Below are 108,803 nucleotides of genomic sequence, written 5' to 3' on the forward strand. Positions count from 1 at the left end.
TTAAAAGTGCTTCCGCCGCCCTTGTTTATGGATAAAGGCTAAATGAGAAGTTCTGTTGATAACTTGATTGTCTCATGTTGACCAGTGAATGCAGATGAATGGATGGTGCTTCTCAGCCACAGTGGAGACAAAGATGCCGATGTATAAATTCTTTTACTACAAGACATGGACTTTGTTTTGCTATAAATATATAAAACGTCCCTCTTGTACATTACACCTTGCTTGAATTTTAACGTTAATGTACTGACGATGTCAGTTTCTCTTTTGTAAATTGTGCTGGAAAAAGATGTTAATTTCACAAAACGGCAGGCATAAGATGAAAGTTATAATCCGTTTGATTGCCTAGAACATAATAAATTTAAGTTGTTCCGAATTGGAAGGACTAAACTTCACATGGTAGCAAAGTTAGACAATGAAAGAACCATTTACATGTATTCTGTACAGATTACAGTCTAAATGTTTGAAAGGAAACAACAACATTAGAACAATGCAGCTTCAATAAAATCAAGAAGTCGTGTGGAGTTATACTTTGGATAACGATTTTATTCCGAAATCTTTGTGGCTCAAAAACAAAACAGAATTGGCAATAACAATATACATTCTTCAGATGTGTCATTTTGTTCCCACTTACAGGATGTAACAAATACAGGAACAAGACTGATGACACAGTCAATCTCAAAAAGTCATACTCTTTGCAAAGGGAGGACAGAGAAGGCAAAATGACAGAATGATGAAAAGGCAATTTTTTTAAAATGTTTTACACAATGGTAATCAGTGCTAAGAGTGTGATCATTATAATAAGGTAAATCAGAATTGCTACATTTTGCTAGAAGAGTTGAGCAATGCATTTTAAGGTCACAATAAACTTTCCTCATCTCTTGATCTCGGATTGTGAGTTAACAACAGTTACAAAAATCTCAAGCACGATAGACAGTATTAGCTACCATACGAATTATAAAACAAGCAACTTCTTCACCTAAAGCAACTTAATTTTTACCCAATAATGCAAGAAACATATTATCCAGTAGTTTAGGACAAAAAATACTCAACACAGCCAGCCGAAACGTACTAAACAATTTGCTGACTCCCTAAAATGCTGAGAACAAAATTTACCAACTATTTGGTAGTAAGTACTAAATCATTCAGGACAATATACATTTGATACAAGTAGACATTCTTTGTTTGGTAATGAAGGTAACACAATCAATCTTGTGATGAACCATCTAATGAAGAGAAGAACATTTGGAATTGCCTCAAGAGAAACATCCTTAATCCTAAACTCATAGTGTTTTCATCACACTTGAGGGACATGAACACTGGAAGATTTGGTACATTACAGTGAATGATCGGATACATTCTCTCTTTGCTAACAGTGCAGAACATTACCCAAAATGTCTCTTGATGCATTCATCATACTTCAACATCTATCTCATCTTTATCTCCATCTTTTCCACAAACTTCATTACCATCACTTTCACACAGGCCACAATGAACATTCCAGAAAGGTAGCCTTTAGTCACTGTTATCTTCCTGAAGATAGATACATGATACATGGAAACTTTAGATGCATGAAAAACTCACTACTTAAGATCGTGAAACCTTTCTAGACATTTCGAACAGGAAATTGAATGCAGTTAACACAACTACTGGACTGTGGATAACATCTGACCTCTACTTAAGATTTCTTCAATGAACGGATTCTGTTCAGCTGCAACCTCTGTTTTAAATTCCTGCATCTTTTCCCAAGCCTCCTCATCACTTATGCTGTCCCATGGCAACCCCTTGACCTTTGACACAAACCTTTCAATTATGGATTCACCTTTCTGAAGAGAGACAAAAAAGAACCCAAAAGATGGTCGTAAATAAAGTAAAACATGGTTGTCCTTAGGTATGGACTATCCAATCAATATTGCATCTATATCAGATAGCCTGGTACAAACTTGGTGAATTTATTCAGTGACTATATATACAAAGTGTTTGTCAGACAACACTGCATAAACAAGGAATTTTTCTGCTGTTGGAAATTATGGGAAATGTGCTATAACCGTAAGTAAAGTTAAACAAACTGTTTCTAGCCCAATAAACCGAGTTTTATCGAATAACTTGTTTTTTTCCATAAAAAGTGTTTTCGATAAACTCAGTATAAAGCTGATAATCTGAGTTTATCGACTTTGATAACATAATATTTCAAACTGAGAAACAGAGTTTTTGAATAACTAATTAATTATTGTACATTAATCTTGACATAGGCATTAGCTCCATACAACAGGGTGTGGTCTATTTCCATCCGGTTAACAAGTTAAAGTGTACAAATAAAAGAAATTCAGATCAATCAAACATTTCATGTTTTACCTCCTTGGCCATTCTTTTGCGTTTAGCTGCTGGCTCATCAAGACCTTCCATACATCCATCCGAGGCAGCTATGCTCTGATAGTCTTCTAATTCAGCTGCTTTCACTTTTGCATTATTAATCACTTTCAGAGGAAAGTGGGCCAACTCTGCCACTTGGATACCAAAACTTTGGTCACAAACCCCTAAAAGGAGAAGATGACTTTTGGTATGAAATTAGCCGTAAAGAACACTTCCCTTTAACCATTATTTTTATTGCCATACTACATCATGTCTTACACAACACTTTAAGCTATGTCTTAATCATAACTATCACAATTCGTGTAAAGCCTGGAACAAAAGGAAAGTGGCACTGATGTAAATGCTAGCTATATGATTCTGAGTAGACATTAGTCACCAAGTACCTACATATACAGTCATCTGCCTATCCAGAGCTGTAACAACAAGTATGGTTGTTTACTACCCTACTGTGAGGGCTAGGGTGATGTTGTTTACTATTTACATGCAGGGCTGTAACTAACCTTTTGCCTGCTCAAATCAATTACGTAATATATAACTGGAGCCTCTGTAGTGTTAACTTTCTACATCCAGATCAGAATCTGAGCAAGAATTTAAACTATGTTAGTTCAATACTTGGAAATAAATTTGGCATTCTAAGTTACCATTATGTCAGCCCTCTGCTGCTATCTAGTAATGCATGGGCAGTGGCAGTTATATGTTTAATGACATAGTGTAAGATGCATTCTTGTTACTTCTTTTAAACTTTGTAATTTCTTTGCTTGGATTCTATATTTTATTATCACACACCTGATGTTAAGGTTGTCTCAGGTTTCTAGTATTTCCAGGCACATGCAGGTCTTGATACTTTCTATTATTACTCTGTTTTGCTGGTACTCTGCTCAGCCACTAAACTGGTTTTAACGACATAGAACGGTTACATCACCTTTTCTAAATTCATGATTATCAGGCATTTTGTGTGAGCTATCATTATGTTAAATGACATGCAAATCGCTGTGTTTACTCAACTTCTTGACAATCAGTGCACTACAAGATATGCATGTTTATCCCTCAATGTATGGTTTATTTTGTGATTCTTTGATTTTGATCAGGGTTCTATTGAGCAGTGACTGGGAGAAGTCATGCTTCAGGTCCCTTGTTGTTCTATACCATGGGCCTAATTTATGTTCCTTTCTTGACTTGAATATTTATTGTGAAATAAAATGTGTTATTATTGTAGCTTAAAAAGAAATTGTTTTCTTGGTCTTAAATCCATTTTGCTGGCTAATTTCAACCACTCAAGCAAGGCTTGATTATGTTGTGTAATCCGCAGAGCGACTTCACCATGGTAACCAATGAAGCCCCAAAGTATATTCTTACAATAGTTCAAACCTTTTAGTCTTGTTTAACCAACACAGTGATAGGATCCTGCAAACATACCTGGTTTGACTCTGTAAAGCAGTGTGAGTTGTCCATCAGAGGTTAGAGCTGTTACATGTAGATTGTTAACTGTCACAATCTCATCTGCTAGAGCAGTAAGCTCATGAAAATGAGTTGCAAACAAACAGTAACCTCTGACCTTGCGAGCGATGAAACTAATGAAAGAACAAATATTATTAGGAAATGTTGAAATATGTATTATATGTTGTAGAGCTACTGACAATGTCAATATGAAAATCAATAATTTGAGATTATTGTAAAGTTGTTTATCTTCGAAGTAGACATTCTGACAAAGTAAAGGATCCAGCAAAGCTTTCAACTTAGAAGTATGCAGTACGAGCTAGACATGTTAACAATATTATCACCTTACTATAGTCGATCAGAGTTAGGGACTAGAGGTGACGACCTCGACTCAATTCGCTTCATTTTGGAACTTAAAAGTTGACTAACTTGACACGTGCCCTCAAGACTTAAACCTCAGCTTGAGACTTGCCCTCAAGGCCTTGATGATAATGAAAAATTTTTCGTTGTTAAAATAAAGTACCTTGTGATATCACATGTACAAGACCTATACAATATTTGTTGACAGTATATAGGCAGTGATAATCTGAATTTTGAACACAAACAAGCACATACCTACTTCCATAACACAGGTAATACCACAGTGCACGGTTTACAGCACAAATGGGAGAAATTCATAAAGAGGCCACACAACACAATCTTACAATATTTTAGCTTGTATTCATGTGTTTCAGAAAAATAACAAGGATGTGAAATCTGAACATTCGCATATTGTGCAACCGCGAAGTGTACCAAATAATGCATGTGACATGATTTGTTAAGAGTCTGACTCACATTATACACTTTCTGTGTAGATTGAGTGATAGTGTTGACTTTGCAAGGATGAACCATGCCAGATCTTTCAGACAGTTCATTTACATCACACAAGTTCAATTAATAGGCTATTATGGAAATCATTTAGAAAATTTAACAAAATACAAATTTTTCTATTTTTCTTTTTCTTTTAATTTTAATTTCTATCTGACATTTAAAGTACAGCATCAAAGCCTGCACAACACTCAGAAGTAAGCGTAAAACTTACAAACCAATGTTTTTTAATAGTGTCATCATAATATTACCACTCATAATTGAAATTCTGGGAAAGTCAGAGACCCATTAAGCCATTTCACCTCTTTGATAGGAAAAATGTTTTCTGCTTAAGTAGTATATGCAGTAAAACTTTAAGATAAATAATTGAGCAGAGATACAGGATTTTGAATGTGCACTGTATATGTAACTGTAGAGTATTTTTCAGTGAAATTGAGTGAAGATTCTTGAGATAATAAACATCCAATACTACAGGGACTTGAAAATTGACACTTGCCCTCAAAGACTTTAGATTGACTTGGCTCAAGTAATGGCAACACTGTGACTTAGCAAACTTAACATATAAACCCTGTGTTAGAACAGATCCATGTGAAATTATAAACCAATTCTGACTGTTCTCCATTTATCACATACCTGACTTTCACCACACTGATAAGAACTGTGCCTACAGATTGAAGATGACTAGCATCTCAACATCCACCAGTCAATAGCTTATCCATGACAAATTAGTACTCAAAGATATATTACAATCAAACTTGCTGCTTTAGCAGTCTTGACCATGAGTCTGGATTGATTTGGCAGACAGATTCTCTTCATTTCCTGCTTTATTTAAAACTGTAGCCAACTTTATCCCTCTAGAGGTAATGTAATGTCAAAGAGAGACTCACTCAGATATTCCCCAGGCTAATCCAAAGCCATCATAGGTTGAAGTACCCCGGCCAAGCTCATCAATTATGATCAGAGAATTCTCTGTTCCATTCTATTCACAAGGGAAAGAAATATAAACAACAAATACAGTAGTTACTGAAGCTAAAGAATATTACATAATCACAACTATATGTAATATGTATATATGTGGTGCAAAAAGTGACTTGGATACAATTGATTTTATGTAGAAACAACAAAACATGGTTAGAAGTTTCTGAAGTGAATTTTATACAAACTTTACTTAAGATTTACCTTACACATGTGAAACAATCAAGTGATCACATGACACACTGTGAAACTAATTTCCACAGCCTCGCTTTAATTGTCAGTACACTTATGTATATTTGTTACTGTTTTAGTTTTAAGTATTTGTCTCTCAGTTTCATCAAAATTGCAGTAATAAATGCATCGACCATAATGTACAAGGTATAATTGTGTGAGAAGTTTCTTACCCTGAGAATAGAAGACGTTTCCAGCATTTCTGACATAAAAGTGGAAACTCCTTTAAGCTGGCAATCCCCAGCCCCAACTCTAGCAAGTATGCAGTCTACAATGGATATCTCTGCAGCATCACAAGGGACAAAACAGCCAATTTGAGCTAACAGCACAATCACACCAGTCTGAAACAAACAAAGAGGTGACTCATTAATATTTACCTACCAACTACCAACTGACAAGAATGAAGGTGGACCATTTTTTGATGACATTGCTTAAAGGCATACAGTACCTGTCTGATGAATGTTGATTTGCCACCCATGTTTGGACCAGTGATAATGTGAAACATTTGCTTGTCTCTCTCAAAACTGATGTCATTTGGAATAAATGCTACATCATCTTGGACTTCAAGGCAAGGATGCCGTCCCTGGACTACCTTGATGACACCAGTCCCCTTCTCAAGGATTTTAGGTCTTACATATGACACTGGAGCACTAGAAGAAACTTGAGCAAAACTGAAAAGAGGCAAATAATTATAAATTGTAACAATAAACTGGTAAAATAAGGCAATAATCAACAAATACTTCAATCATACCTTATTGCAAAATCAACATTCGACAAGAAAACTTAAGTACAAAATGTAAAAGTCTCAACTTTGTACTATTTCATCTGAACAGTCATGCAGTGAAGTGCACAGAATTTCAAAGGTGGGCGGTGGGTGGGTGGCTGTTGGCGTGGGCCCAACTTGAAATTCACCAAAAATCCAAGTTCTCTCAACTGATTTAGAAAGTTACCTAAATCTTTATTGGAGGGCCAGATGTGAATGAAGTATTTTATAAAGGGGGTTCTGCCATGAGGTAATTGAAGCAAACTCTCACCTATGCATGAATGGTCTGGGGTTCTCCCCCAGAAAAAAATAAAATAAAAACATAAATGTCAAATGGTGCATTCTGAGGGGTACGTAGACTATAAGTTAGTTCTATATAAGTAGCCTAAATGCAAAAAGTTCCTAATAAATACTCTATGTGAGGTTGAAAAAGGGGATGAGGATTAGGTACACCTGTAGTAGTGGTCCAATTGTTCCCTGACTGAATGCAAAGCTCCCCAATGTATTCATTTTCCCCGACTGATGATTTGACATTGGGTGGGGGACTGCACCCCCCCCCCCCCACTGCCACCCAGCTTTGCACTAGCCACTGCAGTGATATCAATGTCATCCTACAGTTTATAAAATGTAAAACAAACCAATTGAAGTGTTTAAGGGAGAAAATATATCAGCGAGACTGAGAACAATTATTTACCTTATTAATACATCAAGCTGAGCAGTGACCTCATTTAGGGATAGCATAGGCTCAACATATCCGGCTACAAAGAATAAAACAAAACACAAAAGTGTGTATTTACATGAGGACCTATGACTACAAGGCATTATATGTGAATGTATCTTGTTAACTTAGAATTATCTTAGCTCTACTTTGCAAACAAAGTCAATACATGATGCATTCAGAAAATTACCAGTGCAAGCAGAACACCAAGGCCAATTAATAGCATCATAAATATGTAACATACAGACTAGTGAGCTCAGGATATACTGTACCACACATAACAGATCAGTACAATTGTGCATCAGTCTGTTGCACAACACTCACCAGCAATATTTATGACTTCTGTTACAACAGCTTTCTGAGTTTCACTGTAATCTTCTTTTGATGTGAGGTGCTCATCGTTCAGTGACTTGAGCGTGGAATTGGTGAATCGAACACCATTTTTATTGGTGTCAATGGTTGTGAACTTTGTGCTGTTCCTCAATACTTTCTCATCCTGCAAAAAATCCAGGTTTCAATCAAATAATTACAGCATCAATTTCATTATACCAATAATAGTAGATGAAATGGCCTGACCAAACCCTCAACCTAGATAAAGTATCACTAAGTTTGAATTATTGAGTTTTGATAAATCAATAGTAACCTGAGCTTGCATGTTTTTAAAAAAGGACATTTCTGATCTACTGCAAAGAACCTGTTCAAGCAAATGTAGACAGCTACAAGGAGCCTGATGTGTTGATCCTTGTAAGATCTTCAGAGGGAGAAAGAACTGAAAACAGAGAATTTGAGGCCAAAATCTAACATAGAAAGAATGAGCAAAGGTTTAAAGGAGCAAGAGACAAACATGAGGGATTAGAAACGAGCAAGTTGTATGTGGATGGCTATGATGAGTTATGGAGAGAGGAGAGTTGATGAGAAGGAAAGGAGGGTAACAATAAATGCATGGTCATTCCCGTCTGGATATTGAAACAATGAGACTGAATCATATAAAATGCCTTCCCTCAAGTCTTTTGCTGTAATAGAGTGTCAGTGACCTGACAATTCATTGCCTGGTGTACATTGTGTGGTTTGGAAGTATGAAGTGCCACTCAATGGAGTGTCAATGTTCCTTGTTTTGACTGTAGAAACGTTACATTGACATTACAGGTGATGTAATTATTCATGTGTATGTGTACTGTGACTGATTAAGATGTGTATCTTGGAGACAATGAACCTATTGCACATGGCACATTCAAATGTTTCCAGTTCTTTGAACTTTCCTCACATTATTTCATGCCATGCATATGATTTTCTCACTTCACAGTATTGATTTCCTTATTTTCTGTCAGTTTCTATTCATTCATGGTATTCTTCTATTCCATTGCTAAACTTTCCAATGAAAAAGTAGGTCCCATCTATCTATTGAAGTTTTCTTTCTGCACCTGAAGAAACTCCTGCTAGGACCAAAATGTCAGCTTTTATACATCTAGTGAGTTGTAGAATCAACTACAGTACAATAGCTTAAATGGGCCTTGTTATACTAACATTTGATTTGATTGATCATATTGTAAAGAAACATTTATGTTCAATGAACCTTCTTTCTTTTATCTCTGCAAGTTCAATCTATTTCATGGCTTGTCACTCTGAATTTAAAATCAAATTCAGAGGATTCAGGTAGTTTTGTATGAGACTAGTTTGATGTGATATGACTGAATTACTGATTTATATTAGTTTTAGAATTCTCAAGCTACCACATTTTGTTGGCCTACCTTGGCCCCAAATAAATATATTTATGCAATAAACTGCTTACTTCCTATGTTACAAGGATATCTTGTACTATCTATTGTACATTTTGTTCATGTCTATTTTGCACTGATTGTACTCCAAGCAAAATTCCCAGTCCAGCATTTTCTAGCTTATAACTATCTATATATAAATATTTACCAGGCTATCCCCACTCATGTTGCTTTGCATTTGTCTAGGAAACATTAACAGTCTTTTCTTATCTACATTCATAACCATTTTATTGTCCCTGCACAAGTTCTGAATCTTAATTGAACTGAAAATGATTCTGGTGATGTTTTTCTTAGATCGTCGACACCATGGGTAGTTAAACTTCATGCTAGATTCACTTTGTTAAATAAGAATAACCTCTGCTAATTTTGGCCAGTACCATAATAAACTTTTCTGAAATGGTGCAAAATCATTTAGATTTGTGGTAATGAAAATAAATAAAATTGTTAATAAATGTCTAATACATTAAACAAGTTTATATGGCCCACTGATCAAATTTTGATTTGAGTTAGGTCTTGACCAGAGGCCATCAAATAAACAAAGAAAACAAATAATGCATGTTGATACTATATGTTGTGAAACAGAAAAGGGACTCACAAAAGCTCTGGGAACACAGCTGGTGCACTGGGGAACTTCTCCATTTTGTCATATTTGTAGTTTCCTATTACATAACCTTTCAACACAACGCAGGGTTTGCATGAACTTACTTACGTAAGCAACAACTTGATGAGAATAGCTACTCAGTGAAGACAGAAGAGTGACAAAGCAGAAAGGTGCAAACTTGAATTTGCAAATAGTTTTTATAATCCTGGAAAATTGTAATAAATTTTATGGATGCATGCACATCACAACAGTTTATATTTTAATTTATAGCCACACTGAGCATCCTCTAGACTACATAGCCATGATATGGCAACTTCATGTTGTGGCATCAATTGACTTTTTTCATGCACATTGTACTTACCTTTCTTGTCACCCTGAAGAAGTATCCAAGCATATTATTTGATTCGAGTTTGATAGTCTTGCCAGCTTCAAGACCTAAAGATGTTGCTGCTTTGCCAAGCTGTGCCTCTATGTCTCTTTCTAGTGTGTCCATTTTGGATCTCAAGGCTGATAAGGAAATGAAACATTCACGTCAGTCAATATAAACTGCTGTTTAGCCTGTTATAAGTTCTCTTGTTGGGATGCATGTTGAAATAAGAGCTAGAAATAAGAAAGTCATGAAACCACCATATATGTGCCGAGTGTAATTACCGTATGGTTAAAGCAATTTAACCACCATGTAGTTTTATTTTTTTAATAAAATAATCAAATGGAGTAATATGCATTGCATTTTCTTGGGCTTCAAATTGTTGAAATCTACAACGAAAATAAATTCGAATTTATGCAATGTCACTCAATAATTCGGACTGATATCACTGTTAACGCTGCTGGTAAAGTCATTCACGGAAACCAAACCAAATGTACAAAATTTGAACAGTCAGTTCAATTTCTTCCCTTTGGAGGGAGTAGCAGATTCATACAATGAACATTGTCCACTAAGGATAGCAACAGTAAACTAATGTGACAGCTACAGTTGATATCATTCTCTCTGTAATTGGTATGCCAAGATCTGATATACTGGATTAGGTGTGGCACAGAAACAAACCTGTTAAGTTTTCATCAAAGTCAGCTCGGATTAAATACTCTTGGTTTAGAGCTTGCTGTAGGTCCACTGTGGTTTCTATCATTTCTTGAAATTTCCCAAAATCCATCAGATGTTCCTGAGAATAATTAAAACACAATATCCAAGTCATTAGCAAACTTAAAAGTGACAAGAATGGTTCGAAAAGTTTCTCCAGGGAACCTGTTTGTTAATTTGGTTACTCCCCCTAGTCTCTCATTCAACACAACCTTGTACTTTGTGTATGCCCACCCAATGTTATGTGGCATTTAGAGTTATTTGTGACAAACTGATATGTACTACGAGGCTGCACATCCATATAAACAACTTATATCGAACAGTTGCTTTTGAAGGCAAATGCATGCAGTGTTTTACCTATGTTTGCTTTTGTGAAGTATGACAAAGTAACATTTCTATGGGCCTACATGAAAATTAGTAAATTACCCCATTGAATATATTTCATGTGTGGTTGAAGTATACATTAAAGCATCTGCTGTTGTACATTTCCAAAAATTGCAAGAATGAGTATGAAAGCGACATAGTTTACAATATGCATGGCAATCCAAATGTTATTTACAAGACTACTGCCTGCAGCCCTGCACTCAACAATCATGCTCTGTACAGTAGCGCCTAGAGGGTCTACTGCTCAAAGGTTTGTTTCTTCATTCACAAAAATACATAAATCATCCCTTAATACTATAAGGTGATGTCAGTGGTGTCATGATTGACCTATCATATGTTCCTGGATTCATTCATGTGAGGAGAGTTTCTGTGTACTCTGGTTGAATTGGATACAGGAAGGGTTTGCTTTAAATGTTACTAGTAACTTGGTCAGTTTACACTATATTGTCAAGATAATGAAGATAATCTGCATAAATAAAGATAATTATGAAGATAATCTGCAATGCAATCTGAGAGTATACAGATAAGTTGATCTAAGTGTGTATTGAAGTTTGTACAAAAGTATTGAAGATCATAAGGAGTAGAGTGCAGTTCCACCAAATATGTATGTTTGAAGGGCAAATGTCATCTCTAGTACTTTCCCCATGGTTAATTTACACTGCAATGACCTTATATAGCTGGCTAAATAAAAGATCTCACTATGTTGCACTAAGGTGTACAGGTATGTTTGCATAGGCTACAGTACAGTATACCTATAGCAAGGTAAACAATGTATTTCATCAAACTCAGGTAGGAATAGCAACAAATATCCTTCAAATACTACACTGATATTGCTGTCAATACTATACTTAACCACCCTGATATTGATGTCATGAAAGAGTGTAATACTACCAAGATGAGTGTAATATAACCAAGATGAGTGTAATATTACCAAGATGAAAGAATAGACATGTAATTTTTCCTCTCAATCATTGTTTTGAATAAAATGTAACTGAATATGAAAGAGGTTACCAGTAAAATATATCATTCTTACAGATTTCTAGATTGAGTGGTAATGTGGTTTGAAATGGGTGTAAGATCTCGCAGGTTTCCATTCCCATCACTAGTAATTTACTAACCAAACTGACCTTAACAGATTTACAACTTCAAAATCATGCCCCATTCAAATAAGAAACATTTCTTTCCAATGGCTCTTACAAGGGTTATTGAAAAATATTAGTTATTCAACATTACTGAGTACCTTCTGTTGAACTGTTTTGTTTAAACCCTACAGTAGTTTGTCTTTGGACTCAGAAAAATCATGACCTTTCTTTAACCTTACATACTGATCTTACAATGAACTGCCTAAGTAACTCTTTGAAATAAGGGATCTGAAATGAAGAGGTAAATTGATTCAAGGAAGTTATTCAAAATGTCCTATTCATACTTCTAAGAAATAAAAGGCAAACTGCAAAACTATTTCATACTGTCCACTTAAAATCATTGATGCAGAATAAGCATGCATTTTTAATATTCAATTTTATCTTTTACAAACATTTTTTATGAGATCTCCATTTTGAATGTTTGTCTGGGCAATGATAAAACATACGATAAACCAAATACATACTGCACCCTCAAAGAACTCAAAACAAGACTCGCTTCTCCTTTCAGGTATGGGTTCATGATGGGCTGTAGATCTCACATTTTGATAGGTGCACACTGATGATTTCATCACTATCAACAGTTCATATATATCCTGATAGACATGAATCATTCATGCAGTCTTCTATGGATAAAGACACACAGCAGAAATACAAGGAACATTCCAAACTTGTACTATTTGTGTCTTACCTGCAATGGTTTCACAAATAGTTCCTTCAGCAGACTACTGTGATTTCCATCATAACGGTTTAGAGCGTCAATGATCTCTGGCATAAAGTCAATTGCTTGATAAACCCTGTAGCAATCCTGAAGAGTGGCCTTCTTTCTCTGCAACTTTTTGGACAGCCTCTGGAAGTCTGGAATTCGTTTTAAGTGTTCATCCTGTAGCAACTGCCTGAGCTCTGTATCATCCACAAAACTTTCCACTGCATTCAGCCTCTCTTCTGATTAAATGAAACAGTGTTTGATGATTTCAACGATTTCTGACATCATGATATACTACAGTCATTAGGACAGGAAGTAACACTGCTACAAGGGTAATTTGCATAGTTGTTATCAACATAAATGCTTCTTCACATTAACCTGTGTTCTGATTTAGTAATTGGTATATGGCTTTTATATTACCAACAATCTTTAGCCAAAACTTTGTCCTCTCTCGCTTTCATCGTTTACTATAGTGGGGTGTGGCCAAAAACTTACATTCTTCCATTGTTTTATACTTGCTAAAAACTAGGCCTATCAGACATTTCCATGACTACCATGTTTTAGCACAAATTTATGAAGACTCCAAATTGGTACTTTGTGATAGAGAAACTCTTGCTTGAGCAAAAATGAGCACCTCCAATTCAAACAGCTGGAACTCAAATCCAAAAGGTGACCTAACAGATTTTCTTTGATTTTGTATGTAATGACCCATTTAACAGAAATCAAGTGTTAATCAATTAAATTTGTTAAGCAGAAACTTCAGTGTAAGTAACAGACAAGACTTAAAATATTACTGTGTCATTAGTTTGAAAACATTTCTTAAATATTTTTCATCTTTTTACTGTTTTAGTTACTTGTCATTTTGAGGCTTCCACATACTTTGACAGTGCTATGTTTACTAAAACTTAGCTCTTACTGCCATTAAGTATATCTAACTGTTTTGTGTTTTTGTATAAAATTGCTCTACATGTGTTTTAATGACTGAAATTTGTTTTCAAAATCAACATTTATCTCTAAAGAACAATGATGTTGCAAAGCCAAATGATTCTATAGCATTCTCTAGAGGTAACTTGATCATTAAAGTGGCCATGACACGAAAATTTCAACGTCCTGTCTTTTTGGGATCCATCTAAGCATGCTCTCTAAAATGTATATCAACCATTCTGCCAGTTAAAAATTTGATTTTTCCCTTCGAAAATTGAGATTTAATTTACCCTCTTCGGGCTTGAAAAGTTCGTTCGGCTGAAAATTTTCCTAATCTCAGGTGGACCTGAGGTGTTAGAACCGTATCAGTTCGAGCCTGTTAAACGAGCCGAAATTGAAGCTCCACAACATATCGAAGAGCAAACCCGTTCGGAACTATTGCAAGGAACGTACAACGTGGTAAGAATTTATTAACGAAGCGTTTTAAAAACAAAATCCAGTCCATTTTGTGCATGTGTTGTTGGAATTCGCGGAACTCCCTAAACCGTATTGTGCGTTGTGTTACGGTGACCTACAACCCATATGTAGAGTGTGTTGGCTATGTATTCATATACATGTACAAGGATCTCCACTTGCCCATTGGAGGTTTCCTGTTCTCCAATCTGGTCTTCGGAGTTTTTAATGTGGAATACTTGACAGAAGAACGACTCGTTTATGTCGACCCGTTAAAGCCCATTGTTTTATTTCATAAAAAAGGAGGGATCGTAGTATGCTTCCGTGAAGTGTTCGCTACATACGGAGCTGTACACTGGCTAGGCAAAGTGAATCGGCGCTGATGTTGTGCACTAACTTGGTCATTATCGCCGTGTTTTTTTCGTCCTTCGGCCATCGATGAAGGCTAATTGCATGGGTTATGACATTTGTGCAGCCCTCAACAACACAACGGACCGGCTTTTCTCTCGGATATTTTACAACATGTTGTAAAACAAACTTGAAATTTCTAGCGATATAGCGTAATACAGTGGTTGTTCTCTCAGTGTAAATGTGCGTGTATGTGTGACGGTAAGATCGTCGCGCATCCGGTACGTGCCTGGGCTTGGCACTTGTGTTCCTAACATGACGTCATCATTGTCTTGTTTTGAAATCGCATTTTCAGATATCTATTTTCGGATGCGAATATTAAAACGTTAATTTCTAATTAGTCCTTGAGGTTTTCAAGGTGATGAGGATAGTTTTGAACATAGATTTTCTCATAGATTCACAGGAAGTTACTCTTGATTAGTTGGATTTTTCGTGTCATGGCCTCTTTAATATATGACATAACTTTAAAGAAACTATTGAAAACATAACAAACAACACATATTACTCTCAGTATTAATGCACAAATTAAAATTAAACTGCATTTTATAAATAACACCTTAAGTTAAGCTCACAACGAAGCATTTTCTGTCTTCCAACATGGTAGAATTCCTGACTAGATTTGATCCTGAAGTTGGTTGTATGATGTTATATGGTGAATTCACAATAGTAAGGGTATTAATGTTGAAAGATAGCGGTGATGACGGTCTTGCTGAATTTGCTCAGCTGTTTAGTTCTATCCTCTAACATTGCAATGTCATCCATGGTTTGACCAAATTCCACCATTAATAAAGAGAATTATACTTGTAAAGGCGGGGAGTCAAACTGCACACATGCTTTGAAGTTCACTGTATAGTTCCCCTAAATAGGTAAGATAAGTCTCAAAATACATATCAATGTTCTTAGGTTTCACTGTTTGCCATTTTCCTTAAGGCTTTGTAGATTAATATTGACAGTGGTTATAGCTTGACAGACGAACACAGCAACTACAGTGTCTATCAGTGTAGCCTAAGCTACATATGTAAGCTACACAGTACGCAAATTTAGGGAACACATTAAATTACCCTATTCTTCTATACTCATTTCAAAAAGCTACATATTGTGGCACTTCCTGTAAAACCCTTATTCCTTACCGAAAAAAAGAAAAAGTGAGGTTATAAAACACACATCCCATGGTCACAGTTTACGACTGCTTCAGAGTTCAGTCAGAATGGCCTGCCATAGAATTATTTAGAGGGTGCTTCATTGTTTTGCAATCATCAACAAAGCCAGTTCAGCTGTATTTCAAGGGCTCATTGCCATAAGTTACTACAAGGTTAAGGTTGTTTTGCCCCATATATTAAGCAAATCAGTAATCGTTATGAACTTTAAAGTCATATTTCCCTGTGGGAATGCTTGGATGTGTAGGATTGATAGTTAATTCTTAGTATGAAGTTGTGTAATCGCTAAGGCGGGGATATGGTAAGGCCCATTGTCTTAAGGTTGCATGCAACAGTATGCTAGCCAGTGCGTATTGATTGTTTAGCGGGATTGTCTGTTATTGCAACATACCGTTGTGTTATTGCATCATACAGTTGTGTGATTGAGGTATAACCAAGGGTAGGCATGTGTTTGCATAGGGTTTGTTGGTAAAGTATTGTAATGTAAGTGATGTTGTTGTTTGATGTATCATTTATTTATCAATGTAAGATGAAGTTGATTTATATTTGTTATGTTTGAGATAAATCCACCACCATCAGGAATAAGATACACCAGCATTAATATCACCACGTACATCATCAATGAGGTAATTGACTATAGCCTAGCGATGGTGATCACCATCGCTAGGCTGTGAGGTCAATTACCTCACATCACTAGCATTATCACTGGTTGTAAGTAATTTGGTGCGTTGAAAACATAGTCAGTTACAGAAAGTCAATACAGTCGATCTTCCTTTTGACAACTCAATTTGATCTTGTCATCACCATGATTAGTTTCACAAGCAGTACATATTCTAATACTACCAGAGTTGTATAAGTATCACTTTTTAATAGGTATGACTCACCATGTACATTATACATCCTTGTAAGCTTCTGCATCTTGCAATCTCACTCTTCATAATCATTTGTAAGTCTCTTCAAAACTTTTAGAAAGAGTTGAGAATTACTTTGTTGGGTTAATAGTATTTTGTCTTCTTTACTTACCTAATTTATTCTTGTCCATTAAGGGTTGTTTCACCCACTGAGCAAGTAACCTTTGCCCCTGTGCAGTCTTACATTTATTCAGAAGGCCAAGAACAGACATACTTTTGTTGACTCCTGTAGGGAAGATTTAATAAATATGTTTGTAGACAGCTTGCATAACAGTTAACTTAACATACTAAATATGCAGGCTGAACATCAGATGAACTCACAATATAATCAACTACAAGTAATGTGCAGGATTTACATCAAAATATGAAGATACCCTACAGAATAATCAAGTTTATGTTTTACAGTAAGTTTCAGTTGCAAAAGTTTGAGAACAAATTACCCATTATTCTACAAACTGAATCATAACTGATCTTTGGAATTAATAACAAATATAGTGTTAACTGTGTAATTTAAGCAAGGACATCATGGGAGGCTTGGGAGCCATGCACAGTTGAAGAGCCTATGGGCTATAACTTGCTCTCATGAGTTTAGTGACAACTGAAACTTCATGGATGGAATTAGGAAGCAAAAATAATGACTTCTAGAAAGACAACCCATTGTAAGTGCTAGTATGTACACAATCATACTGGGATTGATAGCACAACATGAAGAACACTGCCATGCATTACAACAGATCTCTGTGACATTAAGTTGCCTAAACTTATAGGAAGCATATGAAGTATTACATGCAGCCACAGGCAAGGTATGGTACAGGTTGTATTTTGTTTTATTAATTACTGCACACATTAACTCTGTACCATTGGATCAGGCTACAGAAACATGCAGTTTCCAGAAGCCTGTGTCCACTATATTCAACATTGTTATATCCTCCAAATACAGTACTTAATCAAAGAACTTAAATGAGTAAACTACCGCACCTGTATGCATGGAGATATAAAAGTTCATTGTATGCATTGTCAATCATTATTCTTAATACAATGTCGATGCTCAATTAAGGATTACAGATTCACACTGTGACCAAGTATGTATGCCTCCATATTTGCTATTCTAACTGGTATATGCATTTGATTATCATCCATTTGGCAGGTAACACTTTTCTCTGAGAAACTCAGAAGAGCAATATTGCTTTTCTTGAAGACCTGTTATTTAAAATTAGCAAATGCTGTAGAACAGAGATTGGCCATACTTTGTTTTAATACAATCAACAATAATTTTGCTTTCCTGTTTATCCTGCATGTTTGGGAGATCTGAATAAGAATTCCAACCAGATGGATCTCATCATGCCTTTGCTTTAAGTTACAGACCTTTAATTTATTATTATTATTATTACACCATTATTTATATAGCGCATAATCCACAAGTTCTATGCGCTTTACAATTTACCACTTGATTCAATAACTATTTTACTATCATCATCAATTCATCATTGACCTGAAAGGAGAGAATATAATCAACAGGAAATCAACTCAAACTTTTGGACTGATCTGCATAATATGAAGGCTATGTGAGCCTAACCTTTAATCAACCCCCAGGGCAGGATTTGCTAACTATACCCTATCCCCGAAGCTACTGGTAGCCCATCCCATAATCACATGACAGTAACTACAATCAAACATGCACAAAGACATGATATAATTTGTCTGAAATTTATCTACCTACCCATGACTTGCAGCATGCATCTGTGACTAACCAGAAGAACTTACTGAATGGAATATCACATCTATGATACTGGAAGTAAGCTGGGATGGTTTACCTGACTGACTTATGACCCTACACTAAATCTACCAACACCCACTCTCAATCATGAAAGAGGTAACTCAAATTGGGAGGCTGGATCATGTTGATGACTGTGACACATTGAGTGCCCTGCACTTCCCAATACAACTCTCAGATATGAGGTTTCATTCCCTTAATTTCAGGGTTAATTACTGCTCATTATTCTGAACAAGTCATAAACTGAATCATGGAAGGCATTAAGTGCAACATTACCCTCAAGACCAGTAGGTAGCAGGTTGAGAGCTCTCACAGCAGCAGAATCCAGCTTCATATACTGGCTAAGGTCAAACGTCTTCAATTTGAACTGACCAAAGTTACTTTCATCACCCAAGAGCTGTTAATTGAAGCAAAGATATGTAAACTAAATCACATTTCAATTATTTCTTATCAGTGACAAAGCATTCTACTGCTCAGCATGCATGCACATTTATAACAGAACTTTCTACTTATTTCCAAAACTGCACGGTAATGACACTTGATCATCTTAGCATTTCCAGAGGACATCACCTTGAATCTGCTTTAAGAAATTGGGAAGGAGAAATGAGAAATGTCAGGTGGAATCTTTTTTTCTTGTGTGTGAACTAATGTGATTTCATCTTTCCACTGAACTTTCAAATGGACGAAATGAACACCCTGATGTTAAATACACACCACATTAAAACCCTACAGAAAGATCTGTAATAACACACAATGACCCCACTGTGCCCAGCTTGGAGTACTGTATTGTGTTAACAATTGTTTAGGCAGATGGACTTCATAATCAACTTATTTAATATTAGACATTGGCAATCGAAAGCTAAACTCATTTAAGCATGATGTAAGTTTGTTAGCTTTTGCAACTCCATCAGAATTCAGTCATAAGATATCTGGAATATTATTAGGCTGCATCTTCTGGATGTATCATGAGCAGATCAAGTGGTCAGTAAATTTCATAAAAATTAAGCTCCAATTAGGATTTTGAAGTTCATCAAGGCAAGAACAGTGTCTTTGAATTAATTAGTTAGTTTCAAATCAAATGTATACTACCTATTCAAAATCAACAAGTAAAAGCACTTAGCCGAGGAATATATGCCTTACACAAGGGATGTAACTACTTCTAAGAAACTTTGCAAAACAGTATCAGAAGGTTATTGTCCTTGACCGGAATCAATTTGGAGAGTCCAAACACTGTATTATTCAGCTTAAGGCACTAGAGATTGGTGTGAACCTATTGAGAGAATGAATACATGAGACCAATGAAATAGATTCAGCTGCTTGTAACAAACCTCTAGATATTTCACCACTGCTGCTAGAGAGGATACGGCATGGGTTAGTTCCATCTCAGCTGCAGAAAGAGAGATGCAAAACACAATGTGTAAAAATGTTCATTTTTAACATGCACACAGTGTGAATATTTCAAATCTCACTGTGATAACTGCTCTACTGGGTAGTTTATTCCCAGTTGGGATATGGTAAGTCATTGTAATGGTAGGTCCCTTGCCCCACCTTCTGTATCTGGGCTATAACATTACCAAATATTGGAGATTACAATTGATCAAACTACATCTGGGGAAAAGTGGTTGATAAGAAAATGAGAGTTGATGAGAAAATTTGAGCAAAACTTGGACCAATAGTAGCTTATTAGAAATACCAAACAGTTGATCAGACCCTTAAGAATTTCAAGAATTCAGGTGAAAAGTGGCATTAATTTTGAGGCTGCTATTGTAGCAGCTTTGATGATATGGTGTCACTCATATCTTAACTACTTCATTTATTGAGGCTGGGCATGTTAGGTTCAAAGAGTGCTTTAGATCTAATATTTTTACCTCAGTCTGCATGTGTAACACAAACCTATTACCTACAAACTAGGTTAGTGTTGAGAGCTACACTGAATTATTCCATAGCTGCATGACCACACAAACTTGCAGTGAAGGAGACACCTACTGAAGATTGAATTCTATTCCGTTGTTCCCTTTTGTTAATGTGAGATGAAATTTTTATTGCGTAACAAATTCTCGATCTGGTATTCTGGTTTGGTCAATGAGATGAGAGATAAGAATGACCTACAGCATGGAAAACAATAGATGACTGGCACATTTATATTAAACATATTACTACATGGTATGGATCATAAAGTATGATAATTTGAAGTCTGCAGGCTCACCAAAAGATGCAGAATTAACAGCATCATCATTCTTTGCTTTCAAAAGCCTGTTCAGATCTTGAGAGATGTCTTTGTTGGAGTAATCTCCCCTTTTCCTCTCAGTTACTAAAAGGCCTCCTCTCTCAATTATTAGTCTTAGCTTGGTAGCTTCTGGATTTGTAGTATCTCCTGAGGGCAGCAGACATTCCCGTGGGCCAAGTTGAATGGTTAATGCCTGAATGAAAGATTATACTTTTCTTTTTAGATAATCTATAACTCCACAACATGGAGTTATTTTTATGTGCAAATAATGCTGTTCATATACAGTAGTGTGGCTTGTATAGGATAGTTGTATGGTAGTCGGTTCTGGAAGATCAACAATTACAAAAGGATGTATAAAGTTCAGTTTCCTACATAGAACTCTGCTTACCTCAAGATTAGAAAATTGATCGTTATCTACAAATTCACACACGCCTAACTCCCTAAGAGTTGGATCACAAAAGCCAACACCAACCAGCCTCTGGCCACCATCATTGACATATTTGACAGCTATTACACTGGCAGAAGTTGACATGTCATTGTGGCCAAAGAGGATTTCCTCAAACTGTGTGAGATTACCAGGTGAAGCCTGCAGAGGAAAAACACAAAGCATCAGAGGATATACAGAGTGAGAGAATCAACCTCCATCATTATACAGTGAAGAGAGTGCTACCAAGTTAGCACATATCAATTCCTTAGCGCTCTTCCTTGTGCAGCGGCGGAAAGTCACAACAGTTACTACCCACACCCCTCGTTGACTTACTGTTAGGCCATGTTTTTCTTCACTGATAACAGTTCTTTCCTCATTTCATAACACTTTGTCTAAAACATCTTTAGAAAGGTGGACTAAATCTCTTCATATCTCTGTTGTTTCCTAGTTTCTATTTAGCATGGCACGATCGGACTTTGGGGGTTAAAAAATGTAAAAATACGTAACTTTTGAAAACCAAAAGTCACACGTAAAACACACATGGCAACATGTAGCGTCGTGTGGCTTTTGAAACTCCCATTTTTGAAAGTTCAATTGTGTCACTATAACACTGGCCCTCCTCTTTGTCTAAATTGAATATGCATTACAAATGAGTGACAGATTCTGTACATATAAAAATTATTGTGATTGGTTCAAGTTTTCAATCGGACCTAGGGGTAACAAATGAGAGTCTTCGTTAGAAAATATCGACCTTCTAGCCCAACCTCGAGAGACGCTATTGTAGACGCCCGCGTGGTAGCGCCTAGTATAGGGGACTGTAACTACGCACTGTTTAATCGTTTATGTGTAATTGTATTAAAATTTGTTATTGTACTATTAAGAACTCAAAATTAGTTTAAAAACACATTTATTGGTAGTTTTTTTTCACCCAAATTCCCATATATATTGAGAATGCAATAGTTTGCGTCACAGCAATATAAAAAAAACCCGCAACAGAATGGATCAGTCCAATCTTCCTGACCGCGTTGATCCACAGCGCTCACGTATGGGAGCGATGAGTCACACTTAATCCTTCAAAGAGCTTATATTGCAGTACTTTTTAGTGTCGTTTTGGGGGTGAAGGAATTGATATGAATAGAATGCATTTGCTAAGCTTACAGTCTGGTATTCAATTGGTTAACTTCTAAGCCTGTGAGCATTCTGTAATGTTGGAAATGAGATACTTTCTAATTTTGGTGGCATTTTGTTAATTAATGTTTGTTTACCTCTACAACTAAATATTGTAAGTAACAAATGCTATAGCATAAGATTACTCCTTAAATGAGTCAACAACTGAACATTCTTAAGTGTTGCAATCAGCAATTGTCTTTTACACAGTATTAAATAAGAAACTAGCTTCCAAAACATCTTGTGATTTCAAAACATGATCAACCAGCTTACTGAGCATCATGTTTTTCTGATTGTAGCTCATACCTGTAGCTGTTCAAACCATTTTGGGATAATTGCTCTTGCTGCCTGCAAATGATTAATGGCATCCCTCCTTGAACTTTGAAAAACAATAGACACAAACAATGACAGCCTTGATTCATTGGTAGTATGTTTCAATAAGTACTTCAAAGGGGACAAAATATGGTGCATTTACATTGAGATATTTCCATCTTGTGGGACTTAGACATTAATGTACCTTATAGGCAAGCACCCACTCATTTCTTCCAGCAGATCGGTTCTGGTAAACCTCAACTCTGTACTTTCTGATGAGGAGTAAATCCTTAACTAAGGATTCAAAGTTCATCTTACTGAGAGATACTGACTCTACTTTATTGGCTCCTGAAAGATCAAAACAAGTTACCCATGATCAAACAAGATATAATAGTCTCCCATACGCCACACTTTCCAATTCCAATTTAATACCTATAGATTTTGTAATACAAAAGCTAGAACTTTACTGAAACACATAGTTGCTTTGAAAATGCTAAACCACATTTTGCATGCTGTTATAAACAGCTATAAACCAATGCTTATCATTACAGCTTAAATCAGCTATTGCATTTTTGACAGGTTCCCTACAATCACAGTATTATGAGGTACTGAATTTCCACAAGCATATAGCACTCTGCAAAGAATGAGCAAGTGTTTTTGTTCAAATGCCAACATGTACACATGCTTTTTGTAAACAGAATGGCAGCCTATAAGATTTCTAAAGTATGACTAAAGTATGACTTAAGTAAAACTAAAGTATGACCTATGTACATGCTGTATGTACAGTGAAATGTGTCTTGGTGATTATTATGGCAGAGAATCAAGAATCATTAATACTGTACATACAATGCTAGTCATGCAGTGAATTCAGATGTTAGTTGTTCTAGTAACTAACTACAGTAGTGTTCTGTGTATGCACTTCTCAAGGCACAATTTGTTCTGACACATGTAGATATATATTTCAAGCAGTTTGGGTCTCAGTGGTAGGCCAAGCATGTACAATATATACTAGTGCATGCCATTTTAAATTCTTATTTCAAAAGTTACAATACCAGGCAGTATTGTTTGCAAAATAACCGTGTGTCCATGTTCATTTTTGGTTTATCATGTTAAAAATGTTTTAAGACTTTGATCTTTTGTGACTTTACATGACCTTTGACTTCGCAGAAAACAATAGGGATCTTGTAATCAATAATGCAAACCTACATACAGGTACCAAGCATCAAATTCAACCAAGCTGTCCTTGAGTTTTCATATCTACAGGGTATTCAGACTTTGACCTCGGTTGGCCTCAAACGACCTGTGACCTCTGCAGAAAGCAACGTATCTTGCACTCTATAGGTGTATCCACAAATCAGATATGAAGATCATCCAAGCTTTACTTTTTGCATTATCTTGTTTACAAGGGACTCACACTTTGACTTATGTTGACCTCAAATGACCCCCACAGAAACATTAGGGATCTTGTACTCAATTAGGTACATCCACATACCAAGTATGAACTTCTTGCAAGGTTCAAGTTTGGAGCTCTTTGTGCTCTCTAAGATGGGCCACATGTTAGGCACAAGGTAACCAAAGATTTGCTTTTGGAGTTAACATGTTTAGAGAATTTGCTCTCAAATGACACTAGGGTTCTTTTACTCAATAAGGGACATCCACACACACATATGCAGTTAAACCAGTGTGTAAATTCTGAAAAGTATTTGAAAGTTTTCAGACTTTGACCTCTGGTGATCTTAAATGACCTATGACCTCAATAGGGTTCTTCAACTCACTAAGCTGCGTCTATTCTTTATCATAAAATGAACATCTGTATGTACATACTCAGTCACAGTGTTTACATTTCAGACTTCAACCACTACATGGCAAGCTCAAATGACCTTTTAACCTCTTTTTACATAAACATGAGGTTCTTATACTAAGTAAGGTGGTTCCACGTGCCAAGTAAAATGTTCATCTGTGTTTTTATTGTTTTAGGTTAACAGACTTTCCCTCTGTTGACTTCAATGATCTTGCCTTCCTCACTCAACAATAAGTTTGTGTGTTAAATAAGATGAAACTCATATATATACTAAGAATGCAGTTCATCCACTATTACAGTTATTGTCCTTAAAAGCTATGGCATCACAAATAAATGGTGTAACAAATATTAATGTTATTGAGTGAAAACCTTCAAGATAAACCAATTCTAGTTCCTTTAAAGTTCCTTGATCATCATGTAGTATAAGTCAGCTATGCTAATTAACCCATTCATTGATATCAGTTCACTTCAAGAACATGGATTATGAGGTCTAGAACTAATGACTGATAATTTACCTGAACCAAGGTACTTGATAACCCCTGTTGTTTTGAAAACTTCCTTAGCAGCAAAGGTAGCATCAGATCCATGAACAGTGTAGTATTCCTGTGAGTGTAAAATAAAACAAAATGCAAGTCACAATAAACTGGTTACAAATTATGTTGAATACCAATGGATTTATTAATCCTATTCTTTGCACATGATAAATGTGATCCATTAAATAATTTTTAACCATGTCTGCTTGAATGAACCATAATATTATTGCTTTCATACTACTGTAACCAAGGCTAATGTCCCTTTAAAAAAAAAAAAGTTTTCCAAGACTTGTCCACGACCAAGGGAACTAAAAGATTTCTTTTCTGTCTAGAAACAATCTGCTAGAACAAAAATGGATCAAAAGCAACGGTTATTCAATAGACTGGGTCCATATCAATTGCTTGATGGCTTCTTTTGGTTGCAACATGCAGAGACAATGGAAACTGGCTAAAGGAAAGGGGGGGGGAGGGGCAGCGGAACAAGTGAATTTTGACTTGAAGGAGCCAACAATGATCTTCCTGACAAACACAGAGACTCTTCGCATTCTGTAAAACACATTGCAGTATTTCAATGTTTTAATCAAAACGATACATTTGAAGAAACATTTTAGTTTTTGAAACTCCCAAGAATGAACTCTTTTTACAATGGCCTCCTTTATCCCCATTCCCAGTGACCTATCAAGTATTTCAGACTGTTGGTATTGTGAAATGTTGCTTTTGCAGTCCTGAATAATACTTGAAATATCAACCCTACTGTCTTTTTCACGACTTTTACCCAGCAATAAATTTGAAGATGAAAAAATACAAAAGTTAAGGATGAGCATGGAAATTAAAGTCAACCTGCTTTGTGACTCCTTGCCTCATCCTTCATGAGAACATTTAATGTTACACTGGAAATGATCTTCGGTTTAGCATTGATAACAATTGAGTTCTGGTACTTAATCTTCACACTTAGACTGCAGTGTTTATCAGTTTTCAAACTTTGACCTGTGGTAACCTCAAATGACATTTGCCCTTCAAAAAAAAATATAGGTTTTGTGCATTCACATACCACATTAAGTTCATAAAAGCTTTGCTTTTGGAACTATATTGTGTTCACAAAGTTCTCATATTTTACATTTGTGGGCCTGATATGACCTTTGACCTATATGAAGACGAACAGGTTTTTGAACTCCTTAACATTAATAGGTAACATACCTAATGTATCAAGCTTTGCTGAAGTTATCCATTTTTCAAGGTTTTCAGATTGCTTGAAAAATTGCTATTTGTATTTATACATCTAGATCTGTGAAGCTGAATCAATTCTTTGTGAATCACCGAAAATATCTCACTTACTGTTCGATCAAAGACTCTAAATGTTGTCTCTGGTTTCTGGGAACAATAGAGAGAGATGGAAAACTGTTAAAATCAACTTGCATTTATACTTGATTTATAACTTGATATAATTAAGTCGGTTCCAAATCATAGCACATCTTGTGAAATATATGATATCGTATAAGTTTACATTCTTAACTCTTATATATATTGTCACATATCAATTTGTTTCGTTGAGGCAGTGAATGTTAGAGACCCAAAGCAAAGCAAAATCTTGTACAATGGAAAATAGTACAGATGCTTGTTGGCTGGCTGTCATGTACATGTAGCAGTATTACTATAGAGTGTATTCATTTCCATGTTCCTACAACTGTCTTTAATGAATGCATGAACTTAAACTTAAGTGCAGGAAAGTTTAGACTAATTCTTAATACCAACCCTATGTTTTTTTGGCAATTGCCATTTTGGAGATGCTGTGTGCTGTGACTACATCTTATGGCTGTATGACTGTGTGCGATGTATGAGCAGTTGTATGCATGATATATCACACACCCAATCAGGTTCTTGAATTTGTAAACAAAATCAGCACCTTTCCAGTGAGGGCAATAGGCTATATATGGCATAAATAATGTGCTTCAGTGGTTGTCATGATCACCCAATTTTCCCTCTGCCCAAGTTCTTCATACCAAACTGTGCCAAATGAGCACAGCTTTAATAGTAATACATATATCATATATGTGGCAAATAAAATAGTCACGATGCTCACAAGTAACACATACATTTGGTTTAAAGAGCTTTGTGGTATTAAATGTAAATGAATACTCATTAATATCTCATGAAAACTGACAACAGCATGGAGATTATAAGAATCTTACCTCAGGCATACATCTCAAAAATGTTAAGAAACCATTTTCCTGTCCACTATCTGCAATTAAATATAAACAGACCAAGTGTTTTAATTTTTCTCTACATCCCTGGTATTCAAAGTGAGAGTTTTGACCCTTTTTAGGGCTGCCAAAACTAATAACAAGTACAGTATATATACAACACCACTTTGCAATTAAGAACCCTATATCATATCAAAACTTCTTAAAGGGGAGGGGATACCTCCTCACAATAGGCACTTCCCCAGGCCACACCAACCACTGTAGCATCACCAAGATAATGAAAGTGGAAATTTCAGTGAGGTCACAAAGCCAAAAAAATTTAAACACCATCGGTCTAGACTCTAGAGAGTCAATTTGAAGTTGATTTGTCAAACCAATTTGTTTTGTTATATAAGTAAATTAACAAAGGAAAACTGACAGGGAATTATGAGAAAAATCTTACAAACAGCAAAGAAATGAATGGTTAGAACTCAGAATGGTATTCAAACCAGTTTTGGTATACAATCCCTGTGCCCTACTTAATGAGTTGGCTACCCGCCATTTCTTTGTGGGATTTTCAGTCAGAGACATTCACTTTTTTATAAAAAAAAGATTACAAGTTATAGGTGCTGACCACAGGTGAGCAAAAATCGAAGGCTATTACTCGCTATATATAAAGGCCATTTCCATGGCTAACTTCATTATTGAAATCCGCCACTGTAAATTGTCAGACTTTAACTGCACAGCTGTGTACGTAAACTAGGAACATCTGTAGAGTATGTAATGCCGATATTTTATTGTGCATGTGCACTACAATAATTTTTAATGGAAATGGTTAGTTGACTAAACTAATCCCCTTCCCTGGCCCATTCCCTGGTTACCAATGTTACTCATATACCACTTGCCTATTATTTTCCATTGGAATTTGTCCAATTCTCCTCTTTCTTCTTCTTCTTATCTCCCAATTTTTTTAGAAGGAAAATTGTTAATCACCCGAGGTCTATTTTTGTAAACGACAGGTTGGTACATTTTGCTACAGTATAAGCCGGCCCATGGCAAGGAATATTTGTCATATAGACCTACACTGAATGATTGAAACTTAACTTTAGATTACAGTTCGTATAACAGCAACACTTGGGGGAAGGGGCTCAATCTTGGCTTGGCTAAGCAAACGGTAGGCCTTTCAGCCTATCCTAAGCCTATCCTAGTGACACTGACAGGCATCAAGTATGTTAGCATAGTGTAAGGTGACCAGACGTCCCCGATTTTCGGTGACAGTCCCCGATTACGGTGTGCTGTCCCCGATGAACAAGTGTCCCCGAAAATGTCCCCGATTCGTCAAAATGTTCAGGAATTTCGAAAATATCCCACATTATTAGTAAACTAATTGTAAAAACAAAATTCCGGGGAGTTATGCATCAGTAGAAAGGGTGTTTACTCTCATGAATGACTTATGGAACTCAGGGAAATCTCAGCTGAAGGTTGAAACTGTGAAAGCCATGCTGCAAGTCAGAACCCATTTCAGTATGTCTAGTGTGGAATTCAGCAATAAGCTCAGTAGCACCAATGAAGTATTGAAGAAAATACAATCTTCAGAGAAATACACTAAGACCAATTGATCACGAATTTATGACACAAGCAACTCACAAGCTCTCAAAGAACCACGTTAAGTAAGTGAATTTCATCTAAGAAAAAGCTATTTTTGAAAATAAAACTGATTTAAAAAGTGTTCTAAGTATCACCAGTTTACATCCAAGCACCTGAGGCACTTGAAACTTTTCCAAAACACCCCCTCCCCTAGACCCCTCCCCATATCAGTCACGCAATAAATGTCCCTGATTCCAGTCAGGAAAATATGGTCACCTACAGTGATATAAACTGATTAGTTTCTAGTGATTAGTTCTTGAAGTCGTTGGAGTTGCTGTGGGAAATCATTAACAATATGATAATAATAGATATATTATTTTATAAATGCTTTTGAGAAGGACACATCCCCTAGTAACAGGATATTATTTGCTGGAGTTGCATGGGGCAAGTCTTATACTTCATAAACATGTCTGAGAACAAATCTTCCTTTGGCCTACAGTACAGGATATGTTTTGCTGGTGAGCCTCTACAGGGTAATCCTTATTAGATATATTACTTCGTAAACGCTTTTAACAATGACACATCATCCTAACAGGATATACCTTTTGCTGTGGGGAAAATCATTAATATTCTTTAGCTTTTTAGCTTTTTTGGCACTGAAGTGGCAGTGGAGATCGAAGTAACCAATGTAATTTTTAAAGCAACTTTACTACGACTCCACCCAAAAAGGAGGCCTTCTGAAAGGAATTCTATAAATGTACCAAATTGGCTTGCTTTACTATACTAGTTTTATAAAATGGAATAAAAGGATATAACAACTGAGACATTACAACTGAGAAACGCGGGTGAGACCGGACAACCGAGTGTCTTGCCTATGCCCTACACCCAGTATCAATCATGTATGTACAATTAGCTCTCCTAGCATAGGCCTACAAAGTACAAGGCTACAGTTACTAATCTTAGTTGTAACTTTTATTTTTAATGTTACCCAATGTGAGCTGCTGATTCGGCTGTAATGCCATTTTAAAACAACTGGAAAACTTGGTATTTTCATCAACTAGTGCTGATACTGGCAAAACAATCGTAGTCACGGTGCTTTCGGGAACGTTCCAATTACTTGTAAATAAGTGTGGCTGTGACTAAGTACAGGTATGTCTGAGAAATTATGAACCGCGGTTCCTGCTGCACACCCTGGAGCTGCATGCGCTGTGTATGGCAGACCTAATTTCTACGTAGTATCTTACTTCATATCATTCATTAATCGCATCAGAAAATCATTCAGAAATTTAAGGTTTCTCATATTGTCGAAAGAAAGCATGCTTAGTTGATATTATAATGATTTTCTTAGTTCATGGATGATTTGCCGAAAAATTTGCTGATGTCGCTTAACTGGTTCTTCAATAGTTCACATCTTTCATGTTTACTACAAAACGCGCGAAAATTTCATCAGGGGTCATCAGGGGTCATCATTTGCGACCACCAAAATAGTGGATAAAAGCAATACGGAAGCTTCGTATGGACTTTGATATAATGAAAATCTGAATTGTGTTTCTTTCTACAGAAAGGTGAAGACTCTATAAAAAGGACTATGTTATTATTCCAGAGTCCGTTGAAAACACTTTGTATTTATTTCAGTCACGTTTATGGACAATTAGGATGATTTTCGAGGTTAAAACTCGGCTCCACCTCAGGATAGCAGGTCAGTAACGCGATTGAGTGTAGAACTTTATAGTTTCGATTTTTGACCAAATTTAATTCATTTTTACAAAAATTTCGATAACTTATGACTCTATTATACCGGTTTATTTATTGCAGATTATGTTAAGTACCCTTTGTATTAATTTCAGCCACATTATTGGACAATTAGGGTGTTTTTCGGGGTTAAAACCCAGCTCCTCCTCAGGGTAGCTCACTAACGCGATTGATTGTGGATTTGTTTTTAATTCGATTTTTGACTAAATTTACACTTTTTTACAAAAAAATTGCGATAACGTTTTACAATAATGGACCTATTTTTTTATATTTTAGATTATGTTAAGTACCCAATGCATTAATTTCAGCTACATTTATGGACAATTAGGGTGTTTCTCGGGGTTAAAACTCAGCTCCACCTCAGGGTAGCTCACTCACGCAATTGATTGTGGAGTAGTTAAAAAATCGATTTTGACCAAATTAATACTTTTTTCAAACAATTACGACAACGTATGACTGTAATGGACCTGTTTTTTTTTTATTGTAGATTGTGTTAAATACCCAGTGTAATAATTTGAGCAACATGTATGGACAATTATAGGGTGTTTCCCGAGATTAAAACTCAGCCCCACCTCAGGGTAGCTCACTAACGCGATTGATTCGATTTTTGACCAAATTTAATACTTTATTACAAAAAATTGCGATAACGTATGAGAATAGATGACCTATTTTTGTTTATTGTAGATTATGTTAAGTACCCAATGTATTAATTTCAGACACAATGTATGGACAATTCGGATGTTTTGGGGGTTAAAACCCAGCTCCACCTCAAGGTAGCTCACTAACGCGATTGATTGTGGATTTGTTTTAAATTCGATTTTTGACTAAATTTACTACTTTTTTACAAAAAAAAATTGCGATAACGTTTGACAATAATGGTCCTATTTTTTATATTGTAGATTGTGTTAAGTACCCAATGCATTAATTTCAGCTACATTTATGGACAATTAGGGTGTTTCTCGGGGTTAAAACTCAGCTCCACCTCAGGGTAGCTCACTCACGCAATTGGAGATATGTGGATCCATAGACATCTTCATTGAGTGATCAGTTAAGTTAGCAATAATGAGTACTCATTAGCTGTCATACAGCTTCACTTCTGATTTCGGCATCCAATGGTTTAAACTGTCACCCAATCCTTTGGTAGATGAATTATCTGTACAAACTCACCTGGTTCGATGTCAAAACCCGATGATTCCACCAACATATGGGAACTGAGCCTTTACAAGAGATTGGTATCTGTCAAACAATTCTGCCTCTCAAGAATCTGTAACTCCTGATTGGATAGATGCAATGATGGTCCACAATAGCACCCATAGATGACTGCGGTTTGAAGATAGCTCATCTGGCTGACATGTGAGGTCAATGACGGGTAGGCCTGGGAATCTTTGGTTTCCTTGGGACCAGATAAAACTTTACTTTGATTCTCCTCAAATGATCCATGAACAGTTTTGCAAGACGATATAGTGCTAGACAAAACGTGATGTTTTCAGCTCTATATCCTTAGTCACACATTTACCACAGAGCATTGCCCTTCCAAAGATTTGGTGCACACTACTATGCAGTCGCTGCTTCAACATTAGCAATCTGTATTTGTTGTGCAAGTCCAATAAGTTGCGAAACATATATAGGTCAGATTTTCTTAAAGAATTCTTTTCATGAAATCGATCATACAGACAATGGAACTCATTACATCATGTGACAGGGTGCTGGTCATCTTCTGGTTGAAGGATGCAGACATTATTGTGTAACCAGGGCATTTCCACCACTAACTCCTTTCTTGTGGCCAATTTCAGATTGGCCTCTGTTACCTCAGCTAACCGTCCATCATAGGGATTGAACATCTTCGGGAATCTCTTCTTTACATGATTTGCTACCATATGGGCCATATCAACCAAGACAATGTTAGACATATATGTTAGACTTGCAAGAAGGTCCACATAATCTCTTGGACTCTCAGCCCTGACAAGAAATTTGATTGCATAAACACTGCCATGTGGACATACAAGAGATGCCCAACCTCAAGTTTATGAACTTGTTTTCATCTGATGAAATTGCATTCTGTATGTGTCTCATGATGTCTGCTTTGGCCATTTTAGATAAGCAGTTATACCGAGACCCTGTCCAAGTTCTCTGACTGTTCTGGTTGTACTATTACAGAGTATTTCTATTAGACGTTCTTCCGGCATGTCATGTACCTCTTCTTCCAATTACCTATTGACCTTGAAACATTTATGTGCTCTGTATTGATAACACAGATCCTCTCGAATGTGGGGCTATTTATGGTGCCCAGTTTTGGTATCCAGGAATGACAGGAAATGGATTTTAGGATGGGTGGTGAGGTGGCTATTGCAGAGAAACGATTTCCAAACAGAAATTTATTATGCATATAATCAATTGGCTAGAATGTCACACTTTATAAAATATCCCAGGACGACAATTCTAGAAGGATGGTCAGCCAGTATGCGTGTGCTTCAGACTACGATGGATCATAGTTTTGCCAGTTTTAAACCGCGTCGGCCTAAGGTGTATACAGCTTTTCACAACTAGAACTGGGCAGTTTAACAAACGTATCCAATCGTGGGAGGGAAATGATTTTGCATAAGACATAAGAAAACAGCACCGTTCGTTCACAGAAATCTGGAGGATTGAAGGATATTTAAGGCATTTTAGAAAATCTTAATGAATTCCGCAGTGAGAGCTGGCAGATGGGTTGGGGAGGGAAGCAGGTCACTTCGCCCAACAACCATTTCGCCCAACTGCCATTTCGCCCAACCAGCCTGGTCATTTCGCCCAGCCTTTTTTTTTAACTACTATTCAGTCAGAATAATATTACTTTTTCTATTTCACTAGTTCAATTTGATTTAGTTTGGGTTATGTTACTGCGTGGTAGGTAAATAAAGTGAGGTCCGGTGGTCATGGTGGCAAAAGTTGAATGTGCTGTGATAGCCCAAGCAATCAGCTATCATATGGTGGATAGGACATGTCAGTTGAAAACTGTTCATGCTCTAGCAGCTTTGGAAAGTGTGTAAGTCAATAGGAGCAAATAATTGTGTTGCGACACCTGTTACATTATTTCAGAGCGATCCTAACATGTACGGCGCGCCTAGTATGCCATAAGTCCCGAAATCGACATATGTCGAATTAAATTGACATATGTCGATTTCTCGTGCTCTCATTGGACTACCAGTGTCAGATGTTGTTTTCTCGTGCTGTTATTAGATTCAACCGGGAAGCCATGGCAGTGATACTTGAGAAAATATGCCAGGTCTAATTCACGTGGGTATACTGGACCCTACCGCTAAAATCAGAGCAGTGTTGACGCACTCTGTTATTTATCATCTCGCAAATTGTCTTTTTGGCTTATATTTTATTTCTCGTTAGCAAAAAGAAATTTTAACAGACGCCCTGTCTTTGTCAGTGGCTCTTACTTTCATATGATTTGGGGAATTTCTTGGAATATATAATTTTGAAACACGAATTTTGGTTGTTGAAGGTTTTGATTTGGCAATAATACATTTTTTGTGTAATATATTTGTGATTTCGCGTTCATTATTTCGCTTTGATCTGCTAGAGAGTTGATTTCGCGAATCACTTGATTTTTTAAAGGTAAATTTGATTTCGTGTTTTGTGTTTGGAAACCCCCCATAGACACATTTGAAATCTTAGGCACAACACTGCAGAACGAATGAGAATGAGCTGCAAAATTTCATGGATTTCCAACGACGTTCGACTCTTGCATCATTTCGTAACTCGTTTCCTTTTAAATGATAAGGAAACGTCATGTCACTTATATACTGTACGAAGCCGGTATCATTCTGCTTTATATCAATGTTTACCAAATTTCTGTATATCTATAATAAATTGACATGTTTAATTCTTTGTCTCATTATTATAGTGATATATATTTAATGCTGCAGACATTCCTTTCATCAAAATACATCTATAACGATATAAAATTTATCGCTAAAATAGTTATATGCGGTGCAATACATATGACTTAATTTTATAATAAATATTAACCCTGAATGTTGTGTCGACCAGTAATCAAGTGAGGTGAAGTTACAAATATATGGTTTTATGTCTTCATCTACATTTAACATTACTAACATTTCCTGCAAAACAATTGAAAATGTTCATAAATGTTTAAGTTAAACAAATTTATGATAATAAAACTACTATATAAACTTCATTTCTAGCAAAGATGATTCGAGACAAATTTCATAACTACAGTGGCGTATCAAGGATTTCAAGGTCCCAGGCTTAAAAGTGAGAGCTTGGTTCCTTCGTTCTCAATTCATCTAAACCGGCATGTAACACAAAGCCATAAATGTAAAAAAAAAACGCAAAGCACTGTCTGGATAACTTACTTGACTGGCAAGAACTAACCCATGGGGCCCTGGACATTGGGGACCCTGGTTCAATGAACACCTATATTGCTGAGCCTCTGTTATCGTATTCGTTCTTTCTACCATTCTTGGTTTTCTGGGAAACGTAACAGACATCTTGACCCATACACACGCGTACTGTTTTTTATCCGTTTCCCAGATACAATGGGTGACCCCCTGAGGATCGTTACACAGGAGCATAAATGTTTACTTTGGTAACCATTGCTACGGCAACTGAGCTAGCCATGATATGCTGCAGTGACCAACGAACTACAGTAGTTAACCACGTTACTAATTGAAACGATGAGATAACAAGGACCTCGTTAGGCAATCTGAGCTTGTGAAAGCGAGCGATCAAACGTGGACGCGAAAGACTGATTTAACAACGGTTCAAACAACGGTTGATCCAATGTGACCAACGCTTAAATTTCAAATTTTATATCAAGATTGTGTTCAATAATATGAGTAGCATATAATGGATAACCTTGTGTAGGCATTTTACATGTCAGAATCACTGATGACTTCAATTCTCAATTGTAAGCATTGATTAAATAGTTTATTTCCAATGAGAACCAATTATCGTTTGAGAAACAATGTGATATAAATAACCAGCTGTTTCACACAGAGATTACCATAACTACTGTAAACCTTAAAGTTTTGTACAAAACTTAAAGATTTACAGTTCTAACAGTGTTCTCTGTGTGTATCGTGTGTGCCAATAACTCACATATATGCAATACTAAAAGCGAACCAAGGAAGTGACTTCAAAACCCACATGGTTGATGATAAAACGAGTATAATTAACAACTCTTGAGTACAAGCTGAATCAATGGGTTATCAAATAGTGAAAAATAGATGATAGATATACACTAGAAGTTTAGATAGTTGAGTCGTGTTGTTGATAAACCTAGTAAGCCGGATCTAAGTTTGATGGCATGGACCCTGTTGGAGTATTTGAAGTTGCCCCATCCCCGGCTTGCGTCAGCGATCTACTAAAACGATAGTCTCGTATAGCTAGTAAGGCAAGACCAAAGTACCCCTGGACAACGATGAAACCAAGGGTCTGTGGATAGAAAGGCGAATGAAAATAAAAGTATTCTCTGTATAATATGATTTATTACTATATGTAACGCTAACTTAATTTTAAGTCAGTGCTGAAACGGATCAGTAACGTGCGCAAGTGGAGGAGAGGGGGGGGGGGGGGTCCCCCACACTCGATCGTCAGTCGTGGGGAAATTGTTCAGTCGGTGGATGTTGCATACAGCCGGGGAAGAATATGGACAACTGTTACGGGTGTACCCCTACACCCTTTATTTTAATTTTACCAAAGGTATTTATTAGCAATACCTTGTGTTTAAAGCTACTTGTATAGACCTAAATTATAGCCCAAATATGCATCGGAAAGCACTCTTTGACGTCTAAAGTTGTATTTGTTTTCTGAGTAATAATCCCCCGCCCACTCCCACAAGCCCTTCATAGCAGGCGGCTTCAATGCCCCCTGGACAATACCCCTCCCTTAAATAAATCCAGCATTCTCCTTTGGCCCTCCCATACAGGTTCAGGCCCTACCTTAATCAGTCTGGGGAAATTTCGATATCATTTTAATGCTAAATTAAAACAAATATTGACGTTGCCCCCCCCCCCCCACATAGGAGTCGGCTTCAGTGAGCCGAGTGAAGCACCCTCTTGATCTTCATTCGCCTCTGGCCCTTCCGCAAAGTCAGACCCGTACCTTAATCGATGGGGGAAATTTTAATTTGGCCCCCACCATTGAAATCTAGAGCACGCCACTGTAGCGGATAGGAAAACTATTTGAGTGAATGAGAATGATATTGTTATAACTTTTACTTAAGGGTAAGAAAATCGCACTTTGTTTTCTAAACACTCCTGTCAACGTTATCCTGTTAAATAAGTAACAACAGTGTTATGTAACACTTACATCAAGCATCTACACACAGTAATATCACTCACGAAACTAAAAATTAAATTTAAAATTGTGGCAACTTATATGGACCTTTAGTTCAACTATGTTTTACTTATGATTTATGAAAGTTATTGTTTGACTTCACGACTTACCCCAGCTGACCCGGCAGCTTTTCTTCGACCTTTTGCAAGGACAAGGCTGGATGATATCAACATTAGCACAAACAAAATGAAATAAGCAAACACATCCTATGGAAGAAAGGAAATGAACAGTAAAGCTGGATATGGGATAGCCAAAGAAGAAAAAACAAAAAGCATCTTACACACTTGCTACGGATATATTTAAGAGTAAAAGAGGCCAAGAGTGTAATTACCTTACATTAACTCATGCGACGAAGACAATGTCAAGCTAACTTCTTTATTTTAATATTAAACCTCAGTATCCTGAGATAAAAGAAAGGCATCACTGCATGTAATGCAATTGCGTGCATAGGCACTCGGCACCAGCCGCAATCGATGAAAAATCCTCGGATGGTAAAGTACACGTCATTCAGTACTCGGACTGAGATGATTAAGCACTCGTATTTGTATTCGGTCAGGACGAGTTCAAGTACTGATATATGAAAGAACATTTAAACTGACGTTACAACAGGAAACCGTATAATAGTTTGATCCTTTTGACATTTCTTTGTATTACGTTATATTGTAATTATCCTCAGGCTTCTCTACTGCAGTAGTATCATTCACGCAGCCCAATGTATTACCAGGGAGCTGCTACTCTGACAAGATGAATCTTCCGGAGCTCTCTCCAGTTAGAGTAGCAGCTCCCTAGTATTACCACGCACGTACGCCTATACGTATGGGCTATACGAAGATGAAGGAGTGGTGTATGTTGTTAACGTACGGAGTACTAAGTAACATGATATAATTAACATTACTATATAATTCTAACAGTTTGAAACCTTTTGTACCCTGTTGCTTGACGTGTACACTTGACAAGAAGGAGGTAAACACTTCCCCCAACCACATCTCTAACTCCGATTTATATGCCGATGGTTATTCCAGATACAACGGATCATGTAATCTGGTAATTTTAGACTAGTTTGAAGATAAATTAACTTCACTCAATGTCTGCCATTCGTTTGTTCAGTTGGTGTTGAAGTCGAAGATTTCCACATACTATAGACAGAAAACGTTTGGTAAAGAAATAATTTGATTGCCTGTCACTCATGCTAATTTAAATAAACCAAGAAACATATGTGAAGTGCATATTTTGTTAAGTTTAAGTGTGACTCTACTCTCCCAATTCTTCGTACAGTTGGTACTGCCACTGAAGGGATGTATTCCACTCCTATTCGAAGGCTGGCTACATGTCAATGTATTTCAAATCTCCAAACTAAGGATCAAAGCAATTCGGTCAGTCCCCAACGAGCGAGTTAATGAGCTCAGAGAGCAGTTTTCTTGTAGCTTCGTCCCCAAAATTTGTTCAGAAGTATGAAATTTCGCGAAACTGCTTGAGACCTACCCGTCTGGTTTAAGGTTTGAGTAATGCAAAGAAAGGCGTCTCTAACCGACATGACGAGGAAAGGTGAATCTCACAACATTTAGTTTTCGTAAGAAAACACTAAAAGTTTCTATTTTGATCGTACTTTCTGATAAATCCCCATTGAATTTGGCGCCTTTTTTTCATGGCTCCAAAAAGTGCCGTTAAATTTGCCGTGAACTTGACTTTGTTACATTTGGCTAGATTAGACAATGCTCTTTACATTGATACTAAATTAATGCACTATTCTTGTCAATAATCAACGTATTTACTTACGGCAAAACACAGCGTTATGTAATACAGATGTTAGGACTTTGTATTGGCTCTGCGTGTACATGTAATGATGTACATTGCTTCAGTTCGTGACAAACGCCCATGTCAAACTACAGTGTACACAACTAATATTTCATAGTCATTATAATATTACTATAGCCCTGAAATATAGGAGCGGAAAATACTCATCTTCTTTCAACACATTATGCAAGCTCTGAAGATGAAGTGTAGTCTAGGAAAAAATTACCTCACACTGAGCACGGCAAAATACCACCTTTTGTCCATGGTAAACTGTGGTACAATACCACAATTTGACTGGGGTATTTTGGTCCTATATGGATGCGATTTACCACAGTTTTACCATAGTAACATACCACGATTTTACCATGGTTTTATCACTTTTCTATTTCTTCTTCACCATGGTTTTATCTCAAATTTACTGTGTACTATGGCATTACCATAGTTTTACCCTAATTAACCACAATTTCACCATATAGCTGTACCAAAGTTTTACCCTAATGGTTTTAACCAAATTGTACCACAGGTTTACCCTAAATTTACCAGAGTTGTATCCCAATTGCACAATAGTTTTCCCTACGTGTCTTAATTATAATCAGTACACCACAAATTACCTTAAAGTGGGCTAGTTGAAACATACAACAAAGAAACTAATACTGTATGTCATTGTCGTATTTATATTATAGCATACTATTTTATATGCACCAGATTTGCTCAATATGCTTCAGTCAAAACATGCATGACAACAAAATAAAAGTTAAACAGTTTTACAGTATATGGTATGTACAATTTTTGTCAAGTAAAATAAGTATGTACCATAATTATATTCTATAGAACAGCGCTACTGTGGCAAATTTACCATGTGTTACCCTAATTTAAACATAGTTTACCGCTGTAAGACAAGGGTACGTGTTTTGCTGGGATCATATATATATATATTTAAAAAAATTATATCTGATATGAGTGATATGTTATTGCATTCATGTACTTTTTAACTGTTCGACCAAACTTTCTTCCCATTCCTTGACTTGCCTTTCATTTAAACATTCCGTCCTACTACTTTACCACAAGTCTTTCACAGTGTTTAAAAGCAATGTTTTGTTGTCTTGTTACTATTTTCTAACAGTTTTACGTCTCAAAGTTTTATGTAATATGAACGAGAAATAAAGAGACCAAAGAAAAAATGTGTTGACATTCTTAAAAAAGAAAGTTCTCTAACCAAAAGTCCCTCAAAGATATGGAAAACCCTCATCGTGCACGTCGGTGTGGCAACCACTGTCTTTTCAGTGGGTGAACTAGAGCTTTGTCTGGCTATTTTTAAACCAAAATGGCCTCTCATGTGTCATATTTAATTGCCTGTGGTATAACCTGAATGTTTTCACACAAAAAATAGTTATGCTTGAAAATATACCCAGTAAAAAGGCCCCTGTCTCGATACTAGCAAGGCTCCATAAGCTGATTACTAGCAACCCATGTACAATTTCAGGAAGGTGAATAAGAAGGGCACTGGCAGGGCTTGGACTCTTTGCAGCAGCAGGGTTTGTACTTGGAAGAGCACAAGCATGGGTCCATCTTCATGAGAGTCTCTAAATACAATTATTGCTGGTGATAAATGTAAACCAGTGGTGATGTCTGATTTCAGCGAGCAGCACTAAAAGTAGCGATTGTTACGATATGGCATTGCTTGCATGTATTGTTATGTGTGGTTGTACCGAATCAATGTTTCAGCAGTGAGTATTTCATGCCCCTATCCACACAGAAAAGTCATTTCACTGCCATGAATAGCTCCTCTTATCATTCGCTATAAGCATGGCGCGCCATGATATAAGCAATTCAATTCCATTAGTTTTATCACGTTTAGTTATAGCATTTCGCGCAATACGTATAACGTGGAACAGAACAGTCACCACTTTACTCGTAACCTGTATTCGTGTTCGTAAATATTTGCCGTGAACTTGACATCGTTACAGGATTATTTGAAGAGAAATGGATGCACATTTGTGGTAAAGGAGTTTTCAGCGAAAAAACAGTTTTCAAAATTGGAAATAAATATATTTTATGCCAATTAAAAGTATTTTTCTAAACAGTTCGAAAGTGGTTAATTTACGTTCGGATATTACTGCCGAAATTCCCTTTCAACTCCTGTTTTGTGTCTTTTGTCAAAAATGATTGGATTTAAACACCTTTCCTTCATTAAATTCAACTATAACCATACATATAAATTGGTTAATAACTGAGAACCTTCGAGACCTTCTGAGACCTTCGGAAATGATAAGTTTTACCTAATTAAATATTAATGGAGAGTGACGTCAAGAAACCCCGTGAACATTCTACAAGAAAAGAAAGCACTTTTCGCACCGCTGGGGACAGACTGGATTGAAACCTTAGTTTGGACAATGGTCACAGCGACATTAAGTTTAACACTACTCTACTTTCAATTTCGGAACAAGGTTTCAGTTTTGCCAGGTAAGGATTATAAACTGTAAGCACACAGAGTGTCGGACATGAATGGCTGTGAGAATTTGTACACAACACCCTTTCAGATAAGAATAGTATTCGTAGGTCAGCAAACAGTTTATGTCTTGGTGGTTTTATTAAACAGAATATCCACCCATACCAGTTTTGTTTCAAAGGACATTCTGTATGTCTTCAAGCAGCAATCAAATATAGTGGATTGTGTTCAAGAAGAAAATATAAGTGGCGTGCTTCTGGTTTAGAAATTCACCATCAACTTTACTACTTTCAACGAAATAATGTCACCAAAATGTAGTTGTAAAACCAAACAGGTTCAGTACTCTGCTGTACTCTGTTTGCCTTCATATATACCCCCAAATTGCTTCCTTTAAACCAGCCGCTACTGAAGTAAAGTTCTTTTGCATTCAACATCCATTATAAGTGATGTGGATCCGATCCCAGCTACTTTGCAACCTTTATACTGAAACTTTCGATCAGTTTCCAAACTCAAATTTCTGTCTAAGATTTTGGAGCGTGTTGTTTCAACAAGAGTGTCTGCATATCTCCAATACTACAAGTTTGTCGATACCTATCAATCTGCTTATCGTATATACTACAACGTTGAAACTGTACTATTTTCACATGATATTCTTAATGTCATGGATAATGGAAAACTATTTGCACTTGCTTTTGTGGACCTATCCGCTCTGTCTTCGTGTTGACTCTTCAAATATACCCGTCGCATCATGTCATTTATTGATTATATCTCATCTGTGTACAGGCGCTTCTCTTAAAATCTAAGTATCATCATCATCATCGTCATCATCATCGTCATCATCATCGTCATCATCGTCATCATCGTCGTCGTCGTCGTCGTCGTCGTCGTCGTCGTCGTCGTCGTCGTCGTCGTCATCATCATCATCATCATCATCATCATTGATGATAAAACCACCTAGAAAATAAATATCTTTATGCAAGCGCAACTTCTAATAGTAAATAAAGTTATACTTACCACCAAGTTCCAAGGTAATGGCATCTTCGACCGCAAGTTCGTTAACAACGACAAATATGTAAAGAGACAATAAGCAAATGAAAAGAAACTTGTTGTCAAATACAAAGCGTAGGTCCCTCCGAGAAAATCATTGTTGGTCCCAATGATGATCACAATAAAGGAGATCAGAGAATAAAACTGAAAGAAAATAAGAGAGAAATATTGTTTAACGGAGACCAGATTCGTAACCTGACAATTACGGCCGAGACTATACTAATCTTTCTGTTTAATTTAACCCTTTTTATACATAAGAAGTAAATCTGATACGTCACAGTATAGAGCTAGCCTACCACTTATTCTTTCAAATCTAGACACAAGATGATATTACTAGTTCACATATAACTGCCTGACAATATAAATATATAGTAATAAATCAAATGTGAGTGTGGCCAACAATGCAGCAAGTTAGTCGTCATCTGTCACTGGATGAAAACATTCGTTCCGTTCATTCACTCCCACTCTAACGTATCTACTGTGTACGAGTGTAAAACGTTTTATCTTCATTACAGTAGTTTTCAATACAGATCTAATAGGTTGTCCGCATGTAAAGCGGTAGGCCAGTGTTCGAGTCTATATATATATATATATATATATATATATATATATATATATATATATATATATATATATATATATATATATATATATATATATATATATATATGTATGGCATCTAAGACGAATAATTATTACACAAACCTAACAATTAATTACATACAATCTACGGTTACCATCGCAAACCCTAGCGTGCCTTTATATCTTCAATTATCTGTGTAAAACAATGAATTAAGCAGAGCGTATCAGGTAACAATAAGTTCTATTTACCCCTACACAGTGATTTTTCTAGTTAACTTTCTTTTTTTTTTTTTTTTGAAGACATGAGATCTCAAAATAAAGAATTTTTAGATGCAACTTACAAGACCTGAGAAGTGCCATTTCCAGCAATCTGGGACGCATTTTTTAGCACAAAAAAAATCGTTACTCTACGCGCCAAATGATGGTGGCGCTTCGCTGGAGAGTGGCATAATGGTCCCTTTTGGGAAATAGCACACCCACTTAAATTTTTAAAAGGGGCCCTGGTTGTATTTCCCAAAAGGTAACTGTTTAGAACTTCCTTTATGGAATTATTCACGTTTTACGACAGTAACTATTTTGCTTAACAGTGTAAAGTGAACTATATATACTAAGTACATATCCGTATTACACATTGGCCGTTATGTCAATTCACTGTATCGCTGAACACACCGGTTCCTGTTGTTTTGCCGACTGGACGCAGTAATATGCCCCTGCGTCAGATCGTTATTCTGTAGAAAGTAGTGCTGTTCAATGTATAGCCTAATTATCGTCATTATTGTTATTGTTTTTGCGCCTTTACATTCTTTTGAGGCTTTTAACTATACTAATAGTTAAAAACAAAGGGGTATCCTTCCGAGACAATTGTTGGAAATTTTCCTGTTAAAGTTTTTATTAAATTGTAATTATCTGAGGCGAAAGTTAATGTATATTTAGTACTTCATATGAATGGTATATCCATATCGCTGGATGCACTCGGCCATAAGGCCTCGTGCGTCGCTTGAGATATACCCTCTCTTGCGATATCCTCGATAAACGCTCGGTAGACCATTGATTAACCCCTCAGTATACGATCGTTAAATCACGGCCGCTGTCCTTCGGAATCATACTCGCTGCCCGTTTGAGAAACATTGTTTATAAACGCTCGACGGTCGAACCTAATATACTCACTGAATTGAGCTTGACAGATGTTTTCATTTTTGTCAGGTCAAGCTTCGCTGACTCGTGTTCGTACTCACCATAGCAAGGAAAAGTGCGATCCCGTGAATTGACGTGAGGTATTCCAGTCGAAAGGACAAACCGGAACCTGTTGAAGTTGCCGTGGTTGTTGTAGTTGTGGTGTGGACAGTTCTAACGACTTGCCCCGTGGAAGTCATGTTGTTCCTATGTGGTATACTGCGAAATACTGAAAGTTGGCACCCAGATGTTGGCAGAAAAGTATAGGGCTTTAGGCTCAAAACCTTTTCCCCTTTTGCTCAACTCTTGCCGAAAGAAACAACTTTTTTACAATTCTGATACACAGTTCAGTACATTAGGCTCACACATAAGCTATACATCAATTTGCCTAGCCCATGCACGTGAAATACGCCTAAGTAATTAAACAAATAGAACAGTAGAGCATATAAGCTAGTACAGTTTGCAGTGGGTTCAATATGTGATATAACCCTGCTAACGTTAGTGAACAGGTTCCAGTGTACTTATTAAGATAGATTATCCCGTACCAATTACAAGTCTAATGATTAACATCAATCGAGGGAACAAAGTTCAGATAGTCCAATTCCTATAGGTTTGTACATGATAAATGACAAGCGTGTCATTTTAACATAAATTATTAACTATAGGTTGCTAGGTAAGTGGAGTCAGAGGGCGGGTTCAATGGAGACAATTCTTTGCAAGCGTTTTAAAGATCTCATAGTTTCTGTCGTGTTACTTGAATATGTATGTTTACTGTTTTGTGACTTGAAACGTAAGTGATATATCACATTAAAACAAAGTCTTTAATCCAGGTTAAAGGATCGGATGCAAGCGACATAAGCTTTCTTTTAATGCACCGGCTTAAGAGCGCTCATACCTTAATGATCATCATTCTCCGGGCCGACGTAAGAGGGATGGAAAACATAAATGACAATCCCTCACTAAAGTAACATCAAATTGGTTAACACACCAATTCAACCCCAAAACCAAATGTAGCCGTGTTTCCCATTTAATTTATCATTGGCTCCCTGACATCATGTTAATTCAATGTCTTAGATGTTGATATTGAAGTAGCCTACATAGTGTCATGTAGTTGTATGGAATATATTTATTTGACTTATTCCCTTATAGTTGGAGGTGTTTACTCTAGTTTCTTATACTCCATTAAAAGGACAGACATTCAGAAATTACGTGACCTAGATTTGACCAAGAACAGTGAGTAACACTAACACAATGCTGTCCTCAACCACACGAGAACTGGACACATGCAATCCTAACAGGTTCGCCAAATCCTATGTAATTCTCTACTCTGTTGCCTGTAAAACCAAACAACCTCACGAGTCCACTTCGTCTCGTACATATCAACTATTAAATATTTCTACAACCTACTTATAATTCCAGAGCTCACATTAATTAACTTAAAACAACGGTTAAAAACCTTACCCGTTTTCTACTGATAGCTATATGAGAATCGAGTGGTATTGGGTACTACTCCCTTCTCGTTGTTTTGAAGCCATTAGCCCCATGTAGCTCCAAATATTCACCTAACTGCTCTGGGCAACTTAAAATGTCTGCTAGCTTGCTCCTAAGGAATATGGATGTGATCAACGAGGGTCCACCCCTGTGTGCAAAATATATATACACAGAGGCGCTCATGATATCTAAAGTAGCCGTCGGGCTAGCTTGGCTAGCAGTTGCTCTAATGATGCTTGCCATTTGTCCTCCTCAGAAATCTGACTACCAATGACAGTATTGACACAAGTTCCGTCAACCAAGGGGATTGCCTTATTGGCTCATCGGGGGCCTTCTATACAACAGTCCCCTTGTTGGCATCATTCCTGAGCCTTATGAGAACTTGGTCCCTTTCAAATTATTTGCTTGTCCTGTTGCAATTGACCCACGGCCACATGGAAACCTCTAACCACCTGCAGTTGAGCTGATCCCTTGGATGCACTCGTATCATCCATAGGACGGAACAGCCTATGTTTCTCCCCTGAAGGTCTTTCGGTGCCTCAAGTAAACCATCAGCAGGGTTGTACATCAGCTCCTCCCTGCTATTATCACTAATTAGAGATCAATAAGTAAGGAAGGACTATCATCGTCTCTCACCTAACATACCTACCTTCAATAAACCCCCAAATCGTCCACCCACTCTGTAAGGGTTTGGTTCCTCGACTTCCTCAAGGGAATCAATGAACCTACTTAGTCTCGCCATAGGTTGAGCATGAAGCCTTAACCCATGAACAGACTATGCGAGGGTCTCTACGATTTGATTCTATAACCGTAGTCGTCTTGCAACAGACACGGTGTATGGTTGCACAATCGCAAGAATGCACATGGACGGTGCTGTGGCCGAGTGGAATAAGGCGGTGACATTTGAAGCAATGGGGCTTAGAGATCGGGAGGTTAGGGGTTCGTTCCCCTGCCGGGTCATAGTAATATGTTTTTTCTTCAAAAAGCAATGTACGGTTATCCCATCTGAAATGACTTTCTAAATTGAAAAAATTCCAAATTTGAGTTAAAACGTTGAAGTATTTCATAAGCCCTTGCGGGCTTCTCCCACATTCGTGGTAGCTTAAGCATCGTCAAAAATATTGACTGATTATGATTATTAAACGTACCTACACCACGATAGCAATAACCACAAACCCAAAGCACAAGCACATACAATATATCATTCAGAAGCACATCGTCATACACATAACAAGTTTAAATTACATGAAGCTCCCGGATTGGAGTTTGCGAAACACCCTTTTGAACCTTAGCAGAGGCGGATCCATGAATTGAAAATGTAGAGCGTATGGCCATAGGTTTGTTTCTTACTGACTTTGTTCTTCACTTACTGTTGGTGGAAAAAAGTTTAAAATTCAAACTGCACAGAAACGTAATTTTCCAATGTGTATTGCCACCTACAGTAGACTGACCTATGTCTACCGTACATGATACCATGTTTGCCTTCAGAACTTAACAGTGCGTGTAGGCATGTCTAATGAACTTATCATCAGCAATTTTATATGCGTTAATGCAACATTGTATTTAAATTTAATTACAGTGACTATAGCCCATGAGGCAGAAATTCAATTCTAGATCTATTCTAGCCTGCACACTGGAGACCGAGTGTATATATTTCGCATGTAGAGGGAGGGGAAGGTGGAGAATAGGATGGGTAGGAGGAGGGATTCTTACTATTACCGAGGGTGCATAGGGCCTTGGGATGGGGTTCGTAGAAGCTCCCCATCCCCACCTCTGAAACTGCAGTTCGGTTAATTCTGAGAAATCAAAGAGCAAAAAGTGTTAACAAAAACCCTGTGTATGTAAACTATAAAAGTTAGGTCTGACGTTTCGATCCTTCTTCAAACTCTGATAAATGTCAGAAAAAGTAGTTCATTAATGATTACTAGGAAGATGATGAATTTCATTGCTGTAGCACTATCAAATTTCTTATCTGGAACATACGCCATGTATTGTCTTCTGCAAAATGCGAATATTATTATTCATAAGTTAACCCTATAATATATCATGATACTCTTTGCAGTGATTGTAAGAAGGTCCATAAAAATGAATTTATATATTCATACACATATATGTATATCCTCTAACAATTATTGATTATTTAATTAAAGAGATTCCAGTGTAGAGGTATAAGAGTAAAATTTACCACTATGCAAATGACTAGACGTTTTGAAACAGTGACAATTACGATTGGTTGATAGAAGGAGGTGAGCATTGTTAAGTTGACTCCATGTACGACGGTGGACTTTCGATTGGGTGGTCGTTTCGCTGTGTTCGTGAGGACTGGTTGGCTACTTCTATCTGTTTTATAGCGTCCGGAAGGGAAAGTACTAAGCAAGCTACGTAAGCTTGAAAAATCAAAAATCCAAGAACCTGTTCAGTGTGAAAAGACAACCAGTTTTACATTTCAGTAGTATTTGCTCTAGTGGTAAATCATAATTCGTATGTAGATAATGAAAACTTTATTTCGGAAATGTTGCGTTTTACACTGTAATTTTTTGTCATTTCATACCCCAATGCTACATTTTCAAGGATTTGAAGTAAGCTTCGACACCGATTGTCTTGAAAGCTGACTTTGAACATAGTGTGCCATGATATCAAGATATACATAGTTTGACCCTTTCTACTCTTGTGGCTGGAAGCTTTGCCGTCATCATGTCTTAGTTAAGGGGCTCTAATTATGCCTTGATCGAACTTTGATAACATCGAAAGACTTCCCAAGCATTTAATATCACGTTACTGTTTTATCCTGCTCCTACTTTTTCCCATATATAAAAGCTGAAACTTTATGAACGAGTATAAATGTCGAATTTTATACCAAAATTTCGACCACACTCTCTAAATTACTTTTTGTGTAAATATTTTGACTTGTTCCTACTTTATATCACGACTTTAACCTCTTATCCCTCAAGTTCAACTATTTTATCTAAAGTGTCAACTTTCTTTGAAATTACCTTTTGCTCAAACTTGATACTGATTGAGACGAAATTTTGAGGATGTACCGGTATGTCAAAATATGATGCTTTTCGTGAAATGTCTAAACAGACCTTTCATGGTTTTGTTTTATTCATTGTAACAAAAACAACACTAAGACAGAAAGTATTGAAATTACATCGAAATTTGCCTTTTCATATCGAAAGTTGTTATAAAGAAAAATATTTTGTATTTACGTTTTGTATAGAAAATTGAAAGGTTTGTTACCAAATTTGCACTTAAACAGTACATAGAAATTTCGACGGATTATGAGATATATCAAAAGCAAAATTTTACTTGTTGTTATACTTTAGAGGATCCGACTGAATCACCTACCAATGCCGTGGATTGAATCCCTAGTTAACAATCTATGGAATAGAACATCTCCCGCAGGCCCCACTTTCATAATTTGGGATAGCTATTCCCACTACCCCCTCCCCCTTCCTACTCCTATTATATTGTACACACATCTCACAACTGACTGGTCACTATCAAAGGTAGAACATGATCTTACCGCGCATGCGCCATCTCTTGGCAAAACTGCTCTGGCGGCTACAAGGCTAGAAGCAACCAGCTCAAAAAATGCCATTAAACCAAAGCCGATTACCATCTGAAATGAAAATATTGATTCAGATTTTCCTTGTTTACGAGCAGATCATTTATTTAGAGATTTCAATGTAAAATACATGCATGTTGAATATGCATGTATACGTAATTAGGAACCATGCTGATTAACAAAATTGACTGGTCTAGTAATGCCACAATTGTCCATAAGAAAGCAAATCAGAGGCTCTATTGCTTGAGAAAACTGAAGAACCTCAGGGTGGATAAAACAATCATGACCTTGTTCTATAAATCCCTCATTCAAAGTGTTTTGATGTATAACATAATTTGTTACTTTGCCAATGGTACAAAAATTGATGTGAAGATGCTTGAGCAATCTAGGAAAGTAATCTGTGCTCAATTACCATCGTTAGAGTACTTGTATCATAAGAGGGTCTGCAATAAATTAAAATATATCATGCAAGACCCAACACACCCTTTGTTTGAGCACTACAATTACAACCGTTTGGACTGCGTTTATGCCCACCACGTACACTTAGGGGCCGCTACAGAGACTCATTTGTGCCTAACTCTATCCATATATTTAATTCACAAGTGAGAAGATTAGTTTCTTATTTGTAGGACTTGCTGTATATATGTTTGTATTACTGTATGTGTATATCGCAGTCTATTGATACTTATACTACTGCTTTTCTTTTCTTTTTATTTTTTTTTCGTTTACGACCTGTGTAAAGCCGAATTTTCGATTGTGGACAATAAATTCAAACTCAAATATGGGTGTGTGCATGCATGTGTGTACGTATGCGTGTACGTATGTGTGTGTATACATATGTATGGGTAAGTGTGCGTGTGTGTATGTATGTATGTGCGTGCTCAAAACATGCTTGTATGTGTGTATTTCTACTAAAGCATACATTCTTACGGCAAAGTTTCACTTGATTATCCTACCATAAAAGCCCATGGGATTGTCGGATTCTGCTCAGGAATCTGCATTGCGCCGATGAAAACTACTGTTGCAGAGAATAAAAACCCAGCAACACAAACAAACAAATAGAAGCCAAGGGCTCCTACGAGGTAATTTCCAAATACGCGGTTACCGCAGGCCATCACCAGGAGTGCTATGAAAGAATGCAACTGTTCAGGAAACAAAACCAGGTTGAGAAAATTATTCAAGCCTCCTGTAAGACTTCCACACGAGAAAGAACACAACTTCATTTGAAACCATTGATGATTGGTTCTAAAACGTACGGTAGTAGAAAAGCTGGTTGTATATTATGTGTTATAAGATATCCCTTAATTGAACCATTGCAGATCATGCCGTAAATTTACAAATGTGAGACGGGAGAGCTCAACTGTGAATCTGCATGCCTAAGCCAATACAATGAAACGCTTAAATGTATGTATTTTCTTATAGCATTGGCTTGACATATTTATCCCTGATAGTTCAGATAAACCTTGTATCGAATGGTTTCGTTAATTTTTTCAACGCTTTTAAAACTCAAAATCATCCTACAAATATAAGAGTCAATATTGAAATAAAACTTTTTTACATTAACAAATAAAACAACTAAATTTAATTGTTTAGTTTTTATCATGCATCTCAAAATCTTAGTTTGATTGAAATGGTAAAATTTACTTACGACAATGAAGACTGACAGTATCCCAATTCCACTCTTCAAGAAGTTTAGTGGTGTTGAATGAGATGTTTGGTAGTTGAAAGTATTACTGGTAGTCGATTCGGACTGGGTGTTAGATTGGATTTGTGCCGCTGGTGGAGAAGAGGTTTGCACCGCTTGTGGTGGTGGAAAACTCTCATGGTTTGTGTTCACCTTAGACGGATCGTACACCGTTGGGATTTGTGCCATTTCTGTAAAGATGAAAGTCGAAGATTAGCCTGCCTTTTATTTAAAATCATGATCTAGCGTACCCGATTTGTTTTTGCACGAATAAACATGTCGATGCTGCTCTGTGTGTGTGTTTCGGTGTAACAGATATATAGCCTATCCAACAAATATCTACAAATTAAATTTTGTGAACTGAGTACTTACTGTGAACCTATCTGGCCGTATCTTCAGTAATGACATCCAATTCTGAAATGGCTTAGTCCTTATCAAGTCTAATTGTTAAGGTACAAAGGTGGGTTCTTCTGCAACTATCACTTCAGACAATCATTTAAGTCGTGTAACATAGACGGTTCAAAATATGCTAACATAGCCTATGCATCTTACTGTAATCATCAGATAAGTACATATTCAGTACTGTAATCGAAACCATGGCACGCCGATGAAGCTACAAACCGTGATGCTATCCTACGTAATTGCTGCACGAGACGTTACGCGTGTGCCTAGGTGAGCCGATGAATTTCGGCAGGGAAAATCCCAACCTCGTCTAAGATGATTCATTATGGAACAGAAGACCCTGACAGATCTTAAAAGACAATTCCATTCGGAGGAAGACTGCATGTAGAGCAAAAATCGATATTATTTCCTCTGATTTCATGAAAGTGATAAACTAGCGGGTACACTTATCCATTTGTTTATCTTTTGACAAATGATGACACTATATTTAACTTCACTGGAAGACAACTTTCCTCCTTGAAAATCTGTGCACTCAACCCTAGCCCTGTTTGATTCTATGGAGCGCGATATTGATACATTCAATTCCAATTGGGCACCCACTAATGTGGTACCTAGTCATTTTATTGTATGTAACACATTGTACATATTCGGAATTGACATTCATTTTTTCGGCAATGAATATGTCAAAGGACGGCTTACTTCTCATTACTCGGCAATGGGTACGGCACAAAGGCAAAACTATAGGCATAGATAAAACATTACGTTAAGAAAACTGCTTCTAGAGAAAGCCTGATATCGTGTCCCAGACAGAAAGTAAGATAATATCACTGAAAATAGCTTATTTAGTCCCCCCCCCCCCCCCAAAAAAAAGAGTCACCCAGGATTGAATAGACAAAAGTTATGACAATGAGGAGCGGAAGACAAATGGAAAGGCAAATACCAACAATTAACTAGTAATTGATGAAATAGATGATATATAGCGATATTTAAAGGAATGGGTAGTTATAGCTTCTGTCATTTAGGTACTGAGACAGGCATTTTTAAAGCAACGACAACAGATATCAGTAGCATAAAATCTGAACAAAACAGATTTGCAGACCGCGTGCTTTAAGTAATCAGTACAACATTGTAACTGGCTATTCAAATATATTGAAACTTAAAACAGGGGCGTATCCAGGGGGCGCAACAGGCTCGCGCCCCCCCCCCTATTGGCCGTCACCAAAAAAAAAAAAAGATTAGCAAAAAAAAAAAAAAATGATGACGACTTTTATGTGAGATGTCGGTGATCGCTCAACCCCCCCCCCCCCCTCCCGTATGCTTTATTTTTTGTTTGCCAGAAAAGGGTCTGGCGAAGTTCGGCGGCATAATAGTTTTAGAAACATAGATGGTAATTGTGTTTGTATTATCACTATAAACACTAAGTGACATGCCAGCCATACTAAATTGTGCATTTTGTGTCCATATTTACTGGAAATGTTGCTTATTATTAAGGTCGAAAAATGGATCACATATGGCCATGGGCGGCGATCCTGGGGGGAAGGGGGGATATATCCCCCATGGAAATCGGTGGAGGGGATGTAATACACCATATCCCCCACCAAATGCCAGGGATAAGTATATTTTCATGCCTACATTTATGCATCATCGTTAATGTACGGCTCTTTTTTAGCTTCATTTCTCGCCTACCATAAACGCAGTGCGATCTTTTCAAATAAAGCGTCTTTATAAAGCAAGAAAAGTTGACTGTAGGCTTCATTGGCCCTATAACGAAATGTATTATTGCGCCCACGGTATTGATATAGTACATATATGCACCCTCATAGTATTCATATAGGCCCTATAATAGGTCTACACACGTACATGTTCCCTCGAACAGCTGAGAATCTCATGTTACCAGGGTAATGCTTAATACACGTTTCACCTGGATGCCCTAGCAATCGGTACCTAGGAATGTAACTATGTGTAATTGTGTATTGCATGTGTATAGGCCTATAATAGCCTGCATGAGGCCATTTTCTTCATCGAATAATATAAAAGAGCTCTCGAACATTCTAACGTTGCGCCTGAAACAAGATTGACAGGGGCAATTTTCCCAAAATAACACCCGAAATTTAAAAAAAAAAGTATTTTGGATCCTGATTTTGAGATATTTCGGACATGACATCCCTATTTTAAAGTTGGGTATATGCCGCTTGGAAACCTCGGGAAGTGCCGTTTCCGGCCATCTAGAGGGTTTGTTAATCCCAAAATTTTCTTGTACGCTTCGCGCCAACTCATGGTGGCGCTACGCTTAGATATTCAACAAGGTCATATCCCCCCAACCCCCCACTTGGAAGTACGGATCGCCGCCCATGCATATGGCACCATTTTGCATTTCAGCCCTCCTTCGAAAGCAAAAATTGTCCACCCTTCCCCTTAGACCCATCCCCCAGGACGGCGATCATTCATGCCTGACGCCCCCCTATTGGAAAATCCTGGATACGCCCCTGTTAAATATTACTTGAAATGTGATAATATCGAAGTATTCATTTTATTCTTAAAGATTGTTCCTTAGAAAGTCCCTCGGTGCAAACTGAATCTACAAGAAACGTTGAAAATGGTAAACTTGGGTAGCTAACGGAAAAGATAATTTGCAAGGAAAGTCACCCAGGAAAGAACCTGGGCAAGAAAACCAAACTACCGAACGACTGATCCGCTCTCGGCCCCAGTCGTCGGGTGTGTATCACCATTCTCCTCGAAAGGGAACATATACTACACATGATCTTAGCCATGATTCAGATTTATCACCACATTCATTCACCTGGACTTAGTAAGGCAGCGGGATGTACGTCGAAAAGTTCTTTAATTTTTTATATTTCGTGATGCACATCGGAGGGGAGGGGGTGGAAAAATGAAGTCAACGAAGCTCCAGGAGAGATAGTCACACATTTCGTGACGCAAAATACGAATTCATAGAATTAAGAACAACCCAGAACATTTTTCGTGCGGCACAAATAGGCTTGCGTAAGAAACTTGAGTATGTATTTCCCTTCTAATTCTACAGCGGTAGTTAAAATGGCGCTATACAGATTCATCAGACAAACGCGTTCAGTGACCGTCTCAATCCGGTGATGAATCTGGTGAAAAATCTGAATCCCGGGATGAATCCTGTGATGAATCCTGGGATGAATCCTGGGATGAATCCTATGATGAATCCTGGGATGAATCCTGTGATAGCTTTAGGTTGGTGCGGCGTTGGTTAGTCAAGTCTGGTATTTTGTGCATTTAAAAAAAAACGAGAATATGTTATGTTGTAGGACAGAAAACGACACTTCACGCCCTCAGAAGCTTCTCACCAACACAGTCTTATCCACGCGACGAAACTCATGATGGTTTCGTCGCTTAGTGCCCAACGAGTAACACATTTATACCTTAGCGCATTAGGTTGTGTTCTATAGTACTCATTGAGGAAGAATCGTCCACTTCTATATCGTCTTAATCTTGCTAACGAAGGACGCAATTCCATTTATTTTACTGCAAAAAGTAAGAACACAAGAATTACCGTTCTTCATATCCAGGCAGGGTGAGTAGTAGCTTTCAGTTTACAATCTAAACCATACTGTAGCTGACAGGGCCAAGGAGGGGTCACTATAACAATAGAAACCATACTGTAGCTGGCAGGCCCAAGGAGGGGTCACTATAACAATGGTAACCATACTGTAGCTGGCAGACCCAAGGAGGGGTCACTTTAACAATGGAAACCATACTGTAGCTGGCAGGCCCAAGGAGGGGTCACTATAACAATGGTAACCATACTGTAGCTGGCAGACCCAAGGAGGGGTCACTTTAACAATGGAAACCATACTGTAGCTGGCAGGCCCAAGGAGGGGTCACTATAACAATGGAAACCATACTGTAGCTGGCAGGCCCAAGGAGGGGTCACTATAACAATGGAAACCATACTGTAGCTGACAGGCCCAAGGAGGGGTCTCTATGACACTCTCATTAAATGAATTTTTACGGTGGCCGAAGTTGGTTGCTTAACAAAACTAGTTAAAAATTGTTTGTATCTTAAGGTCAAAACCACACCCTCGTATCATTTGCATGCATGGAAAACATAATATATATTTGTGTGTGATATTTTGTGTATCCATCTCGCCACAGCAAAGTAAACAATGCCATCTGAGCTATAAATCTATCATGATGAACTCACAGACCTCCTACTGCGACTTGCTGGAGTTGGGAATGCATTAGTCAATCAAAACTCAATCAACCATATCTCGAGTTTGGGATAAGAGAATAACCCAACAAACTGTGTGAAAAGTTTTTCTTTAATATAAATATTACATATCCCTTTAAGTTAAAGATATGGGCGAAAAACAACAACAGCTTATCACACTATAGTCATTTCGCATGTACCGATTGAACTTCTCGATAACTACGATAACTACTAACTAAATAACTACATCTAAAATAAAGATATATTTTTAAACAAAAAAAAAGTATATCACATATGTATGATCCGACCATATGCCTAAAAAAGGTGGGCTAGGTAAATAAAATGAATATATGGAGGCAGCTTTTGAGTGCATATAAAAGTCAACGAGAAACTCTTTCAGAAGCTCAACGGTGTTTTATGCTGCAATTTGTTTAGCATGTAGGCTACATTCTCACTTGTAAGTTTACCATTATCTGAATCATACATCTTATCCGTCACATTAATAAATACATTCACGTTGTAAGTAAATCATAAACAACATCCACTTGTCGAAAAATATGATCTCAAAATCAATAATATTCCACATCTATCTTACAGTAATCATTAAACATTTATAACTCGATGAATGCTCTCACAAAACTTTACTCGTAATATATACACATCCAGCTGTTTATAGCGTATAGACTTCACTCTTACTTGCAAGCTTACCATCATCAAATAATACATTCTAACCGTAACCTCTATAAACACATTCTTGTTTGTAAGTAAATTATAAAACGCTTAAACTGATTAGATATGATTTATGTCACTCAAGATCGTATATGAATTAAATCAAGTCCTGTTTTACTTTGACACTTAAGCACTAGATACAGGATACGTTATATAATTAAAAGTACACTGTTAAAAACAAGAATTTTTCTTGCAGCAGAGTTTCCAGGAAATGTCTGACATTTCAAATAGCAGGTAATCTAGGTTAAATATACAGTCTAACAATCTAATTTATATAATTTTTTTCTTGCATTACAAAATTTTTGTCCGTAAAATTACTATATTTGTGTCAATTAAAGGGGAAGTTCAGGATAAAACCATACGTTTATAAGTGCTAGACAATGTCTACTCCAAACTAATAACTCACATCATTTTGGATCTTACAAAAACGACTTTTAAATATATCGAGTAAAAACGTCGTCACTGCCAATTTGAAGTGCTGCCATTTTGTCTTATTATTTGACGTAAAATCCCCCGAAACAGCTGTTTAATGTGAGGCGAAACACATGATACACACACTATACCTTTGCAGCAACTGAAACAGTAACGTATCACAGAAATGTATACATAAAAGCGTATTGTTGTCAGCAGATGGGATATATATCCCATCTGCTGACAACAATACGCTTTGCAGCTACTTGAAGGTCGCTCGGAGGTGCTACTATACCCTGAACAGGAGGTGCTACTACCCTAAACAGGAGGTGCTATACTCCTAAGTGACGGTGCTGCTGTAAAAAGGTGGCGCTACTACTCTAAATAGGCAATGTTATCATGTTGCTACTATGACATGCGGCGATGCTACTGTAATTAGTGGCGCTATTAGCCTATTACCCTAAACGGAAGGTGTTTTTATTGTTTTGGGTGTACCAATTTGGCGCTAGCGACGATTCGTCCCCGGCATGTAAATAGCTTCATATATCACCCAAATATCCTCATACTCGCGCTCAAATATCCATAGGAAATGTTCTCGTTGTGAAGGATACATGTGAAGGAACTTGCGTTCTTTCTTTTCATAGATATGCATATTCTTTTGGATAGGCCCATATATTTATGTATAAAACTGCGGTAAGGTGCTTATACCGTGCAACCAATTATCCACACCATTGCTAGGAAATATTCATAGGAAACATTCTTCTTTCTCAAGGATATATTCATTTAGAATGTATTCTACATATACTAGAATAAAGCCATGAACAATTCAACGACGGCATTGCAGAGCCATTAGTGCTTCGTTTTGTAATGCCTTTTATTCATTACTCAGTCTCTTTGACAGGAGCGGTATTTATAAATGGTGCTATACTACAATTATGAAGTTTCTCACATTGCTGTATACTCTGAGGATCCTATGAGATCTAATCAGAGATTCCGCTTATATTTGCATTATGACGTAATTCTATTATTCTCTCTCTGCTATTAGCAATGGATAATTATTATCATTTCACCATCCGTAAGTGTAATCGGTGGATCTGGAAGTTGATTTTAATGAGAAAAGGGTTAATAAGTTATGAATAAAAGGTTCATGCCGAATTCATTTAAAAACACATGGTATAGTGTTAGAATGTCACAATTACCAGTAATATATGTATGACAATCATTCCTTTCGTTGTTTTCCACATGACCACCTGTCCAGCCTCTTCAAAGATTATGAATAGGAACCTTGTATGAGACCTGAGAGCTAATACTCTAACAACATAAATATTTACTCCATAAATTTATGGTCATCTAGTTACACCTGTATGTACTAACAAGTTCATCAAATACTCACCCTGCTACCCCCCTCCCCCTCCCCCCCCCCCTCCACGTCCTCCCACTCTCTCTCTATTCTCTGTAATGACAGGTCATCCGTTACTATATTATTAATATATAATTATACGTTACGCTCGGAATTATCAAAATTCTCAGTTTCATGCCTCGGATATCGCCTCTCTTATTCTTATCAACTTCGGGACCTCCTTAAGCCTCGCTTTGTGTATTGATGTATCACATTTCACCAAATTGATTTCTAAAGTGAAGTTGGTCAAAACACTCGCTAACATTATAAAACCTGATACATGTAATGAATATGTTTTCAAGTCCATTGACTTGTTATATTTCTGGAATCCTTTTGTAAGAGCAACAATGGCATAAAGTTGGAAATCTGCAGACGAGTAAATAGAGTGCTATTAAGAATTTGAATGTAAGAATTGACATATTCAGAATGTGCAATTATAATAAGGAGGATAGTTTACAATTGAGAAAATTGAAAGTATTAAGCTGAAACTCATTGGTTTGAAATATGTGTGTTTGTGTGGGAATGAAACTGTTAAGCTAAATCTCACAGGTTTGAATAAGTGTTTGTGGGAATGAAAGTGTTTAGTGGATGAAAGTGTTAAGCTAATCCTCATTGGTTTGAAACATGTTTGTTTTTATGAAAACTAAAGTGTTAAGTGAATTAAACCGTTAAGCCTAACCTCGCTGGTTTGGAATGCATGTGCTTGGGTGGGAATGAAAGTGTTAAGCTAAACCTTACTGGTTTGAAATTTGTGTTTGTGTCGGAATGAAACTGTTAGGTTAATGAAACTGTTAAGTCTAACCTCACTGGTTTCAAATGTGTGTGCTTGTGTGGGAATGGAAATTGTTCAGTTAATGAAAGTGTTAAGCCTAAAGTCACTGGTTTGACATGTGTGTGAATGAAAGTTTGCAGTGTATAAAAGTGTTAAATCTAACCTCAGTGGTTTGAAATGTGTATGTTTGTGTGGGAATGAAATTGTTAAGCGAAACCTCAGTGGTTTGAAATATGTTTGTTTGTGTGTGGGAATGAAAACTGTTAATTTAATGAAACTATAAACTTCACTGGTTGAAATGTTTGTGTTTGTGTTTGTATGATGAAACTGTTAAGGGAGTTAAAGTGCTAATCTAAACCTCACGGAAGCACCCCTTACCGATCAAAGAAAATAAGATAACCACTAAGTAGAGGGAGGGGAGGGATGAGGCATTCAAGGGGCTACAAAACTTGAAGTTGCACCCTTTAGTTACCGATGTTTGATGGTTGTATACGACAGTGGATTCTTTGGCAGTATTTTGCGTGCGTTTGTTGACTTTGACCTCCACCAAAAAGCAATAATATTACTAATAGTATCCTTGTAGTGGAAAAAATAACACAACTTTAAGAAAGGATAAGTTGAAAAATTGTTTCTTCATATATTGGTCTAGTTCAGAATTATGGAATCAAAGCAAAACAACATTGAACTAGGAAAGTCCATTAACAAAACCGAAATTGTAATGAAACCAGGCATATATATGTTCTAAATTTTCAAATGACATTTGCAGAGCCATCGACACCGGTGTCGGGACGGGGGCATGGCCCCAAATAATTTTCAAAGAAGTGATTTCCAAAAAGACCTTTTTTAACATGTAAAGTTTGTGAATTTGGACAAATCTTGGCCTCGGGCTGTCTAGCCCCCCCCCCCCCAATAAGAAACCCAAATCGGTGCTCTGATTAGCAAATTTAAGGAGGAATGTAAAATCTACTTCTTTAACGTATGAAGCGATGCAGAAAATACGACAATAATCTAACTTTATTTGTCCATGTATTAGGGAATCAATTTTTGAAACAAGTGGAGTTGTACGGTGGCTCAATATGGACATAGGAGAGAAAAAAGTGTCAAATCTCAAAATTTTGACTTCTAATCTTGTGCAAAAGTAAGTTTGCCTGACGTTTAGATCAGCAGGATCTTCTTCAGAGGCTGAATGACAAGTAACAGTAACAGAGGGGACAAATACACGCACAGACAGGTTAATGCGCAAGGTGAGATATAGAGGAGAGGTAGAAGATGAACTGTAGAGAGACAAAGAGGGTCAAAATTTTGAGGACTCCTTTTCTGCCCTATGTCCCTATTTCGCCACCGTAGAATTGGAACACCTTTGAGTTTTATAATTTCCCAAGCGCACCTTTTCGGGCTCACTGCACATACTACTTCTAGGGTCTACCACCCAAATAAGCCTTAAAGTAAAGATAAAAAGTGTTCAACTTACCATTTTCTGTCACGCTACAGCTATACAACAAAATACATACGAACGTGTTGTAGGCCTACATATCACTCAGACATTGGCATGCATATGTGTGTGTCAGATGGAACACGTATCACGAAATCACAAAATTCCTGTCCACTGACTGAACTCGCGAAATTTATGAATTTTACATAGGGAGGAATATAAGACTTGTAACAAATTATGACCCAGTATTTGGTAAGTGATTTACAAATGTGCACAAGTAGGGGGACATTTGATTTTTCCCCCTTTCTCAAAAAGTGAGGGCACAGGTCCCCCTGCCCCCCCCCCCCCCTCATGCATAAATATAACATCGCTTTTCCAGCTTTTCAAGAAGGCAAGTTTCGTTCTTGCTCCTTGATTACAATTAGTGGGATAGTAAAATATGAAAATGAAACACAAAGATTGCAGGTTTATGAGAGGAAGAGCTGCTCCTTTGAGTAGCTCTAAAAGTGTGGGTTTAATGACATTATGTTACTATATGTTATTGTACGGTATGTTACTGTATGTTAGGATGTGCCAATTCAGTTTGAATTGAAATCATCATTTTAACACGTGATAATCTTAAACTCGTTGCTAATTAATTTCCTTAATCATCTGGCTCTCGGTCCTTAAATCAAGGCTTCTCTCGGATTTCGTAGACTGATTCGTAAATCTTCCTGGCTGCAGTAATGGGCCAAATACAGTCTAGTATATATACTGTATTACTGCAAGATATCGTCTTGAAGCGCCTGAATATGTTCGACAAGTTTAATGTGACTGACTCGTAATTACTCCAACAGAGAATGCCAAGTTCAGACATATCAGTTGCAATACTTGGTTTGTGAAATTAATGACTCTTTTCTGTTGAATTAAAATAAAGCCAAGAGTGCAAATCGTTATACCTCGGGTGTAGCACTCAGTGGCGTAGCCAGCATTCTACTGTTAGGGGGCAAGATTTGTTTTAAAGGAGGCAACCCCGTGATGGTTGATGGTAGGAATTACCACGAGTGGCATCACTGGTCGCGAAAATGCACATGGGTTGCTAGCGCTAGTTTGTGATGGTTATACAACCGGCCTAATTATTAGCGCTTATTCTGTAGGACGATATTGATCAACGGTCTCCGTATGTGGGTATGATGAAGGCCCAAAATGTGTAATACCTCGGTCTGTTTACCAAGTTCTGACCTTATATGAAGTATGAACATGAGCCGTGAGGTATGAATACTTGTGATTAGAACTCGAAGAAATGTAAAAAAGAAGTATTTTGAAAACATCACTGGAATTCATTTGGGGAGGGGGGCAAGACTAGCACAAAGCAAATTTGCGGGAGGCTTCCCCCTCCCTGGCCTGGCCCCTCTGCCTACGCCACTGCGCTCCCTACAATAAAGCCAAGAGTGCAAACACTGGCGGATCCAGGGCCATTGTTTGGGAGGGGCCAAAGTGGCATTAGAGTGATATGGGGAGGGGTCTAAGGGGAGGGGGTGCCCCCCTCCCCTTTGGAACATTTTCTATTTCTGAATGCCCTCAGATGCAATTTGGTGCGACAAAAGTGTACAATGGTGATGTTAATTTACTTCTAAAAAAAAATGTTTCCCAGGTGTAATTTTCTAAAATATTTATAAAACAAAGTTGAGATCATCTTTCTCAAGAAATTTGATTTCTCATAGGTTATAAATTTCTTACAATCAGCCTGTAACTGCAAAATGGTGTTAAACTGTAAATCCTCATGCTCATACATTTACATAGCTCCCAACTCTTGAAAAGGCAAATGCTGGTCCACGCCACGAATCGCCGTCCTGGGGAGGGGTATAAGGGGAGGGGGTATCCCCCTCCCCTTTTGAATTTTTTTTGGAATCCTGGTGATGCCTACATGTAAAATGGTGGCACTTAGAAAGGCTTTTGTCACCCAATATTTTCTGAGAAATATGCATTTTTTTGTGTGTAACATCAATAAATTGAATAGTATACAAATAATGAATGGTTATGAGTGCAATAGTGCAAATATTTCATGAGTTGAAAGGAACAAATTTGCGCCTCGTTGAATGAAACAAATTACCATTCATTATTTGTTTTATACAACACCTTCAAATTTGGATATAATTGGATGTAAAATGCACTCATGCAACAGATTGTTTTGAACAGACAGGATTCTCTGCTCAAAAAGTGCTACCAAAAAAGTATAACGCATGGTTCTATCATCATAGCGTGCAATAGAGCGGATTTTGCATGCAATCGACGAGCAATTGACCAATCAAATCGTCCCCGTTCTGGCGTAGTGACGAATGTTCAAACTGTGAGTTTTGAGAAAACGCGCTCTAAAGACTTTCATATTTTGACTTTAGTATAGCGTAACTAAAAGAGGATCTTTTTTACCGAAAGTTGTCAATATTTTAAATATAACAAATAGAACTTTGAGTTCTCATGTTAGATTGCTGAAATTTCTTACATAGTAGTAATTTTAGTGTAAACATTTTCGTCGTTATGTCATGTCATTTTCAGTTAATTTTAGACATTCGCAACACATTGATCACTGTGCTAGAACTAAATTTTGAGGTTTCGTCCTGTCACAGACTTGTATTCGTCACTTTTGTGTGTAGTAGCCATAGGGTACACCGTGAATGTTCACTGTCACATGGGGAGAGGAAGGGGGGGGGGTTAGGTGGAATAACCTTACGATAGAAGAAAATAATCGAAGGGGTGGTACATTGGTCTTATTAATTTTAAAAAGAATGTCCACGGTTTACTTAAATGTATAAAATAGACAAGGAATGGGTTATATGCAGGTATCAACATACGTGTTTTAGTATGTTTTTCTTGAGTGACATGGATGGAGTCGTATATGACGAGGGGAGGTGGTATATAGGGCAAGGAGAGCCGGCTGTTGAAATGGTGGTATATTGGTCTTATTAATTTAAAAAGAACGCCCACGTTTTGTTGCAATGTATAAAATAGACAAGGAATTTGTATGGGTTATGGGCGGATGTAAGTGTTTTAGTAAGTGTTTCTTGGGTGAAATGTAGGGTGTCGGATAGAGAGATGTTGAGGTAGGGAGGGCAAGGAGAGCCGGCTGCTGAAAGGGTTATATATTGGTCCTATTTATTTTAAAGAACCCCCACCATTTTCTATAATGTATAAAATAGACAAGGTATATGATGAAATGTGAACACATGCATTTGCAAAAATAATAGTTCCAGTGGCGTAATCGGAACTCTTATAAAGTACACAGACTACGGAAAATTGTGTGCAATTCTTCATTTTCAAGTTAGTGTATTACGTGAAATGTCTCTGACGATAGTTTCGAAGTATCCTTCAAACGCTTTGGGAAGCTATTCCACTATACTATCCCCTTAAACGGAATGTGAAATTTTATTACGCTCACAGGCACATTCATAATAACCAACCCAACAACTGTGCAATTGTTCAAGTGTTTCCAAGTTGTACTATAGTATGTTGTTCCTTCTTTTTATTTCCTTCCAGTATACATATAAAAAAATTCTTACGCTCACAGGCACATTCATAATATCCAACCCAACCTCGTGTGAATCCTCAGATTTAAAGAAGGAAATAACTGTGCCATTGTTCAAGTGTTTCCAAGATGTACTGTAGTATGTTGTTCCTTCTTTTTATTTCCTTCCAGTATACATATAAAAATTATAGAGAGGAGTCATATAACACCTCAACAAGAAGAATAACTCATATAAAAGTTTTTTTGCGAATTGCGGGTCAGTTGGGAGCTCTGCATTTAATTTTAAACCAGAAAACGAAAAGGTTTAGACTAGTCTACCACTGCTATTCCTCTCGATTTTTTTAATTTCCAATCATATGATTTAGCGGATGTTCGGAAACACTTTTTGGCTCACCTTTGGGGGGCCATGGCCCCCCTTGGCCCCCCCTTGGATCCGCCAGTGAGTGCAAATCGTTATACCTCGGGTGTTGCACTCCCTACAATCAAGCCATAGTGATCCGCGTTACGGAAAACGGACGAAGAGTAGAACATGGAAAACGGGATTTCAATGCAGTCGTAAGAAAGAAAACTGAAACGGATGAAATAACACGGAAAAAAACCTTGTCACTTGATCATTTTAAACTTTTTTTTAAAAAACCCACTATTTGTAGAGAAAGCCGACTTTCGAGTATCTAGAACTAGCGCCCTTTTCTGAGCTGTGTTAATAAACACACGGTATACGCTTTAGTGAGCGAGAAAACGCTAACTTGTGGGTAAATACAGAGTTACATGATTTTTGTTATTTTCTATTGTGTATGAACATGTGTTTGCCAGCGGTATGGAAGATAAACACGTGATCCCTAATATATTTTGTTAATTTCTAGAGAACGGAAAAACAGGGAATGTGACATATTTACAAACGGAATTTCAAGTTTAGGAAGTGGATAAATTATGGCTTTACCCTACACTGTAGTGTAAGACGATCAGTATTGTAGGTATCAACATTTACATCGCAATACATTAAATATTGCGCAATGTATAGAAGCAGGTGATACCGCGTGGTTATTACATGATAGGCGATCATTGGCTCGTTTGCAAAAATCGTTACTCATTTTAGCTAAAAGAGTTACTCGTTTTGCAAAGCAGCCAACAATAGAAATCGGCCGGAGAGAAACTTCATCAGAATATGAGCTATTGGTAACAAGGACTCGCCTGAAGACTACAACGGTCGATTTCACGATCAGTCTTGTAAAAGTGTCTTAGTTCTTTCTCCAAGATATGCCAAGGATTCTCACGAGGCGATCTTTTAGTTTTCTGCAACTTCTGCTAAATTTAACTAATGCAGCTGAATAATCCAACAACGCATTGGGGTATATCGCTATAGTTAGACAACCATATGCGTTACACATACATACACTTCTGCCCGCACTTTCGACACTTGGGGGAGGGCAGGTTTTACAAGGTTCACCTAGACTTCCTTTATAACCCGAGGTTCACACTGTCCCCCTCCCACTTTCCTGGTAGGCCTATGCTATTTCCCTTTTAATCTTGTGCTTTTTTCCCCTTAGTTTAGGAGATTAAGAAATATCATGAAGAAAGTCAGCAACATTAAACATTTTAGTCAATAGATCATATATATTCAAATCAAGGGTAAACCTTAATGTTATTTAATTATAGCAATAGATTGCATTAATTCACTTTTCATTTCGCTTCCATATACATAAAATATCATGCACTTAAAATTGACAAGGATTGAGTGGATTGTGTATTGAAAGATAATAGGTTTCCGGACGTAAGTTTATGTTTATTTTGTTCCCGTTTTTACACGTATACATGATGGTACGATAACGAATATGTGTCTCCTTATATACTGCTGATTGTGCGCAATCCACTCATTGTGAGGTTATTAGGTTATGCAAATACGTATCTTCACTATCTGAAAAGAATCATAATCAGTAATAATAAACATGTGTAAGCTAGAAACGTCTCAAATGGAAAAAAAATATTATTATTAATAATTATCATTTCAAATTGCATTCCTAAAATCATAATGAAAGTATGAATGAAGAATGAACACAACAAAAGGAACACACAAGTTCATTTTATATGTCTTGAAGGAAAACAAAAGTTATATACAGTCTAATCATCTTTAACGTTAATGTCTTAAACACATTTGCTAAATAATATATGTATAAGAGCTTCCTTAAATAATAGTAACAAACAGATTACACGAGAAAAGGCAACCATGTGGACAATCTTCATTTAATTCCCATTTCATTAAGTACGAAGATAGTGCATATAATCCCCATTAGAGTTTAACCACATGGGTATAAAGGGCATATAAACGCAATTATCAGATCAACCGTTTCCTCCAATATTTTATACTCAACACATGTCAATTAATCACAGCTGTGAATGCATTGGAGTAGATAGCAAGCTCGTCTCCGCATGAGGCCAAGCCCTTTTGCGAATCCTGAAATGAGCTCCTCAAGAATAAAAACACTTTCTCAATTCCGTCTACTTAATTTGCTCAATAACGAGACGTCGAAATAAAAAATCATTTGCACAATAGTTTCAAAAAGCTTTGACATCATGATGATAATAAAGGTTGACAAGACAAGCCGCATCGATGATTCTTTGGTAAAAAGAGTGAAATGGATGAGTTTTGAATACAATCAACTTCACTTCTAAAGAGTTCGTTTATAGCAGCGTGTTCGGTATAAGACTGAGAAATTTCAGATGGTATTTTATTTTAAAGAACCCAATGTGATATTAACCTTAGGATTGATCCTTGTAAATAAAAGTGTCTGCACTCATTGTTTGGGCCTCCCACACATAGATCAATTAAAATGTAATAAAAAACGATATCGGTATCTAATGGTATGACATGAAAAACCTTAATCTTAATAGTTTATTTTGAAATTTTGGTCAAGGAAAGTAAAAATCTCAGCAAAAAACCGATATGGGAAAATACGCATTTCAAGTTAAACAACTGAAGTTCTAGTCATCTCCAACGTCAAACTTTCTACATAAACAGTCCAAACTTAAATTCTAAATGTCAGAAAACATATTTTGAGATAAAACTGTCAAACACTGCGGATAAGTAATTTCGTTATAAAAAGCCGCAATTTCACAAGTGTGGTGGAAATAGTACAAAAAATATGTGATAGTTTCAGATAAAACCGTCGATACTTGTTCCTACTTATTCGTTTTTTTTTTGTTCTTTTGCAAAGACAAAAGGAATCTATACGATGGTGATAGTGTGTATATGTACGATTGTGTGTGAGTTTGTGTATGTATGTGATGCCCTTGGCACGGTAACTTACAACGTACATACATAGTGGATTAACTTCGTACTAAGTTGGTATGTTGATTTTAGTTAAAGGACCCTACCGTGTTACATAGAAGTCAGTAATGACATGAGGTCACCATTATTAAGGATAGATGAACTTCATATTTATAGTGTGTAGATCCAGCTTGGTGAGCAAAATAACCGTGTTGTTTTCTATGGGGGCCAAAGGTTATTGAGATCACCAAATTTTAAAGTATAGAAATCTTGCAAACTCCATACCTTCGAAGTATACTTGGCATGTGGACTCAATTTAGTGAGTAGAAAGCCCTATTGTTTTCTACGGAGTTCAATGATCATGCGAGGTCACGAGAGGTCAGAGTCAGAAAACCTTGATAACTCTAAAACTTGCAACAGAGTACTTTATAGGTAATAATTGGACCAACCTCGGTGAGTACTATTGTTTTCCAAAGAGTTCAAAGGTTATTTGAGGTAACCAAAGGTCTGAAACGCTTATTTACACAAAGACTCCAAAGGCCAAGCTTGGTTGCCGCATACTTAGCAGGTGGATGCAACTTTGTGTTTGTCGTATAGAGTTCTAAGGTCATTTGAGGTCAACATAAGTGAAATTATGAAAACATAGTAATGCATAATGGCTCCAAAATAGCTTAACCCTTTTACACTATTGGAGTGTGGATCCACCATTAGTGGGTGCAAGAAGTCTATAGTTTTTCTGTGGCAGTTAAAATGTCATTTTTAAGCTCACCAGGTCAGTGTCTGGAATTTATAAATCAATTGGTTCAGCTTTATAAGCTTATACTGGCCATTGACAAGTTCTTAAAATAATAACTCTTTTTGATTGATGAAAGAGGAATATATTCCAACCATCCTGGCAAAGTTTGCAATCAATTATTTAAACTTTGAATCTCAATATGAACACATTACAGTCAATTGTCTTTAGTTTAAGGTTAAAAATCGAATCCCTGCAATTCAAGGTGAAAACAATAAAGTATACTACGAAGAAAAACAAAACATTTTGCTGCCAGTATACAACTATGACGTCATACCTGTTTTTTACTTATGGAACATTCTGTGACAATTTCAGTAATTGTTGCTTACAAATTTTATCAGGATGTTGAGCTTATGTTCCCTCTTTATCAGTCAAACTTAAATGTTCCCCTGGGCTATCTTTTTAACTGATTCTGACTTGAGCAGAAACACCATTTATTAACAGTTTTCTTCTATGTGTGCTGAGTTATTAATAACGTCATTCAAACCATCAGCTAGTAGTACTTTTCTATTGCCATGTTCTACGTCTGCGCTATTACTTACAGAGTTGGCAAATATTACAGTATTTTTTCTATTGTCTTTTTCTGGATCTGTTGTCTCAAACGTTTGTCTGATTTTCGGATCATCGGGAGTTTTCAAGAACCCAACTCGGTTGTTGATATGCATTGAACTTCTTAATTTCCCGTTCTTCTGAGAGTTCTTCAATTCGGCGTCGAACGGATGATTGTTCTGTAAATTAATATCTCTTTGATTCGCATTATTATTTTGGTTTTTGCTGTTGTTCGTAACACTATTTCCACTAATAGTTGTAACATGTAATGGTTTGTGATCGTCTGATACGTAGGACGGATTAGTGGCAGGAGCAACACGTATTGACCCTGATTGCACTGGCACGTGGGACGGACTTTCGCTGCTATGATTCGTTGTCCTGTTCAATGAATTCCTCGTATTTGCCCTAATTCGAGTTTGAGTAAATATGTGCATTTCTTCATCGTCTACGAAGTATAATGCATATATTTTTACAGCAAATAAACAGATTAGAGCAACAGTTGATTGAATTATTAAGCCCAGAGCAGTGTAGGATGCTTTGAATCGTGCTTCAGCAGCCGTATAATAGGCAGGTGAGAAGGTTGCGTATACAACAAGAGTACTGAAAACGCAAAATGTAATAAAACGCGTTTCGTTGTAATTGTCGGGTAGTTTGCGCGTCATAAATGCGTACACGCAACAAACGAGTACTACAGTAACGTCCCAGAGCGTGATCCCGACAGAGGAAATGATACTGTCTGCACAAGACAATTCTACAAGTGGTTTATCATCAAATGGCATTAGTACTTCTACTTCGGGTGGCGTAATAATTGTCCATATCAAGCTCCATGTCAGCTGAAATAAAATAAAATATAATATCATGTCATATCATATCCTTTAATTTCACGTCACGTCACATCACATCATATCATATCATATCATAAAACAGAAAAAAAGGTAAAAAGATTTGAAATCGTAAAGTTGCTGTAAGACCTCCCAGAAAATGACAACATCATAGAATGGTTCCTTTTTCTTTCTTGGCAACAGCTCACGCAACCAAGGGCGTACATTTTGCATTTTTCAAATGTGCTTGAAGAGCTATTTCGTGACCGATAAGCTTTTTTTGAGACCAACTTTAGTGACCGACCGAGCAACGTTCCGGGGCGAGGCCGCCGGATGAGGACAATTTGTTAGCCTAATATTACCAAAGTATGGAGAATGTAGAAGAAGGGAGAGAAATAGTGTTTTCTGATCCATGGGTGTAACACCACGTTAATTCGCCCCCACCCCCAATTTTAAGACCAACTTGGCATGGATTTGAAACCGACTTTTGATTTTCACTGTGAGTGTGACAACCCCCCCCCCCTCACCCGATGTACGCTCTGCACCTAACTCTCCCCTTTCTTGATTGCTATGTCACAGCATGTGGCTTTGAGTACAATCACAAATAATACTCACAGGTATGGCAGTGATCGTAAATGTCAAGACCATTTGAAACGCAGGACTAATGAACTTGGGTCTCCTGGCAGACTTGCGACCCGCATGGAATATCCTATATAACCGAATCGTCTTTGTGCAGAGCGGGATATAAATGAGCGATGTAGCTAAGACCGGGCCGATTCTGCGCAAAACACACGTGACACTTCTTGGCGGCAACCCATTGACTAATGCGACGATGTAAGCGAGATAAATCCCGGTAAAAATGACATAGCACAGTTCTCTACTCGAGGCTTTAATGAGAGGTTCTTCTCGATTCTTGACGTAAACTGCCACAATTATATTTGTGAGAATTAGACCAGTTGATGAGAATACCACAACCACTACACCAAGGATGTTTTCGGTCAAGGAATCTTTTGGATCTATAGGTGCACAAGCAGTCAAATTAGAGTCCTCCAGTGGCCATCCGAAAATTAACGCCGTAGCGTTTACACAAGATGTGCACTTCGTACCATTGTCAGTTACAATCTCGTCCACATCACATCGAGTGCAGGTCCAACAACATGCGTTTTCTGGGACGGTGTTTTGCCTCTCCCCTATACCACAGGGTTCGCTACAAATCGATATCGGGACGCCCGTTTCCTTGTCTCGCTTTCTGAATTCGCCCACATACCATGGAATGTCGACCTCGATGGTGAGTCCCATCCCACCTTCATTGAATATCCATTTCCCGACATCAACAAATTGATAATTGCCATCTATGAGTTGTAAGTTACGCACTGAATATTTTCCCTGAGAATCTCCGTTGTTAAGGAAGTGTACTTTGCCATTCGCTTTACTGTCCACTTCAACATTCAAGATATATTCCTTCAGTGTTGAGCCATTCACGTATAACATATCGTCACAAAGCCTTGTGGGCGTTTCTGGACAAACTTCTTTATGCAAATTGTCCAATGCAAATGCCAACGCATTAACACTATCGATCACGAGAGTTTCGTGTGTCGGCGAATCAGATGCGTCCATGCTATCAAATGGTCTGCATTCGTTATTGATACTAAGGGTTTTTGTTTCATTCTCACATGACCCGTAAGCATCAATAAAGTCCTCGAGCCATGGGTTCTCGCTGGTGGACCTTTCAATGGAACGAAAATATTGATCGTAATCTGGCAGATTTCCAGAAAGCGGGAGGACCGTGAAACATCCTAGATGAAGAAGAATGAGAAGAAAAATAATCAAGTTAAAAAAACAAAGGAAATAAAATCATGCACTATGTTTCTAACATATACATTTTGTCACTCCCAGATCAAAGTGAACATTCAATAAATATAACAGCGCGAACAGATAGGTGAAATCCCAAACGCCTGATAAATGAATAATTGACTGCATGACTCTAAAATATCAATATCATTCCACAATATTGATATATTGAACATATTCATCTCTAATCAATGGGATATTTTTTCCCCTTAAAACAATAAATCCTTTGAGGGTATTTAGACAGAAAGATTGTTTTATTGTACGAATAGATCTGTTGCCCCAGTACGCAGAGCAAACACACATTCCGATGTCTAGGCCCAATATTGTGTATGCCACACTGAGGTCATATACGAACACACGACCATGCCTTTAAATATGGAATCTCACTTTAAAGGGCTTTGTACATCAAACGGAACACAAAAGCCAAAAGGAAACGCTTATTGCTGAAAATTCCTTTAACGTCATGTCAAATCATTTGACAAATTCACCGAGGGACTAAAAAAGTACAGTTTTGAAGGGTTATATACGACAGTTGCTAATGGTTTCCTATTACGAGACTAAGACGTTCTTTACTTGTCCAATGTTATAAACTAGAGGTCTGACGATGATAAAAATTATAGCCTGCTATTAACTAATTTTAGAGGAAGATTTGTGTGATCGAAGGTCGATACTTTCCCGTTTTAAACGATTTTAGAGGATTAAAGGAATACGATAACTTAAATAGTAATTCTGAGATCAAAGCCGGAAGTAAAAAGATATCAAGGGAAGGGGTATCACTTCTGTCTGTAAAGGTGGAGTCTACCCCATCCCATCAGGAGACCAAAATGCGCGCGCTTGAATGGTTCGATTGAGTTTTTTCTATGGTATGAGCGTGTTGTCACCATCGTTTTTGCCTTGTTTGCTAACATTGTTACTTTTCTGAATTGTCGTTCATAAAATATCAGCAAGTTGCCAATGAAAATTTATAAGTCGTTATTGCTTAGTGGAATATATTCGTAAGAATTAGAATTTCGATTCTTAATCATTTATTCGATTGCCATATTTAACTAAAACAGCGAAAACCACTATACTCTAAATAAGAAACACATAGAGTATAGTATTCACGGTCCGTGCAAATTCACACTATAACCACGTGTTGTAGCTAATATTAGTACGATGTTTACAAGACTCTTGGTTTGATCGATCTTATTGCAGAAATAGATAATGTAACTTATCTTTTATCATGTTATGGATAATGTCCCGTTCAGTTGTGTGTGTGATATATGCAGACTTATCATCGACCTAACTTTCTTTCTGCTAAACCCATAGTGTTTGCCATGAATTTTCGTCGTTGCTTTCTCTATTGCCAGATTCTCCCATATGCCTTTAATATTTCAAATTGGCGTTACAATCCCTTAATAGGAATTGAATTCCACCACCCATCGAGACTCATCATTTTAGTCCTTGGATGGAAATTAGTGGTAAAGAGAGCTCACTCATTCTATTTTAGTTATATTTTACTGATAATGTGCTATTCTAACTCTGTCAGTATACAGTTAATCAGGTTAGCACCTTGTACAGATGTTAATGGAAGAAAAATACCTAACATCACGCAAAGAAACAATTATGATACCAAAAGTAATCCATGGCGCTGCAAATCTCATTCCAATATGTGGTTACACGACGGCTCTGATGCCATCGCTACAGAGGCACATCGACAAACAACATCACCAAGTCGTAGTACATGAACCGTACGGTCTATGTGGAGCTTACCACACACATTTTGGAACCTTTGATTTTCATTTTCTACGTGACCTTTGACATTTGACGATAATACGATATAAACATTGAGAGTCATTTGTTTCCACTTGGGTGTGTCATATTCAGCCATGTTGTCGTTTTGGCGTGAACGTAATAACCCAAATGAACAACCTTTGAATTACGACAATTGACTCTACGACGTCATCGTTTACGATCTCAACATCCAAGCCTAGGCAAATACCTACAAAAGCATATTATGAAACAGGTGTGAGCGACCCAGCGTTGGACTAGTTTGACCTTTGATCTTCACATTACCATTGACCTAATTATGTTAATACGATCTAAACATATAAAGTCTGCTTTCTTCTTACATGGGTTTCGCCCATTTTGTCGGGTATGCTCGTAATGCTCTTTTGCTTTGAAATAAGACCTTTGACTTTTGACCCAAACATGACATCAGTCACTTAGGCACATATAGAGATGGCGCTGTGCTCTATAGATGAGAGGACAGAATAATGCAGCGAAAGTTGTACGAGCTCGCTGACAACCCACTATGTTCGTCTGCGGACGTGAATCAGCAGCTTCAGTTCAGGCCCTGCAGCTTTCGTTCACGAACATGGTGAAGGTCCTGCATCTGTTGTTCACGGATGTTGTGGATCTCTCGTTCGCTGACCTTTTGTAGCTATCGTGTATGCACCAATCCTCTGAGACCTCTGGGTTACTGCTCCGAGGTCCCTGGTTCGAATCCCTTCTCTACCGCTTTTGAAACTGGGGCTTGATCCCTGGCGATCCCTGGGGGCACGGTATGCCAGGTACTGTGGCTTCTGACTGGCGGCCCAGCAAAGGCATGCTTATAGGGATCGCCACAAATTAAGGGCTGGATAGCTCAAAGGTAAATGGTTCGAATCCCGTTGTAGCCGTAAATTACTTTGCTCTTTTTAATTCATGACAGTTTCCCAGTCAATTTCTGCTGTTATATTACTTGTATAATAAATGTGTTTGAACAGAAATTAAGTTTTTCTTATTGAAGAAAAAATTCATTATGCATCATGATCATACTGATTCTGATTCTGACCATCATCATATAATTGCATGTAAAAAATTCGTTTTCAATTTAGAAAAATACAAGTTTCCTTATGGGAAAAGTACTTGACTTAAGCGAATTGAAGTTTACTTGACAAAACTTAATTTGTAATGGCCTAAGTAAAATATACGACGTAAATGTTAAAACTGCTTGCCATATGACCTTTGCTTAAGCGCTGTAACCAGTAGTGATGCATTTCCTTACTTTCATTATAAACTCGTGGCTATACCTTTCATTTCTTTATAACGTAATCATCAATTGATCACGCTTGGAAAGGAAATGTGACTCCTGACAATTTTCGTATTTGCTTAAGAGTTACACGTCATTAACACCTTTCACAGTACATTACTGAATTTAATTGACCCGAAATTTTACACAAAATCAACTTCTCTGATAGTTACTTAACAGGTGCTGCAGCACACTACATTAATAGCAGGAAGTTATTTTCGATCTCAAAGACGCTTCATTACTGTATTTGCGTAAAACGTTTTTTTTTTTATATCAAATCTAGAGAACTTACTGGCAGATCAAGATTGGTTACCCGGGAGTCGCTTTCCAAAAGGTGATTTATCGCCAACTATTGGAACGGAACACTCATTTTCAGGCCTTAGCTTTAAACGTGTCTTATTTGATGTATATTCTTGGGAAGACCTTATCAAAATGATACATGCAGAAGCTGTGGATGGTATTGCTGATCGAAATATCATACCACCGTCCTCAAGTGCAATGTAATTGGTTACACTTTCTGTCTGTTTGGTCATGCAAGATTGTAATTTGCTTTTCTGTGCTTTCCGAAATGTGCCATTTGGATTGTAGATACTTAAACACTCCTCTGTTACCCTGTTTTATAAGACCTTCTCGAGCGTGATGCTATCGCTGTGTGTGGTTAAACTGATTACTGAAGCCAAGCCATCTTTTTTCCATTTGCTTCAGACAAATAGTTAGAGACTTTGATGTTGAAGCCTTCTTCTGAATCTTGGAAAAATTTAATCTTTCATTCTTTGAAATTTGCCTATTGATATTCATCTATACGTTCTAAATTACAATATTCTAATCTATTTAGTTCATAGCCTATCGTAAATAATTAAATTTAACCTTTCAACAACGCTAGCCTAGTACATTACTTATACCGCTACTACTATGAGAAGTATAGTCATTGAAAATATTCAATTCCAGCTTGAAGTTAGCATGTTGTTACAAACAGTAAAAGAACAAACAACGGTTGATGTTAACATCACAAACGAGGAACAATGAGTAGGTACGTCAGTAAAACAAATACACGTCGGTCTCGCCGAAAATGTGTTCTCTGATCTTTTGGTCACTTTGTTTACCAGCAGTATTATTTGTAACTGAACAGAATATTGGGACGTCGTTACAGATGTTTTAAGGAGAAGGGAGAACTGTAACATGTACTCGTTTTGGGGGTCGAAAATTGCTCTTTTCTCCGCAAGATGGGAAGGATGTTTATGAATGGGGATAAGTACATGGTGCTCGGTCGTTAATTTGATTTAAGACCGATGATGACGTCATCGAGAGGGCAGATGACGTCATCATCGGTCTTTAACCCCTTAGCCCACGGCTCTCGATAAGCACGGTGGGATTTCCGCGACAATGGCCGAGAGGAGTCTTAAGTCCGCCCCTTTGTGTGCGCAACATCGCGGGTCGTTACGCCCCAGTGCCCTGCATCCCGCTGCCCGATTTTCCCGGTACCTAGGCCCTACTGGCAGTTTCGAGCTGCTCGTGACCAGGGGAAGAGGTGCGTCACATACGTCCCAGATGTGGGCTTAAGGGTCAAATCAATACCCAAAATTACTATGTTTTGACACCGAATTCACTAGTTTTCTTTTATTATTTCAGATACTGATGATTTCATTGTTTTTGGGTGGTTGCCATAGCAACAGTCATAAAAAAGTTAATGTCAGATCCTCAGAATTTACAGTCAGCGTGAATGGCGCATTTCTGGTACCTTTGTTTCTTGCATTTATATGCCGTTGGTATATGTTGAGATGTAGTACACATTTCCAAACTCATGTAACATTACGGGGAAAAAACAATGACATGCTCCTATCTAATCTGATGATATCAAAGAGTAAAAATACGTATGCGATCAAGAATTGTATTTATAAGGTTAGATTGAAAAGGACATTAAATATGTTTTTCAACCCTGCAATGTCCTGCATCGTGACTCACCGTAAAACACAAAACTTAATATTATAATGGCGATTCCCTTCCTTCGTACACAGGTCTTAACCCTATGAAGATCAGACTGCCACATGACAATCTTTGTCTAGAACGTTAGTTTCTTTTTCTTCAAACCTTGTAAGCTGTCAACCTTCTTGAAATTTGGAAACGTTGATAGTTCCAACCAGAAAATGCAAGGTTGCATTGATCTTCCCATGTTCTTAAACACGAAACTTAGGAAGATATGAAGGGAGGAATCAAATGTTGAAAATGTCACAACCAATTTATGCCATATTTGTAATGTTGGAAGTTATTGATGAAATGCGTCGTTTCCACACAAAGCCACGCTCACTTAAAGGCTACACATCAGGTAGATGCACCCTACCCCTCCTCATGAGTGATCGCATGTACCTCACCCCCTCCTCATGAGTGATCTCATGCACCTCCCCCTCCTCATGAGTGATGTAATGCACCACCCCCTCCTCATGAGTGATCTCATACACCTCCCCCTCCTCATGAGTGATCTCATGCACCTCCCCTCCTCATGAGTGATCTCATGCACCCTCCCCCTCCTCATGAGTGATCTCATACACCTCCTCCTCCTCATGAGTGATCTCATGCACCTCTCCCCCTCCCCATGAGTTATCACATACACCTCCACCTCCCTATAAGTGATCTCATGCACCTCCCCATCCTCATGGGTGATCTCATGCACCTCTCCCTCCTCATGAGGGATCTAATGTACCTCTCCCCCTCCCCATGAGTGATCTTATGCACCTCCCCCTCCCCATGAGTGATCTTATGCACCTCCCCCTCCTCATGAATGATCTTATGCACCTCCCCCTCCACATGAGTGATCTCATACACCTCCCCTTCCCCATGAGTGATCTCATACACCTCCACCTCCCTATGAGTGATCTTATGCACCTCCCCCTCCTCATGAGTGATCTCATGCACCTCCCCCTCCACATGAGTGATCTCATGCACCTCCCCTCCTCATGAGTGATCTCATACACCTCCCCTCCTCATGAGTGATCTCATACACCTCCCCCTCCTCATGAGTGATCTCGTGCACCCTCCCCCTCCTCATGGGTGATCTCATGCACCTCCCCTCCTCATGAGTGATCTCATACACCTCCCCTCCTCATGAGTGATCTCATACACCTCCACCTCCCTATGAGTGATCTCATACACGTCCCCCTCCTCATGAGTGATCTCATGCACCCTCCCCCTCCTCATGGGTGATCTCATGCACCCCCCTCCTCATGAGTGATCTATTGCACCATCCCCCTCCCTATGAGTGATCTCATACACGTCCCCCTCCTCATGAGTGATCTCATGCACCCTCCCCCTCCTCATGAGTGACCCTATGCACCTCCCCCTCCTCATGAGTGATTTCATTCACCTCCCCTCCCAATGAGTGATCTCATACACCTCCCCCTCCTCATGAGTGATCAATTGCACCTCCCCCTCCTCATGAGTCATCACTTTACAAGATTCTGTTGGTGAGAATCCAGCTGGTTGTCAGTTTAAACTTCGTCCACTGATAAGCATGCAATAGTCTACATTATGAAACAATAATGACCATGAAAACGTCATTGGTTACGTATTATTGTTACAGGTACCAAGTCAAATCGACCTACTGTTATTATATGCAGTGTGCATACCTTACCAGTACAGAATACTGCTGACGGAGCTAAATAAATAAATACAGACGAGGAGGCAGTTAATATTACGATCACGAATGTGGGAGAAGCCCGCAAGGGCTTATGGGTTACATTATCATGTCTAACATCATGACTAAAATATCATGACTAAAACATCATGACTAAAACATCATGACTAAAACATCATGACTAAAACATCATGACTAAAACATCATGACTAAATCATCATGACTAAAACATCATGACTAAAACATCATGACTAAACATCATGACTAAAACATCATGACTAAAACATCATGACTAAAACATCATGACTAAAACATCATGACTAAAACATCATGACTAAAACATCATGACTAAAACATCATGACTAAAACATCATGACTAAAACATCATGACTAAAACATCATGACTAAAACATCATGACTAAAACATCATGACTAAACATCATGACTAAAACATCATGACTAAAACATCATGACTAAAACATCATGACTAAAACATCATGACTAAAACATCATGACTAAAATATCATGACTAAAACATCATGACTAAAACATCATGACTAAAACATCATGACTAAAACATCATGACTAAATATCATGACTAAAACATCATGACTAAAACATCATGACTAAAACATCATGACTAAAACATCATGACTAAACATCATGACTAAAACATCATGACTAAAACATCATGACTAAAACATCATGACTAAAACATCATGACTAAACATCATGACTAAAACATCATGACTAAAACATCATGACTAAAACATCATGACTAAACATCATGACTAAAACATCATGACTAAAACATCATGACTAAAACATCATGACTAAACATCATGACTAAAACATCATGACTAAAACATCATGACTAAAACATCATGACTAAACATCATGACTAAAACATCATGACTAAAACATCATGACTAAAACATCATGACTAAAACATCATGACTAAACATCATGACTAAAACATCATGACTAAAACATCATGACTAAAACTCGAATATCATGCATGTGTTACACCGGTGACATCGTCGCTGTTTAGTTTTGCATATTCATGTCTAAACTCACATCTAATCGTGGTTTATTCCTTATAATGTGAATCGTTTTTTTTTTCTTTTTTTAATATGCTGTCAAAATGTTACCGTTTTTTTAGTTAGTTTTCGTTAGTTTTAACAACTATCACTGACGTTTTCAGTCATTAAATGAAATATTGCATCGAAACATAACGAAAGCATAACATCAAACATTATCTTATGTTTTTTTCCTTTTTCACTTTAAGTTTTATCCGAGAAAAGAACATAACTATCAAGGTTGTAGTCGAAGCAAATGTATTTGAGTCCAGTTCCTAGTCCGAATCCGAGACAACTTCGTGTAAATAGACAAATGTACTCTAGTCCAACAGCCCTGGTAAAACATTGATTCCGTCTTGCTTCACTGCAGGCGACTTTCACTCGCCTGATCACCCCCCCCCCCCCCCCCTTCCCCTAGACAAACATTATAGGCAAAGAACAGCGTTTGTGTTCAACATGTAAAGTTCAGTTTATTCGCCAAAAACAGTCTTGTCCATCACTTAAACTCTATACCACAACAACATACAAATTTATTGGGCACCTAATTCACCAGTTAAATGCAGAGCTATTTTGATGGTAAACAAGTAACGGTAGTGATCTGAAAGTGACGTTTTGCGGTGAAATATGATCTAATTTAGGAGTTTAATTACTCCCTTGTGGCCATTTAAGGTGCTCCAACGAACACTATATCTTCTTATGAAGATCATTTGGATCATTGGACGTTGCTTTTAGTTCTGTTTGTGTTCATTTTATGACAAGATCATGTCGTAATTAGTTGATTTTTTATGTAAAAGAGTATAGGCCTAATTAAAAACAAATCGATCCACACTCAAGATAAGACTCACGAGGATATTAACATATAATATTGCACATCAAGCAATCTTCTTTCACATATAGAGGAATACAGGCTATTTTATGGAATACAGAATATTTAATATAGTGATTGCTCTTCCGCGATATGTATGAACGGTGGCATTAGCAGGGTTGAATGAATTATTTCTAACCGACTAATTCCTTGTGCAGTTTTTTCTTTATTTAAATTTGCGGAATAGTGTTTTTCTGTCTGTATCCCTCTGTCATTATTATGCATTTTTCGGGAATATGAATGTTACATTGTAATAATACAATCACATTGATGATACAGACAAATATGTTTGCAGATTGCTACATTTCCTATCTCCCCTGTTTATTAGATTATGTTGATGTACAGATCACTATGTATGTGGGGTGTTCGTGTCGCAGACCAAGGGAATGGTTCAGGACAACACTCCCTGCTCACACGAGTCATGTTGCATACATTTTGGTTTCTAGTATAGACAATCTCGCACACACCGAAATCATAAGTCAGAAACAGCCACACATTTAAACACCACAAATCGTACATTTGATCGTTTCATGTTCCCACTTTTCCATCCACTATGTACTAAAATAATATTCATTTGAAATCAGATGATAATTTATGTTTTGTTCTGCCACAATTATGCGGCTGTGAGTCTCCTTAAAAGTCTAGCAAATATTTGAACGCCGAGAGAGAGAGAGAGGGGGGGGGGGTGCGGGCGGGGCGGGCGGCCCGGGAGACATATGAGCTTAAATAGGAGTTGGGGTTGAACATAATTTATGCTACTTTGCTTGGCTAAAATCTAAACTTCTGATGGAGAGATACGGTATTACGGGACGCTATATGACCAAGACGGTCACCTATATTCAAAACTTGTGCCAGTGCGACACTCCGCTTACAACAATGTAAGTCAACATGCGATTAATTCGCCGTAATATTGAAATTTGGAACCGGATACAGTCTGATAACACTGAGAAGACTTACTGGTGTCAGGCAGCAAGGAGTTACTTTAAAAGTTCCTTGGTCAGACTCTCCGTTTGACCTTTACTTGAATATTGAGCTGAATATTGTCATTGAATAGAGGAGCCTAACATTGGTTTATGTGTAACCAGTAGCCAAATTGTAGAAAGGGCTAGAAAACAAAACATTGTTTAACTGAAGTCGTTAGGCTGGAGTAGAATTCTTCCTGTATTATTTCCTGTAGATATTGGTTTTAAAAAGCCTTACCTAATGCAGCTTCTTCATACCCTTGAACTGGTTGCATATCATAGTTGCCCCACCCGTCACTGCCGATCCATATAAACTGTCTCATAGCACCTTCTTCTGTTGCTGCTGCAAATATTCTCCTGGCCATTTCGACTTGCATGAAGAGTATGACTGACGTCACGTGAGATTCTCGCTGTGCTTGTTCCAGTTCCGTGATTATATCTTTGAATCTCGCATCTTCAGCAGACTCCGAGATTGTTCGGGCAAAAGCAAGACAGATATCTTCCAACGGGGCAGTCAAACGAAATTCTTGTTGGGCACTTTTACCGTACGTATCGTCTGAGTTAATGAAGGCGACGTACTTCCAATTGTACATCTTAAGGATGTCGATCATTGCTTTTACCTGAAAGAGGGAAGTAATAAACGATATTTAAGAATACTTACGAACGTATTGATTTCCGAGTAATATAATCGAATATTAAACAGTACTTATACACTCAGAGCATGATACATATATTCACACATGTGTCAACATTTCACGACAGGGACATGGCCAGAAATTTGAAAGGGGGGGGGGGCAGAATTTGAAAAGGGGTACTGCTCACAAAGGGAGCATTACTACCCTAACGGAGCGCCATGATGTACAAGACAAGTTTTGCCCAAAATGCCTCCCGTGTTGCAGGAAATAAACAATAATATAAGAGTATTGTATTACGTATTTCCGGCTACTCAAAGGGGGGGGGGGCGAGCGATCTTTCCCATTGCTCCCCTGGCTACGTCCCTGTGTCACGGGGATGCTGCTTTCACTAACACAAGGAAAACCGATCAATTAAAAAACAGCATCCTTCAAAGAATGAATCTTCTTGAACCACCCTGAAACATTATGCGACCAGTAGTAAATGATTGAAAGATAACAAAACAAATTCAAGTATAATTGTATTCTATCCCATTCCTCGGGAACTTAAAGGAGTAAATTAAATATGTTCCTTTCTGTTACATCACACCACCTGTCTGTTAGGTAAGGTATAAGCCATAAGGTGTGATATATATCGTAAGGTATTTTAGGTATCTGCCGTTAGGTGGGTTAGGTAAGGTATCTGTCGTAAAGTGTGTTAGGTAATACATTACTGTGAAACGAGGTAAAATATCTGCCTTATGTGTGTTAGGCAAGTTATCAGCCGTAAAGTGTGTTAGGTAGGATATCTACATCAGTGAGGTATGTAATGTGAAGTAATTACCATAACCTGTGTTAGGTAAGTTATCTGCCGTCAGGTGTGTATATTTATTGTAAGGTGTGTTATATGCACAAGTCGTAACATGTACTAGGTTAGGGAAATAATCGGTCGTAAAGTGCTATTGGTAGGTGTACCTCCCGTGAGGTGTGTAGGTAAGGTATTTGCAGCAAGGTATGTTAGGTAAGTTATATGGTTTGGTGTGTTAGGTATAAGTGCCTAAAACGTAAGGTGTCCTACTCTTGATATTTGACGTTGAATAATCTGAAGTGCGTTATGCATAATATCTTTCATGGAATGAGTTTAAGAATGATTTGTGTTAATTATATATTTTCCACTGAATGCATAATATCTTTCATGGAATGAGTTTAAGAATGATTTGTGTTAATTATATATTTTCCACTGAATGCATAATATCTTTCATGGAATGAGTTTAAGAATGATTTGTGTTAATTATATATTTTCCACTGAATGCATAATATCTTTCATGGAATGAGTTTAAGAATGATTTGTGTTAATTATATATTTTCCACTGAATGGCCCAGTTACTAACGCTGCGATGTGTAAGGTATAGTAACAGCTGATTCTGAATATTCTTAAAAACTAAATGGTGTGATTTAGCAAAGGCATATCTGCAATTCATCAATACATTTCTTTTAAACACTATAGACCTCAGTCGCGCGGTTGTTGCGTTTCATTAGTAACATTCTGCCGATACCTGCAATATTCTTGACACCAAATACACTCCTGTATCCAGGTGTAATCTTCTGTAATTCTAAATTCCCGAGAAGGAGCGATTAGGCATAACAGAAAAGTAACATGACAAGTCAATATGGCTGTGATTCGTGTGTGCAATGTAAATTGGATAGTATTAGCCAATTCTAAGTGGTGAATTGGTTTTAAAAGGACATTGGGATTTCTTCCAACCTTACGCATATACGCAATGTAATTCATACAGCACACTAGCAGTATAAATTTCTTTATCTATTTGCAATGCTGGAGATCTTACATTGGAATATCAATGGACCAGAGCATGCGATAGTTCATGCTAAATTAATTTCTCCAGGGATTGGATACATCTTGGAGGAACATTTTCATATTTACAGTAATACTGATTTAATTATGTAGCTACAGTCATGCAATCAATCCGTTTGGGTAGTGAAAAAAATAACATTATTATGTTTATCTGTCCTCGTATACTCTCTCGGCAAACTCTGTCAAGTTCGTACAAAATCATCACTCGTCAATCTTCTCTCATATGATGGGGTCCTATAATGTACTCCGTATCATGCAATCTTGTACTTAAACTCATATTCATAAACATATTCCAAATCATTTTGTTCCGACATTTAAAGTTCGGTCACCTGCTATTGACCACCTGACTCTATGGACAGATGAAAGCATAGCGTCAAAAATCGATCTCATCTCATAAACATAAATCTTGACAGTTTGGAGATGGTTTTTAAGGATATCTGACCAATTAGCATAGATACCATTCAGAAACTTCTTCAAAACTGTTTTTTCATATATTTTTTTCATCTTATATTAAATTTTACGAATTTGAGAATCAGTTTGAAAGGATTTCTAAGTTTTCGCGGCAAAAAGGACTTTCTACCTTACGAAGAATTATACTGAATGCAGTAAAGTACAGCGTACCGTAGATTTAAAATAAAGGCTTTCGCATGCAGGACCGGCGAGACACGTTCTTGCATTTTAAATGGATTAAAACCTGCCTTGCTAAATATGAAAGGCATATATAACTTGATTTAGGTGGGCCCTGGCATCGTATTCAATCTATGTATCAGAAGTATAACCACGCACATACAGCCTGCTGCGCGTAAAACCTAGGCATATCTTCAGTGTGTTCGTTGGTTGTTCTTGTAAAGAGATTTGTCATGAACGTATTTAATCATTTTTTTTTGTGCTTTGGCCTGCCATGTTAATCTTATAATCTCAATTTCTCGTCTCAAGTATAAATTTGCAAACTTATTGAATTTAGTGCGTTTTGCAATTTTCATGTGAGTACGGAACACTTTGACGTTACAACCACAAACATCTAAAGTGACTTGACCGAGCACCTTTCTCATACTGCACTCTCTTTCGGCATTTCATTACGTACCAGAAATATCAAAGTCAAACTTCGAAGTTCGTATCCAATCTTGTAGCTTATTTTATACAGCAGATTGTTACAAGATGATAAGTACTATAGCAAGATCAATTCGATGCCCCATTTTACACCAGCTTCCTTCCTTCATTTCCCTCCCACTTACTTTTTTCCTCCCAGAAATCTTCCCCATGAAAGAAGCACAAGATATACATGATCCAGGTTTATAAGAAAAATCCATCAAAGTGCCCCTTTCCAAAAATATGAGAGCCATTTTGGTTATAAAGGTACCCCTTTTCAGCTTTGACCTTTCCATATGAAACAAAGGAAAATCGCATGTCTCTTCCCTTCGAACTGTTGCTCCCCAAACTGAACACTTTCCCGCCTCCCACCCCCACCCCCCGCCCCCTCCCACCTGATCTTTTACGATGACTGTATGCGTTCAAAAGTGGAATGCATGCATAATATTTCTCTTGTTTGAAAACAAGATTTATGTATTCAGAAACCAAGTGGTACGCGTGTTCATTAAAATTATGCAATCACGTGTTTCTTGTTATGCTATTAACAAAATTTCCACATGATGTTGACCTTCCGACATTCATCTTTATTTGGAGCTTTTGTACTCTTAGCAAAAGCATGCCATCTTAAAAAGTTCACACATTAGTACAAATTTAGCAACACACAACGAGGTATAGTCTAGATCTTGCAATACAAACACAGACACTGGCTCTCAACATTGTTCTAAGTACAGTAAGTACGTTGTACATAGATGTCCGTTACAGCGACAACATATACGGATCAAGTCATTTGTTAAAGAAGTACCGTACTTGGCATTATAAATAAGAGACATAAAACATGTATAGCTAACGGTATAGAGTGATAGAACTAGATTCAAACTAAAATGCCAGTAAGTATTAACACACGAAGGATGTAATATCTATGAGTATACTGTTTGTACACAGCAAGTTTTGTCTGTCTTTCAATCAAATAAAAGTCGAACAAAAGAAATCATCGCAAGAAGTTTGTCTCTTTCAAAGCCATTACGTAATGTACATTGACAGACATGCTTGGATGAGTCTGTGCTATTACATCAGTTAACTGTATAGTCATAGTCATCGTCATCACAACCCCATCATAACTGTCATCGTCCCCATCAACATCATCATCTAATTCACGATTTTCTCAAATATATTCAAGCAAATCCTGGATATAAACTGGGGACATTTTCTTGGCATGTAATCATAACTTGGTAGATTTTAAGGCTGTGACATAAACAGAGCTCTGAGCACTCCACTTTAGTTCTATTACAATTGAACAGGCAGTTGACCTGCAAACAACATGTAGTTATTATAACATCTGCCCAGCTACTTCCAATTATAAGGCATGGCGGTAACTTTATTTACATGGATATATGTGTTCACTTAAAGAACAAAGTCCACTCTTCTGTAATCTTTATGTTACGTAACTGAAAGAACCTTCGTTATCTACGGCGATTCTTTAAGTGTGTGACAAGATACAATCGATTACTACGCAAGATAAATAATTCAATTAGAGTTAATGTTTCCATGTCTCATGTTATTTTCATTTACACACTCAAGCACGCCGAACTTTTGTGTCCCTCAAAGTTAAAGGATCACGGGAAGGTTAAACATAGACAATAGAACAACCCACATTCACGTAGCCACTTACATTTGTGTTTTCAAGTAAACGTTGTTTTAATATATATCTTTTAATATATAATTAGTTATCATGCTGTGGGATGTTTTATATTGGACAAAACTATTGCACTAAGGCAGGAAACTGATGTAGCCTAATATATATCATATATCAGCTCTCATCTTGAGATTCGACAACATTTCCTAGCTTCCCACCTGTTTAACTCTTGTCGACCTCTAGCGCGATTTACAGCCACGTATATGGTAGGCCACGTGGGACAAAATAATGTACTATACTATAGGCGCGTATTAATGTGAATATATACACGTATATATTAGCTGCCAATCAGAAGGCCGAATTATATCCTTGTATTACATCGAATATATACAAGTATTAAATCAGCTGATTTAATACGTGTTTTCGAATTAATGCCCGTACATATTCGAATTAATACCCGTATATATTCGATGTAATACGCGTATATATATTCGATGTAATACGCATATATATTCGATTTTATACACGTATATATTCGATGTAATACGCTTATATATTCAATGTAATACGTGTATATAGGTATTCGATGTGATACCCGTATATATTTGATTTAATACGTGTTTTTATTCGATTTAAACATGTTTATAGTACGCGTATATATTCGACTTAATACGCGAATATATTCGACGTAATACGTGTATATATTCGATTTAATACGTGTATATTTTCCATGTAATACCCGTATATATTCGAATTAATACGCGTATATACAGTGGCTTAGATTTCTTTCTGACATTCGGGGGGGGGGGTCCACACAGTTTGAGATGAGGGGTGGCGAATCACGTGCAAAGGGCGTTTTCGATCGACGGGGAATGCGTGTGGTGTTTTTTGACAATCGAGACATTGAATAATGCAAAATGGTGCAACTTGGAGATCATTTTTGGCTCTTTTTTGTCACATTTATCACACTACATTTTCATATTTGAGATGTGAAAATGCAAGTATGCGAAAAGTTTAAGAAAATGCGAGCATTATATCATTTTGACATCAACAGAATTTTTCCATCGTTTCTTTGAGTGAAGCTTCTTAAGCAATGCAGCTAGGCTTCCGTTAACAGCCTAGTCAGCGATAGTACCAACTCTACCGAGCTACAGACAGTCATAGCGACATAGCCGACGTACATTACAGTATTTACGTGTTTTTTAGCTTTCTAACGATATAAATGTGTTGGTCTAACTATAACATTGGTGAAATGATAGCATGGGTAGCCCCCCCCCCTCCCCCCTTAGTCAAATGTTGGGTAATTCATCTCCATTCACTCGATCTCTTAACCTTGTTTCGAAAAAAAACAAAATTAAATACTTTTTTTTTTAAATTGGATACTTCTGTAATCATCATTTTCATGTGGAGAACAAATGTACTTTCTGGCACACGCATACCAATAACATTGGGGGGGGGGTCATTAAATGGGCCACCCCTAGTCAAATGCTGGGGGATGCATTCCCCGGGATCTACGCCAACGCGTATATAATATGGTACATTTGTGTTATAGGGCCTACCACACAAGAACATCTCAATAGATAATTCTACAATTCACATCTCTGATACTCATATACTTTACACTCATAACATGCACAATGTGGAATGTAGTGGCAGTATGGCTGCAATAGAAAACAGGACTGACCAAATTTGACGGTTCTGATTTTGTAACCTTATATAAGTATAGGAGATGAACATATACCCTACGTCAGTGGAAGATGCGGTTCGGGGGAAATCAATAATTGTCGAAAGGGTAAACATGTTAACATTTATAAGTGTTAAATATATCAGAATAATTGGATTCAAGGCCTACAAAGTTCACTGAGTTACTTCCAACATCAAGTGACTAAATATATATATTCACGTCAATACTTCAGGTACCTTACATTAATATCCATCTCTCTTTAATCACTACGATGAAAAGAACTTCAAGGAATTAATCTCACAGGGTACTGAACAAAGCAACGAACGGCTATAACGTTCAACGTTAACATCCAGTAAATTGCATTGCATGTCATAATTAACAACTTTATTGTACATCTGGTATCCTGGCCTCTCCACACTTCCAAGAAATCACACCACGTGGACACATACAGTTTCACATAATTTTACCCCAACTATCTGCTTCCTTGTCGTGATACGGGAGATACTTTCAAGTTTGAAAAACAAATATTGATTAGCCATTACTGTATGATCGAACCCAGATCGTAATGCTTTTGCTGTACTAAAATATCACATGATGATATGTCAATATTCATTCATTTAGTTTTCCAACTGGTTAGGTAAGACTTCGCAGACGGTAACTGAATATCATATATATATATATATATATATATATATATATATATATATATATATATATATATATATATATATATATATATATATATATATATATATATATATATATATATATATATATATATATATATATATATATATATATCGTCTGATATGAATTATAAGCTCCTACCCCACCCCCCTCTCTCATATTTTCCCTGTTCTTAGCCTATGCTTATATTTCATTGTACTTATTTGTTGCAGTAGTTTCATCATCAGTGCGTCGCCCGCTACAACAACAAAATTGTTTTTTACACCCTACAATAATGACCACAGTCGTGTACGGTAATGATGAGTGCTGTATTCAAACCACCAGTTTAGGGACCCGTGCTGCATTTTATGATGTAATTTTAGTCAAGACATTCAAAGTCTACATTTCATGTATTGGTAAACAAGAGTGATTTGCTACCTGAACTCTGAATCCAACCACTCCCCTGCAGATGTTCAGTTCTCACGTATTCCGGGGTCGTGTTAATACTGCATGCAATTTCTCAAAATCTCAATTGTTGGAACGTTATCTAACAAGCCTTATCGAATCAATTGCTACATTAGGACTACAAGCTAACTTCAAACATGTAGCCATGTCTAGCAATATCTCCGCATTATTGAACGCCCCAAGAGGTGAGGATAGGATTGGAGAGGAGAGGATTGGAGAGGAGAGGATTGGAGAGGAGAGGAGAGGAGAGGAGAGGATTGGAGAGGAGAGGATTGGAGAGGAGAGGATTGGAGAGGAGAGGATTGGAGAGGAGAGGATTGGAGAGGAGAGGAGAGGAGAGGAGAGGAGAGGAGAGGAGAGGAGAGGAGAGGAGAGGAGAGGAGAGGAGAGGAGAGGAGAGGAGAGGAGAGGAGAGGAGAGGAGAGGAGAGGAGAGGAGAGGAGAGGAGAGGAGAGGAGAGGAGAGGAGAGGAGAGGAGAGGAGAGGAGAGGAGAGGAGAGGAGAGGAGAGGAGAGGAGAGGAGAGGAGAGGAGAGGAGAGGAGAGGAGAGGAGAGGAGAGGAGAGGAGAGGAGAGGAGAGGAGAGGAGAGGAGAGGAGAGGAGAGGAGAGGAGAGGAGAGGAGAGGAGAGGAGAGGAGAGGAGAGGAGAGGAGAGGAGAGGAGAGGAGAGGAGAGGAGAGGAGAGGAGAGGAGAGGAGAGGAGAGGAGAGGAGAGGAGAGGAGAGGAGAGGAGAGGAGAGGAGAGGAGAGGAGAGGAGAGGAGAGGAGAGGAGAGGAGAGGAGAGGAGAGGAGAGGAGAGGAGAGGAGAGGAGAGGAGAGGAGAGGAGAGGAGAGGAGAGGAGAGGAGAGGAGAGGAGAGGAGAGGAGAGGAGAGGAGAGGAGAGGAGAGGAGAGGAGAGGAGAGGAGAGGAGAGGAGAGGAGAGGAGAGGAGAGGAGAGGAGAGGAGAGGAGAGGAGAGGAGAGGAGAGGAGAGGAGAGGAATGCGTGATGCAGGCCTACGTAACTTACGAAGATTGGATGAATATGTTGTTTACGATTTTTTTTTTCAGCTGGAATGGAAACCATTTTGTTTTCAGTGTTTTTTCGTAGATCTTGTTACCTTTCAGATGCAAGGAAATGCACTTGATTCGTTGATACAAAACATATCGTGAAATGATATACCTCCACATACATATCCTGATGCAATCATCTTGAGGTTTTCGTTACAAGTGACTGGATAAGATATCAGCAGTGACGTAGCTCAACGCCCTCTTCCTCTTCCTCAGTTTGATTCTCTTTGTCATCTTAGTGAATTGGAAATTAACTGACTAAATGTAGTACAGAATACTACTTATACATATGGCCACCATCTCCAAATAAAATGGAGATGTTCCTTAGAGTATCCGACCCCCCCCCCCCCATATGTGTATAAAACCCTCGGTTAAATCTAACTAGCTTTGACCTTGTCTGACCAGGCCGGCAATATTCCGTCTATCAATAATAATTGAGTAGTTTACTTTCTCGAAGTTTAATCCAATATGATCTCTGTTAATATAAATTCTCTGTTTGCGATTCATACATCTCCTATGCTGACATAATGATGCATATCTGTCTGTAAGGTCGAATGGTTAGAGGTTGAATTCATATTAATGTATAACATGAAATCAATCTTTCCCTCTATTTCTGTATTGTATACAACGGACTACCTTTAATTAATCAAAAACTTAGTGGAACAATATGACAGTGAGAATAGCAATGAAATGAGGAACATTTCCTGGAGATAAAGACCCACATTGCGAATGAAGTTTATTCCACATCTTAGAAGGTGATCAATAACAATCGCATATACCATAAGTACAAAAATACCGAGTTGCCTTGGAAACTTGTGTTTTATTCACTGGGGTCTATATTAAGAGGGCACGCATCATGTTAAACCACTATATGTATATAAATGTACTCCTTAACCTCACAAAAGGATAGAAACGAAAACAATCGACAAGTCATTCGGTGATGGCTTCAGCAATACACACACTGCCACATCCAACCCCCCCCCCCCCACACCCCCAAGTACAATAGAAGCTTACCTGAAAACTATCCGGCGGCACAGTTCTTAAGAAATAAGGGTACCTTTCGTCGTTGCTGAGTTCATCGCTAGTTGAGAGGTAACTCACTTGAGGAATGTCATACAAACCTAAGAGGATCGTTGATTGCACACTTGATGAGCTTCTCTGAGGGCCCACGACTCCCAATATCCTGGGGAGTTCACCATGATCTGCTATCGGGTTATCGCAGTCACACGTTATCGACTTCCGGTATGGTGGGATAAAGTTTAAAGACTGCTTAAGCGACTCAGCGAGATATGAGCACGTATCGTATATCTCGTAACCAAGGGTGATATTATTTAGAACGGACGAATTTTGGTTGATATTTTCAATGGCGAACACCATAGCTTCAAGTCTTCTTAACGAACCTATCTCACGTAGTTGCCCGCATTCCCTACCTCGTTCATTGTAAAAGTGAAGCGGGAAAAGTCCGCCTATGTTTAAATCCCCGTGGTTACTGTAATTGAGATACCCCTCAGTGTGGCCGATAATTAACGATATTGTGGCCAGTATGACACCAAGCAAATTAAAGCTATCGTGATACTTCATAATCACAACTGTTTTGCCTTTAACTCATATTCAACTGCAGGAAGTACACTAAAAATAGGAAATTTGCCAAAGGTATTTCATTAAACTGCTATAGGAGAAGAATGTAAAATCTCTCCCTCTACCCCATCTTGAAGATCACCACATTCGTGAATTCTTCTTTTGGTTATAAACATTCTGTCGATGAGCTTGATCTTGTATTATGTTCCCTCTCTCATCTCTCTCTGCTTGACGTTTTATCAAGTAACAATGTCTTGACCAGGCTCATGGTCGTAACAGAACATCTTCGCGTACTGTTAACAGCGTGCTGAGGTATCTGGGCATGTCAGCAACATTCAGAATCAGTGAATAACTTTATGGAGTCTGAAAAAAAAGAGCCAAACTGAAAATGGTAATGCCTCGGAATACGGAGCAATTGAAGAAGCAAGAAAAGAAACAGTAAGATCAGGTACACTTTGGAGGTTGACATACCATGCTGTACATCTAACCAGAAAGCCAACAGGGTAGTGATCCCTTGCCAAGTATTATATTAGCACATTCACTTAAGTACACACATTTTCTATATACCAAATATGAAATTTATCGACTACGTACTTTTTGAGTTATCGTGTTTACAAGCAGGCGTCACTGACACACACACATGCACACATGCGCACACGCCCACGCACCCACGCATGCGGACACGCCATGATTATCGCATATAGTCCTCTTGCCGTCGGAAAGGAACCAACAACAACTGTTTGAAAGCAAATAATATCCTGTATAGCACAAGTTCAACGTACCTCTGGTTGGAAGAGACTGTATGACATGCATTATCAGGGTACATTAAGCTCCATATTACTACAGCGTGAAAGCTGTTAATTGTTCTACATAATAATAGTTTTAGTTTTAGAAAATTGTTCAAACTAGCTAAGGGCAAATCAGGAGTATATAAATAATTGAAATTGTAGTGAGTCGGAAAATCCAGAACAGTGAAAAAGCTTAAAGTCTCCATCCGGGACTCGAACCCGGGCCTCCCGCTTTATATGCGGACACCCTAACAAACTAGGCTATGGACGTTTATTGTTTGCCTAGAAGTTCGAAACCGGTAAGGAAGGTCGTAATTCAACTGACATTCAATCAGCGTCCATTGCCTAGTTTCACCTACATAATTTCCCTGTTTACAAAGAACAGAGTAGAAAATGTAAATAATATTGCTAGAATCACAAGAGAAGGAAAGGAGGGGGGGGTCCTAGACCATGATCGACAATGGGAAGTTTAACCATAGTGCCATGGTAATATGGATGTCATTTGACGACGAGGTTTTCCGAAACAGACATTGCTTGCGGAGGTGGATACTGGATTGGAAAGTGTGCAGGAAGTGAAATGAAATGTAAGGTTGTGTTTGTGTGTGTGTGTGTGTGTGGGGGGGGGGGGGGATTGACGAAAAGCTAGCATGAGGGGGGGGGGGGTACCTTAGACGATTATCCTATAGAACGATCTGTGTCATGACTTTTGGACTTAATATGTCCTCACGGTTCAATTTGTCGGCCCTAGATATATCCCGTCTGATTAATTGAAGAGGCTAAACGACGTTTAAGAAATATCCAGTTAAGATGTTCATAATCACGTAGATCGGAGCAAATCCGTTCCAGTCTAAGGCCTTATTGAACTCGCTTTAGTTATATTACTAGCTGTTTATCTGATTTATAATTGCTGGGCTCTTGCTTAACTCTGTATGTATATCCGCCCAGCACTTATCCTTACACGTCAATATAGCCTTTCCCTGATACAGATGATGCGAGGGAACTCTCTGTCTTTAGCATGCCAACTACAAGGTGCCAAAATAGGGATACATAATGTCAATATTGAATTTAAAGCGACTAAAGTGTAAAGGCTGTACGTTAAAGGATACTGGAACACGTTTCATTTATCCTACAGCAGTTATTGACATTTCACATTAGATTGATACTGCACTATTGTCAGGAATGAAACAACAACTTCAACACGCCGACAGGATCCCCAGAGCTAATTGTCTAATGGTTGCTCTGTTATTATGAACCAATACCTCAGTGATATGTGACAATAACCTGCGGATATGTTACCCGTCCCTTCCTCAACCATCTGGACCGCCAGAGGGACCGGGACAAATTATTAATTTGTGGAGTCGATATAAACCTAGGCTCATATGCAATAAGACGAATCTAATTTTATTACTGTGAAAATTCAGACGATAGTGAGTTACTGTGCCTCGTATATAAACAGCACAATAGTAAACAGTGTTATTTCATGTGTGTGTGTGTGTGTGTCAAAGAAAAAGCAATTCCAGACTTTTTGATAATTTGCGCTAGAAAAGTAGGTTATTTCAGATTTCACGTCGTTTTTCTTTGTATTAAAAAAGCCGTTATAAGCTCATGCATTGAAGACAAGATATCCCTGTCATGTGATATAAATGATGAAAATAGTCCGTGGGTTTGACAAGTGTTAGGTGAAGGCATATTATGGCTCAAACCACGATAAACCGATGCAAAAATGATTTTGAGACCCTATATCCCATCTTGCTTTTAAAGCATTCAAAGTATAAATTAAGCTATGTTGTCCTTGAAAACCCATTAAAAGCTTTTTCCTGCTTCCTCTTGTATATTGTGCTGGAATATTTTAAGACGGACAGAGGCGGATACGATCTCTTGAATCAGGTCTGCGTGCTTGACTGATGTATCTTGCATTTATTGGCTCTATCCGGACCGAACATTTTATATTCTTTGTATTCTACCTTGAACTTTTGCATAGAGCATATCCTCGAAATGTAAAAGTAAAGAATTAGCCCCATTTTCCCTTCAAGCTCCAGACGGATGCATTACCAGAAATAGTTTTGATATGTGACAGATCAATGAAGATAATTTGTATTAATGTAGGGTGCATTCGTTTAAATTTAATTTCTTTGAAGTTTGCTTTCTAAGAATTGTGTAAAAATAGTTGGAGAACAAGATTAAGACATTCACTATTCTGCCAACACAGATCAATATTTTATCTTCCTGTCCATTCTAATCTAGAAACTATCTTTCACCTGCAAACGCAAAGTTTTCAATTAAGTTGAGAGCGGATACTATTATTGTCAGGTCCCGAAAAAGCCGCTTTCGGAGCTCTTTCTGCATGCCATATTCCTCTAACCTGAAGAAATAATATTAAGGGACATCTTAAGCAATGCGTTATTATCCTTGCGGAACATCATTTAGCCTTCATGTAGGATTGCATGATAACTCGGATATACATTCTTCACAACCAAATCATTTTTCATCACCCGAAGTTGATGTTAAGATGTTTAGGAGGTGTAGATCGATTTCGAGACAGTTATTTTGTGATCGACTGCGGTGACTGACTATAAGCACCGTTTCGAAAACTAAATCTACACAAAACCAGCCATTGTTTTAGTAACTGCAAACTTACGGAGTGTATTGCCACCGACCGTGTGCACTGTTGTTGGTTGAGGCGCAGAGGCGAAGCACCCGGAAGATGCACCGTTTTAAGACCTTCTTTTTTTGGAAACAGTTTTAAAGCGCAAACATACATATCAGGAAAAGGTTTTAATATTTTTGGGATGCTTTTGTTAGAGTTAGCTAGAGAATACGCATGAGACAGCTATACACAACGTGTTCTCTTTACAAGTGTATAACAGAGACTGTAAACAAAAACTGTACCGTACATATATACAGAAAACAAGGTTATTTAAAGGTAACACACTAACAATATTAACCTAACAATAGTCTGAAGCAGAGCTGTTACAAAAAGCACTTAACTGATCCACAAAATGCATTCCTTCTTACTACATATAATAGAGCTAGGAACATATAGGTATATCTACAGTATCAAATAGAATGTTAGACAACACTTATTAACAGCTTTGAATTCTCAATGAGGGTCCAAGGGTTTTCGAGCTGTAGCAATTTCAGATATTTCTTGTTCCCTCGTATCGATATTGGAGAACAAAATTAAAAATATGAAAAAACGGACTACTCTGAAGTTGTGAAATGTGTGCATTTTCTACCAATTATTGGAGGGGTAAAATATAACCCTTTGACCCAGTTCATATGACTCTCGTACTGTATCAACTTGTTGCCAAGCAATAAACTCTTTGGTCCAATGAAAATAAAGTTAGCAGTTCCATTTAACGGCGTATTTTCCATTCGATATTCGTGAACAGAATCAGATGGTGAATCTAGATATAATTGTTAGTCTTATATTTACCCTAATTTTTGGGAAAAGTAGACGTAAGGTGAAACCAGTTACAATATGTTTCCCTAGACACTATTTTCTATAACTGTTAATTTATAGTGCGTTAATGACCCCATCCATGCCTGTCGTTAGTACATAAATTCCTCTCCCACCCCAATGGTACACCTCCCATGGAAACACGTTTCGGTCCCACCGTGGCTGATCTTTGTCTACTTTTGCAAGAAACAAACTGTGGATCTATGAATAATGATCGCAAATCATAGACTAAAGAATGGGATGCAAATTCAATATTTTCTGCAGACATGAAGGATACTGGTTGTACGTGATTATTTTCTTAATCCTGTTATTGAGGTTTGAAAAGGAAATCGTTTACTTTGGATTTCACTACTTTTCCTTTACAATACTAGACAGCGCATCGAGACTTCGTTGTGTGCTGCGCTTTAACAGAACTGTTTTATTATTATTAGTAGTATAATTATAATTATTATTATTATTATTATTATTGTTGTTGCTGTTATTATTAATTAATTAATTAATTATCCTGGTATAATAGCATATGCAATATTATGAAATTTTTCGTCCCTCCAAATGCTATCCCATCGTGACTGTTTTTGTAAAATATACCACGAAAGGTCACCATGCATGGTTCCTACAAATAAGCATGGAACATAAAACATGCATTTCCTAACCTATATATTTTGTCTTTGTCATTACAATTGATAAGCAAACAAGTTAATCCAATCAACTAAGTCAAATGATTATGTGATTTAGCTAAGTAGCAGTGAATCCGACTTCAACTCTGGTTTCGTAATTAATGTAAATCTCAATATCATTACAAGATTGCATTAACACCAAAAGGCTCGTAAAATCACCATGGAAACTGACTCTCATTTTGTTTTCTTCTTTTCTTGGTGTTCATATTGCTTTATTTTTCGTTGTCTTGGTTACTTTCTTATTCCTTAATGTGTAAAGTTAACGTCATCTTCGCTATTTGATAGTTGTTGTTGTTGCTGATGTTGCTATTTTCGTTATTGTTGTTTCGTTGTTGGCGTTACTATAGTTACCACGGTTACAGATTTTATATTGCCCTTTTCCTTTTTTTAAACCATTATTCACCAAAAACGGTCACAATTGACCACTGATATTATCCTCAAATGTCTCTTTTTCTCTTCTATTCAAGTTTTTTACGATGAGACTTTCAAATATTATAATTCAAAAAATAAGGAACAACCGGCTCATCACATCTTTGTTAATTACGTCATAGGGAGGAGGAGGTAATTAAGTGTTAATTGCTTGTAATCAGCCTTTAATTCCAGTTTCTTCTTGTTAAAGACCGTTACTAAACCGTTAAATTAATATTACTGTGAACAGCAATTAAGATAAACACAGTTTTCTCATTTTCTCCTCGATTTCATTCAGTTTCAGTTTGATTACTGGGTTTAAAGATGTTGCTTGATTATTGAAGCCATTTACGTATTTTATAAACTCATTTGAGACAGTGTGTTCAATTTTCCGGTCAATCTTGGTTTAACTGTCATTTTAAGCAATGTCCTTTGCTACCTTTCTGCAAATAATAGATTTATTTATATATTTGACCTGTTTATATAAAATCATCGGAAATCAATGATTCCAACTGTACTTTTAGCAACGGTTTGGAATATAGATATTAAATGGATTCTATGGCGTGAGACATGTATTTCTACGACAATGGTTAAACTTCCAGATAGAAACGACATAATGTATCAGACTTTGATGTATTTTGCTTGGATGCAACCTCAAAATGATTGGCATTTAATGTCAAAAAAAAGTAAAGGAAAGAGGTCGATATTACTTTGAAACGTGCAAATTATAAACAGATGATAAACTTCCGTGTTCATGAAAGCTGCCACGTTCATTGAAGTTGTGCATCTTTCAATGAAAATTATTTACAAAGGAGTTCTGACTGTTTTGTTGTCAAATTTCAATATCTCGTTATTTCAAAAGTAGTTTCACTTTATGCAGTGTGTATAGTATATATGAGAATCACTATACAATCGATAAAACCTTTATTATCTACAATATATTCATTGCAATCAGATTTAGGAACCTGTCTAACTGCATGGTATAGAAGAGTAATCGTGTGTAAATTTAGGGAACACAATATTAATGGCTCTTTGCCTCAAAGTTGTTTCTATTACAAATGAGAAGTATAGCTAGAGGTCCAATATAGTTGTATCAGTTATATATTTCCAGCGGAGATGGTGAGGATAAATATATCATGAATGTACAATGTAATTAGCTCGCAATCTGATTGCTATGGATCAAGCAACCTCTGTATTGCTTTTTATTTATTTTATTATTGTTGTTGTTGTTCGTCTGCCGCTCTATGACTACTTTAATTGTTAGTAAATCGTTTAATTAAAGTAAAAGTTGTATATCAATCGTATTCAGTTATATACCAAAGAGGAAACATGGCCATTTGTGATAATCTTGGAAATATTTTCTAAGATATGCACTCTACGATACCTTATGCAGATAAAACGTGATAAATGATTGCACAATGGACAAACGTTACTTCTGCTATATGGTTAAATAAGTAAAATAGCTACCTTTTTATACAATAGAATGGAACGGTGTGGAAACATCAGGTTCAACGTCTGCGTTAACTAATGCAGTTACGCATTGTTCCCTTAAGTCTTTTAGACTGTAGGAGAATATTTCATTAAACTACTTTGATTGGTTTTTCTTGGTTTTCTTTAAGGCAACGATAAATTAAAGGTAAAATCCAATCTTCTCGGTAAGAAAGACCAGTCTTGCCTTTGGAAAGATTTGAACAGCACTATGCAGATGTTTAAAGAAGCATGTTGAATTCATTGTGTTTATGGAGTATAAGACAGAACATTAATACAACTGGCTATATTCTGAGGTAAAGTCGCTGAATGTGTAAGCCTTATTATAATACTCCCGTGACATTATCCCATTATAAAGTTTGTATGTGTCTGGCCATGACATGAACATCAACTAGAAAGAGCACAGACCAACTGATAACACAAAGTGATTATAATACTGTTATATGCCTACACATGTAATGTAAATCAATTTCGTAAGTACCAGCGGTGCATGTCTTTGCCTGCCATGATACAACCATTGAAAGGTGAAGGGTGATGATAACGCTCTAATTTAATATCTGCTGCACCAAAGTCATAATGAAGAAATCGTAAATTATTAATGCCCAGTATGCTACTGACGATCTTTAAAAAATTAAATACAATACAATCGAAATTAGTCACGTATACATGATTCTATTTCATTTTGATCGAACATGTGTTTCTTTTGTTTCTACGTGTGTTATGCGCACTCCGAAATTTACTTGTGCTCAAGGGGTTGGCTGTGTGAACAGCTTATCGAGCCATCCATGCATATACGTTATACCGTAAGATATATCACAATATGCAGCAAAATGCTATGCGAAATGACTCAATTTCAAAAAATTAGAAAAATTACTGTTGTTTTCTGCACAAGCAATACAATCAATACAAACGGTTAATTGTGGTAAAAATATGAAAAAGATGCAAAAAAACAAAATGCTAAGCCAAGAAAACAACGCTAAAGTGTGAATTTATGGGTAACCCCATACTTCAAACTATTAGGTGTATTAGGTGTATATGTGTGATCGCCGATGATACATCACGAGTATTGGTCGCACGTTTTAGTCAGCTTGGCCTACTAAATTCGATGTCAGTTTTCAAAAGCACTTTCGTCGAGGAGTTCTGCTCTTGACTGTTTCCATATACTGCGATTACTTCAGCTTTAGTAATATATATATCTGACAATTTCAACAACAATTTACACAGGGATCGGGAAATCTTGATTCGGATTTTTATTATTTATAATGTACTCGAAGGCGATGATATAACTTGTGCGTAAATAACGAAATCGTGAGCTAATTAAGTCAGACAAAACGTATATAATTATAAGGCAGCGTTGTGTGTCGATTTGGAGGAATTTTAAGATGCTGCTCGAAAGTAAAATCAGTCAACATGTAGTTCACTAGCTTCACTGTAGTCAACATGTAGATCACTAGCTTCACTATAGTCAACATGTAGATCACTAGCTTCACTGTAGTCAACATGTAGATCACTAGCTTCACTGCAATAGTCAACATGAAGATAACTAGCTTCACTGTAGTCAACATGTAGATCACTAGCTCCACTATAGTCAACAGGTAGATCACTAGCTTCTCTATAGTCAACATGTAGATCACTAGCTTCACTATAGTCAACATGTAGATCACTAGCTTCACTGTAGTCTACATGTAGATCACTGGCTTCACTGCAGTAGTCAACATGAAGATAACTAGCTTCATTGTAGTCAACATGTAGATCACTGGCTTCACTGCAGTAGTCAACATGTAGATCACTAGCTCCACTATAGTCAACAGGTAGATCACTAGCTTCACTATAGTCAACATGTAGATCACTAGCTTCACTATAGTCAACATGTAGATCACTAGCTTCACTGTAGTCAACATGTAGATCACTGGCTTCACTGCAGTAGTCAACATGTAGATCACTAGCTCCACTATAGTCAACATGTAGATCACTAGCTCCACTTTAGTCAACAGGTAGATCACTAGCTTCACTGTAGTCAACAGGTAGATCACTAGCATCACCAGTCAACATGTAGATCACTAGCTTCACTATATAGTCAACATGTATATAGATCTCTGGTTTCACACAAGGAGTGTTAGCTCAGTGGTTAACGCCGGTTCCTTTTAATCATAAGGTCCCGAGTTCGTAAGTATGTCGTCCAGTTACAGAGTTGTTGACAATTGACAATTCATAATCATGGACGTTAAATATGAATCTAAGAGACTGACTTCGGTCAGCTTGCGGCTTTGATAAGCCAATGATGGCTTCTTCGCGAGTTCCTGCTTGCAGAAGGATCTAAAATACACACATACATACATACATACATACATACACACTATAGTCAACATGTAGATCACTGGCTTCACTATATAACATGTAGATCACTGGCTTCACTTTAGTGAACATGTGCATCACTGGCTTAACAATAGTCTACGTGTAGATCACTGGCTTCACTATATTCAACATGTAGATCACTGGCTTCACAATAGTCGAAATGTAGATCACTGGCTTCACTATAGGGAACATGTAGATCACTGGTTTCACTATAGTCAACATTTAGATCACTGGCTTGACTATAGGGAACTTTTATATCAAATACTGATATCACTGCCGAAACTTTGAAATTTGATAAGTATCAGTTAACATGTAGTTAATAGTAACATGTATAACGGTGCCTGGTTTACAAAATATTTGAGTTTGAATCAAACTATTTAATAGCTCGCTCACTAATATTATTCGGTAAAGAGGTATAGTTTGATCAATTGCGTACGTAAAATTCAGTTAGCTCGTAAAAATTAGTCAATGGATGTTTGAAACGACCGTAGTGAGTGACGTCACATCTTCATGACTACGAGAGTATCGCGAAAATTAATGAATAAATGAGCAGGTTTGGCATGTAGTTTTAAATAAAATTGCGATTGCTCAAACTAAGATACTTCTTACCGTATTTTGATCATCCACGTAACGTTAATAAACAAGCATTTTGGTATATATGAAAACAATATTAATTTTTAGCAATTTAAAACCTGCAGTTTTCACAATTTAAATATTTTGTCTTTATTTTACCTAATTAAAACCCTGTTTTGTAAAATTAATGTATTACATTCAGTAATGGGATTTAAGTGTCAAACTCTGTCGAAAATTGACCAAAAGCAAAATCGCTCGTTACTACGAATGCACGAATACTGAGGCAGGCTGAGTTATAGCTATAGTTGATCAAGTGTGTTGCTGCGTGAAAAGGTATACTCACTATAACGATTGCAAGTAATAAGCACAGGGGCGTATCCAGGATTTTCCACCAGGGGGGGCGTCAGGCATGAATGATCGCCGTCCTGGGGGATGGGTCTAAGGGGAGGGGTGGACAATTTTTGCTTTCGAAGAAGGGCTGAAATGCAAAATGGTGCCATATGTGATCCATTTTTTCGACCTTAATAATAAGCAACATTTCCAGTAATACTATAATACTATAATAACGTCTTATCGTGTTAGCAAAGTATGATTAGTAATTTGAAAATCGAGGTCAAGAAAAATTGTACACAAAAAATTTGAGGCATAAAAGGTCAGCAGAAATAAATTTCGTCAAAATTTTTGCCTCGATAGAGTAACCTCACGTGTTATGCACGGAGCTATTATGGGCTTCCCTCAGGCAGCCCAGAGGCCTTATACACGCCCTTTGCTACGCGATAATACAAACACAATTACCATCTATGTTTCTAAAACTATTATGCCGCAGAACTTCACCAGAACCTTTTTTTGGCAAACAAAAAATAAAGCATACGGGAGGGGGGGGGGGGGGTTGAGCGATCACCGACATCTCACATAAAGGTCGTCATCAATTTTTTTTTTTTTTTTGCTAAACTTATTTTTTTGGTGACGGCCAATAGGGGGGCGCGCGCCTGTTGCGCCCCCCTGGATACGCCCCTGTAAGCACACGAATTATGTTGAGTAGTATGCCACGGGGACAGTCTAAAAGCACATGGACAAATCACAAACACACATGCACACCACACACAAACAACTAAAAACACACTTATCATGTAGGCTTATGCAACGAAACGACGTAACTTTTAAACCCCGTCCGCCGCCAATATTTGCATTTCTTCCATAATAAAAACAGCATTGACAGCTTTTAACACTTTCTTCAGACTTGATTTCACAATCGCCTACGAAATTCCAACTTAAGCAATTAGTTCTTCAAGTTAAACCGAGTATTCGAAGTGTAAAATAGTTTGGCATGTGTTACTCTCTCTATCTCCAGTTGAATAAGCCAATAAGTATGCCTACAACTATCGGTGACATGTAGATTGTGAAGTTATCTGTATACCGACTAGCAAACCACCAAGCCCCTCACCAATCCTTAATGCAGCCCCTCCATAGCTTTACCCAATACCGGCCTGATCTGTCTCCACTTACCTGTCAGCATTTGCAGTTAAACCCACTTTCAAGGTGGAAAAAAAAACATGAAATAGTATAACGTTCAACTTCCTTGGATGTCTTTCAAAGCATCAGAATAATACGAAGATCTATTGCAGACAGTTATCACACGTTAGTCCTATCGTAACACTTCAGCGACACTGCTTCTACAGTTTAACGTACCATCTAACATACAACAACACAAATAAGCACAACAATATATATCAACAAACAATCTTTAGTTGAAAACATAATCAGCAAACTCACGTGTTCACGAAGCTATTTCACCAAGTCGAACTTTCTTCGTCGGCGAGGGCTTCACGGACTTCGCTTCACTTAACTGGCCATTTAAATGTCAATGCGTTTTTTAAAGACTCGCTAAACATTCATTGTGCACAACCTTCTTGTTGGGTTCCAAAGTTCATGTGCGGTAAATTTACACAGGCACCACCGTTTTATTAACAAATTGTCCAGTGCAGGCAAACTATCTCGATTGGGGTTTAAAATCTGTTAAGCTGTGACGTAACGGCGGCGGTCGATAGAAATAGGCCGCAAAGGGACCTTGTAGTGCAGGGAACAATATGTAATATTATAAATCAGTAATTTTACCAACTTGAGACGACTTTCAAGATTTGTTTCATTCTTTGTGTGTGTAATTTATATTAAATGCAGATAATAAATAATTATTTTTGTGTTTAAGCATTATTTTAAAATAACGATTTTCTTCTACTAGTACGGTACCGTACCTTTATCATCGACATGTGTATCGAACTGTAAGTACGTAAAGCTGCGTTTGTGTTGGATTGTAAAGGTCGTTCTGATCATTATGTTATATTCACAAATAATTGGATAAAGCCCTTAATCTAAGTCCAAAGAGGTGGATAATAACGTAACAACCATTTACTGCTATTTGTGAGCTATTAACGTTGTTTATTGCAGTACAGAAAGTGTAGCGTCACAGAATACTTTAATGCCATCCTGTTTCATTTACAAACCGTAAAAAGTTTACTCCTTAAATTTTCTACTTGCTGGTACTATGTTAGCTACCTAAGACACAGATAAATGTTGTCATGCACAGTATGTGGACAAGGTTACGGCAAACTGAAATGCAAACGAAGTCAGAGGTATCCATTTACGGACGGGGCGCTTAACACACATCGCCCTTCTCATCTGTTTTGATAATCTATGCGGTGGAAAGCATATGGTTTAATGGAAAGCTTTCTTCAGAAGGAACTTCTTATTCCACTCAGTTCTATCCAAGTGTTAAACTGTCCGAGCTATCTTGTTAACACGGTTTTCAGACTTTGACATCCGTTGACCTAAAGTTACCGTTGACCTCTCGAGATCAAACTTGGTTCTTGTACTAAGTAACGTGTATCCACATACCAAATATGAAATTCACTCGATTACATGTGCTATTTTAATTATCGTGTTTACAAGCCAAGGCGTCACACACACTGCATGCCATCTGCATCACATATATTCCTTTCAAATTCTTATATAGACTGTTGTCCCACTGTTCTGATCATGCAGAGATTTATTCGGTTGAGATGACAGTCCTTAATGCTTGAAAGACAATTCGGCAGAAATTATCTTAAACATAGATATTATAATAAAATATATAAATTATTTACTATATATATATATATATATATATATATATATATATATATATATATATATATATATATATATATATATATATATATATATATATATATATATGTATATGTATATATATATATGTATATGTATATATATATATATATAGATATATATATATATATGTATATGTATATATATATATATATATATATATATATATATATATATATATATATATATATATATATATATATATATATATATATATATTCTATTTTACTATAATTTCTATGTAGATATATTATTTCCTTACCTTCTCAAGCACTTATGTTCGTAAAATGAATGCTTTGTCTGTTTAACCTTTATGGCGGTTTGAAGAATTCCATACATGGAAGTGGAGTGTATATACCGTGATTGATAACGTATACCATTGTTTATTTCAATATGCATATTTCTCCTTTATTCATCTCAGTGTTATTTTACTCCATATGAATAACAGCCTGAGAGGATAGTCTTCCGTTCTTAACAACCTGGGGTATTTGTATAATATTCCACATGTTCCTAAATTCATTTTGACATAGGCAGATATTATACATGAGCAAATAATCCTGTATTGATATTTCATCTGATTAATGACAAATTGGCCGCTCTGTGGTTAATGTTGCTTCCGACGTCCGCGTTATTCTTGCCTTTACTTAAAATAAAGAACACTTTTCCTTGTTAAAATGTGTGCATGTTTTGTAATTCAGACTTAAAGTTATATCGATCTATGTATATAATTATATACATATATATATATATATATATATATATATATATATATATATATATATATATATATATATATATATATATATATATATATATACATATAGTTCGTAGTATAATAAAGTATAAAGATAATGGTGGCAGGTGCTATGATCGGATGACACATAGAAACGAATGGAGGAGAAAATAATAATTTCCTTAATTCACGCACAATTAAAACTTGCAGTTTGAAAATGTAAGATCAGTGCCGCAGGGTAACATCTATATAACATGAAGTTAACGATCAACATTTTCAGCATCTCCAGATTGAAAGCTTTCTTCTTATTGCAATTTCTTACAAGAGTTCTCACGCAATCAGTTTAGATATCAACTTACCACATTACAATGACACCAGTAGAATCTCTGTGGCCGAGTGGTACGGAATTAAGTCTGTTACAGGAAGGTCTGGTTCCTACCGTCGACTGATGAGTCCCAAAAGGAAGAAAGCAGTCGTGAAATGGTGTGTTGATCTTTAGTAATTTATTATATATCTGTCATACCACGACTTGGCTTGCCTCAAAAAGTGGTAATTCTGTGTACATTGTCAGATTCAAAAGCACCATCATTCTGTATAATCGTAACACGTGCGTAATACACTCTCATTGACAGTTATAGAAAGACAACAATAGGCATTCACACTAGTAGAATAATTGAAGCTGAGTGGTACGGACTTAAATCTGTGACACTAAGGTCCGGGGTTCGTTGCCTATATCTTCGCCTGATGAGTCCCGAACGACGAAACCGCTCGTGAAGTAGAATTTTAATACTTTATTAAATGTCATGCTACATGTGATACACAAGCGCACATGGGTTACGAGGAACCCCCAACCCCCCGCCCCCCCCCCCTCCCCATAACATTCGTCTTTTATGACTACCCAGCGTCTCATGCACCGACTACCGCTTTGTGTTCATTTCTTTCAATGTTATGAAGAATTATCATAACAACCATAGCTGTATAACTTACATTAATTTAATCAACAATACCCACAGTTCACGAAGTCTTTCTCTTTCAGGATTGTATTTACAAGTACTTCTCTTCAAGATATTTCCTCCATAAGATGTTTGTACTAGGTCTAATCATATTTAAGTGCATTATATCTTTATCAAAGGTAGGGGATTCTTCAGTTTTTCTTTCCAGCCATGCCATTAAGGAGCAATGTTCTATTATTAAAACATGGACAGGTTGATTTGCTGTCACCATAGATCCATCGTGTTCTATTATTAGAAAATGGACAGGTTGATGTGCTGTCACCATAGATTCATCATGTCACTAAGGAGCAAAGTTCTATTATTAGAACACGGACAGGTTGAACTGTCACCATAGATCCATCGTGTTCTATTATTAGAAAATGGACAGGTTGATATGTTGTCACCATAGATTCATCGTGTCACTAAGGAGCAAAGTTCTATTATTAGAACACGGACAGGTTGATATGCTGTCACCAGGGACGTCGCTAGAGGGGGGGGTGTGGGGGGTGTCTCACCCCCCCAATCTTGGTAAAAATTACGATAGTTGGAAAATTTGAGTGCGACAGTCGGAATTTCCGACTGTCGGAATTTCCGACTGTCGCCAGCTTCAATTCGGAATTTCCGACTGTCGCACTCTAATTTTTCTGACTGTCGCACTTTTATTTTCATATGTTCTTGTAATTTGTGAGTGACATAAAATTTTCGATCAAAATTGACCTTTAATCAGTCATATTTACCACGTTTTCCTCGTCACATTGAGAAATTGTATCTCGCGATCCTTATACTCTACCATACAAAACTTCGTATGATTTTGAATACTCTAAAAAAAATACAACGTTCGCCAGCTTCAATTCGGATAATTTATGTATTAATTTTGCTATTGGGTGGGTCGACCCTGTTCGCTTGCTTCAAGTAAGTTCAGGATATACAGGGACGTAGCCAGGGGGAGCAGGGGAGCGACTGCTCCCCCCTTTCAGTGTCGAAAAATATGTTTAAAAACTGTTGTTATTATACTGCTAATACACGGCGATAACGATATTTGTTTTTAGGCCACTGCACATCTGGCTGTCTTACAAAATATGAAAGTTTATATTGTCCATCAGTTAAGTTCGTCAAACGTATTTCTGATATATTATGTAAAAGAACATGTAAAAGAATTCAAACAGGAAAACAAAATCTGCTGATAATATGATATCATATGATAATGATGAAACTGGCAACAAATTGCACCAGATCGCATCTAAGGACCTTCAATTGTTCAAAAATATCTCAAAGGGGAGGGGGACACCCCCTCCCCTTAGACCCCTCCCCAAGGGCGGCGGAACCGGGGGGGCACAGGGGGCACGTGCCCCCCCACTTTTCCTCAGGGTTAAAAATGTGCCCTTTTTCCACATAAAAATTGAGGTGTCTCAAGTTAGCAAGAAGCCAGGGAACCAGAATGAACACTCGGGAAGGGCCGTTTCCGGCCATCTGAGGAGTTTGTAAAACCAAAATTTTTCTTGTACGCTCCGCGCCAACCGATGGTGGCGCTCCGCTCAGATAGTCGTGCATACAACTTTGCAAATCCTGGCTACGCCCCTGACTTTTAATGAATTTATGTGGGTCAAACTCAAAGCTATTTCGAATGGAAACAATTTGTTAAGATATTAACAAGAAAATAAACTCTAATTCGGAAGATTCCTACATTAGCAACTAGCATGATTTCACCTCATTTGTCTCAATAGAAAACTTGTTCCTTGTTTCCCAATTTGCACATTGGATATTGCAGTGCTAGTATGCATATTTTCCTTGAGGGGGGGGGGGGGGGGCGTTGATGGAGTGATATGTATACGCAAATAAGATAATACAATAAGAGTTATAAAGGGTACTAATGATATCAGGCTACATCAGTCCAATCGAATTTCTGCAAAGTGCCCTTTGATGTCGGTGCCCCCCCAGATTAAAAGTGGTTCCGCCGCCCTTGCCCCTCCCCCATAACAATCGCAAAATGTGTTCCCTCTTTCAAACTCCTGGCTACGTCGTTGGGATATACATTGTCTCTATGGTATACAATTAAAACGCCAATGCTAATCTATGGAAGCTTAAAAGTGCCATCAACATAAGCAAAAGCTTTGCCCCATAAGGTACAAATGTATCGAAAAAAATCGGAACATAAGTGCAGTCGCGAAAGATGGGGTGTCTGACTGACACTGACCGTATCGTTGACGATTAGTGCGGTGGTGGGGGGGGGGGGGTACAAGGCAGCAGTCAGAATTTTCTGGCTCCAAAACCCATCCAGTTGGAATTTCAGCCACTACACCCCCCAATCATCAGGCCTTAGCTACGTCCCTGGCTGTCACCATAGATTCATCGTGTCACTAAGGAGCAATGTTCTATTATTAGAACACGGACAGGTTGATATGCTGTCACCACAGATCCATCGTGTCTTTAAAGGAGCAATGTTCTATTATAAGAACATGTGCAGGTTGACATGCTGTCACCATTTATCCATCGTGTCATTAATGAGCAATTTTCTATTATAAGAACATGTACATGTTGATATGCTGTCACCATAGATCCAAGTTCGCTACTTAGGCACATTCATTAAAGGAGCATCGAACCATATTATTTCAAGAAATTTTTGTCAAAATACAAGAAATGTTAAACAAATAATAGAGTCAACTCCAGTTTGCACGACTTTGCTCGTATTCCAGATTTAGTGTTGCAAAACGGGCTTTACTAAAAACAGAGAAAGAAAGCAAGACAACTAGGAAGTATCATTAACGTAATTTAAGCTGCACAGGTTTTAAAATGTTTGTCATGTTTTCGAAATAATGTTCCTTTATGTATGGTAAAGTCCAGCTGTTATAAAAACGATTTGAAATAAGAGATAAAATGTCAAACATGTAAATAAGAATTTGCAAAAATGGCTACTTCCCGCTGTTATAATTGCCAGCTGTTCACTCACTGGTGTGCTGTCTAAATATATATAGGGAAATGTAATAAGACGATATGATAGTTCCATAACTTAG

The 108,803-nt window shown here is 37.4% G+C and overlaps 3 protein-coding genes across 6 annotated transcripts; all 3 read right to left on the minus strand.

The window, feature by feature from the left end:
* Positions 1-522: 522 nt before the first annotated feature.
* On the minus strand, positions 523-30,335 carry LOC139962679 (DNA mismatch repair protein Msh2-like). The gene is made up of 21 exons (XM_071962856.1): positions 29,894-30,335; positions 27,328-27,377; positions 26,474-26,509; positions 25,121-25,208; positions 23,010-23,152; positions 21,287-21,484; positions 20,878-21,091; positions 20,000-20,058; positions 18,948-19,068; positions 17,010-17,123; positions 13,030-13,283; positions 10,783-10,897; positions 10,099-10,244; positions 7,686-7,857; positions 7,338-7,401; positions 6,329-6,551; positions 6,054-6,221; positions 5,562-5,653; positions 3,787-3,941; positions 2,353-2,534; positions 523-1,823 (listed from the first exon to the last, which is right to left on the minus strand). Exons 1-21 carry the CDS (start codon positions 29,925-29,927, stop codon positions 1,644-1,646), a joined length of 2,808 nt encoding a protein of 935 aa, XP_071818957.1. The 5' UTR covers positions 29,928-30,335; the 3' UTR covers positions 523-1,643.
* Positions 30,336-35,431: 5,096 nt separating this feature from the next.
* On the minus strand, positions 35,432-51,327 carry LOC139962680 (uncharacterized). Of its 3 annotated transcripts, none has more exons than XM_071962857.1 (8): positions 51,169-51,327; positions 50,761-50,987; positions 50,069-50,254; positions 49,071-49,166; positions 44,116-47,956; positions 42,266-42,442; positions 37,119-37,214; positions 35,432-36,105 (listed from the first exon to the last, which is right to left on the minus strand). In XM_071962857.1, the coding sequence occupies exons 2-5, from the start codon at positions 50,983-50,985 to the stop codon at positions 47,801-47,803; spliced, it is 663 nt and encodes a 220-aa protein (XP_071818958.1). In that variant the 5' UTR covers positions 50,986-50,987; positions 51,169-51,327; the 3' UTR covers positions 35,432-36,105; positions 37,119-37,214; positions 42,266-42,442; positions 44,116-47,800. The 3 variants fall into 3 exon arrangements, with proteins under 3 accessions (XP_071818958.1, XP_071818959.1, XP_071818960.1); XM_071962858.1 differs by having other exon boundaries at positions 44,048-47,956; XM_071962859.1 differs by lacking the exons at positions 49,071-49,166; positions 50,069-50,254; positions 50,761-50,987; positions 51,169-51,327 and having other exon boundaries at positions 44,116-45,235.
* A 13,917-nt stretch (positions 51,328-65,244) lies between these two features.
* On the minus strand, positions 65,245-102,825 carry LOC139962935 (metabotropic glutamate receptor 3-like). 2 transcript variants are annotated; one of them, XM_071963349.1, is made up of 5 exons: positions 102,679-102,825; positions 90,593-91,519; positions 80,745-81,126; positions 69,685-70,865; positions 65,245-69,081 (listed from the first exon to the last, which is right to left on the minus strand). In XM_071963349.1, exons 2-5 carry the CDS (start codon positions 91,157-91,159, stop codon positions 68,137-68,139), a joined length of 3,075 nt encoding a protein of 1,024 aa, XP_071819450.1. In that variant the 5' UTR covers positions 91,160-91,519; positions 102,679-102,825; the 3' UTR covers positions 65,245-68,136. The 2 variants fall into 2 exon arrangements, with proteins under 2 accessions (XP_071819450.1, XP_071819451.1); XM_071963350.1 differs by lacking the exon at positions 102,679-102,825 and adding an exon at positions 102,412-102,639.
* Positions 102,826-108,803: the final 5,978 nt, after the last annotated feature.

Source organism: Apostichopus japonicus, chromosome 21, assembly GCF_037975245.1.
Source record: "Apostichopus japonicus isolate 1M-3 chromosome 21, ASM3797524v1, whole genome shotgun sequence".
NCBI lineage: Eukaryota > Metazoa > Echinodermata > Holothuroidea > Aspidochirotida > Stichopodidae > Apostichopus > Apostichopus japonicus.

What these genes read in the sequence shown, in the direction of transcription:
- LOC139962679 (XM_071962856.1), bottom strand. Translation starts at nt 29,927, where the DNA reads ATGGCATTACAGCCGAATCAGCAGCTCACATTGG. An exon ending in TTTTGAGATGTATGCCTGAG is followed by an intron (nt 26,510 to 27,327) that starts GTAAGATTCTTA and finishes TATTGTTCCCAG; the next exon opens with AAACCAGAGACAACATTTAG. An exon ending in CAGCTTGATGTATTAATAAG is followed by an intron (nt 6,552 to 7,337) that starts GTAAATAATTGT and finishes GCCTCTTTTCAG; the next exon opens with TTTTGCTCAAGTTTCTTCTA.
- LOC139962680 (XM_071962857.1), bottom strand. Translation starts at nt 50,985, where the DNA reads ATGGCACAAATCCCAACGGTGTACGATCCGTCTAAGGTGAACACAAAC. An exon ending in TACTGTCAGTCTTCATTGTC is followed by an intron (nt 50,255 to 50,760) that starts GTAAGTAAATTT and finishes TTTCCTGAACAG; the next exon opens with TTGCATTCTTTCATAGCACT. An exon ending in CAAGAGATGGCGCATGCGCG is followed by an intron (nt 47,957 to 49,070) that starts GTAAGATCATGT and finishes CACACTGAACAG; the next exon opens with GTTCTTGGATTTTTGATTTT.
- LOC139962935 (XM_071963349.1), bottom strand. Translation starts at nt 91,159, where the DNA reads ATGAAGTATCACGATAGCTTTAATTTGCTTGGTGTCATACTGGCCACA. An exon ending in TGCCGCCGGATAGTTTTCAG is followed by an intron (nt 81,127 to 90,592) that starts GTAAGCTTCTAT and finishes TCCCTCTTTCAG; the next exon opens with GTAAAAGCAATGATCGACAT. An exon ending in GTATGAAGAAGCTGCATTAG is followed by an intron (nt 70,866 to 80,744) that starts GTAAGGCTTTTT and finishes TTCTTCATCTAG; the next exon opens with GATGTTTCACGGTCCTCCCG.